The sequence below is a fragment of the Typha latifolia genome, chromosome 10, assembly GCF_019914945.1.
Source record: "Typha latifolia isolate L0001 chromosome 10, TyphaL0001v2, whole genome shotgun sequence".
In the NCBI taxonomy this organism is placed as follows: Eukaryota; Viridiplantae; Streptophyta; class Magnoliopsida; order Poales; family Typhaceae; genus Typha; species Typha latifolia.
In genome coordinates, this window is record NC_133095.1 from 10,771,985 (window position 1) to 10,912,471 (window position 140,487).

General features: G+C 36.6%; 10 protein-coding genes and 1 pseudogene across 19 annotated transcripts; 8 read left to right on the forward strand and 3 right to left on the reverse strand.

Moving 5' to 3' along the window:
* Positions 1-23,280: 23,280 nt before the first annotated feature.
* Positions 23,281-27,406, forward strand: LOC140795874 (uncharacterized). The gene is made up of 3 exons (XM_073148643.1): positions 23,281-24,303; positions 25,004-25,467; positions 26,590-27,406. Exons 1-3 carry the CDS (start codon positions 23,442-23,444, stop codon positions 27,229-27,231), a joined length of 1,968 nt encoding a protein of 655 aa, XP_073004744.1. The 5' UTR covers positions 23,281-23,441; the 3' UTR covers positions 27,232-27,406.
* Positions 27,407-28,377: 971 nt separating this feature from the next.
* On the forward strand, positions 28,378-37,281 carry LOC140796226 (pre-rRNA-processing protein esf1). The gene is made up of 7 exons (XM_073149153.1): positions 28,378-29,190; positions 29,993-30,109; positions 31,597-31,817; positions 32,264-32,426; positions 33,785-33,913; positions 35,912-36,669; positions 36,808-37,281. Exons 1-7 carry the CDS (start codon positions 28,495-28,497, stop codon positions 36,911-36,913), a joined length of 2,190 nt encoding a protein of 729 aa, XP_073005254.1. The 5' UTR covers positions 28,378-28,494; the 3' UTR covers positions 36,914-37,281.
* Positions 37,282-37,540: 259 nt separating this feature from the next.
* Positions 37,541-59,576, reverse strand: LOC140796227 (membrane-bound O-acyltransferase gup1). 8 transcript variants are annotated; one of them, XM_073149161.1, is made up of 21 exons: positions 59,453-59,576; positions 59,074-59,192; positions 58,922-58,977; positions 53,082-53,263; positions 52,950-52,998; positions 50,300-50,403; positions 50,141-50,205; positions 49,543-49,613; positions 48,326-48,385; positions 46,373-46,480; positions 44,615-44,739; positions 44,470-44,521; positions 43,814-43,876; positions 41,342-41,451; positions 41,171-41,263; positions 40,972-41,053; positions 39,779-39,856; positions 38,665-38,740; positions 38,533-38,582; positions 38,395-38,457; positions 37,541-37,738 (listed from the first exon to the last, which is right to left on the reverse strand). In XM_073149161.1, exons 2-20 carry the CDS (start codon positions 59,174-59,176, stop codon positions 38,416-38,418), a joined length of 1,569 nt encoding a protein of 522 aa, XP_073005262.1. In that variant the 5' UTR covers positions 59,177-59,192; positions 59,453-59,576; the 3' UTR covers positions 37,541-37,738; positions 38,395-38,415. The 8 variants fall into 8 exon arrangements, with proteins under 8 accessions (XP_073005262.1, XP_073005259.1, XP_073005261.1 ...); XM_073149160.1 differs by lacking the exon at positions 37,541-37,738 and adding an exon at positions 37,894-38,171; XM_073149158.1 differs by having other exon boundaries at positions 38,395-38,582.
* Positions 59,577-67,273: 7,697 nt separating this feature from the next.
* On the reverse strand, positions 67,274-72,532 carry LOC140796996 (probable sulfate transporter 3.3). The gene is made up of 14 exons (XM_073150234.1): positions 72,292-72,532; positions 71,644-71,921; positions 71,490-71,538; positions 70,943-71,150; positions 69,963-70,134; positions 69,807-69,872; positions 69,435-69,548; positions 69,214-69,330; positions 68,781-68,907; positions 68,390-68,676; positions 68,109-68,299; positions 67,917-67,996; positions 67,619-67,695; positions 67,274-67,525 (listed from the first exon to the last, which is right to left on the reverse strand). The coding sequence occupies exons 2-14, from the start codon at positions 71,896-71,898 to the stop codon at positions 67,379-67,381; spliced, it is 1,890 nt and encodes a 629-aa protein (XP_073006335.1). The 5' UTR covers positions 71,899-71,921; positions 72,292-72,532; the 3' UTR covers positions 67,274-67,378.
* A 2,248-nt stretch (positions 72,533-74,780) lies between these two features.
* Positions 74,781-76,657, reverse strand: LOC140797021 (protein CHLORORESPIRATORY REDUCTION 41, chloroplastic). Of its 2 annotated transcripts, XM_073150288.1 has the most exons (3): positions 75,876-76,657; positions 75,267-75,390; positions 74,781-75,140 (listed from the first exon to the last, which is right to left on the reverse strand). In XM_073150288.1, the coding sequence occupies exon 1, from the start codon at positions 76,593-76,595 to the stop codon at positions 75,975-75,977; it is 621 nt and encodes a 206-aa protein (XP_073006389.1). In that variant the 5' UTR covers positions 76,596-76,657; the 3' UTR covers positions 74,781-75,140; positions 75,267-75,390; positions 75,876-75,974. The 2 variants fall into 2 exon arrangements, with proteins under 2 accessions (XP_073006389.1, XP_073006388.1); XM_073150287.1 differs by having other exon boundaries at positions 74,781-75,390.
* Positions 76,658-77,975: 1,318 nt separating this feature from the next.
* LOC140797020 (G-type lectin S-receptor-like serine/threonine-protein kinase At1g11330) lies at positions 77,976-80,574 on the forward strand. Of its 2 annotated transcripts, XM_073150285.1 has the most exons (7): positions 77,976-78,507; positions 78,591-78,701; positions 78,795-78,988; positions 79,210-79,420; positions 79,504-79,741; positions 79,835-79,985; positions 80,112-80,574. In XM_073150285.1, the coding sequence occupies exons 1-7, from the start codon at positions 78,069-78,071 to the stop codon at positions 80,418-80,420; spliced, it is 1,653 nt and encodes a 550-aa protein (XP_073006386.1). In that variant the 5' UTR covers positions 77,976-78,068; the 3' UTR covers positions 80,421-80,574. The 2 variants fall into 2 exon arrangements, with proteins under 2 accessions (XP_073006386.1, XP_073006387.1); XM_073150286.1 differs by lacking the exons at positions 77,976-78,507; positions 78,591-78,701; positions 78,795-78,988; positions 79,210-79,420 and having other exon boundaries at positions 79,607-79,741; positions 79,824-79,985.
* A 9,882-nt stretch (positions 80,575-90,456) lies between these two features.
* Positions 90,457-93,929, forward strand: LOC140796007 (cysteine-rich receptor-like protein kinase 25; annotated as a pseudogene).
* A 1,870-nt stretch (positions 93,930-95,799) lies between these two features.
* Positions 95,800-99,197, forward strand: LOC140796583 (cysteine-rich receptor-like protein kinase 25). The gene is made up of 7 exons (XM_073149643.1): positions 95,800-96,642; positions 97,260-97,370; positions 97,472-97,641; positions 97,851-98,061; positions 98,145-98,382; positions 98,476-98,626; positions 98,753-99,197. Exons 1-7 carry the CDS (start codon positions 95,925-95,927, stop codon positions 99,059-99,061), a joined length of 1,908 nt encoding a protein of 635 aa, XP_073005744.1. The 5' UTR covers positions 95,800-95,924; the 3' UTR covers positions 99,062-99,197.
* A 12,989-nt stretch (positions 99,198-112,186) lies between these two features.
* On the forward strand, positions 112,187-114,591 carry LOC140796008 (G-type lectin S-receptor-like serine/threonine-protein kinase RKS1). The gene is made up of 6 exons (XM_073148845.1): positions 112,187-112,580; positions 112,907-113,100; positions 113,364-113,574; positions 113,657-113,894; positions 113,990-114,140; positions 114,283-114,591. The coding sequence occupies exons 1-6, from the start codon at positions 112,187-112,189 to the stop codon at positions 114,589-114,591; spliced, it is 1,497 nt and encodes a 498-aa protein (XP_073004946.1).
* Positions 114,592-118,177: 3,586 nt separating this feature from the next.
* LOC140796009 (cysteine-rich receptor-like protein kinase 6) lies at positions 118,178-121,042 on the forward strand. Its single transcript, XM_073148846.1, has 7 exons — positions 118,178-118,551; positions 118,678-119,162; positions 119,477-119,697; positions 119,815-120,025; positions 120,222-120,459; positions 120,536-120,686; positions 120,764-121,042. The coding sequence occupies exons 1-7, from the start codon at positions 118,178-118,180 to the stop codon at positions 121,040-121,042; spliced, it is 1,959 nt and encodes a 652-aa protein (XP_073004947.1).
* Positions 121,043-127,045: 6,003 nt separating this feature from the next.
* On the forward strand, positions 127,046-131,502 carry LOC140796010 (cysteine-rich receptor-like protein kinase 25). Its single transcript, XM_073148847.1, has 6 exons — positions 127,046-128,036; positions 128,407-128,540; positions 128,637-128,847; positions 129,177-129,414; positions 129,599-129,749; positions 131,194-131,502. Exons 1-6 carry the CDS (start codon positions 127,046-127,048, stop codon positions 131,500-131,502), a joined length of 2,034 nt encoding a protein of 677 aa, XP_073004948.1.
* The last annotated feature ends 8,985 nt before the right edge of the window (positions 131,503-140,487 follow it).

Genomic DNA, 140,487 nt, shown 5'->3' on the forward strand with positions numbered 1-140,487 from the left:
ATTTTGATTATTATTTATTATTTAAGGTGGTGATTTTTAGTATGTGAGCTAGAGATTTGAGATTTCGGTTGTCTTACCTAGACTCAGGTGAGTGGGTTCACTCACATGTTTATTTTATTGTATTTTGTATCTTAGTCAGACCATGTAAATTTTCTGTGTGCAATTTATTTATTTCGCCCTTACGTGTAAAAATTAAATTATTACAATTTTTGTGTGCAAATCTATTTATTTCATCCGTACATGTGAAAATTTAATTGTTTTATTTTCTGTGTGCATTTAATTATTATATTCAATGCATCACCATTTTTCGTGCAAATATTGAAATTTGTGTAAAAAAAATGAGACTAGTATTGGTACGACTTAGAGAACAGTCCCGGTATAAATCGTTTGCAATTTTTCGTGTGTGACTCAAGTCTATCTAGAAGTCCAAGGGAAAATTCTAAATTAGATAACTGCGGTGACTTTCTTAAGTGACTCTGGCGGGGTTAGGGAACAGTCCTGGGATGAATGAGAAAATTTCCTAGGTGATTCTAACTTTTCTCAATGGTTAGAGGAAAAGACAGAGTGTGTTGATTACAAGGTGATACCCTCTGATGATCCTAACCGGATTAGCTATGAAGAAAAGTCCCGAGCGTCATCTCGAGGTGACTTCTAGTTGATGTGGATCCACAAGGTTTAGACCCATTGAGACACATGACAGTATAAATATCAAAAGATGTTAATATGTTGAAAACGTGCAAGGTTACAAGTTGTGACATCTCTCTATTGTTATTATTGTTATTATTTAGAGAGCATGACTATTGCATATTGTTATGAATATTGTTGCTTTTAGTTTAATTTATTCAGTATTAATATGAATTAATTTCACTCACTGAGCTATAATTGTTGCCTCATGGGTTCTATTATTTTTGTATTTATTTATCTATTTCAAGTAATACTCAGCGGGGTGACTGAGCGAGATGTACCCGGACTCCACTTCCACTTAAGATTCACCTATTTACTTTTCCGCTCTTTTAGATTTTATGCTTTAGATTAGAAGTTTTATTCATTTAGTTTAGAGACTCAAAAATTTTAACATTGTTTTATCTTTATTGCAATTAGTTATAAAATTTAATAAGGCACACTCTCATTTTGTTTATTTATTTTGCCATCGTACACGTAGAGAGTATTAATAAGGCTTCGTGCATCTCAAGCATATTGAGATGCATGGCTGGTCATGATTCCTATTTTGGGTCGTGACACTTTTTGATAGTGTTTTGTTTGACTCTCCCTCAATGCACCACTTTTCATACTTGGTACCCAACCGTGGTGACCCTTAAGATTGTAAGCTTACTTTCATAACCTTTGAGACAATGTTTAATGGAATCTTTAATGTAGTGGAACTCTAACAAAATGAAACATTAATTTCCCCAACTCCTCCTTTGAATTTTGAATGATCTCCAAATAGATTTTTGGCCTCTAGGAGTGGTGCCTTTTCTTTTAAGACTTTCTCTTTTATAGTTTCTAAGAAGGTAGGCTTCTCAAACTCTAATTTGGACTGAAAATGAGAACTTTCCTGGTATGTTCGAACATGTTCAAATAAGTCACTTTAAGCTGTTTTGAATGACTTCTAAAGCTCACAAGCAAATCTTGTTTGAAGTATGTTGAAACAACTTTGAACAATCAAAATTTGTTTGAACAAACTACTCAGTTTTATTTTCTAGAGCTCTCGGGCAAGTCTTATTTGAATGACTAGGATAAACTTCGAACAATTAAAGTTTATTCGAATAACTTTGAGCAAACTACTCAGCTTCTTCTCTTGAAAACCTTTTGGAGCTCTCATGTAAGTTTAGCTCGAAATTGTTTGAACAAACTTCAAACGAACTTCAAGCAAGTTTCGAGCAACCTTCAAACGAATTTCAATATTTGCTGCACTAGCTCCATTTATTTTCAAAACTCTATAGGATATTATGCCATAGTTCATACAGTAAAAACTAGAGAAAGTACATTATAACTAACTTTATTTAGTCACCAATTTACCAATTACAAAACCTAACAACATCATGCAATCTCAGTCCAACAATTAATTAATCCTCCATATCTAATACTTAGCGGCATACTATTTATTAATTTGTCAAGCTGGTGGGGGGCAAGCAAAACCTTTCTTAATCTATGAAATTGATTTCATCCTTAGAATTCAATGGTGGCAATGTTTGACATTAAATTAACACAAATCCAAATGCTTTAGATATGTTTGAATTTAATATAATCAAATTTTGATCATAAATAGGTTTACCCTCTATGGGTTATGTTTATATTAGTTTAAATATAACTCGACTCGATATGAACTTCATATGACACCCGGAAAAAAAGAAGAAAAATTAAAAGTGAAAATGAACTATAGTTGAGGGGTTGTAACTAATTGATTGTCTCTCAAATGCCTTGTGGTATGCTATATGTTGTGATCACTGACTGCTCTTAACATGGGAGTTTAGCCCATCCGTTCGAGCATCTTCTTTTATGAAAACCTAGTTTTCTTGGAAAATCTATTTGATCTTAGGAGTGCTTTCTTCCTATGATCTATTGATGTGTGTCTCCTATGTTATTCGTTGAGTGATGAACCAAGTTCTTCTATCTCACGGATTCATCTAGAGTGGTGATTGTTAGTTTTTATGATTGAAAATTCATGAGCAAATACTTAGTAATGCACTTTGTTTAAATTCTTAGTAGCAATTTCTAAAATGCCATTAATAAATAGTATTATGTCATGATACTAGCACTTTTACTTTAGTGCTGATAGAGTTGATGTTTTAATAATATTTTGATCTTTAATACTGCTATAGCTAGATTTAGCAGCACTTTTATCCCTAGTGAAACAATAAAGATAACTCCAACCAAAACGGGACTACAGACAGCAATGATAGTTTGATAGTTAAGCTACAAGCTGTAGCTAACTCAAACAAAACAACAAAAAATATCATAGAAGATTTACTGATTATTTTGTTCTCACCAAAATTCACATAAATATCCAAATGAGTAATATTATACTTTATCAAGTAATCAATATAGACTAAAAACTCACATGTGCTTGCTCTAAATCATTGATATTATATATGACCAATATAATTCATATTTCCAAAATAAAAATTATATAATCTAAAAGATTTCCACACTTTATAAATTTACCTTTAAGGATATCGAGTTATGCTATTATTTAACACATCTATTCATGTCATCAAGTCTATATGAAAATTGACAATATCATATAAATCAAAAGGTTAAATATAATCACTTCCCTTTGCACAATCACATTACTAAATTTTTTCAAATCAATTCTCAATCTTAAAATCATGAAACAATCTTAATATCAGGAATTTCATCTATATAATATTCTCATTCAAATATCATTCTTCCTAATTTGTATCATTTTCTTATTCTATAATCCTAATGTATCAATCATTATTAAATCATATAAAAATACAAAATATAATAATTCAAACCTAAGTTAAAGTATCTCCAAATACTCATAGTCAAATATCATTTTTTATATATCCAAGATATAAGATTCAAATCCTCAAATATAATTCAATTAGATGAATTTATGAAGTAATAATCCAAAAATAATTTCAATTATCTTCAAACATCAAAAATTAAATCTCGATCACTTTCTAGAAATGAATAAATCTTCAATGGAATACTATACCACCAAATCCAAATATAGTCATCTGGTTTTTATTTATCTCGATAATAAATTTAAATTCAAACTACTAAATTATAATAGATCAATGTATCCATATCATCATCATAATAAAGCAAATAAGTTATCTTCTCACAAACATCAAAAATAAATATATATTCCACGCTTCACTAGCTACTTTGATAATCACATACTATATTGATCTAATTATCTAACTTAATTAATTTTATAAGAAAATATTTGTCATGAAAATCTTGACTAATTAATCTAAAGGACTCTGAGTACTAATTCTCCGCAATAAGTCTACTAGGTAGATTAAAATCTAGGCTTTGATCATTCTATTACGCTCTAAATCTAGAAACATGATGACCGCAAATCTCTAGGATAAAATATGAAGAAAACACGATAGACCAAATAATAATCAGATTTAGATTGACATAACGAAAATGGTACACAGCCTTCAGAGTCCTTACTAATCAGCTTCTTAAATTTTTTGCAAATCTTCATAAGCTAAATGCCTAGCAAGTAATACATTCTACTAAGAATATGTCTAATGATAAATATCAACATATGATATATACAATAGCAGAAAATGGATCATAATGATACATATAAGTTGTCTTGAAAAACAAATAATTTTCTTGTCTCTTGTACTAAATTTCAAAATCCAATATATACTAAATTGAATCACAAATTATTTTAGCTCATATTGAATAAATGGATAGAACAATATTTGATCTCTATAAAAGTGTACTATCATAAAAATTAAATTATAATCAGTCATCGATCTCTACGTACTATAATAAAAACTTGCCAAAACTAATAAAATGCCATATTATCTCTTTAATTATTTTTCTGACTTATGGCCAAATCGCACTACTAGTCACTATCAGGTTGGCACATGAAACTTTTCTAGATAGCCAATATGTCTAGAGTCACAGTTTTAGGTACTCCATAGTGCCCTACCAACTTTTTATCTAGCCGTTGAGTAAGATTAGAGTCACTTGCATAGCAACGTTATATTCCAAGAATCTTTTCTCTAGACTTATCTTCTTGAAAATAAATTGGGTTTCAGATCTCATTTTATTAGTATTCAATTATACTAATTCATTTTGAATCTCATATATCATATTTCTCTATTATCAAAATTCTCAATTCTTAATACAATTTATGCATGAATAATCCATAACTCCAAATATTATTATTTTCTAATATATATATATATATAGATATATGTGTGTATTAATCATTCTTAATAAGTCAAGAAAACATGAATAAATAATAATTTACTATTTGATCTTATAAAATTTCACACCACAAAAATAATATTTTATTTATAATCAACATTTCAAAATCTTTCTTTGTATAAAGATAGAAAATAAAATATGTTAGCATAAAGATTTCCTCTATTACTTTCTGAAAATAAAATATAATATTAAATATTTTAAGAAATCCTAAATTCCTCTAAATTGAAATATTTCCAATTTATATCTTATTTTCCGAAAATAAAATAAATATTAATTATTTTCAAAATTCAAAACTATAAATAACAAAATCTTTTTTTATTCCAAAAATAATAAATCTAAAGTTTCTATGAAATACAAATAATCTTAACATTTCTAATTCTTTAATAAAATCCTTAAAACAATGAATTTCTTAATTTTTCTATACATGTTGCATAATTGACATGATCATATCATAATTTTTATCTCATAAAATTAAACAGAATAAGAATAAAATAAAAGAGATATTTTTAATTCGTCAATTCTAGTTTAGAATAATAAAAGTTTAAAAAAATATGAGTCGTAATTTGTCTTGATTGTTTAAGTGGAAAATAATCTGATTTTCGTATCCTAATCGTAATCTGCACGGATTCTAATGTGCTCCATAATTGCCTTCTCTTTTATTTTCTTCTTTTTGATATGGTAAGCTCTTTTTTCATCTATTATTTATTCTCTTCCCTCTTTCTCTATACACGTATTTATCTCCTTTTCTTTTCTTTTTCTTTTTCTTTTTCTTTTTCTTTTTCTTTTTTCTCATTAATCTCTCTTAAGAATAATCTCCTTTTTTTCCTCCTAATCTTGGTCCTGTAGCATGGTACAGTGCCGCTCCTACCTTCTCTCTTAAAATCTCATCTAGGGTGTTTTTTTCTTAGCCCCTCTTTTTATAATTAAAAAATATATAATAAGAGTCTTATTAGAATAGGGATTCTAATACCTTAAAAGATATACCTAAAAGTTTAACATACTTTAATCTGAATCCTAAAATATAACACTATGCCAAAATACATTTTTCCCAATGTTTATTTATAGGCGTATATAATAAATGTCAGTATAAATTATTATTTATCGGTGCTTAGAATTACACGCCAATAAAAATGTTCAACTTACGATACCCATCACTTTTCCTAGCATATATGGTGAAACTTAAATAAATGTTAGTAAAATTCAGAGACATTATATTCAAGAATATAGCGGTATTTATACAAAATGCTGGGATTATGGTGACATTTATTTCTAATGCCAAGAGAAATTATAGAATATAGCGACATTTATGTGAAATGCCAGGATAAAATATATAATATAGTGACATTATATTCAAACTCCAGGATAAATTATATAATACAATGATGTGTGCGTAGAAACGCCAGCATAAAAGATTAACTATACCATTGTTTATTAGAAACGCTGGGAGACATTTAAATAAATGAGCTCTAACAACATATTTGTCGTAGGATTGAAGGATCCACGATTTCCAAATATAATTTGGAATCAATCTCACCCGTTAATTATTTTAGAATCAATTGATCCAAATCAATTAGAGAACGCGTAGCAACCCAACCCATACTGTTAGGAATCAGATATGAAGCAATTCGTCCGTAGGATGATTATGAGATTTTAAGGGGTAATGATCTACTCCTAAAAAGGTTAAAGGCTTATGCTTCTATGGCTATGATCTACTTTTAAAAAGATAAATACAATCTAACGACTAAGGTAAAAGATAAAGATAATAAGAAATATTTGACTAAACTCAAATTCATTCCATGATTTTATCAAAAACATGTCCACTCCTATTTGTAGGAGTAAAAATCCCTAGCGGATCGGATCCACATGCAGATTATTCGATTTATTTAAAATATAAAATAAAAAAATAAAGCTAAGTAAATAACTTGACTCAACTCAATTTGACTCGACTTAACCCATGTGATTGGATCGTAACAATCCACCACGCTACACCTTATCCTCAAGGTGACTAGTTTTTCACGTTCTTGTACTCATACAACTTGTTGTGCCAATCAGTGGATTTAAGTTTGTTTTCCTTGAGTCCGCCTAGGAACATGACGTGGGCTGGTTGGCGCTTTTATTTATGATTGAGGATAAATCGGTCACAACAGTAAAAACATAAGCCTTTTCTTCGATGCTCTTCCAAGTCGTCGGGTACAAAGCGGGGCGAGATCATTTGTCAGTTAGGCTGAGCCGTCGGTGCAGGTTGAGTCGAGGCAGATGCCGTCTCTACTGAGTCGTGGGCTTGGGCCATCTTTCTTCTCTTCTCCTTGTGGATCTGGTTCAACTAATCTAACTTGGAATCTATTAGAATAGCTAAGGAAAATGCCTCAACAGAAATAGTGGGCCTCAAAGTCTTGACCTCAGCCTGAATGTCAGGCCTAAGCCCACTAGTAAAGGTACTCTTTAGGGCCGAGTTATACCAGTTAGTGACTCGGTTGCATATCCGCTCGAACTCCTCCTAATAAGCTCAAACTGTTGTTGACTGAGTCAGCTTAGTCAACATGGCCTTAAAGTCCTCATATTGGGTCAGACCGAACGGAGCACAAATCGCATCTGTAAAATCCTGCCAAGACTCAAATGGTTGAGTTTGCTCAGCTGACTGGTATCACCTAATTGCTATGCCTTCTAAGCAGAATGAGGTTAGCTGGACCTTCTGGTGGTCGGGCGTGCCATGATACGTGAAAACTACTATGCTAGATAGGTTCATTCTGACGGGTCTCCTCTAGAGAATTTTGGAAAATCAAGTTTGACGGTCCGAGCTTAGATACCAAAATATGGTCTATCATCACAAGCGAAGTGACCTCGTGGTCGAGGCTGGTCAAGTGGGTCATAGGCCCACGGTTTTGGCTCATGAAGCACCAAGGTTGCACACGTGTTTGGCTCAATATGATGACGCAAGCCCACGAGTCATTTCACCATTCATCTTCGAGCTCGTACTCGTACTCGGGGTTATGTTCATGGGTTCCAAACTGGTTTGCACAAGGTGGTCGAACCTGGTTCGCGAAAATTTAGCCTACCTTAGAAATCGTGCACTTCATCACCTTCATTCAAATAACCTAACCCTAACCCTATGGCTGAATTTGGAATTTGGCCTAGGGGCACCGCCACAAGTTTCATGAGGGGCAGCGATGACTAGGTTCGGTCGTGGGTCGCCATTAGTCAACCATTTGTTGGCCTTCGTGACGGCGAAACGACAGCAAGCGACTGTGGAAACCAATTACCAAGCTCTGACTCGAGTGGCTGCAACGGCGACTATGGCACATCGCCGACCCCCAACGGCTGCGGAAGGAGCCGTGGCCCCATTGCATAAGAGTAGTGGCGGCAGGAAGTTGAGGCGGGGCCGACCCGACGTAAGGATAGTTTCCTATGGTTGTGGATGTCGAGTTCGGCTATCCGATGGTCATCGACGGCTGCGACGACTACCACTAGCCGGTAGTCGGCCCAAGGAAGCCAACCGTGGCCGTCGGTGATCATGGTTTGCTGCAGTGATAACCATTATCATCAGCGGTCTTCCGGCAGTTGTTGGCGTGAACGGAGGTCACATCCGGGTGCAAGTTTGAGTGGACATGGCGGTAGGGGCTGATGGGGGCTAGATCTCTACCGGTGGGACTCTAGTGCTTTCGGCCCTAGCTTCCACCGCATGAGAGGAATGTGACCGTGGCCTTTGCGCTGGCGGCATGTCTAGCATGACAGCAGCGGCAGTGGGTGCCTGTGATGGTGGAGAGGCCTCCACCATGGTCGGAGGAGTCGTGGTTGCCGCAGTTTGAGGCTCCCTTCCACCTCCCTCATAGGTAGAGTTTTCTAGCCGCGGTTGGCCAGATTCCATCATGGTTGGCCAGATTCCATCATGGTTGGCGTTGCTGGCAGCACAAGTTGGTGGAGGGCGATTAGTAAGGCCTCTGTCAAGGCCTGGATCGAGTCCTTGAAGGCAGTTTAGATCTCCTTTGCGTTCTCCTTCGACTCGACCAAAAATTCTTTAAAAAATACTTTTGCCCATGTTGACGGCTCATCGTCGACAATTGCTCGTGGTGGAGGTGACGCCAGAGATACTCCCATAGGAACAGAGATGAGTTCTTGACCCTTCATGGTTGCTCCTTCCATGTTCGCCTTGGATCATGTGTTAACCATCGTCTGAGGATCGTCGGCTCTAATATCAATGTTACGAATTAATCTAGATCAATCTGTTCGTAGATGATCCTAAGATTTTGAGGGATAGTAATCTTGGAAGTTTCGAATTTAATGGCTTTAGAATGAAAGTCAATTAGGGATTCGGATGAAAAGTTATGATTAAAATAGTGGAGCAAGGTCAAAGTAGGGCAAAATAGTAATTAATCGACGTTCTGACAGTCGTCGGAGGGTGATTGACGGGCAAGGGTGGTAGTTGACGGCCGTAAGATAGGGTGGCTGCTGGTGGAGGATGGGGGCTAGGGTTTGAAAGATTGGGATGCTTCTATGGCTATGATCTACTCCTAAAAAGATAAAGACAATTTAACGACTAAGGTAAAAAATAAAGACGATAAAAATATTTGGCTAAACTTAGATTCATTGTATGATCTTATCAAACACATGTCCACTCCTATTTATAGAAGTAAAAATCTCTAGTGGATTGGATTTACATACGGATTATCTAATTTATTTAAAATTTAAAATAATAAGATAAAGTTAAGTAACTAACTTGACTCGACTTAACTCATGTGGTCGGATCATAACACATATATCCCAACTCTTGGAATATATCTTCAATTCCCAATTACTTATCATTTTCCTCAACAATTCTTCAACCTAGCCACCGTGGTAGCCTTAGCTGGTCCCATCCCTAGCCAATTATACCCCTCAATGGTCGTACCCCTCGCCGTCGTAGCCTTCCGTTCTATCGCAACCCTCGCCGATCATAGCCATCGCGGTCCGAGCCCAAGCCAGTCGCAATATTCACCAGTCCCTTGCATCTCTGTCTGAGTGTCGTGCTAAAGGTAAAGTGATGGGAAAAAAAGCTTCTTTCCTTTCCTTGGTTTTTAGGTCCATGACATAAATATTCTATGCTTGGGGTTAAGTCTTATAATCGAAGTTACTTCTCTTCAACTTCCTATTTGGTTGTCTGTAGCTAATCACATGTTTGAAGTATTATCTTATGTTTCTTATTTTATGCATCTTGGACTCAGCTGCAATGCAACTGGTAGTCCTCGTGTGTGTTTGTGTGTATCTCTCTCTCTCTCTCTCTCTCTCTCTCTCTCTCTCTCTCTCTCTCTCTCTCTCTCTCTCTCTCTCTCTCTCTAGTTCAAGCAAAATTTAATCTTGCATATAAAGCTTGCTCGGGACCAACCTAGATACCTTTTTGATATGTCTAGAAAAACTAACGATGATGATGTGGGGGTATATCTTCCTAAAGGTTTTGACAACAATTAATATACAACTAGTATCGAATTAAATGATCTTGACAATATAAGTTGGGCAAGAACAGATATACATAGTCTAATAATTAATGCACTTTTAGAAATGACAAATGCAAGAGGAGATGATCAAAATAATGATTCGCAAGTAATATACCTCCAAATGACGAGCAATCACTTCATGATTCGCAATGTACTTTATTTACCTTTCCTCTTATGAAACTATTATTATTTCAACTTTAAAAAATAGTTAATTAATTTAATATATTTATTACTTTCTAGAGAACGATGTCACTAAGAATATCAAACGTGGTAGAGGTCCAACCAGAATCCTAGAAATCTGGTCTTTGAGAGAAGGGCGAGATCAATTGATAAAAGTGCAATTTAATGAAATAAGTGGTTCGAAGTTTACTCGCTTTCTTGGTAGAATTGTTAGAAATGGTTATGGTGCTCCATTAACATTTAAAAAATAGAGGTTTAATGCCATTGGATAAAAAAGAGAGAATGTGGGACATAGTTAAGTAACCAGTTATATATAATCTCTTTTAAGTAACCTATTAATCATTGTTAAGCCTTGTCAATTATTGGAATAGTGAAAAAGGAAAGGTGATACTCTTTTAATTTATTTGCAATCTTATTTAGCTAGTTTTAAATATTGTATTAAACTTGTTTTTAACAAATATAGGCATGTTATGAGAAGAACAAAATGATTGGAGTAAAACAAACTACTACCACACTACTGGCTCGAAAAGCTTTGCTTGTATCTGTGAAAAGGTGAATTATTGTTTTATTCATTTATATTTAATATATTGCTTAAGTATTTTTCTTATGAATTATATTGCTAATATTAAAAACAGCAAAAGAAAAAGGGTGAAGATATAACGAGAATTATGATTTATATGATTACGGATGTTCATAAAGATGGTACACATTTAAGTATAGATTGTACTGAAAAATTGTGAGTCAATAATTTTCCTTTCTACTTAGATATTAATGTTGACCTTTCTCATATGCTATTCATTTTCTTCATTTCTTTATTTAAACATTAATTACTAAATAATATTAATATATATTCTTAGCCGAGATGGAAAAAATAACTGCTAACCAACTAGAGGGTGTGGAAAAAGAGAAAGATCATAATGATACTTATTCTCAAGTATTTGGTGTAGAAGAGGCGGTCGTATTTGTGGACTAGGTTTGGGGCGCAACTTTAAAAATGTAACACGAGATATACCTTCTCCTTCGTATATTTCAAAAAAAGTTATAAAGGAAAATCATGCATGACGAGAAAGAGTTAGATTTTCTTGAAAGAGTCAGTTGTTCATAGAACTTCTTCTATCAATTAATAGGTTTTTCACAACTCTATTATAGTACATTGAGCCTTGGCGCTCAATACTGATCCAGTGTAGGGTTGTGAAAATAATCTCTAGCTCATCTTAATAAGAATTTAAAATGAGTAAAGCTTGATTAATTATGTCAGACTCAAAACTAATTCAAGTTCCTGAGCATAGGGCGGCTCCGTTTATATTTATTTTATAAAATGTAAACCATCTGAGATTTAATTCAAGCTTGATTCGAGCTTGTTCAAGGAATCTAATTATCAAACGGCTTGAGCTCAAGTTCAAAATATACTCGAGATGAATCTAATCAATTCAAGATTGATATTCAAAATGGACCGAAAGCCTACTTCATGCATTGCTCTCCCAATTCTATCGTCTTTCATCAGGCTGAGAACAGAATGCATGCACAGCATGCTATTAGGATATTTCTAGACATGAGGCTCATCAAACTATGAGAAAATAAAGAGACAGAGTTATAGGTATTGATTGGAATCCTTGTGTGATTATCAGCTAATTTGCGTAATGCTGACAGTTCCTCTTCCATCTCTTAATTTCTTTCTTGCATCTCAATGTCATTTGAATCTGATTTAATTTTCTGAAACTTCAAGATTTTAAATTTACATCATTTTTTTCCATTCCTTTTCCTTTTAATTTTTTCTTTCATTCTTGTGCAAAAACTACTGTTGTATAGTTCCAAGTTTGTAGAGTTTTGAGTCATTAACATGTGTGATAGTGAGATCAACATGTTGTATAGTTCCAAGTTGATAAGCTCTTTCACTTGGTGTTAGTATAGTTATAATATAAATGCACTCGTCTGGTAAAGTGGTAACATACTGCTTGATTTGTTGTACTTGTTGAATCTCAGAATGATTCTTTACATTATTAAAATTAGTTTGACATTAAATAGGCATACAATTCCTAATTTTTAGCCTAAACAACAGCACATGATATGTGCATTTGAATTAAAAGAAACAGTTGCTAAACTACTTCCTGGAGATCAGGGATTTATTTGAACAAACTGATATGCATAACTAAGTAAACAACAGACTTAGTAAATCCCCTAGAATTAAGGACCCAGCTCCTTCAATCCCTCCCTTAAACTAATCTGTGTATCACTGATTAGTTTACTTGATGCTGAACAGACTCCAAGTTGTGTGCGAAGCTTCTGGAATGTGACAAGTTTCAATGGCTTCGCAAAAATGTCAGCTATTTGATCTTGTGTTCCACAATGCCCCAACTTGATCACGCCATTATTAACTAAATCTCGCAAGAAATGGAACCGCACATCAATGTGCTTACATCTACTATGAAACACTGGATTCTTAGACAACTTTATTGCTGAGGTGTTGTCACACAGGATAGTGGTGCTTTCTTCCAATGCATAACCTAGTTCCTTCAGAACTCTTCTCATCCAAATAGCTTGACAAGCACAAGCCACAGCTGCAATGTATTCAGCTTCTGTTGTGGAAAGTGTAACAATGGCTTGCTTCTTTGAGGACCAGGCTACTGCCCCGTCACTTAACAAGAATGCATAGCCTGAGGTGCTCTTCCTCCTATCAATATCTCTTGCATAGTCACTATCTGTGAACACTTTCAGATCTTTTGTACCTCCACGCTTATACCATATCCCATAATCTAGAGTTCCTTTTAAGTATCTTAACACCCTCTTGGCTGCCTGATGGTGTGCCTTGGTTGGTCTGGACATGAAACGACTAATAAGACTCACAACAAATTGCAGATCTGGCCGAGTGGAAGTGATATACATTAAGCTTCCAATCATTTGTTTGTAGAGTGTTTCATCAACCTTTTTTTCTTCTTCATCACAACTCAATTTGCAACCTGGAACAATGGGATTACATACAGGATTGCAGTCTTCCATTCCAAAACGTTTCAAAATGTCAACAGCATACTTATGTTGGCAAATGTGAATGCCATCAAGTGCCTGCATTACTTCTATTCCAAGAAAAAATCTCATCTTCCCAAGATCGGACATGTCAAACTCCCTTTGTATTGAAGTTTTAAATTTTTTCATCAACAAAATATCATTACCAGTATAAATAAGGTCATCAACATAAATACTGACAATGAGAAATCTACCTTCACTATTTCCTTTAAAGAATAATGTATGCTCATTTTGACTCCTCCGAAAGCCTTCTTTGATGAAATAAGTTTCAATATGACTGAACCTAGCCCTAGGTGCTTGTTTTAGTCTGTATAGAGCCTTGTGAAGTTTATAAACCTTATGTTCACTGCCCTTGATCACATACCCTTTTGGTTGTTCAATGCTTCAAACTGTGGCAAACCTCGCACCATTTTCTTGTCTTGCAATATCTTTAGACCTATATAACTTAGGTGCCCGTATCTTTCATGCCAAAGTTGAGGTAGATCCATGGAGCTTGTGTGCAAACAGTTTACAAATTGTGCTTTTGGAGATGAAGGAGCTTGAGCTACCAGTATAAACATCCTGTTTGAACTCATTTTGCTTTGAACAATTAACCCTCTTACTGGGTGAAAGATTTGACATATTCCTCCTTGAATTAGGATTGTTAATTCTTTCTCCTAGAGTTGTCCTATACTCAAGAGGTTGCTCTTGAGCTCGGGAACAAAATACACATCACTAATCACATGGGCAGCATTATTGAATACCAATTTGACATTCCCTTTTCCGGCCACTTTCATTCTAGTGTTATTTCCAAGCTTAACTGAATGTTTGAAATTTTCATTTAAGCTTAAAAACATAGCTTTGTCTCCACACATGTGATTAGAGCAGCCAAAATCCAAGAACCAGACATCATTCCTCTTTGCTTTCTGTTCCTCCACTAATGCCATTAAAAGAAGCTCTTCATCTTCATCAAACTCGGCGAAGTTGACCTCTTTGTTCCACACTGGGCATTCATATTGAAAATGTCCAAAGTTGTGACATTTATAACATTCTATAGTTGCCTTATTGAAGAAGCTTCTACCTCGACCTCGTCCTCGTCCTCTTCCTCTCATAGTTGTCCTTCCACGACCTCTAGAATTTTCCATATGGCTTACTTTTAGAGCTTGATCTTCTCCTCGATCAGTTCTCTGAAATTTTTGCTCATGAACTACAAGGGAGCTTTGCAGTTCATCAATTGAGATTGTCTCAATGTCTTTGGATTCTTCTATAGATATCACAACATAAGTGAACCTTTCTGTGAGGGTTCTTAAAATCTTTTCAACCACCTTTGAATCCGGCATTTCCTCTCCATTGCTTCTCATCTGATTAGTTATTGACATGACTTTGACAAAGTACTCAAAGACATTTTCATTCTCCTTCATTTTCAGTACTTCAAAATCTCTCCTTAGTTTTTGAAAGAGTGACCTTTTAACATGATCATTTCCTCCAAATTTCTTTTTCATGGAATCCCACACAATCTTTGTCGTGCGCCTATCAAGGATTTGCTCAAATGTTACCCTATCAATTGCTTGATAAAGATAATGTTTTACTTTGTGATCTTTCATCCTTGCATCTTCAAGCTGTGCTCTCTGTGTATCAGTGAGCATCGTACTAGCTGTTGGTTCTGCAAAACCATTCTCCACCAGGCTCCATAGTCCTTTTTCTCTGAAAAGGTTTTCCATCAGTTCACTCCAGTGGTCATAATGACCATCAAAGTGAGGAAGCTTCATCTTCTCTTCACTCATCTCTTTATGTATCACTCAAGAAAGTTGCGGCTTTCCTTTTTGCTGGCTCTGATACCAAATGTTGAATCTCAGAATGATTCTTTACATTATTAAAATTAGTTTGGCATTAAATAGCCATACAATTCCTAATTTTTAGCCTAAACAACAGCACACGATATGTGCATTTGAATTAAAAGAAACAGTTGCTAAACTACTTCCTGGAGATCAGGGATTTATTTGAACAAACTAAGATGCATGACTAAGTAAACAACAGACTTAGTAAATCCCCTAGAATTAAGGACCCAGCTCCTTCAGTACTAGTTTTTGCTATATGCTTGTTATCTTGTTCTTTGTTTTTATTCTTAATAGTCGTATATAGGATATTTGCTGTCAAGATTGTCGTTGATCTTTAATTGGTTGAAGTTAACAAGAATAGTAATTACTTGTAGTAAATCTTTCAGTTTTCTGTATGAGGCTCTCTTTCCCCCCACATTAGTGCATGCATTTGCTGGTCTTTCCCCCACATTCTCTATTATGAGCAAGAAACAATTGAAACAGAAAAAGTCGTTGATTTGCTTAAAGCCATTAATTGTAAGAATTACCCCTACATTTTATTTTGATTTGGATTTGGATTGTGACGCCGGAGGTGGTGAAGCGAATAAGGACTAGGGAGAGCTCTCTTCTGTACCCAATACTTATGTAGCCAATATATCTGGTGGATACGGCTGAGACAAGGAAAAATATATATAAAATGAAGAACTAGAATCTAGATTACAATATGAAGGGAGATTAATTACCTTCCAGTAATAGCTGAAAATCTTTTTAAAGAATGCTGATTCTATCTGTTCCTTGCTTCAGGATAGTCAAAAGCAATTCGTTTCCATCCTCTACGACTAGATGTAGAGGTGTGTTCCCTTCAAAATTAGCAGCATTCATGTTTGAATGAAAAATTACCAACCAGCTTCTATTTTCGGCGGCAACATGAAAGAAATTTCTTACTTGAGCATCAAGTAACACATATGAATCAAGTAACTCATTTGGTGATTTGTTTGGTTTGTTTCGTTGGGTTGGCCAATCTTTGTGTCTGTTGGGTCTGAGTCCAAGTCTCTTACAATTATTCAGAGCTGTCTCTGTAGGCTAAGAGGGAGGCTTATTCTAGGGCCGATGCTCTTGTTAACTGTTAGAAAATAGTGATTTTTATATTTTATATTCTAACGCTCTTTTTTTTACTTATAAGCCTAAGAAATGGATTTGATTAAATAGGTGTCTAAAGTTGAAACATTTAGATGGCCCAAAAAATGGATTTGATTAAATGGGTAGAGGTTTATATTTTTTAGCAAAGATGAGCATAACAGGATTTGAACATAAGACCTCTGGCTACCATGTTAACTCACCAACTATCCTAAAAGCTAGAATAGCCCTATCCCTATTTACTTGCATGAGTGCTTGTAACAAGTTTTCAGTCAAAAGAGGAGTTTGTTATAAATTTTTTATCATTTCTCCCATTCTTTATTTCTATATCATGTTGTAATCATTTTTTGAGGCTTAATAAATTATCATTTTGCAAAATTTTGTTAAAAAAAATAAAAAAAACTCATATAAATCAGGGCATTCTGATATCAGCACATCAATTATCTTAATTCTCTTTTTTCCCTATTTTGGTTGATTCCAAAATTCTTAATGTGGAACTGTCTATATATATATATAGACTGTCCATACCGGTTGGCACAATATGATGAAAGATTTCAATGATATCTAAAACGTATAGTAATTAACAAGAAGCTTACAGATCACTCGTTGATTCCTATCGCTATAGGTTCTTAATTCTTAGTGACCCTCGAGGTTAATCCTTCTGTCTCAGTGACTCTTGAGACGTAGTTCTTCTAGATCGGATGTAGATGCGTAGAATTATGAACAACTCAGCATATTTCGTCTAATATAGAGAAGTGATTTCTAATGGCCTCCAAAAGATGATCTCAAGATGATAGGTAGCTTCTCTATGGTTAGATTAAACCTCTTTATATACCTTTTAGAGATAAATGATAAATATTTTTTAGAGATAAGATAAGTACCTCTCAATGATCGACCCTAAAAGGCATCCCAACTCTTATATATCTTATAAAGATAATGTCAAATCTAAGTCAAATTAGTTCTCACCTAACCCCAAAATTTGCGTGGGCATTCGAATGCAGACTGAGCGTGTTCGAGCGCGGTGACTTATAGTATTAACATGCTATGAACGACCAAATATGCACGTCTGTATGTGTGAACGCCTATTAGGGTGTGTTCAAACACAATGACTTAAATGCTTCAAATCTTAAAAAATTTCAAATCAAATATTATCAAAACTTGTAGATATGCTCATATGCATATATGTTACGAACCGGCCTAATCCGATCCGCAATGGCTTTAAAACTTAGATCCTAGCTTGATAACCCTCCAATGGCTAGGTGGATGCTAGGATTAGTTCTTGGTGTGAAGGAAGAGAAATTGTTATGGATGAGAGAGGATAGAGGTTGGAAGAAGCCGACTAAAGACTTGGGCGGTGGAAGAAGGGAGGTGAGAGAGGGCGCCAATGGCTAGAGACAAAGAGAAGGAGATAAAGCTAAAGCCAATTCCAATAATAAGATCATCATCCTCATACAACTCTATGATACGATTCGGACTTCACCGATGTTGTCTCGAGCATGGATACACTTTAGGAGCATGGATACTCTATGATACAACCGACATTCGAACGCGATTGTGAACGCGGTTGTGAACGTGATTGTGAGAGTGTGCATTGTACGTTTGAACGTCGCGTTCGAATGTACTGTGAACGCCTGCATCGCGTTCGCAAATCCAAAGAAATGGGAAATAGGCGCATTCGATCGCGTGTTCGTAAATCCAGAGAAAAGTGAACTCGGTGCGTTCGAACATAATCGGGCGCGTTCGAACGCGGTCAACGAAAATGTATTATTTAAGGTTAATTTTGAATTATTTGGTTAGCCTCTAAAGAATGTGGATGGCAACCAGAGAGTCATTATTGAAGAATTGAGTTTTGCCTTGCCTCCTTCGTCTTCTTCGCTCTCGTTCTCTCAATCCCCAGCAACGTCGCTTCTAACCTCCCTCGATCGGCCAATCACCCTAGTCCCTTAGGGGTGGCCCTCTCCTCCCCCTTTTTTTAATCTATCCAATACTTGCCATAACCCTTCCATCAACCATAACCCTTCCACCACCACTTTTCACCGGTGCCACCCCATTAACGCTGGTCCTCCACCAACCACCACCATCTAGGATCTCGTGCCTCCATCCACGGATCCTGATCAAACCCCCTGATGTTTGTCTACTAATGGGACGATATCTCGAGATCCCCATATCCGATTTGTTTGAAACTTAATTTGTTGGAAAATTTCTCGAGCTACAACATATCCAAATTTCACGTCGATCTGACTGTGGCATCTTTTGGGATCTTACTACAAAGTTTCGTGCCAGATCTAGTCCAGATCAGAGAATTGGAAGAGATCAAACGTTAGCCTAAGAGGAGATCATATCAAGCTGGTATCACACCATTCCTCGGACACGCGCTTCCTATGATGACAACCAGAGTCGTAGCTGCACGGTGAGATGAGGAAGAAGAGATTCTCCAATAGAGGAGGGGAAAACGGTTGCGGGGACTTCTACCCGCAGAACCGCCCTATCTAATCGGAATACAGAAGAACCTAGTGTCCAAGCCGTGTTGAGGTCTCTTTCTGAACAAATGGTCATCAACAACCAGATGATGATGGAGATGATGCGGGAATTATGGGCGACAAGGGAAGCCATGGTGAACGAGAACGCACCATCGACTCCACGATGTGAGTCCACTTCTATGAACCCACCACCGCCGGTTCAAAATTTGCAACCACAAGAGCTAATGCTGGCACCACCCTATGGGCAGAGGCAAGCAATGATGGTTACACCAGGCCCAGTTGCAGGTGAACCTATCCGAGGAGCGAACCACTATGAAGACCACCTTGGAGATCAAAATCCATGGGCGGGGCAATACGACATGAACCACGGCGAGTTAATCAAAATCGAAGGAGGGATCATCAACCATTCATAGTGCATCCTCCTCCGGCATCCGTGGACAAATCTGGAATGAGACAACGGCATCCGTGGACAAATCGTGCGTCTTGAATTCCCCAAGTTCAAAGGTGGTGATCCGATCGATTGGTTTTATAGGGCCGAGCAATTTTTCACATACCAAGGTACGGCGGAAGAATACAATGTGACGCTTACGAGCTTCCACCTTGAAGATGCGACGCTTAATTAGATTCGAGCAGCCAATGCCATTGAGGCTATCCAAACTTGGGCTGACTTTTGCGTCGATATCACACGACGATTTGGAGTGTCGGGGTATGACTTCTCATCACAATGAAAGCATAGGCTTTTGGCCCTTCGTTCCTCCACTTGAGCAGGTGTGAGTGCTCGTCCCGGACCTCTAGATGCGTACTTTACATCTTGGGATGGCTTCAAGGGTGCTCGAGAAGGTACCACTGCAACAGCAATTCTTGGTACTCCAGTGATATTTCCCGCTACAATGGTTGGTTGAGCTTGATTGCGGCTTCCTTGGCCCGTCCAATTCTGTTTCAGGTGTAACTTCATGGCCCTATATTTGTCTTCCATAAGCACCGCATCTTCGAAGGCCTCCTTTAAGGTTCTAGGCCTTAAAGCTCTCACATTGGCTTGTATGTCTCCCCGCAACCCGGAGATGAAGGTGCTGCGAAGTTGCTGATCCGTCCATGGTGGATGACATCGGCTACTTATCCTCTCAAATTTTTATTGGTATGCCCCAACTGTGGTCTTTTGCACAGTCTCATTTGTGCCCGGGCATTGCTGCGCTAAACCGATGAGATCGGTGATGCTAATCGACAGATTGGAGGATGTGGTGGATGAGTTTGCAACTAAAAATGAAGGTGTGGCTGGAAATCAAGGAGAAGAAGCTGAAGAGCAACCCGTGGAGGACATGATAGCCGAAATCTCCCTCCACGCCTATTCGGAGACAGCTGCGCTAAAGACTTTGCGGGTAAATGGTGTAGTCAAGAAAACCACAATGAAAATCTTGATTAACACGGGGTCCACCCAAACTTTATTGACAAGAGGCTCCTTAGGAAGATTGGGCTCGAGTCGGAACCCACGGAAGGGTTCAATATAATGATTGGAGATGGCACCATCTTACGAGCGAATTTTATTTGTGGAGGTCTGGAATTGAAGGTGCAAGGCCAAACTTTCACATTGGATCTTTATCCAGTGGCCTTGCAAGGTGCCAATATTGTTTTGGGGATCCAATGGCTTCGAAGCTTGGGGCCCGTGACATTTGACTTTATAAATCTCTCCATGACATTTTAGAGGAATGACGAGAGAGTGCTGCTGGATGGAAATCAATAGCTGATTGAACTTCCAAGCGTAGGGGACACAAGTGAGCTCGTCTCTTTCTCAGCACCCACTTTTCCTTTTTTCTCAGATCTGCGGAGAGCCATCAAGCACCCACTTCCAAGCGTAGGGTACGCAAGTGAACTGGTCCGACTCATGGAGGAGCTGAGAGAGAACCCATCAAGCCACTACGAGCACGAGGAGCGCGGCGGGTTGGTACTCGAGCGTGGCCGGATCAAGGTACCCGCAGACGAGGAGCTATGGAGATTATTGATGGCCCACTTCTATGATACCCCTATGGCAGGCCATGAAGGGGTCTTACGTACCTACAAGCAGCTAGCCCAAAATTGTACATGGATAACGATGAAGTCGGACGTGAAGAAATATGTGCATGAATGCCAAACCTGCCAACGAGCCAAATCGGAGATACTCAAACCCAGCGGGCTGTTGCAACCACTGCCTATACTGGAGCATATTTGGAAGGACATCTCCATGGACTTCATCAAAGGGCTGTCGGAGGTCCGAGGACAATCGGTGGTGTTTGTTGTGGTGGATAGGCTAAGCAAATATGCTCATTTCATAGCAATGTCTCACCCTTTTTCAGCGAAAAAGGTTGCTGAAAATTTTGTTCGGGAAGTGGCACGCTTGCATGGGATGCCTAGGACGATCGTGTCAGATCGGGATCGCATCTTTATCAGCGAGTTTTGGTCCGAGTTCTTCAGATTGCAAGGGACTTGAATCAACCTTAGTTAACTTATCACCCCGAGACGGATAGACAAACTGAGGTAGTGAATCGCGGACTAGAACAATACTTACAATGCTTTGTGGCGGACCGACCAAAAGATTGGGTCAAATTCCTTCCATGGGCCGAGTGGTCATACAATACTGCTCATCACTCTAGCATCGGAATGACCCCCTTTGAGGCGGTTTATGGGCGCACTCCCCCGGTCTTGCGTACCTATGATAGTCTCGCGGCGGGAGATAGAATCGAGCTTGACTTGAAACTTGCCGATCGAGATAAAACATTGAGACGGCTCAAGATTCACCTAACAACAGCCCAAAACTGCATGAAGCAGACTCATGACAAAGGCTGGCGTGAGCGAGAGTTTGAGGTGAATCAATGGGTGTTCGTTTGAGCTCAACCGTACCGGCAGTCCACATTGAGGCCAATTTTGAACCAGAAGTTAGGTTACAAGTACTATGGTCCGTACTGAGTGCTACAACGAATCGGTCCAGTAGCTTACCTATTGGATCTACCTAAGGGAACCAGGATATATCCAGTCTTCCATGTATCGGCATTGAAGGCCCAGATCGAGCCTAACCAATAAAACCAGTTTTCTTTATCTTCTCAAATTAACCCTTCGTTTCATTGCAGATAGATTCAGAATCTGGAGAAGTCATGAATATCAAAATTGTAGATCTCAGATTGACGACCTTATCCAACTAGTTTGATATTATTTAGATATGTGTAGAATATTCTATGAATATTTTTCTGAAACTGCGCAGAGCTGAATTTAACTAATTAAATAAAATCTTAACTTACTAAGACTCTATCTAAATCAAATAACCAAATAAGATAATTAGACTCAATCCATTAAGTCTAATCTCCCATTGATGTGATTTGATCTAACCCGGTTCGCATCAATATATAAAAAGATTTAGAATATTTTATACATATTTATCAACTAAAATCCTAACAGGCTCGAAAATAATTTCAAGCCAATTTTAATCATGAGCCGGCTCAATCAAATAGGGTTAATAAGGCTTGAAATAATTATAATATATATAATAATTATAATATTTTTTATACTATATAATACTATAGTTATGTTATATTCTAAAATTTACTTAAGTGGATTGTTATATACTTTGATCTTATAGAGTTTAGTTCTAAATTTTGATCATATCATATCTTTTCTAAATACATAAATATTTCTATTAGTTTATATTTTTGAATTCTTTATTCTAAGCTTGATTTAAGCCTAAGTTAAGCTTAATCTAATTCAAGCTTGATTAGGCTCGAAATTTAGCTTGAATTTATTAAGATTTGAAATTGCTTATTGATCAACTCATTTAGACTCGAGCTCAAAATTAACTCGAAATTGATTCAAATTGAAATAATTTCAATTCAAGCTTGATCATAAATTTAGACTCAAAATTAATTTTAATTCAAGCTTGACTAGAGCTCGGCTCGATTACACCCGTGCGTAACACAGATCTATATCTAGATCTTGTTCGTGATCTCTCAAAGGTTTCTTATCGCGTCATGCTCTATCCACCGTTAAATATTCTTTCATTCTCTTCTACTCTCGGTTGACTTGAGTCATCACTGGGTCTTTCAATATAAGGTTTCTTATCGCGTCATGCTCTATCCACCGTTAAATATTCTTTCATTGCATTTTTTTCTTCTTCTTCTACTCTCGATTGACTTGAGTCATCACTGGGTCTTTCAATACATATATTTTTTCTTCTACTCTCGTCACATTGTTGACTTGAGTCATCACTGGGTCTTTCAATATATATATATATATAGGCAAATACTTCAATGCATTGAGTTATCCCAGGGTCTTTCTTTACTCCATCCATTTTCTATATATTGTTCCTCAAATGGCCTATATTATATGTAAATTAAAATGTGCTAGCTGATCCCGCAGTCACTGCCAAATACGTGACCGCTGGATACTATTGTCCAAATATTCGATAATAGCTAGCGATGGTTGCTGCAGCAGCAGGTGCAAAGGAACTCGGAAGTAACAAAATCCAAGTAGATTTCGGGCCTGAGAATATCCTCATGAACCATGATTTCTTGAAAGCAGTAAGAAGTGGGAACACGAGGCTTGCGAGTGCGCTTCTTGAATCTGAAGAAAGAACTTCTAGAGGAGAAACTCAGAGTATTGCAATTGATGTTCCTATTAATGTTGCTCCTGATCACGAGATGGGGGACGACGACATGACACGAGAGCACAGAACCAGTTGCCTTCGAGGTGTTACCATAGGGGGGAACACATCCCTCCATATAGTTGCGAGCAATGGAGACCTGGAGCTCGTTCAGTTGATATGCAGTAGAAAGAGTTCCCTCTTGGTGGCATGCAACCAGATGCTGGAGACGCCGCTGCACTGTGCTGCGAGGGCCGGGCATGACCAGATCGTCCGCCACATGATCTCTTCCGCTGGTGGGGTGGGCGGAGTTGGAGTGGAGACGATGCTAAGAGCAAGGAAAAAAGGTGGAAGGACCGCCTTACACGAAGCAGTGCAAAATAGGCATTTGAATGTGGCGCGTGAGTTATTGTCGCATGATCGCGGATTGGCTTATATGCTGGACGACGACGATGTTTCTCCTCTTTACATGGCTGTCCTTTCAGGGTCTCTTGCATTAGTTCAAGAGTTCAAACAACACCACCTTCCTCCCGTCGGAGATTCACCGTTCTACGCCGGACCGAACGGGCAAACTGCTTTGCATGCTGCGGTACTTTATAGCCCATCTTATCTCTCAAAGGCATTAGCAAGACCCAAACAAATACCCACACATCTGACGAACTTCAAAAGGCTCAACTCTGAGTGCTTCTCGGATTATGGTACATTTCTATTATATTTTTCTTTTGCGTGATGGATCTTTCAACCTTTCTCTAAGTATCTCACTTCCGAGTTTTTGACCGAACTAGCGTTTCCAAACTTTTTTTTTTTCAAGGTTTAGGATGATTTAAAATTTAAATACTAGATTATGTAAGTTAGAAATTCGCTAACTAAGTAGGACTTATATCCATATGAAGAAAATTGCTAAGTATGGAGAAAACTTTTATCTATATGAATTTTTTTCTCACATGCTTACTAATTATTTTAGCAAATTTTAAATTTTCACATAAAAGATGGTTGTTTGATGACTTATATTTACAAATCGTTGTTCCAATCAACGATTTTTTTAACTCATCTAGTCATAGTCAATGACTTATATAGAAATTGATATCTCAATCAGTAATTTTTTAACCCGCCTAATCCTATATTTAAATTTTGACGTGAATTAAACATGTGATAAAAAAAATTTGAGAGACTTAAAATAGGTAAAGAAAAAAGAAAACTCTCCCACTTACTGACTGGATGATAGAGTAAACCACCTAGAGTTATATCACCTTTCCTCAACCCTTGAGGCGGACCCCAGAAGGGATCTCTTTAACTTGGGTTTAATGGGTATTTCAACCAAAGTAGTGGAAAGTAGATAGATGAAGATTACTATATATTATTCGTGTAAACTTTTAATGGCATAAATCTGTTTGACAGAAATCGCACAAGAACTCTTACAATGGGGTCGAAAGCTTGCAAGAAAAACCGATAACTCAGGGGCCACACCTCTCCACTATGCAGCATCTGATGGAAATCAAGAAATTGCAGAACTATTAGTGGAATATGATCCTTCTCTGGCGTACATCCCAGATTCTAGTGGCTTTTATCCTATCCATGTTGCTGCTAGCATGGGGAAAACTGAGATAATTGATAAGCTGATATTAGAATGCCCTGATTCAGATGAGTTACTTGATGATCGTGGAAGAAACTTTCTTCATGTTGCTGTCGAAGGGAGAAAGTGGTCGACAGTCTCTTATTTCAGCAAAAGGCTGGAGCTTTCGAGATTAATGAATGCTGCTGATTTTGAAGGGAATACACCTCTACATCTACTTGTAGAGAATGAAAAAGAATATTTTGTGTATTCTTCGGAGCAGGGATTCAAGGAGCCTAATTTCTTGAAGGTAATTAATCCCCCTTAATATTATAATTTAGATCTCATGCATGTTTCCCATCCTGCATGAAAGCTAATTAATGTGTGTGTAGCTTCAAAATAATTCTTAATTTTCCTTTTCCTTGTCCTTTTTGGACATCTCCAAGCAGAAAAAGAATAAAGCAGGTGAAATAAGCATCAACTACACGATTTTTTTTGACCAAATCTTCCAAACTTTATTTATAGAAATAGATCACACCCTAAATTTAATACTTTCTATTTTACTATTACCGTAAGTAAAACACTAATAAGTTTAACATTTTATTTTTAAATAAATTCAACATTTTATCTTCTAAGTAAAAACATTGATTTATCTGTGTTTTTATTAAAAAAAAAGGCTATAAAAAATTAACATATTGCCAGAGAAAGTAGATTCTATCTTTTTCACATAAAACACTAGTCATTTAAGCGTCTTATTAAGATGCATGGCTACTTAGTTTCAAAAGTCATAACTTTCTAATAATAGTCTATTTTGGATATATAATATATTATTATTAAGATGAAAGAGGAATTAATATAATGATTTTGATCGAATATTAATCTGACCTCAAATGAGAAATACATTAGTAAAAAATTTTAAAAAAAAGTTGGGAGTATCGTAACATTTTGCTCGGCTATCCATTTTAGTTATAAAACATGTCATTGTGAAGATATGAAAAAGATATATATATTAGAATGGTGTGGCCCCGCTAATTGTGCTCAAAATAGTGAAAAAGGGACGATAGCTCCTCCACATTTTAATCTTAAATTTTGTCTAATTTTTTATTAATAAAATATTGAACTATTTAACATTTTCTAAAAAGTAAGACATTGAACAATTCAACATTATTTTATAAAGAACTTTTTAATATTTCTATCTAAAAGTAAAACACCGATAAATTCAGCATTTTACTGATAAAGCACACTAATTTTAATATTAAGTTTGGGGTGTAAGTTATCTTGATAAATAAAATTTGGGAAAGGACTAGTTTGGTAAAAACAAAACTCTCAACAACACATAAAAGGACATGCCATCTAACCATGTAATAGTTTCACATAAAACTTACGCTAATTTCGTCGTCTTACTTTTTATTCTCTGCTCTTATTGTTCCAGTATGTACGAGATTGGCTACACAAGTATCTACTAGATTGGCCACACAAGTATCCACCAACTTGGCTACATAAGTATTGGATACAGAAGGGTGGTCTCTCAAGTTCTTATTCACTTCACTGCCTCCGACATGACAATCAAATTGAAAATGAAACAGAGGCAACAAAAGGAGGAAACTTAAAGTCGCCAGCTAAAAGCCTAATGGTTTGCTCTATATTGATTGCCACAGTAACATTTGCTGCAGCTTTCACCGTGCCTGGGGGTTACAAAGCTGATGGCACACCAATTCTAGCAATGCGATTTGGTTTCAAGGCATTCATTATCACAAATGCCTTAGCATTTCTTCTCTCTGTAATAGCCACATTTTGGCTTGCCTTTGCTAATATAGCAGTGGCTAGGAACGAGCAGCAGCCACACAACAATACGTCGACGTCTAGAGAATTCTTACTTTGGACACCTCATAACCTCATCGCGATGTCTACACGTAGCATGATTTTGGCAGCTATATTGATGCTCGTGGCATTTGCTGCAGCCATATATGCTGTCCTGTCTCCAATTCATACTTCTATCGTTTTTGTCTGTATTCCCGTTTTGATTGCAGTTATCTATATCATTCCACTCGGGGTTGAAGAAGCTTTTAATTAACAAATTTGATGTGAACCGGATCAGGTCAGATCGCATCATGAGGACATTGGGTTCGATGGATCAAGTTTATTTATCTTTTAATTAATTAATGATGTAAACTCTTAAAGTTAGTCTAGTTAAGTCATGTAAGTCAATAAGACAAGTTTAATTAAGTAATATAAGTTTTTAAGATAAATCCTAATTCGAGTTATGTAAGCCTTTAGGGCTAGTCCTAGTATAACTCATTTTACCTAACCTCTATATATAATCGGATTGGACTCCTTTCTTTAATCATTCAAGCAGTGAGAAATTATTGAGATAACCAATTTATTATTATCACATTTACTGTTTTATCATAGTCGTAAGATCATCTTTATTTTCATATGAACAGATCTTAACCGTAAAATTATTTCAAGCTTCCAAACTCTAGCCACCATCTTCCTCCGCAAGCCATAAAAATATTATAATTTTTATGTCCAAATTGATCCGGATCTGTTCGAAACAAAATTATGTTCTGAACAAAATTTTTATTTATATAATATTTCTATATTTTATGTGTGAGTCTTAAGCGAGATGTTTGCTAAAAAAAGATTAAATTACATGGACACCCCTGAATAATAGCTTAATAATACATTGAACCTTGGATTAAAAAAATTTGACATTAACACCCCCAAAACTATTAAAAATAAAAAAAAATTATATATAACACCCTGTCTTTTAATGAAATTATAACTTACACTTTATATTTATTATTTATAAATCAAGCTCTATAATTTAGTAATTATGTACAGAAAACACTCTGTTAGATAATTTTAAGCTTATTTTTAAGATTAAGTTCTGCTCAACTCATTTTCGAACGGAGCTCAAGCCGAATAGATTATTTTAAAAGCCTTGAGTGCAGTGGAAGCAGACGACGTTTCATGAGATTTTAGTAAAATTATTCCTTTTAATTATTTATATACATTTCTTAATTTTAACCGTCATCAGCTAGAAATATTCTATAGATATTATTTATTTTTTCAAAAGTTGACTTTTAAGTCAAATTCCTAGAGAGAAAGAATTTTAGTTAGAATTATGATATCTTAAGAAATGCGATAATAGTTATAATATTTTAAAAGTTTATAGTGGCAATTACGTAAAAAAACTGAAGATAGGTTCATTTATATTGGTTAGGGCCGGCCTTGAAATTTTCCCTGGAGGGTCACCCGCGCAGCCTGAGTACTACAAGATTGGAAAATAATTTCGCCGTCATCCACCGTCTGTTTAGATTCATCCGCCTCCTCCATGGCGACGGGGGATTCCGATGAGAAGAGGAAGAAGAAGGAGAAGAAGAATAGAAACAAGAATAATCTCCAAGAACTGCCCGACAAAGAAGACCATATCGAGTCCAAGAAGAATAAGAAGCGGAAGCTTCGATCGCCGCACGATGCAGCGCCGGAGATGAAGGGGGAGGACGAGAATACGGATGCAAAGAAGAACAAGAAGAAGGGTAAGAAGGATAAGACCAAGAGTAAGAATAAGGAGAAGAATAGAGATGGAGAAGGCAGCGGCGGCGGCGGCGGCGAGGAGGAGGAGGAGGAGGAGGAGGGGGTGTGGAAGAAGAATAAGAAGAGCAGGGCGATCACGGACGAGCGATTCTCGTCGGCGCAGTTCGATCCGCGGTTCCGGAGAATGCCGAGGAAGGAGTCGAAGGTTACGATCGATTCGCGCTTCGCCAGGATCTTCTCGGATAAGAATTTCGCGCCGTCGGCGGCGCCTGTAGATAAGAGGGGGAAGCCGAGGAAGGGGGATGAGGTGAATCCGTTGCTTCACTACTATCTTCACCAGGAAGATAAGGAGGAAGAGGAGAGAGTAAAGGATGGAAGGGAGTTGGAGGTTTCTGATGAAGAGGAGGATAGCCAAATGGAATTGAATGCGTCGGAGAGTGATGGAAGTACTTCTACTGAAGATGAGGAAGATGATGATGATGATGATGATCAGGTGATCCTCTTCTTCTTTCTTATCTCCCTTAACTGGATATTATTTTTTAACTGCATTTATCTTAGTAATTTTGTTGCTCCTTTTTTGAAAAATCCTGTTTTTATTAGAAATATATATTTTTTTTGTTTCAAAATTTAAGTTTTTATTTTGCGCTTTTATTTGATTTAGAATGCTTCTGTTGCTCCTAAGGTCCAAACATTTGATTATCTTTTGCTTGTGGTTGATACTTCTCTCGATTATTTTCATGTGTCGTCTATCTTCAGCTTATATGAAACTTCCAGATTTTCTTTTACCACATAATGCTAACATGGGCAAGTTGCCTAGTCCTCTACGTTAAGCAAGCTTGGAATGTAGATGACTAGTGCTAAAACAAGAGGACATCAATTTTCTGTATCGATCTTTGATTTTGGTTTTTATTATCAGTTATTTGACAATCAGAAAATTCATTTCTTGCATCAACAATGATCTTTATCATTTTATGACACGGTAAAATGGATTTTGCAGGTCTTCAAGAGGTCTGTACCTTCTCTCTTCTTGATTTTCTTGTGTCTCCTTTTGTTAGTTAGTAATATTACATTCTTATCTGAAGTACTTTGTGTCTAGCATAGACCATAAGTGCGCCTGCATACAAACTCTCAGCAAATAGGTGTATGCTGTAACTTGGCTAGCCACTGCCTGTCTGCCTTTTAGAACATTGATTCTTATCAATGCTAATATTACCATTGATTAGGTGTTTATGGTTACTTGTTAAAAAGCTTATGGAATTTAAATGGACAAATGATTTATACTTTGTTCCTTGCAGTACTCTGTCAATAGTGATATTGTTCACTATTTGATGGCTAACCACGAAGATACACCATTAACTGAGAATGAAACACATAGACTTGCAGCTGTTAACATGGACTGGGATCATATCAAGGTATGTTAATATATAATAACAATTATCTCTCTAATGTGGCCTATTCTTTCTAGTTCAATTGGTATACTGTGTATCTTGACACTTTTTTCTCATATCATATGATATATCTTATCTGCAATCCTCTATGTTTTGATAGGTTTGTTTCATGAAATCTGTTTCCCCTATTTTCCTAAGACATTCTTTGTATTTGGCATGTCTTATATAGTAAGCCAGCAACTGTGTTTACAAATGGAATTGATGAAATGTTTTAACATCTTTAAGCGTGCATGTCAAAGTATAATTACTGAATTCTCTTCTTTAATAAGCGAAATCACCAGATTCCGTGATTCTATATAAGCTTCAACCTAAAGGATATTTCGACATGTGTTTACCACTCAAAATTTATCGAGTTAGGTCATTCATTAGTTGGAACTATTATCCCTCTAATGTAATTATAAAGATTACTTTAATCTAATAACTATATTTCTTCATCTAGTAGAGTAGTAGGTAGATTAGCACCACTCTAAATTATAGAAATGTCAGAAGCAAGTATATAAGATTATTTTGTTATCTTCATTTCCTTGTTTATTTGGTCTTTTGAGTTTTTAGAGAACTTCCTCAAGTTTTTCCATCAAAATTCTCTTAGTTTGCATAGATATTGAAAAAAGAGAGGAGGAAAGCTCGATTTGAATTTCTAATGTTAAGCTGGCAAAGGCTCATAAACTATATAGAGACACTTAAGTTGCACAGGACAACATACGTGATGCGGTAGTAACATTTGTATTTGCAATATCAGTTTCAGAAGCGTTTACTATATAGCATGCACATGAAGGCTAGCCTAAGACAGGATGGCATTGTGATTACAATGATGGGTTTTTGGTATTATTTTTAGGTACTTCGCAACCTGGGAGCATACCGAAGGAATGAACAACATACAAACAGTTAATGTAATATGGTCATAGATCTTAGGTTGTAACTTGATCATGAGCGAATTTGTTGATGTAGATTTAGTTGTAATTTCATGACATTCTTCACTGATATCAATGTTGAGAGTTGAGACCGTTGTTAAATACTCCTGCAATATATCAGTAGAAGTGTCACTCCCTTCTTAGAGGATCTAACATGATAACCTTAGTTCATTCAGCTTCATCCTGGAACTTTTGACTCTTTTTTCTTTTAATAGGTGGATCCTCGGTAGTCAAGGTCTAAATTTCGATATAATAACTGCAGGCTTAAAAGTTGTAGGATTTATCTCATAACTACAACGCATCATATCTTGTCAAATTTGTTCCTTTAGTCTTTTGGAACTGATCATTTCAATAGCTTAGGATATTATTATTGCTACTCTGAGCAAGATTTTGAAGTGTTTCTTTGTTAGTTTTATGTAAATTATCAGCATCTATTGATTCATGTTGAATTTCAGGCTAACACATGATATATGTTAGTTTTGGATGATCTTTTCTTTGTTCATTCTTTGTTTTGCTTTAGCTCATTCTTTGTTCTCATAGGCTGTTGATCTTTATGTGGTGATGACTTCATGTCTCCCAAAAGGAGGGCAAATTTCTTCTGTGGCTGTCTATCCGTCTGAATTTGGCATCAAGTGCATGGAAATCGAAGCAGTTCATGGTCCATCTGGTCTCTTTGATGTAGATAATGGTGACGATGACAGTGAAAATGACTCTGACATTGACAATAACAAGTTGCGAAATTATGAGCTGAACAAGCTGAGGTGATAAATTCGGAGAAAGTTTCTTTTCATATTAGTTTCCAAATATGTGTGATGGAATTATGCTGTTGATCTCCATCATCTTTTTTCTACTTGCTTCTTTATATGTTCCTGCAATTTGTTTCTTTTCAAATATTTCCACATATACAAAAGATGGATGCCTATGCAATTAAGTATCTTATTTCTGTATCCTTGGAGTTCTGAATTCTTGTTCTTTTATGTATGTAAAAATGAAATATACCTGGTTGTTTACTTTGCATCTATGGCTTGGACTCTATTTGAATAAGTACTCTTGGGGCAGATCTTATTGCAAAAAACCTATAGCCCTTCTTTTATGGGGACTGTTTTAATAGACCGTCATTTGTCATTATCATACTTTTACAAGATTTCCTTTTAAAGTTTCCAAGGAGAACATGCTTAATGTTCTCTTTCCTTGTGGCATCATGCAGGTATTATTATGCTGTTGTGGAGTGCGATTCAAGTGCCACTTCAAGTCACTTGTATAAGACTCTTGATGGTACTGAGCTTTTGAAAACTTCTAATGTCTTTGATTTGCGGTTTATTCCTGATTCTATGGAGTTCAAAAACCCACCTCGTGACGTTGCAACAGAGGTACTTGTTTCTTGCTAGTAGATGCTGTATGGCCACCTCCTTATGTGACAGTAGTAAACTAATATCAAGAAAATAGGAAGGAAAACCAGAGAACTATTTAGAATAGAGGGAAGCTCTTCCTTTCAGCTTTTCACAATGAGCTATTTCTTTGTTCCTCTTTATGTAGCAACATCTGCCTATGCAATGGATATTCTTCCTCTACATGTAATTAAGTTCAATAATTCTCAAGCTGCACTCCCAAAGCTGTGGATTGAAATTTCGGCCAACTCTGATCTGGATCAGCCAATTCAGCCAATCTAAGTTGTCCGAAATGGGTGGCTGATATGTATCATTTTTTGCGATGGCTGATCCTGAAACTGATACTTAGAACTTTGCCCAAACCACCACTACCTCCTTTTTCTGGTTTTATCAGTATTTCCGAAAGTCCTAGAAAAATAGTGAAAATCATGATATTAGAATATAATTTCATGTCTTACACTAATATCTAGTCCTGAATGATTATAATTTAGGCACCAGAACTGATTCTAAGGTTCTAAAATGGTTTAAAAATTGTTTTTTGGGCATGTCAAGTTATCCAGTGTGCCAATGACATACCTTCTCAGCACGATATGTGCCAGTGATACATATCCTGCCGAGTTAAGGTTAGCTCACCCTGTGCCTCTGGCATGACAATCCTTAACTAGATAGTCCTTATTTTCTACTTATGGTAAACAATATGGACAAAAAAATTGGATTAGAAGTAAAAAAGAAAATGGGCCATGAATTTGGAGGTGATTGATATAGGGCTGAGAAGATGCTAGAGAACCCTAAATGATATGAAACGTAATTACTTTAAGTTTGCAAGAGGGCATCCTGTGTTTTAGCTTATTTAATTATGTGCTGAACACTATTGAATAATGGTTTACTTTGTCGTTATGTGATTGTTTTGTTTCTAGTTAAAGATTCATCGCCTACAGAAGTACAAAAGTATAGTTTCATTTTCTCTACATTCAATTGCATACGCAATTATCCAGCTCTCAACATTCACATGTACTCGAGTGTGCAACACATATATATTCCTATGCTCACTTGAAAATTAGATCGAGCTATTTTATCTGCTTAGTGGAGCATAGAACAACTAGGAAATCTAGATGCCACTTGTTGATGTTCTCTTAATTTTCTTTGACAGGCTAAGGTTGCAGCTTTCTTTTGTTATATGTTCCATAATTTGAGACTGAATAAAGAAACTTACCATTACATATGTACATTGTTTGGTCATGTAAACTACTCAATCAAGAACTAGGCATTGTTAATTATATTTCATGCTTCATATATTGTGACACATTATCCACTAAATCATTGTCTCTCTTTCCAATCAGGCACCCGTTGGTTACAAGGAGCCGGATTTTCAAACTCGTGCCTTGCAGCACAGTAGAGTTAAGCTAACTTGGGAAGATGATGAACCAGAACGGAAGAAAATTTTGAGACGGCAGTTCAAGCCAAATCAGGTTGATATCTATGACCATATCTTAGTTACCATCCTCATAGACGACTTCTCACTATAAATATGTTGTCTCTCATACTATGATACCTAATTAGGTTACTTAGGACTCAGTTTCAACTTCTGTGTACATATACAAGCATGTACAATTCCAACGACTGATTCTTTTGCATTTCTGTGAAATAAGACATGGTAGTTTTGCTTTATAGTTTATAGTAAATAGTCTAATACAAGTTGTAATTGACTATTTTTATCTGCATGCACAATTACATGTGTGTGTTTCACATAGTGATAGGACTATAAAGCTCTAATACAGAATTGATGTAGGATAGACATAGGGAAGTAAGGGGTTCAAGGAAAACAAATTAACTAAGAAAAGATATAGATTTCAATAGTAAAATGTGTCAAATAGAGCAGAAACGGGAAAAGATCAGAAAGAAAAAGGTTTTAGATCTGAAATCTTATTTAGAAATGTCAGAAATTGGATTGGAAATGGATATAATACAGCAAATGAGAGGTCTACAATCCCAATTTCTACACTTAATTAAATTCATAGTCCAGTAGTGCCCCCATAAAAATATTTCTTGACTGCAATCCCAATTTCTCCTAGATTTTCTGCAGTGAAAGGAAAACAGAAACAACAATAGGGAAGAAATTGAGGAAAAAAAAGGAAATTTCTTTCTTGTCTGATTGGAAGTCCCCGTACCCATAGGGTTTACGCCCTAGTTTTGGTTTCACAACAATCAAGGTTTCATACAAAGGGGGAAAGAGAGATTTGTATTTCTTGAACACAGTAATGACCAACATTACAAAGACATTCAAAAGAGACCTTATCCATCTAGGTATCAGTAAAACCTAATCAAATATTAATTTACTGATCTAAATGAACTTAAGTTGAGCCTTAAACATACTTAAATACAGAAGTTATGACAATACATGTAAATATGTCAAATAAATCATGAAGGTAAAAAATAATCTGAACTAATCCTAACTAAACTAACTCAATCAAGACAGCAAGACCAACTTATTAACTCTCTAATCTGGAATATGTCATTGGCCTTTATGTGCCTGCAACATATAGTTTTCTTTTCCTCAGGAAATCTTTATCCCTGATTGTATTGTATTCTCTCTTATGGTCATTTGGAATTTATGATCCCCTTTTTGGAAAAATTGGTTGACTTCAGGAGTGGATCATTTAGATCATGGATTTAAATACACAACCAGCATGGTAAAGAAGGCCTAACACAGACGAGCATTGTATGGACATGCTAGACTTTGCAGAATTCCATATGTTGGCACTGTATAATGTAGCCAGAACATGTCGTGCAGGCAGGCCACCTTTACATGCCATGCCATTTCAGTAAAACCATGGAGAAGATTAATTGTAATTAGTCAGTGAAAAATATAAGATCAGTGGATGTGAGAATCAAGACATGAAAGAATTGAAATTTTGTCCTAAAGCATTATCTTAGTTCTAGTCAGGCTCTTGAGAGTTGAGACAAGCCATCTTCCTGTGTTCTCTTGGTAGTTCACTTGGAGTTGGAGTTCTTTTGTGTATTTGTGGGCAACGGTGGGTGATGTCAGGCCCTACTATCGAAAGCATTGCCCTCTTGCTGTGATAGTAAATTCTGAAAGATTCATCTGTCAACAGTTTAGGTCTTATTATACCTCCACTCTTAAGATGGCTTCATTTATTATCATCTCAGATTAGCTCTATTCCTGTCTAGCATTTTCCAACTTTTGCTAGCTGGAATTGGCTTTACCAACCCAGAAATATAAAATATATAGCTTTGCTCCTTGAAAAGAAGATATACTTTATCTATTGAAATTAGTTTAATTAATGTCTTAATGCGATCTTATTTTCTTTCCTTGTAGGTCACACTTGATTAAGGCTGATGCTGGTTATTAATAATATATATTGTCTTCAATTTATCATCCTATTAGTTTTTTATGTTCATCTGATTGGTTTTCAATACTAATCTGAGCCATTTCTTTTTTTCTAAAGCTAGATGAATTAAATGATTATTTAGCTTCCACCGACGAGAGTGATGATGATGACGATGATGATGATAATGATAAAGTAAATGATGTCAGCAGCAACAATAAAGCTGATTCTCTGCCAATTGGCGAAGCCAAAAAGCGCTTAGGAAGAGAGAAGTTCTTAGCTCTTTTGCAATCTGGAGATGATTCTGATGCAGATAAAAGTGATAAGGATATGGAAATCACATTCAACACAGAGCTTGAGGATCTAAGCAAGCGCATCATTGAGAAAAAGGACAGAAAGTCAGAGACTGTCTGGGAGGCAGTTCTTAGGAAAAGAAGTGAGAAAAAGAAAGCTAGGAAAAGGAGGTCTGGATATTCTGATGATGACAGCAGTGATAATGATGGTCAAGGAGCATCCGATGAACCTGATGATTTCTTTGTTGAAGAACCTTCGGATACTGAAATCAAGCCTAGGAAGGAAAACAAGGAGCAAAAATCTAGGGGTAAAGGCCGTAGGAAAGGGAAAGATCAATCTCCTGAGAAACAAGACCAAGAAGCAAGTAGAGCCGAGTTAGAATTATTATTTGCTGATGATCAGGATGCAGATCATGGTCCCAAAGGTTATAATTTGAAAGCCAAAAAGGCCAAGGGTAAGAAGGGTAAGGAGAAGTCCACCGAGGACAAGATTCCAGATGTAAAAATTGGTGATGATCCAAGATTCTCTGCGCTCTTTACTTCTCATCATTATGCACTGGACCCGACAGATCCTCAGTACAAAAGGTACCTTAGAAGTTTGCCGTATTTACTTCCTGTAATGATTTCATGTTGCTTATTGTTGTTATTGACTAATGTGATTGCAATCTTTCTCAAGCTTGCATTCTAAAACTGAGGAACTTTCTTTTTTTCTCTTTTAAACAGGAGTGCACCCTATATTCGGCAGCGATCAAGGAAGCAGGAGATGAGTACTGGGGAAGAAGAGGCACCAGAAGATGCTTTGAGCAAACCAGATAAACAAGTTATATGACTTATATCAACATCTAACAATGCGCTTCCAAGCAATGAATAGGTGCGCCATTAGAGAGGACTGAAGATATCCTTCACTATTAGGTCACTTAAAAGAAATCTAAGTGCATTTATGAATGAGAGAAGGTAGGTGATGTTTTTGCAAGTTGTCCACCCCTTGACAGTGGTGGAGATGGTTGAAGTTTTGTATGATATTTATTTATACTAATTATGCTTTTCGAATTGAGGGTTCCATGGGTTAGCAAAATATGTTCATGATTAAGTGTAAGTTGCATAAGAAGCTGACTCATTACTCAGTTGAGTGTTGGAAATTACCTGCTACTTGATAATGAGTGCTGAAATAGGTGGATTATGGCTTTTTTTTTTTAAGTCAGTATGCATTGGCATTGCCAACATTATTTTAGGAGTTCGGTGAGTATCTCTCAAAAATATTATTTAGTTTAATATACTTTACCTCACGTGCTTAGGTTAAAAATCACTTTTATCCTCTCGAGCTTTCTTTTAAAGAACCTACAAACTTTTGACTAAATTGCAATTATGAAGTCTTCCATTAAAAGTTCAGTGCCTTTGGATAAAATTCAATCCACGAAATTATATCCTTGAGAAAAATGTCAAAACCAAAGATCTCTTTACAAGAATATAGCATATCCATTTTACCTGATGTCAAACTATTTTTACAATTTGCAATACAGGAAAAGGAAAATTTACATTCTTGGTTTTAGTCCTATAATGCATTTACAATAAATGAGAGACCACCAGATCCGAAGGCTGAATTTGAATAAGCACGAAATGAAGTAGAAATAGCTGCTTGAATTTTCGAAGTAACCTTTGAAACATAAAATGGAAATTGGAGTTAATCTCTGAACGAGTACAAGTTACAGTTCAACAAAGGATAGACTCAAGAATATCAGCTGATGAATATATGGCTATCCCTCTACAAGTTTATAAGTCAAACTAAAAATACAACAGAAGCACTATGAATCTGGTGATTGAGTAGATCCCATTGCTTAATCATATGACATGAATAACGGGTTTACCTTAGTCAATATCGACAACAGTTCAAAAGTTCTATCATACTGCAATCCAACGAATAAACAACTAAACATATCAGCCAACAATGAATGATAAAACAATCACATAGTCAACGCAATGTTATTCGAATTTAACCGAGTTAGTTAATGGGGTGGTGTATGAGCTGCTAATTCCCAGCCATTATATCACCATGAATTTTGCTTGAAATCCCTAATGTGAAACATAAGCTGCAAAATAACAAAGTAGTAGTAAAAAGACTTCTGACAGAAATTTAAAAAAAAATCAACACCACAAGCTACACAAAGTACCTTCACCGTCATAGACATATCAGCCAAAAAAGGTGAATAAAATGTTATATATAGAACCAATGAATGATAAAACAATCACATTAATTAGTCAATGCAATGTTATTCAAATTTAACCAAGTTAGTCAATGGGCCGGTGTCTTACCACTAATTCCCAGCCATTATATCACCATGAATTTTGCTTGAAATCCCTAATGTGAAACATAAGCTGCAAAATAACAAAGTAGTAATAAAAAGACTTCTGAAAGAAATTAAAACAAACAACACAAGCGACACAAAGTACCTTCACCGCCACATAGAATGATGTAAAAATTACACCTAGAGCAGGAAGTGCTGTACAAAAAGTAAGGATGGTGCCAGTCTGTTATTTGTAACCCATGAGCAAATGATGAAACTACATACGGTCTTAACATACCATCTTTCTGAAGCATCTGGGTAATTAACAGTTGTATGCCTGACGATCCTACTACATACCCAGCAAGGTTTGCTACCTGTGAAACCACAAAGTTATTACTATCAAATGAACAGCACAAAAAGGTCTGAAAAATGATTTCATTCCATCTAAGATCAAAATCAAAAGGTCTTTATTTAATTATGCAAATCAAATAAAAATTAAACAATATCATGGCAGTGGCAAGAGGGCTGGTTAGCCAAAGACATGATATGCTGAACTGCATGGTTGGCACAGAGGCATGTCCCCACACCAAATTGCATGTCAGTTTGGCTCATCAGTTGCATAGGGTTGGCACAGGGTTAGGATGGGTTGGCATAGCAGGCACATGGGGACAGGGAGTGTACCAAGATACTAACCTCTATTGGTGCCCATATTCACTAGGACAATGGATATTGACTTATGTCGACCTTGCTGATCAGCACAAAAATACATGTTAACAGTGGGAAGACACTTGGGACATGATCTTGATGGCGAAACAATATGTAGTTGAGTCTAATTTGACCTAAATTTCTAGAGGAACTTGTAAGAGATGGTGGATTATATGGTAACTACACATCATCTCTTCAATGATCACCAAATGCACTTATTTAAGTCTAATTACTATCAGACTTTAATTTTCAAGGTAAGTAAAATCCTTCTTCTCTATCACTTATTGAATAAAATTCTTTCCCAAATCTCCCCAACAGGCCTTCCACACCTTGAACTTGGTTCTATTTGATAAGTTTGACCTCAAGAAGTGATTCCAAGTTCATAAGTTCCTATGAGTTAAATTAAATATAATAAGGCACATCAAATATAAATTTAAATTAATATTCGTCAACAATGAGGAACATCTTCTACCAAACGGATGTTCAGGCTACTATGCAAAAGGTATTGTCTAACAACATAGTTGCATGAGACCTATTACCACAGTTTCTGGCAACATATCATATCTTGTTTATGGTCTCCAGGAGTTGAAATGTTGAATAACACTAAAACTATTAAGATAAAACAAAAAGATATATCTATGAAATGATGCATCCATTTGAAACATCATTTGTTAGGATTGTTCAACTATTGAGAAAAGTATGCATACCATAAGGCAGCTAATCGTAATAGCGCCAGCAATAGCACGCAGTTCACGATTTATGAAAACCCCAAGAGCAGTCCTTGCCTGAAATTACCAATATCTTTGAATGCATAAATCATGGATTTCAAGATCTTACTGAACTTTTCAAAAATCAGGTTTGTCATTTATACAATAAAGTACATAGATAAGACAACATTTCCCAAAATTATGTCTTGCATGTAACAGCAGCAGCAGCAGCAACAACAAGAAAAAAAGCCACTTTGCATGTACCAACATCAAGAACCCAAATGCAAGACACAGTATGTTAAAGATGTGACCTGCCTTAGAAGTTTTGCTATATAACATTCCTGAAGTTAGTATTGCAGTACTTATTTATCAAACCATGTTAGAGTTTCATGATTTCAACCAATATCTAATCATATAAATTGGCAACCATTATGTGTTTACAAGTATATGATCGTGCAAATTGGCTGCTGCTTCAGGATCAGACATATGAATACAGAACACATTCAACAAGACACTGCATTTTGTAAAGACTCTATTTGATTGAGCTAAGAATTTTATTTAAAGCTTTCATATTTTTCTGCTCCCAAAGTTGCTTATTAATACCAGAAAATATCAACATCCTAACATGGCCTGATTTTCTGAGTAACTCATATCAACGGTACGAGATTCAGGCAGATAAGCTAATCACAAGTTAAGACATTTACATTTGATCAGTCAGATGAACACATCAGAAATGTAGATCGAGTTTATTTATTACACTAAAACAAATTCAGTATATATATATATATATATATATAGAAAAACCTCATTATACGATTTCAGATGTTATAATCATACCTTAAGAATTTCTTTTCCTCTTACCTCTTCTATTGTTCACAAGCTCTATTTTTACTGTAATTGCATAGTTTTCCATCCATTAAAAAATTTTATGAGACAGTCAGATTTGATTCATCATGAAATGATAGCAATAACCTGACATCAAGACCATCATGATTTATTTAAATAGCATATATTTGTACGTAAGTGTAAATCTGTTCTAGTTAGCTACTTCTACCTTTCAACTTTCCATGTCATTCAGAATTTCAGATACCATCATACATCCTATCAATCATTCTTAAAAAGTAGTAAAAGCTCATAATTGTGTTGGAATCTAAAAAATTAAACTAACATAAGTTAATAATACTTTGCATTACCTGAAAGATGTTTGATGCTGATTTGATTAATATTTCAGGAACTAAAAATATACATGTTAACCATGCCCATGAAAGAAGTTTCCTGCTTAAGAAAAAAAGTATATCAAATTAACCTTGTCTATTAAAATCATAACTTGCTATTCAAGAACTTCCCCAGAACACTAACTTAATAATAGAAGAAAGTTATGCAAGAACATACCATTCCAAATCATGCCAAATTGCTACAAATGTGAAAATGACCCACACATTAAGTAGCTTTCGCTGAGAACCACCAAGTGGAATATACATGTATCTATAATGATGCAATATCAATAATATCGATGGTAGGTTCCATAAAAACGAACTGAATAGGAGTGCATTGAAAGCCTACCTGACAAGCCATTTGTTAAAAGATGCATGCCAACTTTTCCAGAAATTCTCCAAGTCATGGCAGTTATTGATACACCTAGGCATATTTTCAGGAGACTCAATTCCTCCTATCTGCAATTGGAAATTTTCTCCGCAATAAGCCTAAGAAAGACAGCTCAAAATACAAAGCACTGGAAGCTCCTTCATTGCTGCTGATATTGGTGGTAATTTTGGTAAGATAACCAGAAATATATTTATAGCACTGGAAGCTCCTTTATACTTGACAGCTACAACCATCATCCATAAGGCTGGTTATATGGATATTTCCTCTATTCTATTCTTTAGAGATTCAACTTTACTACCTTTGTACCATAAAGTTGAGATAACCAGAAATCTATGGCAACATAAACACAATGATTTGTCCGTGCCTAGAATTCTAAGAGTGAATAACCTCTTGATAATAGCTATAATGCACAGGTACAGGTACAGGTACATAATTGAAGAGATCTAGCTTACTGCTTTAATCAAAACATAAAGAATTAAAAATCTTATTTATTATACAATTTTTTTCTTGAATAACTCCTAATTGACAAGGTTGCATAACAAATCAAACTTAGATAATTCCAACTCATTTAATATGTTGTCAAGTTGTTTTTGTACTAGAAAGAATGACCAAAAAATGAGTGCAGAATAGATGACAAAGTAGATGAAACAGGAAACAACTAAATTTGGAGCTAGTTGTGCAGTGCAAGATGAGGATGGGATAGAACAAAATGGTTTAAGATGGTCAATGAAACATGGATATTCTTCTCGAGTAGCTCAAAATATATTTATGTATTAGGATACTAATTGAATGATATGGACAACTTAAAAGGCAGTTATCTCGATTTTCCAATTTCTAGAATAAAATAAAAGATGAATCAACAAAAGCAACTCTTGGATACTAAGCTTAGAGGGAATCAGGATGTCCACTAACACTGAAAACTCAAAAGAATGTCAAATTAAAAGAGAATTGCATAAGGTACTTATTTATGCCATCACCTTCTTATAGTATTTAGCTAATGAAATCATTTCACGGTTTGAAGAGGTTCCAGCCAAAGATCATCTTCAGCCAAAGCATATTAGTTTCGGAAAAATAAAAAGGATCACCTTGGGCAGAAAGAGAGATTGATTTTGGTCGATATATCAATTTTGCCAAAACCAATCCAAAATACTCCTAGTTTTAGAGGGTTCAGACTACTGGGAATTTCTGTCAAAAAGTGTGAGCATTTGACCAAAGATGACTTTCCAAGAAGACTCACTAGGGAGGTAGCAACTATTTTCCTTCAGCCAGAAATATATTTCTGGATAGTTGATGATTCTTTCTAGGTTTACCTTATTGAGCACTTGTCTTTCTGAACATATGTTCTTGAAAGAAAACAAAAAAGGAATGCCCGAAAGAACATCTCACCTCTCTCAACCAACCCCTTCTCTCTCCTAGCTCTTTTCCCCACACCAAACCAAATTTTCCTCCCACCTCCCTTTGCAAAGTCTGAAATTGATCTATGCACCAAGTCTATTACTAACTGTCCTTCCATTTCTGCTTCTGTTTTATTATTGAACTTATCAGTACTGTCAAAAAGAATAATAAACCACAATACCTGTACTATTATCTAGAACTAACAAAATATTTCTGGTCCCTTATTGATTCCCTGAACAATTGAGTCCATGTCAAGATGGACATAGATCCAGCCTGCAAAGGCAGATACAAGTCACTGTTACTTAAGTTGACTGATATGTTCATCTCCTTTCCTGTAGGACTTCAGAAGTAAAATAAATTGCAAAATGTTGACAGCCAAATTTATAGCAATGAAAGCAGGAAACCTGAATGTGACAGTATTACTGTGTAGAAAACTAAGACACGATACAAGTATCTAAAACCATAATTCAATTCTTAGTATTAATTACAGGAATCAATAGCCTTTTGTCAAACAAAGAAAACAAGAAAAAAAAAAAGAACAACAGGAGTCAATATTATTTCGTGGCAAGTTGGAGTGGCATCAGCTTAAGACAATTGCAGGGCAGAAGTTCAAATTGGTAGAAAACATGTTCAATGAAAGTCCATGTAGAGGTAAGAATGATAAATTCAAATGGAAAGTGACATTCAGATGAACATGGGTCCTTAGAAACAGCAAGAGGTGAGCCTTTTATTTAGACACCGACAAAATAAGTGAAGAAAAAGGACTCAAGGACTCGAGCTATAATGTTTTTATTTTGTCAAAAGAAAAGCCCTTAATCTAACTTTTATCCACATGAATTTCTTTCTTAACCCAGAAAACATTAACCTTCATATTGTAAATCACTAAATTATATAGTACTATCTAGGCATCCTAACCGAGAAACCAATCATAATATAGCATCTCCCTGGAAGAAAATGTGTGCTATAGCACATTAAAACAAGCTTAAGAATATGATAAGAGAATGACAATGAAAAAAAGGTCTTCCATTCCATTACCAGTGACAAAAACCGAAAGTAGCGCCAAATCAGGAAGAACTTCAACCACATAAAATTTAGAACCTGTCGCAAGACATGTACAAAAGTTAATATTTCTTATAAAAATATAAAATTTAAAGAAACCACAAACAAGCTAATCCAGTCTAAACAATTGAATGATTCATACAGAATGACAACATCCACTTGCAATAATTGAAGATGAATAACTCACGAACAAGAAAGATGATATAGAAAAAGCACAAAACCTGTCCATATTTGAGGTGATAGTAAAGAAGAAAAAAAGAAGAAATCCTTTATCTAATAGCATAAAATACAATAGAACATGGTTAACATCCTATTGTTGTATGTAAAAGATGAACAACTTTAACAAAGAAGCATTCTGATAATTACATGTAGACAGCAAGACAGGTATCTTTATTCTAACTACTACATTAAACCAATTACTGAATGAAAGAAAGAAAAAACAAATTATAGAATGCAACTTTTGCATTAATCTATATAAGTTCTTTATGCACAGTGGCTTCATCTCCAATATAGATATAGTAACTTTGACTTTTACACTGAAAAAGAAGATAAGTCTTCAATGTTATCAACAGTAGGCTAGTTCATATATACATACATTTGAAAACCTAAAAATCATCATATATTTATCTTACCCCGTAAACAATAATGAATATCTCAAACGGTGCCATATGCCGCCACAATCCACTGCATAATACCAAAAAGAAAAAAAGAGTAGTGTATTCATGATCAACATGTAAAGCTCATATCATTAACTTGCTCAACCTAAAAGCAGCTCACCTGATTGCAAAGGCATTGTAGTAGAAAAAGTGAGTCATGGCTTCCATGAGGAAGAAACTTAGAACCCATCTAAGCCCATATGATAGTATTTGTCCAGCAGAATAATTCTTTTGGGGTGCATCTAGCTGCAATATTGCTATAGTGAGGTTGTTGTGAATTGAACTTAAAAAATATGTTGGCTATACATTAACTAGCACAGATAGGGGTGAAAATGGATGTTACAATCATAAAATCATATCCATTTCCACTTTTCTCCTCCAGATATGGATAGTAAAAGGATAGAAAAACAGTGAACATATTCACATAATATGGAGAGGAATAAGATTGGATATTGAATATATCCGTAGTTGATTTGGAAAGACATAAAATTGCCTGAATCTATAAATATAAGCAAAAAAGTCAAAAGAGTTTTTAGAAGTTCACATAAAAATACAAAAAAAAATCTTTGCTATTCATTTTTTTTTTTTGGCTCTTTTAACAATATTTTGAATGATTAAACTCAACTTTAGTCCTAATGATGGATGGCCACGCCATGGCACGGCCGGCAAGTGCCGTGAGCTGCAAGAGAGGGAGAGAAAAAGATGAGGGAGACTACTCATCTTCACCTTTCGCCACTCGCCGTTGACGCTCATCATCGATCTCGTCGTCGCCGATCTCACCGTCGTTCAAGTTGGAGGTGTCGCTCGCGTCAAAGCCCTAGCTCAAGGAGGAAGAAGGGCAGATGGGTTGATCGGTTTGTCGGGTTTGGTTAAAAACTTAAGTTGCAAATAGGTGCCATGCGGCACCCCTTGTGCCACGTGCTGATACACCACCGGCATGAGGTATGCCGGTCAACACGGCCATCATTCTCGTAATATTGATGGAACATGGCCAATTACCATTTTGACCTCATTACAAGGGTTGGCTAGGAGACCTTTAGAAGAGATTATTAACCTCATAAGCTAATGGATTTCTTCTCACCAAAGACAAAAATCATCATTGGAGCCTTACCTTCTTTTTTGTCCAATCCTTAGTTAACCCTTCTTCCGTCCTGATTTATGTCTCTTTGTGTGATAACTTCTCATATTTCCTTCCAAAAGAGGGAAAGCGTACTTATTCGACGAATTGGAATACCGATTTCATCTCTCCTTCCCTCGTTCACTCTCTCCCTCTACCCCCTCGCACACCCCTCCTTAGCCTTTCTCCACCTGAAGCAGCTTTGTCTACCTCTCCTTGTTTGTCAATATGGCAGCTGTGCCTTTCCACATGTTGTACAGCCGGGCAAGTCCTATGCCCATCTATCTCCACAGAATGTGCCAGCAATACTAAAATCCTTTGATGAAAACATCACATGAAAACTTTTTAAACAATGGATTCACACAATAGTGAGCTCCAGGCAATTTTCTAAGAATGGTTCGTGGACAAAAGACAAAGGTAATGAGAATCTGTACAAATTTGATTAGAACTATGTCGGTAGTGGCATTGAAAGACAAGTTAAAGAGCACCATAATGCACAAGGCTCCCATTTTTGCTGTCTGAGGAGGCCAATATGTACATAGCCTTACACTCCTTAATGGAATTATAAGTTCATTGACAAAAGTATATATGTTTAAAATAACAACTGCCACCACCAAGGCCTATATTGCATGAAGATTATAAAGTCATGTGGTTGGCCGATAGAAAAAATAATCAAGATATGCACTAATCAAGAAATGCTGCTTTAATTTCTAATTAAAATGAAAAATTGCACTGTCCAGGAAATAAGAAAATGTGTCTGACCTGTTTAGCAAATGCATTGAAGCTTATAATTGGCCCAGCAATATAAAGTGGCGCATATATCAAATAGCATAAATACATATTAAACGAGTAGTTGTCGACGTGACTTTCCTGCCAAATGTAAAAAAAATAATGATACTAATGCTACAAAATTATACAAGACAAAGAAGGTAAGCAAAAAATGCAAGATGTGAAAAGGCCAACCTTTTTTATAACAGGCAGATGCAATATTTGAAGATTCTGAAGTTCTACCACAATGTAACAAGTGATAAATAATAGGCAAGGATTGTAGTGCCGACACAATATCAAGTTATCAACACACCCCAGTGCACTACTAGCGCGCATCTAAATAGGTTTTTTTAGGATATTTATACATATTTTAAATTTTAATATATATGTATTAAAATCAACATTAGAATATTTTATCCCTAGTTAATATTGCAAAAAACTAATATATTAGAATAGTCAAGTAGAAATATGATTCAACAAGTAATGTCAAATAGCATCAAATAAGAAAAGCATTTATTTTGATGGGATTTGGAATTCTCAACCTTGGATCAACCTCCTCTCCTATATCACTCTTTCTCCTCCTTTTCTTCCTTCTGGTTTGGGAAATAAGCCTACCAAAAAAGAGACCTCAAATAGGGGTCTCTTTCAGTAAGTTAAATAGGTATCAGACGATAAAAAAGGCATTTTGCTCGATACCCTACCCGTACCGAGTGATACAGGCAATGGCACACGTCAGCATGTGAGAGTGCCATCGGCACGCCCATTGCTAGGTGCCGGCATGGCAATCCTTGTCAATAGGTATTGCAGAAGTGTCATCTTTTATAAATTTTAAAGAGCAACATGAGGCTTTAAAAGACAATCAAGTTACAGGTTCAATAATGCAATTATAAGTTGCAAAACAAAGATGCATGGAAATAAAGGTCAAGGTGAAGTACATTCTTGTCATGGAATGCAAGGTAAGCTAAGTTACAAGTGAAAATGAACAAATATAGAACAAAGAACGATTAACTTTCTAAAAAGCTCATTGAATACAATATTCCAAAGAGATAACAGAAGCTAAATTGTTATTACAAATAAAAAAAGAGCCTTGTGTTGCTTATCTTTGGGTCACTACATGTGGTATGGACATTTCCATAGTCACCTTATCTAATGTAATCCTCTATAAGTACAAGGTCTGTCAAAGTAGGGTAGTCTCTGTTGTAACTGGGCATCAGTTAAGCCCATTTAGCCAAATAGGACTGTTGCTAGCAGCATATGTCCATGTTAGTTGACTGTCCACAAGTTGAGGGCGTTATGAACAATTCTTGACAAGTGGCCAGGAAAATGTTGTATATGTAGATGACAGGGAAATCCTAGCAGAACCCTAGTCGGGTTGGCATACTATCTTTTTCCTGATGTTAGTCACTTGATTCCTCTCTTATTCATCTCTGAATTTTCTTTTCTGACACTCTTCCACTTCACCTCTGCAAAACTTTACATCAACTGATTCTCAAATCTTCCACATGGTATAGAAGCAGGTCTGAAAAGATAAAGTTTCTCTTACGTAAACTTCGACTCCTACAATTTCTTCGCGGAGGAAAGGGTTGATTAAATTACAAACATAATCAGTCTAATAGTCTCCAATTTTGCAAAGACTGATAATCTGAGAATCTTCTGATTCCTATTATTGTCTAGATTTCAGAGATGGGAAAAAAAAATGCAACAAGCTGCCAGAAATAAGGGGACTAAATTAGTTAAATGAACCAGTGGATATTTCTTTTGGACCAAGTTCAGTACTTACTGTATGGAAGTGGATATTTGCGTAAAGATGAAATTATATGATCTACTTTTTTCCTTCACTCCTTTACATTTAATTATGAGAATTTATTAGCTTAGGCAACTCAAAAGTACCATGATGCACAATGAATAAACTGTAGAAGGGCTATTCAATTGATACAATAAAAATACCTGTAAAGAAAGGTAACAGGTCTGGCCAGAAGAACAAATATGACAACGCTGCATATGTTTCTGCATCCATAAAGTACAGCTACTTAGTGCACGTCAGGCATTTGTGAACAAACATGAAATAGGGGTAATGAGACATGTATTCAGAAATTATCTACAAAAATAGTGATATATGAAATTAGTAATATCATTGCACAGGAGAAATTAGATAATAATTCATCTTGATGGTTTCCATATGAAAATAGGTTCCAGCATTACAATCAAATCACAGACAGCACCAGCGTGTCCCAATAACTAGGGCTCAAGTTAACTAAAAGTAAAGAATGCTCCCAGGAAGAAAATAGATAGATTTCACAACCTGCTGCCTAACCAAGACTTGAAGCTTCTAGTATATAGGCAAAGTAAAACATAGGAAGATGACAGGATTGTGATGAAACTCAGAATAGACTTGTCCACCTTACTTCTACAGCCAGAGCAAAGATGTAGAAGAAGAACTTAGACATGTACAGGAAAATAGTGTATCAGAGCAAATTTTCTTTCATTGAAAAGAAACAAAAGAAATATGCACAAGTAATGCGAAGGATAACTTCAAAGATTTTGTATAATATCTAGTGAAAAAATTCCAAGTTCCTAACAATGATTTATGCTGAAAACAGAATACTTCAGCATGTCTAACAATCCCGTCCTCAGTCTTCATCCACAGTAGAGATATCCAAGGTCACACAGAATTGCAGATACCCCAAGGCAAAGAAATGTGCATGACTAAATATGAGGATTACCTTCAAAGATTTTGGATATTATCTAATGTATTCAAATTCCATTTAAAGGAAAAAAAATCCAAGTTCCTAACTATAATTTGCACTGGGAACTGATATTAGTATATTACAGTATCTCTGACTATTTCATCTTCAATCTTCAGCCATATTAATGTTTTTCATGGTCATGCGGTTACAAATGCAAAAGGAATTTAACGTAGAAAGAATTTAGAGTTCATGAGTGAGAAATAAACAAAAAAATGAGGTGAAAACAAGTGAATACTTGTATGTGAAGACTTGTATTTCTGTGTAAGAACATATGTGGAAAACAAGAAAGATACATCAATATATAAACTCATAAGTAACCCAATGCATGTCAGTCTAATAACCCTTTCTTCAAATTGACTACTTTATTTTGTTATTGTTATCAAAGTTCAATTTAGCAAAGAATGATAAGCATCATACCTCCTTATCAAAGTGACGAACTTCAAATGACCAATGATAATCACATCCAAAGCTGATCATACGTAAAACAACTGTCAGAGAATGAAACACACAATAAGGGAGAAATTACTTAACTTCCAGGAAAAAAAAAAAGAGGAAGCAACAAAAAAAAGAAAAAAAAGGAACAAGTTATTGCGATTGCTACCTAATTATTTACTGAGAAATATCCAAAAACAAATGGAAGTCTAGAAGAATCTCCTATAAAAAAAGGGCTTTCCAGTAACTAGACACAACAATTCTTAACCTGTTCCAAGGGAAAATCCCTTGGTACAGAGAAAATGTTTTCCCTAATTACAGTAACTAGACCAAATAATCCTATCGGAAATCAAGTTCTGCGACTAGTTCCCAAACACCCTTTACGTTCTCTCCTTTTTTCTCTCTTTCTAAGTGTCTCCTGTTTCTAAGTCCCTTCCCTCCACTCCCCAACACCATTTTTATGCATTTACTGCAGTGGATGTGATTGTCAGCCTCCTTTTAGAAATTATTTTCTTTAAGTGTGCTAGAAGAATGAGCATGAAAGCATCATTGAAATTTGAGGTGCAAGCAAACAATTACATACCTAGGTTGAAGCATATATGCCATCTAAAAGTACCCCTGTGATTGTCCAAAAAAGCGAAGTGTTTCCTGTTTTCCACTACCAAATATTCAGTGTTACAAGAATTAAAAATGCACTGAGAAAAGTATTACGTGGCATGGACAAGATTATCATATAACTAACCCAAATGAAGAAAAAGAATAGCCTTCATATACACGATTCACTATGAGAGTAGCTAGATTGAAAATCCAAAGAATGGCAATGCAGTACTTGGATCGTGCAAAAATCTGCAAAAGAGAAGATTATTTACTTGAAAGAAACATTACAGACACCAATAAAAGCAAACTGTATAGATAGAAATTTTGGACTGGAAAAGCTAAAAACTAGAATAGAGAGAATAAGAATGAGAGATGCATGAACTTATTTTTCACATAATCTGATTGGACAGGCTTGGTAGGACTAGGTTAGCCTTGACCTAGGTGGTATTCTTAAGATATAAAGTGATAAACCAAATTTAGGATAATGAAATGCTTCAAAAAGTCAGGTGTAGGCCAATATCAAGCAACTGAAGATAGCTCCATCTTAAATCAACCTCGGTTCACTAATCTATTAACCAAAATATGCTGCACCGATTCATTGTACAAAGAAACTTTCGTATGTTGATCAAATATAGTTAACGCTTTCAAGAGAAACAATATGTCGCGTCAGAATAAGATCAGCAAAGGAACCAGCAGAAGTAAGAATGAATGGGGAATTTCTAGATAATCCCCTATACCATTGTTGATAAGGCATCGGAAGGGGATGGTGCTAATACCGATCAATATGCCCACATGGTTAATTCATATTCCAACCAACGATTGCCGTGCCACAAGTACGGATCATGCCGACCACCGGCTGGCACGGTATGGCACGGCACGTATAGCGGCACTTGCTGACCATACCGTAAGAGAATGAGAGAAAAAAATAAAGGATACTCACCTTAGCCTTTGTCATTACCATTGATGTCACCAATCGCCGCTCGCCTTCGCCGTCGCCCGAGCTCGCGTCGAGTGCCCTAGCTCTAGGGAGGAGGAAGAGATGATTCATATCCAGATCCGCAACTTAAGTTTTTAACTGATAACCTTATCTCTCTCTCTCTTCCTCCTCCCTCCAACTAGGGCACTCGACGCGAGCTCGGATGACGGCGATAGCGACAGCAATCGGCAATGGGTAGCTCGACGACAAGATCGATGGCGAGAAGCAAAACTATTAGGAGGGGTGTCATGCGGCACCCCTCATGCCACGTGCTGGTACGCCGCCGGCACGGCCATCCATGGTTCCAACTTTCAACCATATCTTCTTTTTTTGTCTACATCTAGCATTATCACCTAGATTTTCACATATTGTTATGTTCACTATCCTATCTCTCAACGATGGTCGTGCCATGCTAATATCGGCACGAGGCATGCTGATCAGCACATCCCCACGTGCCACTGCCACGCATTTAACATATTTTTAATTAAAATTTTAGAATATTTAGAGATATTTTTTAATTTTCAACATGCCAATCTTAAATTTTTGATTTAAATATATGTACTAAAACCTACATTATAGTGTTTTATCTTTAGATTATCTTTGTAAATAATTTATTTTATTAAAGATAAAGTAATAGTCAAATACAAATATTATTGAACACATAATATGATTGAATACATTAATTAAAACTAATATCAATGATTAAACACTCTATAATATAATTGAACACATAATAATATTCAACACATAATATTAAAGTTGATTGATGATAATTGATAAAAATAAAAAAATGTTTAAAAAAATGGGCTTCACATATCATATTATGTTTGTTAAGAAAATGATTAAAGTTGATTTGATAATAATTCACAAAAATAGAAAAAAATTTAAAACAAAAGATTGCTCCACATTGGTATGACTCGACATAAAAGTGTACCACTGGCATACCCCATCCTAAGTGTTGTGCCACAACAGCACAGCCATCCTTGCTATCTCTTACAACCATCCTTAGGGCACTCTGACAATAATATCTTCTTCCTATGAGGTCATGCATTACAAAATTGAACATGTTAATCTCATTCCTTCTTTTCCTATCACAAGGCATCGTACTTTTGAATTTGTTTAATGGCTTTAGATGATGACATGTTGTTACCATAATCCTCATGGGTAGGCCACTTCCAGATTAGATAGGACTTCTGTATCAACTTTTACACTTGTGTATCTTTCTGTCTATAAACATTTAGCTCCATCTCAAGCCATCCTACTTTGACACTATCTAATAGTAGCATCTCCTTTTGGGGAAGTTCAGTAAATCAGGGAACCAGCAAGCCATAACCTTTTCCAAGAGCTTACTTTTTGTTTCTAGTGAACCTGTTAAAAATTTGCTTAGATGCAACTGATATTGTTGCCCCAAATTTAGCTTTCCTCACCACTTTATGCTTAGACTGCTATACTAGATAGGAAGAAACTGCATAATATTGTCTCATCATGGTTTCCAGAGTTTCGTAGTTATAAAAAAGTTCAATAATAAAATTACTCAACCTTAAGTCCTTATTCCCACATTATCCAACCTTAAGCCTTATTCCCCTATTTGAAGGGTAACTAGATAAGACCTTAATATCTCAAACAGCAAAGCAAATCAATACACTGGTAAACACCATTGCTCTGAATTCTTGCAACAATAAGAAGCATATAAAAGCATCATTAATAATGTTCTTTCACATTAAGTAAAAAGCAACCCTTACGCGTTGATAATGACTAACAATTAAAGATTCTGATTGAAAGGAAATAAATATTAACGTAGTGTTAATAAAGCACAAACCTTCACTATAGAAAAATTCATTACAGCAATCATAAGAATAAATCCAATACTGCAATAGCAATCAATTAGTTAGATAAGAATCCACAATTTTAACAAATATAATAAAAGATATGATTATGATCAACTGCATACCAAGCTCCATGTAGATATGATAAATAAATCAAAGATATCAAACCCCATAAGACTGACATCCCTTTTCCTTTCAGGCCATAACAGTAGCGAATGACATTTGCTATGATTATAAAGGCCCCCATAACAGCAGTAAGAACAGGCAGGTTTCCTCGAAAGTTTCTCCATTGTGAGTCAGAGAGGTCCTGCACAATATATGAAGATTTAAAATAAATAATTTTAAACTTTTAACTGAAAATGAGAAGCATGTTTCTTTAGACATCAATAGAAAATTTTCTTAAATATTACAATAAAGGACAAAAAAATGTTTCACACTACTGTGTAACAAACATAAGATGACAAAAAAAAAAAAAAATGCATAACATGAAAAACAGAGGCCAACTAGATAGTTTTTCGGACACACCTCAGTAATAACCAGAATGATGAAATTGCCTAAAGTTCATTGGTCTATTCATGAAGAAGCAAGTATCTTTTCTTCTTCAAAAAAGCTCCTTGAACTAAAGATCTAACTCATTATGTAGAACACAAAGAAGCTAACTCTGAACTCCATGCAACATTTATAGAAGGATTTGATGAATCTTGGCCTTTAATACTAAGTTTTGGGAAACCAGCCGATGAAATTCCTCCAGAGCCACCTGAAATTCCTTTGCCATAGGCTTTTATGATAGCTTGTCAGCCTGAAGTTAACCCTCCCACCTACTAGCGTTGTTCTGCAGCAGTCTAGAGGCTATTTGGAGGCCGCGGAGTGATGTAGAAAGCTTTTAAGGAGGCCGATGGGTGGAGTTGGTGATATTGTCGGTGGTGGCAATAAGATTTGAACTGGTAAAGGGTTTGAGGAGTTTGGTCCATGGAAGAAGATGATCCACTAAATGGATGAAGTTTTCTTCCTTATGTTTGATCCACATATAGTGGATCTTTCTTTTAAATTAGATCCAATAAGAGGATTTAACTTATGTGGATCTTTCATTTTAGATCCAATAAGAGGATCCAACTTAAATCCCAAGATAAAGAGGAGGCTTTTCTCTTCCAATGGGAGAAAGAAAAGATGTATCTAACTCCCTCTCCCTCTCTCTCCCCGTCCCTCTATATCTCTTTCTGCACTCTTTCATTTTTTTCCCTTTTTTTTTTGAGTCGACATGGTGCATTGGCATGACAAGTACCACAATATGCACTGTGCCAACGACAAGGAAATCCTTAACTCTTTTCATCCAAATTGAATTAAACATGTATGCAATTTATAGCTTCAAGATACTTTTGTACCTTCATGCCAACTTATACTCCTAGTTATACACAAAAAGCACTTGTTATACCAATATTTATGGATAAATGACTTCAACTTAGCAATTGGAAACTATTTTTGGGGCATCCCCATTTGCCACGGCACACTAAGGCATGCACTTCGCATGGCATGTGCCCAACCGAGCCAATGCTGACATGCCTCATGCAACTGGCAAGACAATCTTTGTCTATTATATAAACTCTAAAAAAGCCATCATAGTGCAATAAGAAGATTTTATTTATTAGTTAATTATTTCAGATCAACTAAACACATCTTAGAATGATAGAGATTAGCATAATTCTAATATGATTAACTCTTATGCTAACAAGATAACCTCAATTCCTAGACTTTCTATGTTATACATACATGCACAAAAGAAAAGGAAGAGAATTTGAAGAAAATCTGTAGTTAAAATATCTAGGTTTATCATTGGTATAATAGATAGCAGTGTCGATCCTCGGTTGGCATAGCATGCCCACTTGTTTAAGAGATAGGCGAGTTCTAGTCTAAGTGAAATAGGATTTGGTACAAACTTTAGAACACAACTCAATTCATGTGAGATTGGAGAGTTTTAGACTAAATGAAACAAAGTTTGATACAAACCTTAGAACCCAACCCAACCTAAAAGCTTACGCTATTAGGTGAAAGCTCAAGTATCCATATAACCCTTTCACTTTAACCTGTGGAACTAAGTTCTCACATATAATACTCAACAATCTCCCCCTTCATATGTGAGCGCAATATCAATTCGACACAATCCAAGTCTAATCGGATCGAATCATGAGGATATTAGGCTCACTGAATCGAGTCAATTTATCTTTTATTTGATTTATATTTATCTCTTATGTAAGCCCTTAAAGCAAGTCCAATTAAGTCATGTAAGCCACTAGGGCAAATTCAATTAAATCATATAAGCCTCTAAAACAAGTTTTAGACTTTTAGTTAGAGTCATATAAGCCTTTAGGGCTGAATTCGAGTAGGACTCATTATACCCAACCTCTATATATAGAGGGGCTAGACTTCTTAATTTAGGAATCCAAGCATCTAAGCATTGAGAATTAATTGAGTTTAGTTATTTTCTTACCGTTTTATCATAATCGTTAGATCATCTTTACCTTTGTAGAAGTAGATCATAACCGTAGAACCTCTAAAACTTTCAAACCTTGGCCACTACCTTCCTTCAGCAATCACCCTACTATAAGGCTGTTCACCACAACCCTTGGCCATCCACCACCCTCTGATGACCGCTGTAATATCGAATATTAACCGTTCTGACATTGCTCCACTATTTTAATTATATATTTTCATCCAAACATACGATTGACGTGAAAGCAGAGCCATTAGAATCTTAATCTCATAAAGCTACACCAACTAAATTTTCATAATATTCTTACGTCTGAATCGATCCAGATCTGATCCGTAACACAATTGTTCTGCCTCGAATCCAATCTACTATTCTTATGCCAACCTTTTGCCCAGTTTCTTTTCCGATCATCCACCGATGTCAAGAGTCTAGCTCTTCAATACCATCAACTATTATTCATGAGTCACTGCTAATCTACTCATTCAAGCTCATGCATTAATTTCACACAACCTTGTCATAAATCGGGACCCTTACTCCATCGAGTGTAACCGAGCTTGCACATCAATTTCATGTGCCCAAGCCCAATCCAGCTCTTAAACTCCACCAGTAGCACCATGTCGCGACTACCGCGTTACCATGACTCATTCAGAAGAGCTTGTATGTCCATTAAAACCATCAAATTAGTCGCACCAAATCGCTTCAGAGAGCAATCCAAAATTGTCGAACAATCAGCTCTGATATCACTTGTGATCAAGCCTGCTAGAAGCATGAAGCTACATGCAAGATTGCATAAGCAGTTTTTGACGGATGTAATGAACATTGTTGTGTACCTGAACCTGACCGATAGAGGACCTTCAGTACCATTAGATGGAGCACTATTAGGGGAGGTACGGACTAGCAAGGGGATACAACTATCACACCTTAGAATTTTCGGCTACATATCGTGTGTTAATATTAATTCTAATAATATGAACAAGTTGGATGCCAAGTCTATGAAGTGCATTTTCGTTAGGAATGGACAAAATGATTTTGGATATTGCTTTTAGGATAGAAGAAAATAGAGAAGTCATTGGAAACAAAGATGTGATATTCAATGGAAATGTGATGTATAAAGACAGATCTGAATAGGATATCAAAGAATATGTAGAGTTTGAGAAGATAAATCAAGAGAATAGGCAAAACCAGAACTTGAAACCTCTATTGCTCTTAAGAGATCCACCTGAACTATCAACCTCCTAGTCACTATTTTCCTTCTCTATATTATTTATTGCTAACAGATAGTGGTGACTAGAATGTTTTAAATAAGCTTTGTAAGTTGATAGTAGCATTTATTGGCAGAGAGCTATAAATAAAAAGATGGACTCATTGATATTGAATCAAACATGGGATTTGGTACGTCTACCTACAGGAAAGAAAGCTCTTCACAGAGTTTACAAGCTAAAAGAAGAACATAATGGCACCAAGAGGTATTAATTGTTAAATTAACCATAATTCAATCTATTTTGAGTTTGGTGGCTTCAAAGATTTTACATCTTAAGCAACTAGATATAAAAATAGCATTCCTTCACGGTGACATAGAGGAGAATATCTCCATGCATCAACCAAGGGTTTTATAGCTGAAGATAAATAAAATCTAGTGCGTAGGCTTAAAAATAGTCTGTACGATCTAAAGCAAGCTCTTAGGCAATAATATCTCAAGTTTGATAGCTTTATGTCACGCATGGCTACAACAAATGCACCGCAAACCATTGCTGCTATATAAAAAGGTTTAACTTTTACATTATATTACTCTTATATGTCGATGATATTTTGATTACAAGATCAAATACAGAGGAGATACAAAACCTTAAAAAAAAGTTGTCAAAATTTGCATGAAAGACTTGGGTCCAACTAAACAAATCCTTGGCATGAGAATCTGCAAAGACAGAGCTAAGTGAGAGTTGAAGCCATCATAAATATCATATATTGAAAAAATCCTAGAGAGGTTCAACATGAAAAAGTCAAAGCCTGTTAGCACCCCTTGAGCAGGACATTTCAAGCTTAGTAAGAACCAGTGTGCAAAAACTCTAGACGATAGGGTTGACATGGAGAAAGTGTCGTGCGTATCAGTGGTAGGTAGTCCATGTATGCCATGGTGTGCATGTGGCAAGATATTGCGCATGCAATGGATTTTGTCAACACATAGGAAGTAGTCAAGTGGATTTTCAGACAACGATGATCGTGCCGACCGGCACGCCCTATGTCGGCAGCGTATCATCACATGAGACGAGGAGTGCCACACGGCACCTCTCCTGCCGTCGATCTCGTCGTCACCGCTCTTCGCCGTCACCATACTTCGCTGATCTCGCCGTCGTCCAAGTTGGAGGTGTCACTCGCGTCAAAGCCCTAGCTTGAGGAGAAAGAAGGGCAGATGGGTCGAGTCGTCGGGTTTGGTTAAAAACTTAAGTTGCGGATCCGGATTGCAAACTTCACATCCTGATAGCTGCATGTCATATTGCATTCCTACATTCGAACTAACCCACGGCTATTCAGATGGAAGTGCAATGTTTGCAAGCGTTCAACCTACATTATGCATCTCGAAAACAGTGCTTGAAGTACATTTGAAAGGCGTTCAAGCGGGGTCATCTCCTGGACCAGCATGCAAAGGCGTTTGAGCATGCCTTAGAGCCATTCAAATGCATATCCAACTTCTTATATCCTAAGTCAAAAGTATAAATAGTCAATCTTGGGTTTAGAGTTATTAACCTAAGAGGGTCTGAGAGAAAGCATGCACTGTAGTTGCATCATCTCACTAGTCGTATTGAAGATTTGCATTGCCTATGGATAACATCACCGAACCACATAAATCTCAACTCCCACTCTCTCTCTTTTCTCTGTGGTTTATTTTGTTTGGTGTTCTTGTTTCTTTTGATTGATACATTAGCTATTTCTCTACTCTGCCACACCTTGCCTGTGAATTTTCCCAATTTGGTACTGTTATTATCTGTTTGATATCCCATTGGACTTGTTGGGATCACTTCCATCTTGTTCCAACACAATTGACTCAACATACTAACATGGCAATCATATTATCGTGTTGACCAGACACGGATACACCCCACACCAGTAAAACAACAATGAAGCTCAGGACAATAGAAGAAGAAACAAAGTTAAAAACATTCTAAAACATACTAGAGGATGATAGGCTTGATATTAAATTGAAGTGCCTCAATCATCCAGGAAAACCAAGAATCCTCGAGTCATTTAACAGATCTCCAAAATGCAGTCTTATCAAAGTGATTCTTGAAGGATAGCATAGATAATCCTCTCTAAGGAAAGATCTTCTTTTTTCTAATTTAACAAAGAGTAAGGGCATGGCATTGTCTCAGAAAATTAAACATGTAAATTAACCCATCAATTAATGTCAGACAAATAGTCACCACCAAAATAGTCTTAAAAAATAAAGGAAAATTAGAACAATCAAAACCATAAAGAACATACATTTAATTGATTCGCTAACCAGCCAGTGCGTAGCCCACGAAGCCTCTCAACATAACCTGCAGTACAATGAAGCAGTAAACAAATTAAAGCTAAACATGAATAAAATCCCAAACAAATAAGGCAACAAATTAAAAGGCAAGTACATCAATTACCATGAGAAAGACGAAGAGAACGTTGGATGAAGATGAGATAGAAAACAAAGGCGTACGAGGTAAGGAATATGAGCTCCGATTGCTTCCACAACTTGCTATTCATCTCTCTGTAATATCGACTTGCAAACAGAAAAGGCAAAGAAAAGGTTAAAATTCGGATCTTGCAGCCAACCACCAGCCAGATTCTGTCGGGGAAACAAAAGGCCCCATAATTCTCCTGCCTTAAATTTCACATTACAAACTTCCATTTCAAATTAAGCTGGAAAAGCGCCCGTCCCATCTAAGAACTGAAAACCCTGTTGATCTTATATTCTCAAGATCAAAGGCATGTCAAAAATCAACCCAACAACAAAGATGAGAGGAGGAATAGAGAAATTACATCGCGATATCTTCTCTGCTTCCAAGCTTAAGAGGTGGTGGTGACGGTCGGGGAGAGGACGACCGGACGACGGAGTGGAAGGCAGGGAGTGGGGAAGACGACGGGATTGTACCTAAAGTAGGGTACTAGATGGGATAGGAAAAGTTACATTGCAAACCCCAAATTTTACGAATTCACATTCACATCCTTTTTTTTCAATATTTACATTTCAAGACCCATATTTTATACTTTGTATATAAAATACCCTTGAAATCTGGATAGATTGGAGTAGATAAGAAAGAGTATTTTATATGTCTTTCTAACAATAAATTCCATATGTATGGAATTAAAAATATAAAAAAATGAAAAGTAGAGTGTCCATCGTAAGTTTGCGAAAATGCAGGGGGCCTAAATATAATTTTATTTAAAAAGTAGGCACTTTTCCTTAATTGTTATTATATCATATTCTTCACTGGATTCTTCAAACTATCATAATTATCATTCCCTCGATTAAATTTAACTAATAATTTTTAAAATTGAATTTAGATTCATAAAAAAATTTGTTGACATTTTATATATTATTTAAAATGATTCTAAAGTTAAACTGCTATGAACCGGCTTGATATGATACAAAACAGTTCTGGACTAGAATGAGAACGTGACTTTTGAAGGAAACTGCGGTTAATTTAGCCATTGAATTTTTTTGAATTTTAGATATGTTGTCGCGTTTGAAAAGAGCTTTCTAACTAATTCAAGATCGTAAGATTTGGATGGCTAGATCTTGAGATATCGGTCAAACAGTGGCTGAAGATCAGATAAACCCTAGTTTAATAGCCCTTCAATGGCTAGATAGATGCTAAATTAATTTCTTAGTGTGAAGGGGGAGAAGTTGTTGTATAAGAGGGGGATTAGAAATTAGAGGAAGCCGACCAAAGACTTAGGCAGTAAAAGGAAGGAGGTGAGAGAGGGCGTCAATGGCTAGAGTAAAAAAGAATGAGATAAATGCACAATGTCGTCTCAATTATCAGATAAACTCCAATTAGATTTTCCTCCACATATTTATAGAGGCTCACCTTAGGGACCCATCAACTAAGTTAAAAAAATTCTAATAAACCAACAATTTTTGTCGCGGTACATTCGAACGCGTCCGATTGTGTTCAAACGCATAATTACAGTTTTCCGTTGTTGTAAACATGTACAGCCGTTCAAACGGCCCGAGTCCGTTCAAATGCACAATTTGTGTTCATTTTTTATGAACATGTGCAAGCGTTCACATGGCCCGTTCGAACATGGTCCCTGCGTTCGAACGTGCCCCGACAAAAATCATTTTATATCTTCAAATAAAAATCAACTAGATAAATAGGCTCATCTCAATGAATCCAATATTGCGAGTGGAGCCAATATGAACCGAGTTGTATTATAACTAGTATTATTTGATATCATAGTACAAGAAAGGAATAGTTTTTTTTTTCAAGAGAAAATTAGTCATAAGTATTTTATACTCTAAACTTCGTAAAGAAAAATGTATAGTAACAAGTTCACAACATAACTATTAACAGTAATTTAATTAGCAAATCAGGCCAGTGGAAGAAATCTACATTTCAAAGTTCAAGACAGTGAAAGAAAACAAAATTGGGGTCATTGGATAATTTACAAACTAATTAGCAAGTAATGAACAAACTACATTTCACAAACTAATTAGTAATTAATTAATTAATTCCTCTAGCATACTGCATAACAGAGGGTTATCATCGCAAATCTAGAGAATGCATGAGAGAGGAGAACAATGAATTTTTTAAATGATTAGTTTCTCTCACTTATTAGTAGATATGACCATTAAGACTCTAACCCGCTCCAACATTAAGGTAGGTTGATCCGCCTCAATGCTATAGCGGGTTGCCCGACCCATCACGCGATTTGGTGGCCTACCAAGACCGCCCTAGCAACCCGCACACCGAGAGGTGGCTCCATTTTTTTTTTATTATGGCAATTAGTGACCCACTTGCTAAGGCAACTACTAATGACACTTTTTAAAACACTAATAAGAAAAGTACTTTTAGTCATTCATATATATTTGCTAATTTTAACAAATATATTTTAGGAATTTTCTATGAGTATTCTCTTAAAAATTAACTAGCCTAGCAATTCTAAAAAGAGTCAAAAGATTTTAGTTGCAATTAAGATATTTAAAAAACTCATTGGTAATATGTAAAACAAAACTCTAAGAAAAACTTGATGAACATTTTAACCTTGTCTTTTTAAATTCTTATGAGATAGAAAAAAATAATACTCTTTTCTTTATAGATCATGGGTTCGTAGGTTAATCATAAATCAGACAAAAATACTAGCCCTTCCTACTATGTGCATATAGTGCTCCAATAAAAAAATTTAGGAATAATTCTTTTTTCACCACCTGAACTATCACATCTTTTCACATTATAACCTCCTGAACTTTTTTTGACATATAATAACCCCCTAAACTATAAGAAATACCTCACCACCCTGATGTCATTGATGAAATTGGTGAATTGACCAAATTGTTCCTTCACTTATAATGACAAGATAGTTAAGTGGCTTAGTTAATATTAAATATATTTCTTTAAATTCTTATATTGCCCTTGTGTCTCTCCATTTCTCTTCCTTTCCTCTCTGTTTGCCCACTCATCGTGCTAGTCATTGCCGCCACCAGCCCACCTAAAACAGCCTCATCTCCTCTCTTAATGGTTTCGAGATGCCTCCTCCCTTTCGTCACCCAAACCCACCAGACTCAACACATTCAACTTCCTATCGCCACTACCAACAACAACTTGCGACTCCTTCCACCTTTATGTCCACCGACGATAACACCTCCCCAACTCCATCCACTCGTCGTGCTGATCGCCATCACCACCGGCCCACATCGATCAACCCCATTGTTGCATTTGAAGTCGCTCCCCAAGGCAATCTACAAGATCTTGTGGCCTCTCCGGATGCGGCCCTTAGCCTCAATGTAGGCAAGCTTGTATTAGATGGAGCTCGAGGAGGTGTTCCTAAATCAGTGGAGGGTCATCTTGAGGGTTCAATATGGACGGGGAGGAGATACATGTTCTTTTCTAGCTCGTCGATGACGATGCGACTGCCGTAGTGGATACAAAAGTGGCTAAGGAGCTACTCATTGAGGAGGATGAGGGGCCCAGGGTGGTGATGTTGGCCTTCACGGCCTCACCAACAATGGCTATCAGGTCTTAGAGCAATGGGCAGATCAGTCTCGCCTTTACTGACCGTAGTGGTCGAAGGCGGCGACGTAACTGTCGATGCTGCGCTAATCCAAGATCCAACTCCAGTGGGTTTCTCAACAAAGTTGAAGTCGAAGAGGATGCAGATCTTGCTCATGATCTTGAGGCTATCGGAGCACGGTGGATCTGAGCTCAAGCATGTTGCTCCCAACTAACGGTGGGCTGCGGAGAAGGCGACGGTGGTCAACTCCGTGGAGGTTGCAGCTATGGTGGTGGGCTAGGTAAGAATAGGTGATTGTAGCTATTGAAGGAGAGGATGAGAAGGGGTATTTTCATCCACCTAAAATTTTCTCATGACTTGCATGTGACTTGCACATGTATAAGGAGTAAAATTGTCATATATTTGTCACGTGATTACCACATGACATTTTTTTGACAAAAATGAGTAACAAAATTTTAATTGAAGGAATTAAGTGAGATATTTCTAATATTTATAGGCTCATTGTGTACCCAAAAAAAAGTTTAGAGAGTCATTATAGAAATAAGTGATAGTTCAGAAGGTGGAAAAGGAATTATCCCATATTTTTAATTAAATATCAACTCAAACATATCTATAAAGGAAATCGAATCCAACTTCTATCACAAGCTATTAGGACTTGACAACCTTAGGTGGATATGAGGTTAGATTTAGTGTTATTAAATCTGTCTTATATGACCATATGAACAGTTTAGCAATTAAGTGGCTATTACGCAGAATGTTTCCATTTGACAAACTAATAGCAGTGTTTTATTTCATTATATGACTATTCTCAAGAAAGTAGGAAGTTCAATTTATAAATTCTGATTGCTTGATTGGTGTTGTGGAAATTAATGAAAGGTATTATATGTAATTTTCGGCATTCTCTATTCTTCTTGGCCAGAAAATTTAGAAAGGACCAGGCAAAAACAATTAGAAAAGGCAAGAAGATTTCAAAGGAATTATTTTTATATAAAGAATGAGTTTCTTTTTTCACACAAAGAATGATGCAGTAGATATTTGATTCTCTTATTATTATTATTATCCATCTTTCCATAGGATAAGATGGTTTGATAACTTAGCATAGAAAATTGGAGCTTTCCCATATTATTGCACTGTCTAGTTAAAATTATATTTTGTTTTGAGTACTCCCTTGTCTACAAGATTTTAAAAAACAGAAAATACAATTTAAACTCCATTGTTGCCCTAAAATTCACTCTCTCTAAACTTACATTTATGCCACTTAACTTTTTTATAATTAAAATTAAATATATTTTACCACGTTATACTTATAACTAAAATTATTTTATCCTTTCCGTATTTCAAAACATCTTTATATACTTATGATTAAAGTGTTATTATTAGTTTTTCTATTAAACTTAACTGAACAGCACCACAATAACCAAAACATCCCATCGTGTTTGTTAGACAAAACATGCATGTGATGCGGACATCACTGATAAGACCCGATGGCGTGTGTACCAGCGTAGGAGGCGCCGACAGTTGATGATCTCTCCTATAGGGATTTGATTCTGATTTTAATTTATTTAGGGTGTCTTTTGTTTATTTCATATGTAGGGTGTTTTTTGCTTAATTCCATTATAAGTCTATATATAAACCCGTTATATTTTTTTTGAAGGTTAATGAAAGTTTATGTGATTTTATTCTCTGGAGAATTTTGGTGTGAAACAAGTGTGAAACCCCGTTCCTTCCCTTCTTATTTTCTTCTTTCATTTTTCTCTATCATGTTTTGCATTATTTTGGAATCAGAGCAATGGTTTTTTACGTTCAAATTTTCTCCAAACCATATTTTCTGTCTCCATCGCCCATTAATTTTTTCGTGCTACTCATCTTTCTCAACTTTTATCACCAATTCCACTATATATAGATGGCCCGCCTTCCAAGTTCTATGTCGCTCTACATTTGTCCTTCATTTGACACTTGCATCACAAATGTCAAATCATTATCGCATGAGAAGATCGCCGTTGTAGAGGAACGAGAAGAATCAATCATCATTCCAGAATTGTGAAGCAAAATCCAACCAAACGTGGAGTGTTCGTGCATCATCCAATAGTCCATTATCACCTAAATTAGGTAATCAATCTTTTTCCTTATCATAGGTGAGCAAAAAAAAACATCAAATTTTCAATATTTTGAAATTTTCAAAATTTCCATTTTTGGCTCTTAGGTTAGAATCCCAACAAATTCCTTTTTTCCCTAAACTTCCTACCAAATTTCTTTTTTCTTTTCAACATCCCAACAAATCCCACATTTCCTAAACCTCTACCAAACTACCTTTTTTCTTTTCTTTTCTTCTCCCTCCAATATTCCCAATTCGCGAAATTTTCATTTTTGGCTTTTAATTTTTGTTAGAATTCCAATAAATTCTTTCTTTCCCTAAACTTCCTACCAAATTTCCTTTTTCTTCTCAACATTCCAACAAATCCCACCTTTCCTAAACCTCTACCAAACTATCCTTTTTATTTTTCTTTTCTTCTCCCTCCAATATTCCCAATTTTTGAAATTTTCCCTCCCTAAATAAAAACCAACCTATTGAAATCAGCTCCAAGCCCAAGCCCATTAGCCACCCAACCCAAACTCACTCACACCTATTAACCCAAATACTTCCAACCCAACCTCATTAAACCTAAAACCCATTAATCCAAAAGCCAAAAACCTATTAATCTAACCCCTCAACCCGTTAGTCATCATCATCTCAACCCGTTAGCCATCTTCATCCCCAACCTCCTCTCACCTCACACTGAGCCCTAGCCCAATTCCCAAATTCCTTCCTTCACTAGACTCCTCATAGCCAGCAACTTCTCCATCGGCGTTGTCACCGCCAGTAGTGCTCTCCACTGATGCCATCATCGCCAGTGTCGCTCTCCACTAACGCCAACATCGCCAACCCCACTCTCCACCATTGCCAACGCCATCTTCTTTGAGCTCCGCCGCCTACCGTCGCTTGCTTGTAGCCGCCAACCCATATCTTTCACTGTCACGTCCCCATTGACTTCTTCTCTTGTCCCCATGATCGATGTCATTTCTGAAACTGAGGACAAGCCTTGGCATCATGAAGATTTGGGTGTGAAACCCTAACTTGAAGGTGAAGGTGTGAAACCTATCCCTAAGCATGATGATACTTGGTTTGACTGAGAACAGTAAGAGCCCGATCGACTAGAGAAGTATGAGAAAAGTCTCAGTCCACTGCTCGAAGTCACTAAGGATAAGTTATATCATTAGAAAAACTTGGATGTGAAACCCTTGCTTGAGGGTGGAGGTGTGAAACCTATCCCTGAATCTAATGATATTTGGCTTAATCAAAGTAACTTGGGGTGCCAGGAAACTGTGAGACTGGAGCAACCTGAAGGCTATAGGGGATATACTCGATAGAGTCGAGTTCTCTCCCACTCGGAGAGTATGATGCAGACATCACTGATATATTACACAGGCGTATGTATCAGTGCAGTTCCTCTTTTAGAAAATTAGTCTTAAGTCAAGTATTTTTATTATACATTTACTATTTATGGTGTTTAGGATTATATTTGCTTTTTGGCAATTGTTTAGAGTGTTATTTGCTTATTGTCATTTGTAAGGTCTATAAATATGCCAACTGTTTACTCAATCAGGGTTAATGAAGAAATGAAATTTTTTTGAGATCTCCAATGTGACTTTTGGGTGTGAAACCCTAATTGAGAATGGAGGTGTGAAACTCGATTCTTTTTTTCTTTCTTTCACTATCATCGTTCCTAGAATCCTAACGATCTATTTGTTTCACATCAACATGCTTTTGAGATAATATTGCTAAATGATTAAGATAGTCATGATGCTTAATTAAATTTAACGGCCTAATTTTAGTCATAAGTATAAAGACTTATTTGAGACTTTTTAAAGTACGGGTAAAGCGATTTTGAGCATATGTACATAATAGTAAAATATATTTAACCCTTATAATTATATACTTCAATGCAACTATTTACAAATAATAAATTTACTTTGAAATAAAAAAAATCAAATTACACTTTTTATTTTATAACAAATAATTAAACATTATTATTTTTTATCAATTTTTTTTTTTGTTTTTTTGCTAGTTCAGCCACTATCTTTTCTACTTTTACAATTTTAGACGTTACAATATATATATAAAGGGTAAAATAGTCACATACTTGATAATTTAAAGGATATTTATCTTCACTATGAGTTTTGGATTGAAAACTTAATGGTTGCATATAAATTAAACCTAAAAGGGAGTTAAGCGACACATATCAAAATTCATTGTGGCACTTTAAATTTTAAATCTGAGCCCCTAGGAGAATAGGATAAATAGAGCACTTCCAAAATGAAATCTAAAAATAAATAATGTAAATATATTTAATACATTAAGATGACATTTAATACAATTTCTAATTATTGGAATGTAAAATTACTACTCAAAATTTTCCTATCATGATGACTACAATTAGACAGGTCAACTTAAATACAATTTAATTATTTAATAAGAGGATGATCCTATAAACTCAGATAGATCAGAAGGCCCAAATGGACTCTCCAGAGGAGCCTATTGATGTGCATAATGGATGTTCTCAAAAATCAAACAAAAATATGTACAACTTGCACTTGAAGCATAATTTCTAGTTATTGGGTAGGAAAGTAGTATTAGCATTCACTAATACATGAACAAATTGATATAAAGATGAGCTTTTGGGATGACCCAGTTTATGGAGACAACTTAACTAAAGAAGAAAGTGAAATTACAGCCTCTCCAACAGTTAGGTAAAGGGAATCCATCCCAAAGAAATTATGAATCTCATTAGCTCTTTGTAACTTCTCCATCACTTCTCCAACAGGATTAACAAATATAAGCTGCAAAAGAAAAAGAAAAAAAAGGAACAAAGTCACAGATAGCAAATTTAAGCCTTTTGATTAATGAGTCAAAAAATATTTTGATCATAATACCTCGAGACCGCGTTTCTCCATTGATTTTCTTAGGTCAATCAGAAAAGCAACTCCACTTGTATCAACAGAAGCTACACCTGAAATTTTATTTCCCAATCATAAGATTAAGCCATTAGTTTCTAATGTGATGATCTTTTACAATTACTTTTCTATGCATTTAGTGCAGTATCTTTGTGAAATGACTAATTTGTTAAGCATTGTTTGCTCTTCCTTTTTAAACAGGACTAATATGTAATCAAGGTATATGTATATGTAACATCAAAGGAATGATAAATGAAACTCAAAAGAAACAACCTACCAGATAAGTCCAAGATTACATATTGGAGGGCTGTTTGCTTATGCTCTGCAACCTTTTCTTCTTCTATCCATCGCCTAATCCTACAACAATATCACTGTCAATAATTTTTTTTACGAATTTATATACTAACTTGAAGAGAAATTCTACTTGTGCTCTTCTATATAGATTACCAAGAGTATATTTGAAGAATACCTTTCATTGAGGTAGGTAGTATTTGCAAAGTTAATAGGAGCTTCCATTGCTAAGATGAGGAACCCTGGAATCCTTTGAGCCTCCTTGTACTGATAAACGTTCCGGTAGATATCGGTACCGTGAATATTCCCTAAGAGTACCATCTTAGGCCTTGTAGTCTGAAGAAGTATCCTGAATATTGATATGCAGACCTACATAACTCAGAGAACTATCAGTCATCACATAGCTAAGAGAGTGAAAGTAAGTAATGTGAAGCAAGTAATCAGATAAAATGCCATTACCGCAATCGCCAGTCCATCTTCGACAGAGATAAAAATGACACCAAGAAATGCACATAAGCAGACAAGGAAATCCATCTTATCCATCTTCCATATGTGGTATGCCGCAGGGATATCGATGAGCCCAGCAACCGCAGCAATTATGATAGCTCCGAGCACAACATTGGGCGTGTAAACAAACAGTGGCATAAGGAGGAGCAACGCTACCATCACTGTCACTGCCATTACTATGTTAGACATTGCAGTCTTGCATCCAGCATTGTGATTAACCGCAGAACGGGAGAAAGCTCCTATGATTTCAAAGAAGTTCTTTGTAAGAGTTTGTTATTATTAATTTAAAGGGCATCCAAGAATTGTCCTTTACAACTATAGGATGAAGAATTGTCTTAGATACCTGTGGTTATATAACATGAAGTGCAGGAACCCACAATGTTCATCAAACCTATGGCCATCATTTCCTTATTCCCATCCACTTGGTAGTCCTTGAGTGAAGCAAAAGTTCTCCCAACTGCCACTCCTTCCTATAGAAAGAAATATAAGATAGCTAAAGCTCTGCTAATTCTAATCAATCTATAAGATTAAAATAGTTACATGGTTCCATAACTAGACAGTGCAGAGGTCTTTCTATAGTTTCAGATAATTCCTTAGTTAGATGGTTTCATGAATATTGAAAGTTCGAGTATAAGTAGAAAATTTTCTTGGATAAAAGATCAATGTTCAATCAGTCATTTATTCGACAGTTCTAAGAAAAGAGATGAATAAATAAATTTGCGATCATCGGGGTATATATATATATATATGCATGATTAAGATGCTCAGGAACTTACAGTAAGGGAGATAATTCCGGTAACAAGTCCAGTTTTTATAACAACGCGTAAATAGGTAGCATCAAATAGTAACTTGTCCCATGAGGGGCGATTTAATCCGCGTTTCAACTGACCAATCTGCAAAATAAGAAATGAAAATTGCAATAATAAAGATTAATCAGTTCACGCAAAGAAAGAATTGAAGCTTACAAGTAAAAAAATCATTCAAATGAGACACTAACAGTACTGATGCCATGGTTCTCTGCTTTGAAGATGAAAACAATAAGTGTGGAGAGTATAACAGATGCTAATGGTGCTCCAGCTGATACCCAGAAAAGTTTTGGCCTTCTCATTGTCTGCACCAAAACATACATAATAAGTTGCGCAACAACATGAGTATAACAAATACTTATGGTATATATGCTTTCATTTGGTTTAAGAAAATTGCAAGACCCTCTCTCCTATATCGATCTTTCTCTCAATAAGTTTGGGTTTCTAGATATAAGAAACAACACGACCATCATTAGTATGAGCAGCATAATGACCTTCTTTCGAAATTTATGCAAAGAAACTAAGAAAAATTATGGGTAAGAAGGGTAACTAAGAGAGCATACGATGTGTCTCGCCAACAACAAGAACACCAGGAAGCAAATCCCCATCAACACCGTCTGCCATGACCACTGCATGGATTGTTAAACCACAAGCTTATTACAGTGAACCCAACAATAACTTAAATCAAGAATGGGGAATAAGAAGGCTAATTAGTTAACCTCGTCGGTCTTATGGAAAATAGAGCTCATGACAGGGACAAGACCCATCTGGTTGGTGAAATGAACGATCCCGAAGAGGTTCTTGAGCTGCTGGAGAGAGACTATAATGGCAGCTCCGGCCATGAAACCGACGAGGGTTGCTTTGGAAAGGAAATCTATGATGAATCCCAATCTAATTAAGAGATTCAAATCAGTAAGTAGAAATTAATATTGGACAGTTATTACTGTAGGTAAATGTTTAATTAAACACCCTATATATTAGTTATCTGTAATCAGACTCCTTTTTTTTTCTTATAATTTTTATATTAACAACTGCCCTTGATATGAGATTATGATCTATTTAACTCTACTAATAAAGTTAAGACAGTTTCTAACCTATCCTAGAGAAAAATATTCACGAAGAAGTTTGAATTTTACTATGGTACTCTAGGCCACCTAAATAGTATATTAGAAGTTAATAAAAGGGAAAATAGGATAGTGTCCCTACCAAAATATTTATTAGAGATTGGTTAGTTTAATTTAACTTAGGTGTGATATGAAAATAATAGGCAAAAGAGAGAACTGGAAAGTATTAATCATCAAATCATCAAATATAGGGCGTTATTAAAAATTTCCCATCATTGTACTGACCAAACTAGCCCTACCAAATATTTATTTTACTTATCTAATATATTTTAAATTTTAAATACAAAATTTTGTGTTTTGAAGTGTGACTAGTCAGCAACTTTCAAATATAAATAGTGACTGGATCATCACCAACTTATATATAAATTTTAATTACTTTTAAAAAATTATTAAGTTTTAGAAATATTATATAAATCACTTAAATTTAAAATTTTATCTTATATTTACTGACAGTTTTTAAACACACATAATTTAATATTTAAATTTCTAACCGAATGAGAAATATAAACAAAACCAGAGAAAGACTTAAGATATTATAAAAAGAAAGGAAAAGAAAAAGAAAAAGAAAAACTCACCTCAGTATGCCAAGAGAAGCTTGGAAAAGTCCGGCGAAGAAGGTGGCAGTAAACGCCAGCTGCAGGAAGAAGAGGGGCTCTGCGTTCGGATCCGCCACTTGCCGCAGCATCGAACCCATCAAGAGCGAGGCGATGGAGACCGGACCCACCGCGAGATCCCTCGAGCTCCCCAGTACCGAGTACACCAGTGGTGGCACAAAGCTGGAATCTACCATCATTAATTTTGGACATATATCCCCTAATTAGTCTCACATTATTTGACCAAAAGTTTTAAACTTCAATCTGTCATCTAACGCTTACTCACTTCACAAGGACCAATAATTATCAAAAAGACAATATGTGGGCCCTTCTTTTCTTTTTTTGTTTGGTCTGTACTCAAGGAACCATCCGTGAATCAATCATTACTGAGCTTTATTAATACTTAAAACATTGGTCAAACTTACACAGAGTAAGTTACACTGTATATTAATCTTCTATCCTCGTTTTAAGAGTTTATTTTATTACACCAGTCAAAACGTCACATAAATTTATAGATATAGATGCTTACAGAGGCCTATGATGGGAGGGAGATCAGCGAGCTTGGCGTAGCTAATACCCTGCAATGAAACATTCATATCTATAGAAATCACTGCAACTTTTTTTTTTTTTAAATCTCAAATGCTTAATTTAACTAATGAATGGATGAGAAAAGCAGTACGTACCTGAGGGATGGCCAAACTGGCGATGGTGAGTCCGGCGATGAGGTCGGATTTGAAGAGCGAGAGTGAGTAGTTCGGTGCCCATTCTAGGATTGGGAAGAGGTACTTGGCAACTAGAACCCACTTCTTCTTCATAGGCTGGCCTTCCAAGCACCGGAAAGGGTCGTCGGGGAAGAAGGTCTCCTTCAACCTCACCTTCATCTTGCTCACCGTGCTCTGCGGCTCCGCCGCCGACACCTTGTGCACCACCGTCTCCATCGACCCCTTCTCCCCCACTTCGCCTTCCACCATTCCTCACAATGTCAATATATATATATATACGCAAGTCCACAAAAGGAGGACCGCAAGGAAACAAAAAGTGGTCGAGAAGAACAAGAGCAAACGAAAAGAAAAGGAGGAGAAGCAAAGGAGTAGAAAGGTGGTGGGAGGAGAAAGAGATGTGACTAAAAGTAGATGCGAGGGGGGGTGGGAATCAAGCAGGCCCACAAAAGTAAGGGGGGGGGGGGGGGGGTAATGGTTAGATGATCTAGGTAATGAATTAATGATATAGATATAGTCATTTGAACATGTTCTTTTACGTGCGCCTCTAATAGACTAATAATATAATTAGTATAATATAGAAACCCATGCCAAAGAATAAGACAGGCTCACCTAGAGATGTTGTTTTCTTCACCTTATTAGATGCCTTGAGACTTTTTTCCTCTTGAGTGGGGAGAGGAAAGGAGGTGTAGTTGGAGTCATTGAATTGGACTGCATTGTGTGGTGTGCCATGGGAGTTATATCACCATAGATAGATACCAACATAACGCAGTGCGAGTTCGAAGGATAAGAGGAGATCAGGAATGGGGATTCGATCAAACTTGCTTTAGGAAAAGAGGATCCCAGTGGGGACAAGAGGGGGGCAGCAGATGGGTGGTATATTTTGGTGGGGCGGTCGAAACGACTGGAGTAGTCTGGCTCGAGTGTCGCATCTCGGAGGAGAGAGGAGAGAGGAGAGACGAGAGAGGAGAGAGAGAGCAGATAAAGATGAGAAGAGAGAGAGAGAGAGATAATGGAAGAGAGAGAGAGAGAGAGAGAGAGAGAGTCATAGAGAGAGAGTCATAGAGAGAGAGAGAGAGGGAGCAGAGGAGGGGGAAACACTTGTCGTCGTTTGCTCGGAAGCGAACTGGTTCTTGTTGTCCGGAGTGCAGCAGTGACGTGCTAAATACGAGAACCTAGCGATATGTCTTGAACCGTGCTAGAGTTTCTCAGAGTCGGTCAATGGGTGGTAGGGGAGGGGGGGGGGGGATTAATTTTTATAATCTTTTCCTTAATAATGTTAGAATGTGCGCAGAATAAATTCAACTCAAAATTTAAATATAAATTATTTAAAATTGAAAATTTAAGTTTAAACATGAGAAAGCAAAGATAGTATAGTTTTATTTTTAATTTCTTTTTTCATTTTTATAAATTGAATTCTATTTTAATCACATATTTGAAAGCAAAAACTACCTTATACGATTTTCCAAACAAAAAGTGATGGTGTTTAAATAAAAATATAGCTAATTTACTCATACAAATTAGCTAATATGACCAATAATTTTAATTAATTCTATATAGTATTATTTAATCTTAAAATATAGAATTCTGATAGAGAAATTAATGATTCCTATTGAATCATTTGCCGAACCATTTGAGGTTTGGTATTTTCTGATGATTGGTAGGCTCTGGATTTGGAGATGGGGCCAGCCCTCACTACTGAGTTAGAACTCAGACAACATATATTCTTCAAGCACATCATCTCAGAGGCTAAAAATCTTTACAGTAAAGGAGGAGTAAAACCTGGGATTCACACAATGGTGTTTAGAAGAAAGTTAATAAATTTTGCATCTTTAATATATTGTCCATACTCAGCCAAGCTGGACCTCATGTTTTCTTACAATTTTTGCCTTTCATATAAGCATAAAATCAACCAACTGAACCATAAAACATCATACAAATATTTATATTCTCCTAAAGATCACTATCAAACTCCAGGAAGGAAGGTAGAGTGGCCTCAGATTGGTTTGAAATTGCAAAATTGAATGTGTCTCTCTCCTTTTTTATTATAAGTTGACAATCACTATAATTGAAACAACTAATTGAAGAATTTAGAGATATGGTGGTTGGTGGATATTATCATAGAAGACAATCTCAAGTTGATCTCTTCTTTTGAAGTCTCCTGTATCCAAAGAGTTGCATTTTGGATCATTTTACTATGTGGATGTATGCTTAAGAGTTCTTTGCTATCTCTTTCATCAGAAAAATAAAAACAATACAAGAAGACTAAGGAGGAGTAAACGAGTAATATGAAAATGAAATGCTATATCTTGGGGGAACGGAAACGGTTTTATGCTTCTCAAGTGAACAGTATATATGAATGAAAGGTGCATGTTGACGTTTGGTGTAGTTCAGGAGGAGGTCAAGTAGTAATGGACTTCTTCTCTTTTCTCTTCCACAAGAGTTGCATATAGTGATATTTTGTAATATTATATGTAGGATTAATTCTTCCAACGCTTTGGTTTTTTAGGAGTATAATTACTTATTAAATTTTGAGTTAAATATGTTTTACTTATATGTACTTTGAATCGAGATTACTTTACCCTCGTGAATTTTGTTTTGTATTACTATGTCTTTTATGCATTTTAAATTAAATTAAAATAACAGTGATTTGATTTCCAAAATAGTAGTAGTTTTTAGATTAAAAGGCATGGGCAATGTTGAGCTTAGATGAGAAATTGTTCAATAGTTCAACTTAATTAAAAATATAGAAAGACATAGTAATACAGAAAACAAAGTTTATGAGTTAAATTATAGGAGGTAAAATATATTTAATCGTTAGATTTTTCTATCTCCTTTCATGGATAATACCACGAATCCATTAAAAAGGTACTATTTGTGAGCCCTCTTCATCTGAAGGAGTGCTCGATGAGCCCAAGGCTGCCTGCACATTGGCCGAACTCAAGCTACAGCCTAAACTCAAATTTCACTTATCCTTAACCATGCTATAAATATATATTGATGATTTTTAAAGAGTCCAAGTAAATACTAAACAGAGGGTTTAGCCCTTTGATAATTAGGTTTAGACAATTAGGCTCTCAAAGAAATATGTCATAATGCCATATATAAACTAGGATTTATTATTATTATTATTTTTTTCACTTTTTGAAAGAGGGTCCATAGACCATTGCCATATATAAACTAAGATGGGTTACAAATAGAGACCAACTGCTCCCCCACCAATAGGCCAGAATGCCCATTGCGCAGGCATAGTGATTGTTACATCTACTAGTAAAACCTAGCTTAATCTATGGTTACTTTGAAAGAACAAGTTTGCAATCTAGAACCACTTGATGAATAGCTCAGTGGGGATTAAGTTGATCCAATTGACAATAGCTTGACAATCGCTAAAAAGCAGGGCCTTACCCTTGGAAGATAGATTGTCGATCTCCCTTAACCAGTTAGGATGGCCTGCACTTCACCTGGCAATATGGTAAGGCAACAGTCAAGGAAAATAGTTCTTGCCTGGGTGGGAGTAACTTGGTCAACCTGAATGAAAAATGCCAATGCCTTTGCACAGTGAGCTACACCATGCCGCGTCGACCCACCTTGGAAATAACTGGAGAGGAGCTTGGTTGGTCTTGAAGACAACTTCTCTTGGTGAGACTTCTCGATTGTTAAAGATCTGTTCACATCTTGCTATCCAGATGCACCACAAATAGGTTAAGGCACCTGATGGAGAAAAAGGCAACTAAGAAGGATGTGGTCAATTGTCTCGTTGGACAAGGAGCACATTGGGCAAGTTTCATCAATGTCTTGGATATAGCTATGCAAAATAGTCTTTACCGGAATAACGAGGACTAAACACCTCCATAAAAAGGTCTTAACCCTACGAAGTAAGAGCGTAGTGACTTGAGTTTAATTTAATCAGCTTCGGATCGTAAATAAATTAACCCTCTAACTCGGTAATTAAACGAATCATATTTGTTTTTATTATCTTAACTTGTTTAACCTAAGCTCTGTAATATAATCTGAACAGAATAATTCATTTATCTATTTTGAACAAATCAATTAATAATCTTAATAAATGTTTTTATAATCTAAATAACTTGTGTTATTGAATAGCCAGTGTAACCTATTTAGATTATTTTTATATTTCCAAAAAAGAAGAAGAAAAGATTGTTTTTTGTATTTAGAAATCGATCCAGTTGTCCGACCTGTATCAAAGCCAGCTCCAGCAGAATTACAGCAGCCATGAACAATTTTATCCTTCAAACACCTTGTGTGCATAACCAATAGTGCAACACAATGGCGTTTCAGAAGGATAAAGCCACGAGAATTGCTTGGCGGCATCTCGCCCTAGCTGTCTCGATCCTCTCCTTGAGCGTCTCCTCCTTCACGGCCGCCTTCACCATCTCCACATCCATCTCCATCAGCTTGAGCACCCGGAAGAGCTCCGTCACCACCCGGTCCTCCACCTCCCCGGCGGCGCGGAGCACCTCCGCCTCCTCCCTCGCCCTCTCCGCCACGATCTCCGCCGTCTTCGCCAGCAGCGCCGCCGACCCCCACCTCCCCCGCGTCATCAGCCCCTCGAGCTTCTCCAGGAAGTCGGCGATCGCCCACCCCTTGGGCTTCTCCGTCTTGATCTCCTTCGTCCGCTTCCACCCGATCTCGAAGTTCGGCGGCTCCGATCGCTCGATCGCCGTCGACGGCGACCGACGGCGGAGGATCACTGACGGGATACGCTTCTCGATGGCGAAGGAAGTGCTGGTTGTCGCCGCGAGGGTTTCGTCGAATTCCTCATCGTCGTTAGATGGGTTCGGCCTCGCGGTAGAGGAGCAGAGGGGGATGGTGGAGGCGGGAAAGTTTTGACGGGAAGGGAGTCGGAGAGGGCGGGAGTTGGGCGGCGGCGGAAAGAGATGGAAAGCGGAAGCCATTACGAAAACTTGGAGTTAGAGAGTGAAGATAAGGTGAGGTGAGGTACTGAGGTGGAGGGTACGTGTTGACTTGCAGTAACCGTTGGTGAAGATAAGGTCTCTTTGTTTCTTTTCTGAGGGTAATTTCGCCATTTTAGTAATATCCAAGTGAGCTCAGAGTATTTATTTATTTATTTTTTCAAAATTACTATCTAAAAAAATATTATAAAAAATAACATCGGTTTTGAGATATTTAGAAAAGGGTTAACTATTTTTAGACCTTGAATTATATCAATGAACTTTTATATTTGCTCTATATGGTTCTCAGAAATAATTAAAAATATTTTGGATTTTTTGGTAAAATGAAACGATAGAATGATTGAGGCTGCAACATTAAGAAGTTTGTTTGGTATTTTATGTGAAAAATATCATTGGACTAGGGGTGTAAACAAGCTTGAGTGAGACAGGCGAATCTCAAGTCGGCTCGGGAGCTAGATTTTTCTAGTTAGAGATCAGCTTGTTTCAAGCTCGATAAGACTTGAGCTCAGCTTGACAACTCATGGAGCTTGATCCCTAGCTAAAGTGAACTCCTTCCAACTACCAATGGCGCGGAATTCTCTTAGAAAGCTTCTCGCCCTATTAGCTTCTGATTATACATTGATGGTGATAAATCCACCCCAACTTTGCACCCATGGCCACCTTCTTGGAATCGGCTGGAGTGACTTAACTACACTGTTGGCAAAGCTCAAAGATGCACTAGATGCCGGTGTCTAGGACCTTGATGATGATGTTGCATGATGTGGAATTGACGGCTTGGATTGGGTTTGAGGTAAGACCGATAGGAGCTTGGAGATGCCTCGTTAAAGAAGGCACGGAAGAGGAGATATTGCCTACAAAGCAATTGTCAGGGGTGAGGATAGCGACAAACGTCTTGTTGGGTGATGGATCGACGGAGGAGTGAGAGGGTAGAGAGAGCGGGGTTGTGGAAGTGGAGAGAGAGGATGGAGGTGTGGATGAGGCCAAGAGAAGAGATGATGAGAGTTTGGAGAGGAGACGGTATTAAAGAAGATTGTGGTTAGAGTTTTTATTATCATACTATTTGTTGGATCTTAAATCTAATAGTTCTAAATATATTATATATATAAAAAATATAAGTCTAATTAAGTCGAGTTTAAGCGAGCGAATGCTTACTCGACTTATTCAAAGCTTGAGCTGAATTTGAGCCAAGCCCACTAGACTCATGAGCCCACCGATTTTGGCAGCCCTAAGTTGCACCTAGTAAATGTATAAAGTGAGAACTTTGCGAAAATTTTTGATAAAGATATTCTTTCGCTCTGCTAGTGGCGATTCTCCGACATCAATTATCGTGTGCACGTTATAGAACAATACTTGAAACTTTCCCCCATTGACCGACTTGTCCCGACCTCCACCGTCCTCGTGCCCTCCGTTGCTATATCTTCTCATCGAATTAACAAGATAGCTTGCTGGGAAACAATGGCGTTCCCTCTCTTTTCCAGTTTATACCGGAAACAATGGCTATTCCTCCTGCTATTCTTGCTCATCATACTCCATACTCCCACAACCAAATCACAAACAACAGGCGCCCCTGCCCTCCAGTACTGTTCACTGAATGAAAACTACACACCTAACAGCAGTTTCAAAGCCAACCTCGACTCACTCTTCAGCTCCCTCGCCTCGGACTCCGGCTACCCTGCCAAGGCAGCAGTTGGCCGACATCCTGACAAAGTGTACGGCTTAGCCTTGTGCCGAGATGGCTTGTCCCTCTCCCAGTGCCGGACGTGCCTCCATAGTACGGTGCTTGAGATCCTCCGATGGTGCCCGCGTGGCAAGTCCTCCAATATAGAGCACGATAACTGCTATCTCCGCTACTCCAACAAGGACTTCTTCGGCTACTCAAATTCTTTGATTTATGGTCGGAGTAATTCTGGTTCGCAATCAAAATGCCTCAACACTGCTAAATGAAAGATTCATAAATCCGGCTTAATTTTCTTTCAGGTACAGGAGGCAAGAGTAAGCTCTGGATTATCATTACAACTACATCTCTTGCATCACTTTTTTCTTTCTCCTTCCTGTGTTTCCTATGGATTAGAAGAAAAAGACGGGCAAGTAAGTTCAAGGGATCGGCATCCTTGATATTAATCTTTGTGTAGTTGCATTTCTGACATGAAAATTAAGAGACTGCATGAATGATTAATTCAGGACAAAAGAAAGAAAAACTACAGGCTGGGCAGCAAATTCTTCGCATCAAAGCTGATGAACCAAGTAGGCTCTGGAGCAGTGAAAAGAACAGTTCAGAGTTTTCTTTGTACGATTTTTCTCACATTGCAAATGCCACAAACCATTTTTCCTCTGAAAACAAACTTGGAGAAGGCGGGTTTGGACCTGTTTACAAGGTAGTATATGTAGCCTTCCTTACTCGTTTCACATGAGTTTTCTAATAAGAATCAATAGATAGAGAGTCATATGATAGACTTGTTATTATCCAATTCCGCATTAGAAGTAGATATATGAGTGTGTATATATTTAATTTCTTATGGATATGAACAGAGAGTACTTGAACAGATTTCGCCAACTAATTGACCATATTTGAGGGATTTCTTGTAATACATTACAGGGCCAATTGCCTGACGGTCTTGAGATTGCAGCTAAAAGACTTGGTGCTCGTTCCGGCCAAGGTCTTGTGGAGTTTAAGAACGAGATCCAAGTAATAGCCAAGCTTCAACATAGAAATCTAGTTGCTTTACTAGGTTATTGCATTCAAGAAGAAGAGAAGATATTAATCTACGAATACATGGCAAACAAAAGTTTGGACTTCTTTCTATTCGGTTTGTTCTTTTTAGACACTTCAATTATTTTCTACTGATATTTTAATTGGACTCGGCCCTCAGCTACGTATAATTTTTCTCAGACAAATCAAGAGGAGCAAAGTTAGACTGGGGTAAACGCTTTCGTATTATTGAAGGAATAGCTCAAGGAGTTCTTTATCTTCACGAGCACTCAAGGCTTCGTATCATCCATAGGGATCTAAAAGCAAGCAATATTCTCTTGGACCGTGATATGAACCCTAAGATATCAGATTTTGGCATGGCTAGAATTTTTGGTTCAAATGAGACCCAAGCAAACACGAATAGGGTTGTCGGCACATAGTAAGTATATATAGCTCCACATGCTAGTGAGTGCATCAACTTTTTAAACCTCCATATTTCTGTTAACACTTAATAGAATTAGCTATCTTTCAGTGGTTATATGTCTCCTGAATATGCTTTCGGGGGTCTTTTCTCGATCAAATCCGATGTCTTCAGCTTTGGCGTATTGCTTCTTGAGATTGTTAGCGGAAAGAGGAATGCAGGTTCTCATCAATATGACAACTCCCTTAACTTACTTGGCTATGTGAGTAGCCTTAAAATCCTCTTATTTACAGTATCGATCATTTGATTTATTCCATACCGAAATAATTATTTGCTTTAGAAAAAGAAAACAAAGAAGTGTTTCTAATAAGTGATAAACTTATCTCAGACATGGGAGCTGTGGGAAGAAGGCAAATGGTTTGAGCTTATAGATGCATCACTAGGTGATGAGTATGATAAAGATGAGATACTGAAATGCATTAATGTAGCGTTAATGTGTGTACAAGAGAATGCTATGGATCGACCCACCATGTCCAATGCCATCGCTATGCTAAGTGGTGAGAGTATAAGTCTGCCTGACCCTAAACAGCCGGCTTTCTTCAATCTGACGATCACTACTGAAGTAGAGGAGTCATTAGGCCTAGCAGGGACTTTTAGTGTAAACAACGTTACAATCACAGCTCCATATGGTCGATGATATTAATTTATGTAAAGAGTAGTATTGACCAAATTTGAAAGGCAAAGGAGAAAAAAAAGAGTATTATTCATGTAAAATTGTAGGGTGATGGGTTTTCATGGTTTGTTAATGCCACACATAAAGGACTAGAAAAAAAAGAAAAGGAGAGTTTATGGCAATGGTTACATATGTATCTCTGATGTATGTACTATCTTCGCATAGACATTTAAATTAAAAGAATAATTTAAATATTCCGATGGCTGATTGTGGTAGTAGGCTATAATTGAGAAATTGTAGAAATTGAGAAGATAAAAATCATAAGGGAAAAAAAGAGATTGTAATTTACCTACGTTATAAGTGGATACAAATATTTATACGATTATAAAGAAGATGCAAGACCAAAAAGTTTTATCAAATCAAAATTTTCTCAGTGCACCATTATTTGAACCAAGTGTCCTACTCCTATTTAAATCTCCACCTTTGCCAAAAGTCCAATATCCTCAATAATCTAGGAGTCACTGAAAAACGTTGGAGTTCTATTAGTCACTAACAAAGGATTTAATATCTAATAATTTAGGTCTTGAGTATGAAACCTCCAAAGTTTATTTTATTGTTTAAAATATAAGATTTTCTTTACATAATTGAGAAAATATAATCTTAAGAAAAAAAAATAGAGAGATCGGCACTCAAACAAAGAAGAAAAAAATAATCCATCGAAAATGTAGAAGCTTTGAATATATATTTTTTTTGATTGATAATGAGCTGAACTTCAGCTAATGTTTACATCCTAGGCCCATTCGGTACCCATCTTATTTGATATAATAATAGACTCTAAATCCGGAGGTATACTATCTGAGCTACCCTAAATAGATCCAATAGTAGATTTCCTTCTTAACTTAGCTAGCCAATCTGCTGCCCTATTCCCTTCTCTATAAGTATGCAAAAATTTGATTTTCCTAAAGGACATCAACATCGAGCAATACTCTTGTATTATCTCTCTTAGCCGCCAAGGGCCACTATCTTCACCTTGGAATATTTTGATCAGAGTAGAAGCATCAGATTCCACTATCACTTGGTCCCATTTGTCGTAAGCCTCTTTCAGGCCAGTTCGCATGGCGCACACCTCACAATAACTGGCCGAGTCCCCAGTCGTCGGTTCTGCCAAAGCGTGAAGTAGGTGAACCTTATCATCTCTGGCGATAAAACCGGCACCTCACTGGCATTCTCTCTCTTTGAAGGACCCGTCAACATTAATTTTCACTCAGTCCACAGGGGGAGGAGTCCATCGTACCGTAACGGTGATGCTCTTTTTTCGGCCCTCTGCGACCTGCCTCTTCATATAGTCCTGGGACAATACAAAAGCCCTCCTTGCCACCATGCTTGCGATTGACCTCTTGTCCTAAAAAATCCTACCATTTCTTTCCTTCCAGATTCCTCATAACGTGGCCGTAATGGTAGATTTAACCATTCCATCAATTTTGTGGTCCTTGTCTCATCTATGTGTGATCAAGTCCGGCCCAACTGCCAGCTCTTGCTCGCCACCATTGTTGATCAAAGTTGCTGCACTATCCCATACCTCCAACGCAAACTAGCATGTGTAGAAAAGATGAGATCTCATAGAGATAATCACGAGTTGGAACCTGATGCCAAAAGAGTTTCCACAAGAAGGCTCTTTTGCGAGGCACGGTCGCCAATTACCAGAGTTTGGTCCATCCAGCCCAGGGTTGGACCTTCTCCTCCTTGAGGTAAGTATAGATTGACTTTGCCTTCGCTTCCCCATTTGTCGCCGAGGCCCAAACCCACTGATCATCAACCTCCCCGCCTCCGGTCTCAATTGTGGTGATGCCAAAGACAATGCCTTTGTTGAACCCGCTCAGGAGTTTATGAACATCCCACATTCCATTTAGCAAAAAATCCGAGACATGTGAAAATGCCATGCAACTTCCCACGTTTAGCATGCAAGGTTAGCGGCAGAATGGGATCTTTGTTGCCCAAGCGTCCTGTAGCACCGGTGTAACCCATCCATTATCGATGCTTTTGTGGAAACCCATCCTCAGCTTGGATGCCGTTTGGCATATTGCTCGCCAAACCCAAGAGGATTTATGAGCAAGCTTGGCGTTCCAAGGGTCGAGCGAGCCATACTTGCTTTTCATGATTTGTACCTATGGTGTCTCGCGGTCATAGAGAATGCTTAGAATGTGCTTGGCGGTACGTGCACGCTTAGCGGTTCTAAGGCAACGGAGTCCCATGGCCTGGCAAGCGTCTCCTAGCTGATTAGATGTAAGCCTTGTCTTCTATTGCCTTTCTCCCATATAACTCGCGCTATCCACATCACGTTTTCAAGGATCGAGTCAGGGATCCATGTTGAACCCATCCAATAGTAGGGTATGGCAGTTAAAGTCTATTACACCAAGGTGATTTTTTCAGCTAATGAGAGGGAATTACACTTCCAGCCTGCCAACTTTTGTCTCACATTGTCTACCCCGAGATCTTAACACCGAGATATATAAATGGCATCCTTGATTGTTTAAGTTTCATGTGAGCACTAAGTTCTTAGCAAGCATCTTCTTGCATCCATGGCAGGAGGAAGAGTTCAGATTTTTTGGTGTTCACCTTCTAATTAGTTAACTTGGAGCAGTGATTTAAGGCTTCTACAAGAGCAGTGGCATTGTCCTTTGTTTTTGTTGCCACTAGTAGCAAGTCGTCAGCGTAGAGAAGATGAGCCACACATCCCCCCGCAGTGCAATATCCCTCCAACAAGCTAGCCTCAACCTTGGAGTTTAGGAAGGACATTAAGACTTGCGAGCAAATAATAAATAGATACAAAGATAGTGGATCCCCTTGCCGGAGTCCTCGATGTGGAGTGATCCATCCTACCGTGGAGCCGTTAATAATGATCTTGAACCTAGGAGATGTGATGCAGGCTTTGATCCATCTAACCCATTTGGTAGGGAAGTTCAAGCTTTATGCGCCTGCCCTCGGTTGGCTAGCCCAAGTTCACTACGGTTAGTAGGTGGGTGCTTGGGTTGACCGTTGGGATGGGGGGCCCCAGTGTAACCTGCGTTGACTTCATCCTTGGCTCGACTCGTTGACTCAGTAATCCCCTTCGCTTATTTTGCTCTTCCCTGGCGTGTTCTAGAAGGTTGAGTGGCAACTCCTAGTAGACCTTCGTGGCCGGCAGTTCACCGTCTGCTGGTGTTAGCCTTAAATTTTCTAGTCACCTTCATCCATGGACCAAAGGTTGATTGGACCGTGTCCTATTCTTCACCACCCGTCTCCTTCTCAACAGAAGGTTGTCCAGCAGCCATTTTAGGCTTCATCTCAGGCTTGCTCGTTGGGCATCCATCACTGTCATGTCCGAGCCGACCACAGTTAAAGCAAAGTTTTGGCACTCCTTCATAGATGACTCTTTGCTCCAAGTTGTTGTCTTTTGGACCTAGCCAAACGATTTGCTTCAAAGGTTGACCCAAGTCCACTACTATGCAGACTCGAGCAAACCTGCTTCGAGAATGATCAACCGTTATTTCATCAACTCGTAAGGGTTTGTCGAAATACGTCGCAACTCGTAAGGGTTTGTCGAACGTTAGCAGTGGCTGTTCAACCATCAAAACCTGAGAATACTTATTCTTCAACGGGGTTGTGGCTCGAGAGCCTTATTCTTCGACGGAGTTTTGGCGTTTGAACGTCATCTAGTGTCGTTCAAACACTATAGCCCGAGATTGCTACTGCTGGCAAAAATCCCGATGATAACTTGCTTTACTTCAGCAAACCCAATATCCCCTATGGGTGACCCAATCATGCCCGAATTACATCATGTTGCATAACAAGCTCAAGCAGAATTACTAGGTTTGATGACAAGCTAAAGAGATGGTCTTATTGTCACAGAATTTTAGTTAGTAAATGTTAGAAAAGAAACCTTTTTAATTTGTGGTATAGTGTAATATCAGATAAGTGGGCTGTTGAAATAATCAAGCCGGCAATTATGGTAGTATTGTATTTAGAGGGTGAAAATAAGTCAACTTAACTCTGACTCAATCGGCATCCAATCTAGATTGGTCTGGATACGGATAACATTTTTCAAAAAAAATTTAGATCTAGATACGAAATTTATGTTAGTAAATAATTGATAGTAACCCAAACATATCTACCCGACCCCTTAAAATTTTAATTTTCCTAACCCTACCCGTAATCCATAACCCATAAGCCATCTCCATCTCTCTCCCTCCCTCCCTCTTCAACAGCCACCTCGATCACTATTTGACCTTCCTTGCCTCTTTGTGTGTTTGTTTGCTTTCTAGCTTGTTGGTGGTTTTAGATTGTGCGAAATGACAAGCTTTTTCTAAATCTAATGTGCAGAATTTTGAAGTGAAATGGAGCTCAAACTAATCTAAATCTTTGAGTGTTTTTGTTGTATTCAGAAAACTGTCCCAAGTTTATTTATAAAATTTTTGTTACATCTGATGCTTTATCTGTTGTTTATTGACATCCCTCAACTTTTCTGTTTTGATCCATTGAGATCACAATATTGATCTTTGTGTATCCATGTAGCTTTTTGGGTAAAATTTTGTACTCCTACTTTTATGTCTAAAATTACTTTAGAATACTTTAAAAAATCTTAAACCATTCTTTATACTTATGATTAAAATGAGATGGTTAATTTTCTATTAAATTTAACTAAGTACTATAGCTATTTTGGTTATTTAGTTGTATTATCTCAAAACCTACATATCTTCTCTAACAAACACAATATGAGCATTTTGATTATTTTGATATCATTCAGTTAAATTTAACAGAAAAATTAATAGTTTTATTTTTAGTCATAAATATAAGGACTAGTTTCAGATTTTTCGAAGTAAAAGAAAATAAAATAATTTTAGACATAAGTATAAAGGGATAAAATATAATTAACTTTAGACTTTTATATTTGGTATCATACCAAAAGGACGACATTTATTTAATTGCTCATGCATTTTTCTTCTAGTGAGAATATCCGGGATCACCGAGAGCAAATATTAGAAGTTAATTATAATATTAAAATATTTATATTTATTTAGTTAGGATATTATTTTAAATTTTGCTATTAAAAAATATGGTATCGGGGTTAAGTACTATCTAATCCATATTGAAACTAATTTCACCATTAATTATAATCCCAAGCCTCGTGATTGTGGAGGTTGGGAAATATATCCTTCCGAGTTTATGTGATCGTGGAAATAATTTTATACATCATAACCACGTTAAATCTTATCTATCTTATTTGTTAATTTGTATATTCTTTCATCCTCTAAATCCATTTAACTATAATTAATCTTATTTTAGCATTATATATTTAGTGTATGGAGTTACAAAATGAACTTAGACACGATGCAGTATCTATCTAGATAAGAGGCTCTGTTAGGATTTTAGTGTTAACAAATGTGTATATATTCACACATACAAATGTGACGTTTATACATACAAAGATTTATATTTGGCTGTTTGAACTCATTTCAAAAAATTGGTCATTGCGTTCTAATACACTCGGGCGGCATTCACCCCCATTTTAAGAAAATATATTAACTTTATCTTGAAGAGATATTTACCTTGTTCCTAAAACATATTTTATCTTATTTTCAAATTACGTAAACCGTGGTTGTTTATCTAGTTTAGAGTTTTTTCATGTAAAAGATTTTGTGTTTGCGATTATTATTTTCACACTTTATTTTTCATATATCATTAGTGATGGATTCTATCTTCTACAGACATTTATTACGTTTTTTAATTAGTATATTCGCTCTTAAGTTTATCTTTTCCAGGCTCATTGAATGTTCATCCTCTTGGCCTATGAGATTTAATGAGAACGCTACTGTAATTATTAATCTGTTCATCTAATAGAGTTTAAGTCCTTAAATAACCTAATTAGCTAATATAGTATGAGTTCTGTTCTTTTGTATATTAAATGCTGCTAATATTTTCTATGTTGAGAATATTCTCTACAAAGGATCAGAAGGTTTTTTTAATTGTTTGGCAAATATAGTTAATGGGAAGGATTCAATTATTAGCAAATATAATCCTTTGACTAGTTTGACTATCGATCCCCGGACATGCTTTACTCGTGTTCTTATTATGGCCGCCAACTTTTCTTTTATATTCTGATATTTCGGACCAGCTTTGCAATTTTTAATATATTTTTCTTGTACGGTATCGAATCGAATAGTAATAATTTAAACTTGCAGTGGAAAGTAAGTAAAACTCCTAAAATACTTGAGAGAAATTTATATACTAATACATTGTCTTTTAAGAAAATTACGATTTACATCCTATATTTTTACTAAATCGAGTCATATAATTTAACGAATATGTGTAAAACATATTTTGCCGTTAGATCTATTAGTTAAACTTAGCTTAAGTTTACTATACTAAGAAAATTATAAAATACCATCAACTAAGTCATACTAATACTAAGGGTGTTTTGTCATTTTAAAAATAAAAACATTTTAGTTATATTAAAAATAAAAAATATATATTTAATATAAGATATTTTATATATATATTTTGTTAAATTATAAAATTCAATTTATAAATAGTAATAATGTAGAATATAAATTTTAATTTAATTAAAATATAGAGTGTTATATGCACATTTTTCAACTGCGATGTGCGTATATTCATACTCGGGAGGTAATAAATTACAACTTATTAATCCAAACTTTACTATAAAAATTAAAATTTCGTTTAGTATTTTACGTAAAAAAGATATGTCTAAGTGCATCTTCCGGGATATTTTTATAATTATTCCATTTGACGCACTAACAAACTTTTAGATTAAAGAAATAATAAATACTTGATGGAATTCTATTCTCTTGCTGCTCTTTCGGTCTGCCATTGGTGAATCTCCAACATCAATTATAGCGTACACGTTGTAGAAGAAGACTTCGAAACTTCCCAAGAATTAATTATCATTACCTGAGTCCACGACTAAGAATTGCAATAGTATTCTGGAAGTATTTCATAATTATACTAATTAGGGAATTAATAAAACTAAATATGCTTTCTATTTGCCTTCGTCGATTAATCCTTTTGTTATTCGGGACACTAAAAATGGTCTGCAAATCTCCTAAGCGATAAGAGCTAATGCTTTCAAATATATCAGTGATTGTATTCAAGCTAAGCTCAATAGTTGGAGAAGAGCTATTTAATTCAAGCTGGCATTTTATGCTTAATTCTACTATTTACAAACTGAGTAATTATATTGTTCCTTTATCTGTTGTTGACTCTGTGACCAAGTGCACTGGGAATTTTTTCTGGGAACATAATAAGACAAAGGTTGTCATTTGGTCAATTGGGATATTGTTAAATTATCAAAGAATGCGGTGGCTTAAACATTAAAAGTATGAGACTTCCTATGAAGTCTTTCGAAGCCTCTAAGATATATAATATTCTGAACGACGAAGACCAGCTTTCGATTAAACTGATACAAATTCTATGTATAAAATTATGCAACAAGGCAGGTTGAACCAACCTGAATCAGATCAGATATGAATTCTTATTAGGCAAAAAATTAAAATTGGACTTGACTCGCGCGTGCGAGCCGAGCTAGGTTGCGTGTGTGTGAGTAAAGTTGCATAGAACTACTTACCTACAAAATATGTACTCTTTTTAGGACTCAAAGTCCATAAGAAATTTGTTACTTATATACCATACTAATATTTCTCAAATATCTGGTATTAAACTCTTTTTTTTTTATTTTTCATTGCCATTGCCATGATATTCATTTTAGAGCCAATTTTTATTCACTTATATTTATAAATTTGACTAAGTAAATATATGACAATAAAGTACTCTTTGAGCTAAATTAATTTCACCATTAAACTATCATTAATAATATGTAGATTCTATTTAAAACTTAGCTCAAAATTAATAAAAAATTTATATCAAATATATGAAATTACTAACAATAAGCCGTCTCAAGAGGGCGATGATTAAACCAAATGGAAATTGCCATTGCTCCTCTTATAAGCACCGTTTTATGGAAGATGATTTGAGGGAGGATGCCAATCGGAGATAAACTATGGAAATTTAATAAGACTCTACTTGCACAATTTGTAAATATGATATTGTAAATATTGTAAATATGACAAGGATCAAAAGATATTTTTATTATCTATTATTGCTAATTCTTTTTGAAAAAATTGAAATAATAAAAGTTTCACTGTATTAATTCCCTTGTGTTAGATAGTGGTAGCCTCGTGAGATAGAATTTCAATGGTTTTTGTTTCAAGTCAATCGGATATTTGGATGAAAAGATATAATTAAAATAGTAGAGCAAGGTTAGAATGGGGGCAAAATTGTAAATATCTGACGTTGCGACGGTCATCGGAGGGTGGCGGACGGCCAAGAGTAGTGGTGGAGGATTCGTAGGATAGGATGGCTATTAGAGGTGAGGTGGCTATAAATTGAAGGTAGAATTTTGTATTCTAATTTAAATCTATTCCTAGAAAAATAAAGACGATTTAACGGCTACGATAAATACGAGAATAAGAAAATAACTAAATTCAACTCAATGCTTGGATGCTTGCATAAATAAAGCTTAGCCCATTTATATATAGAGATTGGGTACAATGAGTCCTACTCGAACTTAACTTTAAAGACTTATACGACTTGAACTAAGACTTGCCTTGAAGCTTACATGACTTAATTAAATTTGTCTTAGTGACTTATATGACTTAACTGAGCTTGCCTTAAGAGTTTATATTAAAAATAAACATGACTTAGAGATAAACATGACTTAGCTAAATCAGTTTTTCTTATTCTTCTCGAAATATTTCTTCATTTAGAGAAATCTTGAATACAAAAGTTGTAGATCATGACGTCTTTGATATTCTCTAAGTAGTCTCATAATATTCAGTCAACAAATGAATAGCTGTAGAATATTTTTTTTAAATTACATACAAGTTAATAAATTTAGCTAATTAAATAAACTCTAACCTACTTAGACTCTAACTAAAATAAAATAACTAGACTCAATCTATCCAGCCAAGTGTCTCTATGATGAGATCCGATGCATAGTACTGTGCATGATCATTATAAATGATCAATCTACTCAAAAGACTTCAAAGAGCTAATTTTGCTCAGACTAAATAGTCTTAGTTTTTGTGGTCAGCATGACTGTGCCTGAGCATAAGACTATTTTTATATAATAATGGATTAGGGATTCGGCGAAACGGCCGCGTGTAATTTATTCTTTGGACTGTTGCACTGCCTTCGTAATGAAGTTTTTTTTTAAAAACAAAAGGCCTCCCAGTTGACCGGCTTGTCCCAACCTCCATAGTAGTCCTCGTCGTTACTTCTACCTTCTCATCAAACTAATTAGATAGATTGCTGCTGGGAAACGTACAATGGTGTTGGGTTTATTTAGCCAAGTTGGTTTGGGCTAGGCCCATGAGGTGACTTACTTGGCCAATAATTAGTTGAGTGAGATTTTGTTAAGGGGTACTTTTTGCTCATGCCATTTTAGTGAAAAAGAAGACAAGAGAAAATGAGGTTTTTCTCTACATACAACAAGGGTTTGCAATTAGAAGATTTCTTGGTTCGGATCAAAGGCACAAGGATTTTCTTCTTCACATCTACAAGGGTTTTCTTACTTCAAGAAGGTTTGGGTTTCTCTATTGGAGGTGTTATCTAAACTTATTAACTTAAAGCTAGGGTTATTGGTTTCTTGTGGATGGCATTATTGTGACTTTAAGAGACTTGTTGTGGTGATATTTTTTGTACCAATTCTCTTGATAGTGGATTCAAATTCATGCCCCGTGAGTTTTCCCTTTGAGAAGGGTTTTACATATAAACATGGTGTTTTAGTTTTCTTTGGTGCTTGTTGTTAATTACATATGTTTCTTAATTGGCATCAATTTTAGCTTTCATTGCCATAAATCTCTTGGGTGGAAAGAGAGCTCCTTTCCAACAAATGGCGTAGTTCCTTCTGTTTCCAAGTTTGTACCAGAAGCTTCTGCTCCTGCTATTCTTGCTAATCATACTCCATAATCACACAACCAAATCACAAACACCAGATTTCCCAGACATGACCTCCTGTGGGATGGATCCATTCTACACAGCTAACAGCGCTTTCAGAGCCAACCTTAAGTCACTCTTCCGCACCCTCCTCGCTTCAGACGTCCGCTTCTCTCATGTCGAGGTAGCTGGCCAAGATGATGACAAAGTGTACGGGCTTAACCTTTTGCAGAGGTGACTTGTCCGACGACCAGTGCCGGACATGTCTCAGGACTTGGACGCAAGATATCCTCCAGCAGTGCTCAGGTGACACGACGATCGCCGATCGATACCGCAATTACTGCTTCCTCCACCACTCCTACAGAGATTTCTACGGCTACCCGGAATCAGGTGATTCTTTTAGAGCCTGTTCGGTTGAAAACGCTGCGGAACAGCTACTGTTTAATGGCGTAATAGGCAAACTGATGGATTCTCTTATCAAGAAGGCTGTCAATGGCTCGCCTACGATGGTTGCAACGGAATCGGTGAATTATAGCACCTCCAATAAGATCTACGGGCTGATGCGTTGCGCGGAGGGCCTAGCCATGGACGATTGCCACCGGTGCCTTGATCATCACCTCTCGGAGATCTCCAAGTATTGCAACGGGAGTATTGGAGGGATGCTGTTTTCATGGCTATGTTTTGTTCGATATGAGCCGTATCCTTTCTACAATACTACGGCCTCCTCTGTTTCTCTACGGCCAACAGCTCCGGCTGCCCCTGTTTCTCCGCCGCCGGGAGATGCGGAGAGTAGAAGTAAGCGAAGATTGCGTTCCTAATATTACCACTCCTGAATTGGCATAAACCTCTCGCATCTACATGTACGTACGTGGTATAAATCTACACACGTACATGCATGTATATGTACGATTCATTTATTTGGCAATTTGATGCAGGAAAATAATTGCCATTTATCCGTGGTTGCTTTTGAACGGGGAAATTAACTAGTGAGAAACAACATTTCTTAGTAAGCTCACGCAGAATTACTAGGTCTGATGCCAAGTTATAGAGATGGTCTCATAGTCACAGAAAATTATCTTTAATTTCTCTTCTATTGCTTGTCAAGGATTCTATATTTCCTAAAAGTTAGGAAGGAAACCACCATAATTGGTGGTATAGTGTAGTATCCAAACCAGATATTGATTATTTGGAGGTTGAATATAATTTCAAGCTGACATTGAGCAAAAGTCAACTTAATTTGGTTATATATTTGATATGATTATAAAAAAGGTAGGCCACCCAAAATATGATTCGAGCTTTGTTGGGGTTTGAATTAAAACTTAAACAAATATTTTGAAATATGCACTTGATCCTTTAGGCCTCAGTTTGAAATTAATTTTAAGTTAATCTTAATAGAGCTTGGTTCAATCAAACTCTGGTTCGACTACACCCTACCGATAAGTGGATGAATATTTATCACCGATGAAAATTCTTTGCCCAAAGCGTGCAGAAACATTGATCAATATTTCATATTCTTTTTGAGGATAGGATACATAAATCATGTACTCCTAAATTTTCTAAGAGAATTATTTTAATAAGTACCAGTATGTAATAGATATATAGTAAGGGCAAGGGCATTAACTACCCAAGTAATTTGGTTCGCAATCAAAATGCCTAAACGCTGCTTAAACAACGATTCATAATTACGGCATTTCTTTCAGGTACAGGAGTCAAGATTAAGCTCTGGATTATCATGACAACGACATCTCTTGCATCACTCTTTTCTTTCTCCCTTCTCTGCTTTCTATGGATTAAAAGACAAAGACGGGCAAGTAAGTTTGGGGGATATCGGCAATATTAATCTTCTTTGGTTTTACAATTGTAGTTGCATTTCTCACAGGAAAATTAAGGGACTACATAAATGATTAATTCAGGAGAACAGAGAGAAAAACAACAGGCTGAGCAGCAAATTCTTCGCATCAAAGTTGATGAACCAAGTAGGCTCTGGAGCAGTGAAGAGAGCAGTTCAGAGTTTTCTTTGTACAATTTTTCTCAGATTGCAAATGCCACAAACCATTTCTCCTCTGAAAACAAACTTGGAGAAGGAGGATTTGGTCCTGTTTACAAGGTAGTACATGTAGCCTTTCTTTACTCGTTTCATATGAGTGTTCTAATTAGAATCAATAGATAGAGAGTCAGAACATAATAGACTTGTAATTATCCATTTCCCCTTTAGAAGTGGATATATGTGTGCTTGTATATCTAATTTCTTATCCACATGAACAGAGTGTACTTGAACTGACTTCGCCAATAATTAACCATATTTGAGAGATTTCTTGTAATACATCACAGGGTCAATTGCCTCATGGTCTTGAGATTGCAGCTAAAAGACTTAGTGCTCGTTCCGGCCAAGGTCTTGTGGAGTTTAAGAACGAGATCCAAGTAATAACCAAGCTTCAACATAGAAAGTTAGTTGCTTTACTTGGTTATTGCATTCAAGGAGAAGAGAAGATATTAATCTACGAATACATGCCAAACAAAAGTTTGGACTACTTTCTATTTGGTTTGTTCTCTTTAGACACTTCAATTATTTTCTAGTGATATTTTAATTGGACTCGGCCCTCAGCTATGTAAAAATTTTCTCAGACAAAACAAGAGGAGCAATGTTAGACTGGGGTAAGCGCTTTCGTATTATTGAAGGAATAGCTCAAGGAATTCTTTATCTTCACAAGCACTCAAGACTTCGTATCATCCATAGAGATATAAAAGCAAGCAATATTCTCTTGGACAGTGACATGAACCCTAAGATATCAGATTTTGGCATGGCTAGAATTTTTGGTTCAAATGAGACCCAAGCGAACGCGAATAGGATTGTCGGCACATAGTAAGTATATATAGCTCAACATGCTAGTGAGTGCAAACACTTTTTTAACCTTAATATTTTTGATAACACTTAATAGAATTAACTATCTTTCAGTGGTTATATGTCTCCTGAATATGCTTTCGGTGGTCTTTTCTCGATCAAATCCGATGTCTTTAGCTTTGGCGCATTGCTTCTTGAGATTGTTAGCGGAAAGAGGAATGCAGGTTCTCATCAATATGGCAACTATCTTAACTTACTTGGCTATGTGAGTAGCGTTAACATCTTCTTATTTACAGTATCGATCATTTGATTTCTTTCATACTGAAACAGTTAGTTGCTTTAGAAAAAGAAAACAAAGAAGTATTTCTAATAAGTGAATAAACTTATCTCAGACATGGGAGCTATGGGAAGAAGGCAAATGGTTTGAGCTTATAGATGCATCACTAGGTGATGAGTATGATAAAGATGAGATACTGAAATGCATTAATGTAGCGTTAATGTGTGTACAAGAGAATGCCATGGATCGACCCACCATGTCTGATATCATCACTATGCTAAGTGGCCAGAGTACGAGTCTTCCTGATCCTAAATAGCCAGCTTTCTTCAATCTGAGGATCACTACTAAAGTAGAAAAGCCATCAGACCTAATAGAGACTTGTAGTGTAAACAACGTAACAATCACAGCTCCATATGGTCGATGATATTAGTTTATGTAAAGAGTAGTATTGAACAAATTTAAATGCAGGCAAAGGAAGATGAGTATTAATCCTTGTATAAAATAGTATTATGATAGGTTTTCATGGTCCGTGAATGCCAAGTATGTAGGAGGACTAGAAAAAAAGAGAGTTCATGGCAACGGTTAATATGTATCGTCTTCACATATTCATTTAAAATAAAAAATATTTTAAATATATCTGTGGCTGAATGTGGTAGTAGGCTATAATTGATTAAATTATAGGAATTGAGAAGATCAAAATCACAAGGGAAACAAAAGAGATTGATATTCAAAAGAAGAAAAAAACAATCGCCAAATACAAATTGTAAATATATATATATTAATATGTTTACTTATATGCATATTTACGTTCCATTTATTTGGTTATTTGATGTAGGAAAATAATTGCCATCATTCCCGTTGTTACCTTTGAACAAGGAAATTAGTGATAATAAACAACCACTCATAATAAACTACTAGGTCTGATGACAAGCTAAAGTGATGGTCTCATTGTCACATAAAGATGTCATTAATTTCTCTTTTATATATATATATTTTCAGGGATTCTATTTAGTATATGTTAGGAAAGAAACCTTTTTAATTTGTTCTATTTAGTATATGTTAGGAAAGACTGCTATTATGTTAGTATTATAAGAGGATGAAAACAGGTGGACTTAACTCCGACTCAAATTGCATCCATATCTGGATGGGTTCAGATACAAGTGCAAAATTGCTACCCGTTCATAATACGGATCTGAATATGAATAGCACTTTTCTATAAAAAATTTGGATCTAAATAGAGAATATCTATTTATCCACATACTATGAATAACTAATTAGTAAATAATTAGTAGTAACCCAAAAACATCTACCCAACCCATTAAAAATTTAAGTTTCCTAACCCTACATCTCCCTCTCTCTCTCCCTCCCTCTTCATCAGCCACTTCCATCATTGTTTGACCTGCTTTGCCTCTTGGTGTGTCTGTTTGCTTTCTATCTTTTCGGTGGATTTTAGATCGTGGAAAATGACAATACTTTCCTAAATCTAGTGCATGAGTTTTGAAGTGAACTCAGCTCAAACTAATGGATTCTTTTTGGGCAGAAAGAGGGAAGCAGTAGTGAGGGTTGAGAGAAAAGGATACTGAAGCTAGAAAAAAAAACATCACTACACCAAAATAATCTTTTATCAACGGTTATTTACTGACTATCTATTTATATGTTAGTATAAATAATTTAATTACAATGCTCATTATTTTTCCTGGCGTATAAGGTGATAGATATTTGGTGAAACATCAGTGAAAATCGAATATACGACTCAGTTTCATAATATTTTCATATAAAATTAATTACATTGCCTAACATTTTCTCTTCAGTACTGTTTCCATATAAAATTAATCAATCTAATAGAGGACTCATAGACGTCTCACAGAGTGATGCGGAGCAAATTCTCATATGAATCATGAGGTTATAAAAGAATATTTGTTAATCCAAACTTGGCTATAAAAATTAAAATTTTGTTTAGTATTTTACGTAAAAAGATCATGTGGAAGCCCACCTAAATGGACAAATGTCTTAGTGGATCTTCCAGGATATTTCTGTAATATTCCTTTTGACGCACTAACGATAAATTTTAGATAAAAAAATTAAAAAGTACTTGATTGAATTCCCTCATTAGCTGCTCTTTTGCCTGCTAGTGGCGACTCTCGATCGAACAGCAATTATAGCGTACACGTTGTAAAAGAAGAAGTGTTGAAACTTCCCCATTGACTGACTTGTGCTAACCTCCACCACCGTCCTCGATCGTTGTTATATCTTCTCATCAAATTAACAAGATGGCTGCTACTGGGAAACAATGGCGTTGTTCCCTCTCCTTTGCAGTTCGTACCAGAAGTTACTCCTCCTGCTATTCTTGCTCATCATACTCCATAATCACACAACCAAATCACAAACACCAGATTTCCCAGACGGGACCTGCTGTGGGATGGATGCATTCTACACAGCTAACAACGCTTTCAGAGCCAACCTCAAGTCACTCTTCCGCACCCTCCTCGCCTCAGACGTCCGCTTCTCTCAGGTCAAGGTAGCCGGCCGAGATGATGACAAAGTGTACGGCTTAACCTTTTGCCGAGGTGACTTGTCCGACGACCAGTGCCGGACATGTCTCAAGACTTCGATGCAAGAGATCCTCCAGCAGTGCTCACGGGACACGACGATCGCCGATCTATACCGCAATTACTGCTTCCTCCGCTACTCCTACAAAGATTTCTACGGCTACTCGGAATCAGGTGATTCCTCTGGAGCCTATTCAGTTGAAAACGCTACGGAACCGCAACTGTTCAGTGACGCCTTAGGCAGATTGATGGGTTCTCTTATTAAGACGGCAGTCAATGGCTCAACTACGATGTTTGCAGCAGAATCGGTGAATTATACTAGCTCCAATAAGATCTACGGGCTGATGCAGTGCACGGGGGACATAACCAAGGACGATTGCCAACGGTGCCTTGATAATAGCAGCTCGGAGATTTCCACGAGGTACAGCGGGAGTGTTGGAGTGACGCAGTATGCAACGTCATGTGTTATTCGGTATGAGTTGTTTCCTTTCTACAATACTACGGCAGTCAGAAAGTTGTCGTCGCCTTCACTGCCAACAACTCCGGCTGCTCCTGTTACTCCGCCGCCGGCAGAAGCGGCTAGTGGAAGTAAGCCAACATTGCGTTCCTAATATTGGTAGTCCTAAATTGATTCCTTTTGTAGTCTGGACTTATAAACTGCATAAACTTCATAATATATATATATATAGACACACGTATATTTATCTACGTATATGCATGCATATGTATATGTATGATTCATTTATTTGGCTATTTGATGTCGGATAATAATTGTTTTTGAATAAGGAAATTAACTAGTGAGAAACAACATTTCTTAGTAAGCTCAGGCAGAATTACTAGGTCTGATGCCAAGTAACAAAATGGGCTCATCGTCAGAAAAACGTCATTAATATCTCTTCTACTGTTTTCTAAGGATTCTATTTCGTAAAGGTTAGGGAAGAAATCTCGTCTCAATTTATATATAAATATAAACATAAATAATATATAAATATTATATATGGCAAATATGATATAATTTGGTTAGATATTTGATATGGTTTTAGAAATTATAGGCCACCTAAAATTTTCTAAGATATCATTTTAATAAGTACCAGTATGTAATAGATATAAAGTAAGGGCATAAACTACCAAAGTAATATGGTTCGCAATCAAAATGCCTCAACAATGCTTAATGAACGATTTATAAATACGGCTGCTTCTTTCAGGTACAGGAGGCAAGATTAAGCTCTGGATTATCATCACAATTACATCTCTTGCATCACTCTTTTCTTTCTCCTTTCTGTATTTTCTATGGATTAAAAGACAAAGACTGGCAAGTAAGTTTGGGGGATATCGGCAATATTAATCTTCTTTTGTTCTATAAGTGGTGTAGTTGCATTTCTAACATGAAAATTAAGGAGCTGCATGAATGATTCAGGACAAAAGAAAGAAAAACTACACGTTGGGCAGCAAATTCTTGGCATCAAAACAGATGAAGAGAACAGTTTAGAGTTTTCTTTGTACGATTTTTCTCACATTGCAAATGCCACAAACCATTTTTCCTCTGAAAACAAACTTGGAGAAGGCGGATTTGGACCTGTTTACAAGGTACTTTCCTTACTCGTTTCACATAAGTTTTCTTATAAGAATCAATAGATAGAGTCATATGATAGACTTATTATTATCCAATTCCGCATTAGAAGTAGATATATGAGTGGGTATATATTTAATTTCTTATGGATATGAACAGAGAGTACTTGAACTGATTTCGCCAACAAATTGACCATATTTGAGGGATTTCTTGTAATACATTACAGGGGCAATTGCCTGACGGTCTTGAGATTGCAGCTAAACGACTTGGTGCTCGTTCCGGCCAAGGTCTTGTGGAGTTTAAGAACGAGATCCAAGTTATAGCCAAGCTTCAACATAGAAATCTAGTTGCTTTACTAGGTTATTGCATTCAAGGAGAAGAGAAGATATTAATCTACGAATACATGCCAAACAAAAGTTTGGACTTCTTTCTATTTGGTTTGTTCTCTTTAGACACTCCACTTATTTTGTAGTGATCTTTTAATTAGACTCGGCCCTTAGCTACATTTAATTTTTCTCAGACAAATCAAGAGGAGCAATGTTAGACTGGGGTAAACGCTTTCGTATTATTGAAGGAATAGCTCAAGGAGTTCTTTATCTTCACGAGCACTCAAGGCTTCGTATCATCCATAGGGATCTAAAAGCAAGCAATATTCTCTTGGACCGTGATATGAACCCTAAGATATCAGATTTTGGCATGGCTAGAATTTTTGGTTCAAATGAGACCCAAGCAAACACGAATAGGGTTGTCGGCACATAGTAAGTATATATAGCTCAACATGCTAGTGAGTGCATCAACTTTTTTAACCTCAATATTTTTTATAACACTTAATAGAATTAACGATCTTTCAGTGGTTATATGTCTCCTGAATATGCTTTCGGGGGTCTTTTCTCGATCAAATCCGATGTCTTTAGCTTTGGCGTATTGCTTCTTGAGATAGTTAGCGGAAAGAGGAATGCAGGTTCTCATCAATATGGCAACTCTCTTAACTTACTTGGCTATGTGAGTAGCCTTAAAATCCTCTTATTTACAGCATCGATCATTTAATTTATGTCATACTGAAATAGTTATTTGCTTTAGAAAAAGAAAACAAAGAAGTATTTCTAATAAGTGATAAACTTATCTCAGACATGGGAGCTGTGGGAAGAAGGCAAATGGTTTGAGCTTATAGATGCATCACTAGGTGATGAGTATGATAAAGATGAGATACTGAAATGCATTAATGTAGCGTTAATGTGTGTACAAGAGAATGCCATGGATCGACCCACCATGTCTGATATCATCACTATGCTAAGTGGCGAGAGTACGAGTCTTCCTGATCCTAAACAGCCAGCTTTCTTCAATCTGAGGATCACTACTGAAGTAGAAAAGCCATCAGACCTAATAGAGACTTGTAGTGTAAACAACGTAACAATCACAGCTCCATATGGTCGATGATTTTAATTTATGTAAAGAGTAGTATTGACCAAATTTGAAAGGCAAAGGAGAAAAAAATGAGTATTATTCATGTAAAATTGTAGTGTGATGGGTTTTCATGGTTTGTGAATGCCACACATAAAGGACTAGAAAAAAAGAGGAGAGTTTATGGCAATGGTTACATATGTATCCCCGATGTATGTACTGTCTTCGCATAGACATTTAAATTAAAAGAATAATTTAAATATTCCTATGGCTGATTGTTGTAGTAGGCTATAATTGAGAAATTATAGAAATTGAGAAGATAAAATTCATAAGGGAAAAAAAGAGATTGTAATTTACCTACGTTATAAGTGGATACAAATATTTATACGATTATAAAGAAGATGCAAGACCAAAAAGTTTTATCAAATCAAAATTTTCTCAGTGCACCATTATTTGAAACAAGTGTCCTACTCCTATTTAAATCTCCACGTTTGCCAAAAGTCTAATATCCTCAATAATCTAGGAGTCACTGAAAAACGTTGGAGTTCTAGTTAGTCACTAACAAAGGATTTAATATCTAATAATTTAGGTCTTGAGTATGAAACCTCCAAAGTTCATTTTATTGTTTAAAATATAAGATTTTCTTTACATAATTGAGAAAATATAATCTTAAGAAAAAGAAACAGAGAGATTGGCACTCAAACAATGAAGAAAAAAGCAATCCATAAAAAATGTAGAAGCTTTGAATTTTTATTTTTTTTGATTGATATGAGCTGAACTTCGGGTAATGTTTACATCCTGGGCCCATTTGGTGCCCATCCTATCTGATATAATAACAAACTCTAGATCCGGAGGTATACTATCTGAGCTACCCTAAACAGATCAGTAGAATATTTCCTTCCTAACTTAGCCAGCCAATCTGCTACCCTATTCCCTTCTCTATAAGTATGCAAAAATTTGATTTTCCTAAAGTACATCAACATCGAGCAACACTCTTGTATTATCTCTCTTAGGCGCTAAGGGCCGATGTCTTTCCCTTGGAATATTCTGATCAGAGCGGAAGCATCGGACTCCACTATCACTTGGTCCCATTGGTCGTAAGCCTCTTTCAAGCCATCCCACATAGTCCACACCTCACAATAACTGGCTAAGTCCCTAATTGTCGGTTTTGCCAAAGCGTGAAGTAGGTGGACCTTATCATCTCTGGCGACGAAACCGGCACCTCACTAGCATTCTCCCTCTTTGAAGGACCTGTTAACTTTAATTTTCACCTAGTCCACGGGGGGGAGGACTCCATCGTACCGTAATGGTGATGCTCTTTTTTCGATCCTGTGCGACCTGCCTCTTCATATAGTCTTGGGACAATACAAAAGCCCTCCTTGCCACCATGCTTGCCTCTTGCCCTAAAAAATCCTGCCATTTCTTTCCTTCCAGATTCCCCATAACGTGACCGTAATGGTAGATTTAACCATTCCATCAATTTTGTGGTCCTTGTCTCATCTATGTGTGATCCAATCCGACCCGACTGCTAACCCTTGCTCGCCACCATTGTTGATCAAAGTTGCTGCACTATCCCATACCTCCAATGCAAACTGGCATGTGTAGAAAAGATGAAATCCCGTTTTGAGGAACAGGCTACACATCTCATAATTTTCGTTAGGCCCAGCTCTCAGTCCATAGAGATAATCACGAGTTGGAACCCGATGCCAAAAGAGTTTCCACAGGAAGGCTCTCATGCGAGGCGCGGTCGCTAGTTACCAAAGTTTGGTCCATCCAGCCTAGGGTTGGGCCTTCTCCTCCTTGAGGTAAGTATAGACTGACTTTGCCTTCGCTTCCCCATTTGCTGCCGGAGCCCAAACCCACGGATCATCAACCTCCCCGCCTCCGGTCTCAAATTGTGGTGATGTCAAAGACGATGCCTTTGTTGAACCCACTTAGGAGTTTATGAACATCCCATATGCCATTTAGCAAAAAATCCGAGACGTGTGAAAATGCCATGCAGCTTCCCACGTTTATCATGCAAGGTTAGCGGCAGAATGGGATCTCCATTGCCCAAGCCTCCTCTAGCACCGGTGTAACCCGTCCATTACCGATGCTTTTGTGAAACCCATCCTCAGCTCGGCTGCCGTTTGGCATATTGCTCGCCAGACCCAAGAGGATTTAGGAGCAAGCTTGGCGTTCCAAGGGTCGAGCGAGCCATACTTGCTTTTCATGATTTGCACCCATGGTGTCTCACGGTCGTAGAGAACACTTAGAATGTGCTTAGTGGTAAGTGCACGCTTAGTGGTTCTAAGGCAGCGAGTCCCATGCCACCTTCCTTCTTTGGCCTAACAAGCGTCTCCTACCTGATTAGATGTAAGCCTCATCTTCTATCGCCTTTCTCCCGTATAACTCGCGCTATTCACATCATGTTTTCAAGGATCGAGTTAGGGATCCATGTTGAACCCATCCAATAGTAGGGTGGCAGTTAAAGTTGATTGCACCAAGGTGATTCTTTCAGCTAATGAGAGGGAATTACGCTTCTAGCCTGCCAACTTTTGTCTCACCTTGTCTACTAGATCCTGATGTCTCGTCACCATAATGTGGTACCCCGAGATCTTAACACCGAGATACATGAATGGCATCCTTGATTGTTTAAGTTTCATGTGAGCACTAAGTTCTTAGCAAGCATCTTCTGGTAGGAGGAAGAGTTTAGATTTTTCGATGTTCACCTTCTAATTAGTTAACTTGGAGTAGTGATTCTCTTGCAGTGCAATTTCCCTCCAACAAGCTGCCTCAACCTTGGAGTTTAGGATAGACGTTAAGACTTGCGAGCAAATAATAAATAGATACAAAGATAATGGACCTTCCCGGAGTCCCCGATGCAGAGTGATCCATCCTACTGTGGAGCCATTAATAATGATCCCAAACCTAGGAGATGTGATGCAAGCTTTGATCCTAACCCATTTGGTAGGGAAGTTCAAGCTTTATGCGCCTGCCCTCGGTCGGCTAGCCCTGGTTCACTACGGTTAGTAGATTGGTGCTTGGGTTGACCGCTGGGATGGGGGGCCCGAGTGTAACCCGCGTTGACTTGTTCGTCCTTGGCTCGACCCGTTGACTTAGTAATCCCCTTCGCCTGTTCCGCTCTTCCCTGGCATGTTCTAGAAGCTTGAGTGGCACCTCCTAGTAGACCTCCCTGACCAGCAGTTCGCCATCTACCGGTGTCAGCCTTAAATTTTCTAGTCACCTTCATCCATGGTCCAAAGGTTGATTGGACCGTGTCCTATTCTTCACCACCCGTTTCATTCTCAATAGAATGTTGTCCAGCAGCCATTTTAGGCTTCATCTCAGGCTTGCTTGTTGGGCATCCATCACTGTCATGTTCGAGCCGACCACAGCTAAAGCAAAATTTTGGCACTCCTTCATAGATGACTCTTTGCATCAAGTTGTTGTCTTTTGTACCTAGCCAAATAACTTGCTTCAAAGGTTGACCCATGTCCACCACTGTGCAGACCCGAGCAAACCTGCTTCGAGAATGATCAAGAGTTATTTCATCAACTCGTAAGGGTTTGCCAAAATACGGCACAACTGGAATTAGAAATTCTAACTCCTAGTATTCTTGCGAAAGATCTAGGAGTTGAATCAATACCGAGGCAATAGTGAAGGCTTCTAGGGACAGCTGAAAATTGTCATTTCACTGTATAAGATTAAGGACCTTTCCCTCTAGCGTCCATGGTCCATTTGTTAAGAGGTACGTCATATCTTCTTCCTTATTGAAACAGAAGATATAGAATCCCTCAGCCATATCCAAGACAACAAAGCCATCTATACCATTCCATAACTTAGCTAGCATACTCTTCAACTGAGGTAACGGGGTGTAAGATCCCATAAACCTTCCAAATAATGACAACGTCCACCTCGCCTTGCACCTAGCAAGCATAGTTAGATCAATTATCACGCAGTCCTCCGTCTGCTATTTTAGTTTGGCCAGTATTTCTTTCGGAATCCTCCCAAATTGGCTTTGCTTGTTGTCTTTTCCAGAGACCACCGAGGTCCAAGACTTCCTTACATTATTGCTTGTTTGTGGCTTGCCGGGGTAGGTGGAGTTTGGCATGCTCGTCCTAGTTGTAGAGCTTGGTTGTTCCGGCTCTGAGGCTTTGGACAAGAACGCACGGCGAAGCTCGACGTCTTCACCTCCCGCAGGGTCCTGTGGAGCTTTACCGTCGTTCATATCCTCTCAGTATTTTATCTCTTGTGGATTTCAGAAATGGTCGAAGCTCTGAAGATTTGAAATGACCCCTTTATCTTCTAAGGGATTCACATATCTTCATTATATAGTGTTTGTGTACAACCAAAGAGAAGGTGGTATGACAATGCAAAGCATGGATCTCAAGGATGAGTACTGGTTTTGTGATAATCCTTTGGTTAACAAATCTACAATTTGGTGAAGTGATTACTTTTGCTATTTTTTCGCTAACAAAATGAACATCTATTTCAGTGTGTTTCCATTTGTTGTGCATAATCGCGTTAGATGCTATAATTACTAGAATTAGATGAACTACCCTCATCGATAATTACTGCTCTATATCCTTTCTACTACATTACGGCAATCAACAAGTTGTCATCATCTCCACCGGCAATGACTTTGGTTGCCCCTATTTCTCCTTTGTAGAAGAAATTAATATGAATCAGATATGGATCGATCTGAACGTAAAAATATTATAGTATTTTTATAGATGTTAGCAGCACGAGTTAATGTTCTAATGACTTTATTTTTATGTGAATTTAAAGTCGCAGTCAAAAACTAAAAATAAAACAGTAGAGCAAGGTCAGAACTGGATAGATTTGTAAATATTCAACATTATAATGGTTGTCTGAGTGTGGCGAATGATCGTAAAGTATGGTGGCTTGTGGAGAAAGATGGTGGCTAAGGTTTAGGTGCTTTGAAGGGATCTAAGGTTACGATCTATTCCTATGAAAGTAAGAACAATCTAATGGCTATAAGAAAAGATAAAAGTAATAATAATAATAATAAATTAGCTAAACTCAAGATTTATTTAATGATAATAATTATCTCATGATTATTTCTATTAATAGAATTAAAATCATAGCGGATTGGGTCTAATTTGCCCTATTGGGCCTGCATCTACTTTAATTGAAATTTAAAGCAATAAGCAAATCCAACTAACTAATTCAATTTAACTCGACTTGACTCACACTCACCTGACTCGATTGACTTAACCCATATGGTCGGATCGTATCAGAAGCGATGAGTGGAAGTAAGCCAAGATTGCACTCCTAATATTAGTGGCCCTAAATTGACTCCTAATATATCTTTACACGTATAATTTATCTATGTATATTTACTATATATGCATGTGTATATGTATGTCTATGCTTACGTTTACATATATGTATATTTACGATCCAATTATTTGGCCATTTGATGCAGGAAAATAATTGCCATCATTCCTTTGGTTACTTTTGAATAAGGAAACTTGTGATCATAAACGACACTGTCTTATGAGCAGGGCTAAGGTGATTTTATTTATAGAGATAGTGGTAGTGATTTGGTAGTAGAATTAATGGAGATGATGAGATCATAGGATGAGAGCAGAAGGGATAATAGAGATGATGGCGTGTGGCACATCTGTAATTTAGAAAGAAAGAAAAAGGAGAAGATAGCCAGTCATAAAGAAAAAGGTGGATTGACGAATGAGGAGGAAAGAGCTAACCGATGTCTAAGGTTTGAGGAAGGAGGGAGAAGATGGCCGACCTTACTCGACTAGGGGGGTCGACAGTCAAGATGGAAAAATGGTGTTGACTTGATAGCGTCGGTCTTAGATCGAAGGAGAAGGTTGAGAGAGATAAGACAGGAGATGATAGAAATGTCAATATTCTTCCATAATCCCAAAATGACTGCCTTCCACTTATTTAGAAGCTAACCAAAATTTAAAATAATTTAAATTAACTCTAACATAATGATTTTAGCGCTAGACGTTCGAACATCATTGGATTGGCGTTCGAATGTTGTTGGCCAGGCTGTAGTCTCTATTTCGTGTGTTCGAATGCAAGGCTTTGTGGCCATTTGAACGCCAAAACCTAAGAGCACTTATTATCCTACGGGATTGTGGCGGTCAAACGTTAGCGGTGGCTGTTCGACTATCAAAACCCAAGAACACTTATTCTTCAATGGAATTGTGGCTCGAGAGCCTTATTCTTCGACGGGGTTTTGAGATTTGAACGTCATCTAGTGCCATTCAAACACTATAGCCCGAGATTGCTATTGCTGGCATAAAAATCCCGATGATAACTTGCTTTACTCAACGAACCCAATGTCCCCTATGAGGTGACCCAATCGGGCCCGAATTACATCATGTTGCATAATAAGCTCAAGCAGAATTACTAGGTTTGATGACAAGCTAAAGAGATGGTCTTATTGTCACATAATTTTATTTAGTAAATGTTAGAAAAGAAACCTTTTTAATTTGTGGTATAGTGTAAGATCAGATAAGTAGGCTATTGAAATAATCAAGCCGACAACTATGGTAGTATTGTGTTTAGAGGGTGAAAACAAGTCAGCTTAACTCCGACTCAACCCGCATCCACATCTAGAATGGTCTGGACACGGATAGCATTTTTCAAAAACAATTTAGATCTAGATACGAAATTTATATTGGATACGGGTACAGATAGTGAATATCCATTTACCTGCTTACTATAAATAACTAGTTAATAAATAATTAATAGTAACCCAAACACATCTACCCGACCCATTAAAATTTTAATTTTCCTAACCCTACCCGTAATCCATAACCCATAAGCCATCTCCATCTCTCTCCCTCCCTCCCTCTTCAACAGCCACCTCCATCGCTATTTGACCTTCCTTGCCTCTTTGTGTGTTTGTTTGCTTTCTAGCTTGTTGGTGGTTTTAGATTGTGCGAAATGACAAGCTTTTTCTAAATCTAATGTGCAGAATTTTGAAGTGAAATCGAGCTCAAACTAATCGAAATCTTTGGGTGTTTTTGTTCTATTCAGAAAACTGTCCCAAGTTTATTTATAAAATTTATGTTATATCTGATGCTTTATCTGTTGTTTATTGACATCACTGAACTTTTCTTTTTTGACCCATTGAGATCACAATATTGATCTTTGTGTATCCATGTAAGCTACAAAGAAGCTAAAATTTTGGGTTAAATTTTTTTATGCCTAAAATCACTTTAAGATATTTAAAAAAGTCTCAAATCAGTCTTTATACTTATAATTAAAATGAGATTGTTAGTTCTCTATTAAATTTAACCTAGTACTACGACTATTTCGATCATTTAGCTGTATTATTTCAAAACCTACATGTCTTCTCTAACAAACACAATAGGGGTATTTTAGTTATTTTAATATCATTCAGTTAAATTTAACAGAAAAAATAATAATTTTATTTTTAGTCATAAGTATAAGGACTAGTTTCAGACTTTTTAAAATATAAAAAAATAAAGTAATTTTAAACATAAGTACATAAGAGTAAAATATAATTAACTCTAGAATTTTATATTTGGTATCATACCACAAGGATCGACATTTATTTAATTGCTCGTGCATTTTTCTTCTAGTGAGAGTATTTGGGATCACCGAGGGCAAATATTAGAAGTTAATTATAATATTTAAATATCTATATTTATTTAGTTAGAATATTATTTTAAATTTTGCTATTAAAAAATATGATATCCGGGTTTAGTACTATCTAATCCATATGGAAACTAATTTTACCATTAATTATAATCCCAAGCCACGTTATTGTGGAGGTTGGGAAATATATCCTTTCAAGTTTATGTGATCATGGAAATGATTTTATACATCATAACCACCTTAAATCTTATCTATCTTATTTGTTAATTTATACATTCCTTCATCCTCTAAATCCATTTAACTATAATTAATCTTAGTTTAGCATTATATATTTAGTGTATGGAGTTACAAAATGAACTTAGACTAGATGTATCTATCTAGATAAGAGGCTATGTTAGGATTTTAGTGTTACCAAATGTGTATACATTTACGCATGCAGATGTGACGTTTACGCATACAAAGATTTATATTTGGCAGTTTGAACGCGTTTCAAAAAATTAGTCATCATATTCGAATGCACTCAGGCGGCATTAGAATGTTCCCATGTAACTTGCAAAATTTAAGAAAAAATATTGACCTTATTTTGAAGAAATATTTGTCTTATTTCTAAGATGTATTTATCTTATTTTCAAGCTAGGTAAACCGTGGTTGTTTACCTAATTTGGAGTTTTTTCAGGTAATTTTTTTTGTGTTTGTGATTATTTTTTTGACGCTTTATTTTTTGATTCATTCTTAGAACATTTATTACGTTTTTTTAATTAGTATCATAACATATCTAAGAATTCGCATAAGTTTATATTATTCAAGCTCATTGAATGTTCATCCTCTTGGCCTATGAGATTTAATCAAAACGCTGTAACTATTAGTCTGTTCATCTAATAGAGTTTAAGTCCTCAAATAACCTAGTTAGCTAATATAGTATGAGTTCTGTTCTTTTGTATATTAAATGCTGCTAATATTTTCTATGTTGAGAATATTCTCTACAAAGGATTAGAAGGTTTTTTTTTTTGTTTGGCAAATACCGTGAATAGGAAGGATTCAATTAGCAAATATAATCCTTTGACTAGTTGACTATCAATCCCCGTTCATGCTTTACTCGCGTTCTTATTATGGCCGCCAACTTTTCTTTTATATTCTGATATTTCGTACCAGCTTTGCAAGTTTTAATATATTTTTCTTGCACGGTATGGAATCGAATAGTAATAATTTAAACTTTTAGTGGCAAGCAAGTAAAAGCTCCAAAAAATACTTGAGAGAAATTTATATATAATACATTGTCTTTTAACGAAACTATGATTTGCACCGTATATTTTCGCTGTTTATAAATTGAGTCATTTAATTTAGCAAATACGTATAAAAAATTATTTTGCGGTTAGATTTATTAGTTAAACTTAATTTAAGTTAACTATACTAAGAAAATTATAAAATACAATCAACTAAGTCATACTAAGGGTGTTTTGTCATTATAAAAATAAGAGCATTTTAGTTATATTAAAAATAAAATATATATATTTAACATAGAGTATTTTATGTACGTATTCGTTAAATTATAAGGCTCGAAATATAAATAATAAAAATGTAAAGTATAAATTATAATTTAATTAAAATATAAAGTGTTATATGCAAATTTCTCAATAGCGACGTGTCGTATAAATATATAATTTTGTTAGTATCATACGTCTATTCATACTCAGGTAATAAATTACAACTTATTAATCCAAACTTTACTACTATAAAAATTAAAATTTCGTTTAGTATTTTACGTAAAAAGATATATCTAGGTGGATCTTCTGGGATATTTTTATAAGTATTCCATTTGACACACTAACAAACTTTTAGATTAAAGAAATAATAAATACTTGATGGAATTCTATTCTCTTGCTGCTCTTTCGGTCTGCCATTGGTGAATCTCCAACATCAATTATAGCGTACACGTTGTAGAAGAAGACTTCGAAACGTCCCAAGAATTAATTATCATTACCTGAGGCCACGACTAAGAATTGCAATAGTATTCTGGAAGTATTTCATTAAAGATATGAGACTTTCTAGGAAGTCTTTCGAAGTCCCTAAGATATATAATATACTGAATGACGAAGACTACCTTTCGATTAAATATCTATCTTCTCATCAAATAACAAGATAGCTTGCTACTGGGAAACAATGGCGTCGTTCCTTCTCTTTCCTAGTTTGTACCCCAAGCTACTACTCCTGCTCGTTATACACCAGAGTCCCACAACCAAGACACAAAACACCAGACTTCCTGGAGTTGAAATTATGTGAGATGGATGGGGACTACAGAACTAACAATGCTTTCAAAGCCAACCTCAAGTCACTCTTGTTAAAAATATCGTGTATTTGATATGCATATTTTATTAATTTTAAACTCAGATTTAAGTGGGAGCCACATATTATTAATGATGGATTAATATAGAATTAAAAAATCTCAAATAATACTTTAATATTATATATTTATTTACTCAAATCTATGAAGAGAAGTGAATAAAAATTGACTTTAAAATTAGTATCATAACAATAGAAAATAAAAAAAATGAGTTTAACACTACATTATATATTTAAGAAATGTTAATATAATATACAAGTGTTAAACTTTTCATGAGCTTAAAAAGAAGGAAAAGGGAGGTCACATGTAGATGTTAATATGATATATAAGTGTAACATTTTTATGGGCTTAAAAAGAAGAAAAAGGGCACGGCATGTGCTTTGCATGTGCCCTACCTCACCTTTCTTTCCCCAACTTGCTTGACTAAAGGGGTTCTCATTGTGAGACAGAGGACGAGAGAGGGGTAGGCCTAAGGGCCCCTAGCACACGTCACCGACGATGTGCAAGGTGGCCGACCCCTCGGGGAGAGGGTTGCCGCCCCTTCTCTCTTTATTTCTTCCTCTTTTGGCTCACTCCTCTCCTTCTACCTTTCACTGAGCCCCCCTCACCATCCGACCATCGACTAGATCGCTGCCATGGCTAGAGTCGGTGAATCGTTTTTAAGCCCTCCTTCCTCGCTCCATCGTCTTTACTTTCGTATTTAGTGTAGTGTCGTGGTGCTTTGCATGCTTGTGGCCACCGACCTTGGGTGTGACTGATTGGGCCGACAGCAGCGGTTGGTTGACCAATTTCGGCCACCAGTGAGCTAGGCAGAGGGAGGGATCCCTTTTGAGCTCCTTCTCTTGATTTGAGAAGGCTTAGTAGGGCCTCGAGAAAGGTGCCCAATTCGGCACCGGTGAGGCCCTCCCTCCTCCTTCCCCGTCCTTCACCATGTCTGCTTGGTGCCTCGCCGTGCCCTTCCTCGAGCCATCAGGCATTGGCTAGTGGCTATGGGGAGTTGTCGAGATTGAGGGGCCCTTTGTGGCATCTCCCTTGACATGAACCCCTTCGTTTGTAGATGTTAGGCATCGGCTAATCGCCTGCAAGAGGTCCCCCTCATAGGAACGGTTTCGAGGTGGGAGGGGAAAGAGCCCCCTCTCAAACTCGGTCTGAGCCCCAGCCTCATCTGGCTTGGGATTGCCTTCGGTTGAGCTACATTTGGCCCAGCCTAAGTGCTCAGGATCGAGATCGGGCTAGGCTTGGCCTATCTTGAGAGTTCTGAATTAGGTTGGGCTTTCCCTAGCTCGAGCCTGATCCCCTTCAGGCAAGGCTCTACCCTAAGCCCATTTGAACTGTAGGCTAGCCCGATCCGTCCCCTGGGCTAGCGTAACTAGGCCCAACCCAACCCAAATGGCTGGGCCAGCTAGTTAGGGCAAGCTCGAGCCTTTTATGGGCATTTTTCTTTCCTTATTTCTTCTTTTCTTTATTTTCTCTCTTTCATTACACCTTTAATATCGAAATATAGGTGTTGACCTAGTATTTTGTCATAGAGCTCCCTAAGACTAGTACCCACCTCAGAATAGGCTGGGATTAGTGTGATATAGCTTATCGCTAGAGAATTTTAGTGAATTTAGACAAGTGGTTTATCAACCCTTATTGTTATTACTTGATATGATATGTTATAGTTTAAATAATTATTTATAACATGATAGTGTGATTAATTACCATTCTGACACCTATTTATTTAACATGCTGCTTGACATAACTACTATTATTTTGATTGTTATGTATACTCATTAGTATGTTAGATATGATAACCTCCACTATTCTATTTTGCTAGTCGTGTTTTATCTTATCATGCCACTAGCATGCGAACACAACCATAAATAAAATGATCTCTATGTCTTGATAATACCCGACGCCTCCCCAATGATAGTACCCGACGCCTCCCCAGTAATAGTACTCGACACCTCCCTAGTAAAGGGGTTTTAGAGAGTGGGTGAAGGGTTTGTGAGAGCGATAGCTGATGTTTGGAGACAGTGTGAGTAGTTAGGTTATGCTAGGTTAAATATTTAATATATATATATCGGCGGGTTGATTCGACCCGACCTGACCCATCTACTTCAACAAGTCAAACGGGTAAGTATTCTAAACTTAAACACGTCTCAATTATTAAACTAGTTGGGTAGATTGATTCGTTGATGACCTAAATTCAATTAGAATAATCCCAAATTCGATTAACAGCCATGTGTAAGCGTATTGGGTTACCTGGTTGGGTCAATTTTTGCTACCCCTAATACCTATCCGCCTAATGGTGCATACCAAGCTAAATATATTGCACACATTAATATAGCATTGCATGCATTACATACATAGAATATTTTATTTTATCTACGATCTATTCTTTTATTATATTTTAGATCAAATCTAAGAGTATTTTAATAAATTATTCTTCTTTCTTTCACTTTATATTGCATCAAACATAATTATTACATCATTATCTCAAAATACAGCTAAACATAAAATAGTTATTCCTAAAATAAATTTTTTTATTTTAGTAGTAATATTTTTTATTTGTTCTACTTCTTTTCACCTTTATTCCTAATGTGAACAATACGTCAGAGCATTCATTTGATAATCCTTTAGTTGACTGCCAATCCTTTACAAAAAAAGTCTCCCTTCATGTTTTGCTCGTGTTCTTATTAACACCACCTTTTCTTTTATATTCTGATCGTTTCTTTCCAGCGTTGTATTTTTGTATTTTTTTTCCCTTGCGGGTATCTTATTATCCGTTTTTGGTTAATGTAAGCTTTTCTTTTCAGAAAAAAAAAAGAAAAGAGAAAAGAGAGCAATGTGGCAATGAGAGGGGAGTTTTTTTCAGAATAATTGCAAGATGCAGCTTTGTAATGTGCAAAATGTATATGACATTGTGTAGGGATAACTTTGACACATATTATCTTTATAATGGCATCTTTATTTTACTAAGGATAAGTATGGCACTTCCAAGAATATATAGAGAGAATAGTGATAATATAAACTTTCAGTGGGAGGTATGCATATAGGCATCTCATTTGTAGAGTTATTTCTTATTTAGACGACTGCTTGTGTGCTCTCCAACATAAACTATAACTGCTGTTGTACATTCTTATCAAATTAACAAGATAGTTGCTTGTCATGCCCAACTAAAATTATGGTTGCTGTGCGGCTAACAAATTGATCAAAAATATTAAGTCTATAACATGCTACGAAACAATGGCGTCGTTCCTCTCATGTCTGATTTGTACCCGAAGCTACTCCTCGTACAATTCCTGCTCGTCGTAATCCATAGTCCCACAACCAAATCACTAACACCGTTGAACTCCTGTGGGACAGAAGACACAGCAAATTTCAAAGCCAACCTCAGGTCACTCTTCCGCACCCTCCTCGCCTCAGATGTCTCCTTCTGTCATGTCAAGATAGCAGCTGGCCAAAATGCTGACAAAGTGTACCGCTTAACCTTTTGCCGAGGTAACTTGTCTGTCGACCAGTGCCGGACATGTCTCAAGGCGGACATGCAAGAGATGCAAGAGATCGTCAAGCAGGACTGCTTCCTCCGCTGCTCCGACAAGGATTTCTTCGGCTACTCGGAATCAGGTGATTCTTTTACAGCCTGTTTGGCTGAAAACGCTACGGAACCGCAACTGTTCAATGACGCGTTAGGCAAAATGCTTGAACAATGCTTAGTCAACAATTCATAATTCCGGCTTTTGTTTCAGGTAGAGGAGGCAATAATAAGCTCTGGATTATCTTTACAATTGCATCATCTCTTATATCATTCTTTTCTTTCTCCTTCCTGTGTTTTCTATGGATTGAAAGAAAAGGACGGGCAAGTAAGTTTAAGGGATCGACATCCTTGATATTTTATCTTGGTGTAGTTGCATTTGTGACATGAAAATGAAGGGACTGTACGAATGATTCAGGACAAAAGAAAGAAAAACTACATGATGAACAACAAATTCTTGGCATCAAAACCGATGAACCAAGTAGGTTCTGGAGCAGTGAAGAGAACAGTTCAGAGTTTACTTTTTACGATTTTTCTCAGATAGCAAATGCCACAAATCAATTTTCCTCCGAAAACTTACTTGGAGAAGGCGGATTTGGACCTGTATACAAGGTAGTGTATGTAACCTTTTCTTACTCGTTTCACATCCACTAAAAGATGCATTTCCTCAAGCATTTTCTTGAAGTTTAATTTTCATCATGCTCAAGTTTTCCATTAAGAAAATATGTAGTAGATATATTATTGTCTAATTCCACATTAGAAGTAGATATATGTGTGCAAATATATCTAATTTCTTACGGACATGAACAAAGGGTACTTGAACTGATTTTCCCAACTAATTGACAATATTGAGGGCTTTCCGTGATACATTATAGGGCCAATTGGCTGAGGGTCTTGAGATTGCAGCTAAAAGACTTGGTGCTCGTTCCCGCCAGGGTCTTGTGGAGTTTAAGAACGAGATCCAAGTAATTACCAAGCTTCAACATATAAATTTAGTTGCTTTACTTGGTTATTGCATTCAAGGAGAAGAGAAGATATTGATCTACGAATACATGTCAAACAAAAGCTTGGACTTCTTTCTATTTGGTTTGTTCTCATTAGACACTTCAATTATTTTATACTTATCTTTTAATTAGACTGGTCCTCAACAGCTTCTAACTTTTCTCAGACCAAACAAGAGGAGCATTGTTAGACTGGTGTAAGCGCTTTCGTATTATTGAAGGAATAGCTCAAGGGATTCTTTATCTTCACAAGTACTCAAGACTTCGTATCGTCCATAGAGATATAAAAGCAAGCAACATTCTCTTGGACCATGATATGAATCCTAAGATATCAGATTTTGGCGTGGCTAAAATTTTTGGCTCAAATGAGACCCAAGCAAACACAAACAGAATTGTTGGTACTTAGTAAGTATATATATATAGCTCAACATGCTAATGCGTTTAACTTTTTTAACCACAATATTTTTGATAACATCTATAGAATTAACTATGTGTTTTAGTGGTTATATGTCTCCTGAATATGCTTTCAAGGGTCTGTTCTCGATCAAATCTGATATCTTTAGCTTTGGAGTATTGCTTCTTGAGATAGTGAGCGGAAAGAGGAATGCAGGTTTCCACCAATATGGCAACTCTATTAACCTACTTGGCTATGTGAGTGGTCTTACAATCTTCTTATTTATAGCATCATTTGATTTATTTCATAACGAAATGGTTGATAATTATCTTCCCTGGTTTGCTTTAGAAAACGGAAATAGAGGAGTATTTCTAATTAGTGTAATGAAACTTATCTCAGACATGGGAGCTATGGAATGAAGGCAAATGGCTTGAGCTTATAGATGCATCACTCGGTGATGAGTACGACAAAGATGAGATACTAAAATGCATTAATATAGCATTAATGTGCGTGCAAGAGAATGCCATGGATCGACCCACCATGTCCAGTGTCATTGCTATGCTAAGTGGCGAGAGTACAAATCTGCCTAATCCTAAGCAGCCAGCTTTCCTCAATCTGATGACCACTAATGAAGAAGAGGAGCCACTAGACCTAAGAAGAATTTATAGTGTAAACAACGTGACAATCACAACGCCATATGGTCGATGATATTAGTTTATGAAAAGAGTAATATTGAGCAAATTTGATTGCAGGCAATGGAGTGTGAAGTCACACATATAGGAGGAGTAGGAAAAAAAGAAGAGAGTTTATGGCAATGGTGATAGGGCTCAGCTTAGACTGAACCCAAGGTGGAGGCCGGTCGGCTTGGGCTTCCTTCAGGCATGGGTGCAACCCAATTATTTTAATAAGCCTATATTTTATTTTAAACCCTGTTGTTATGTTATCTAATTTCTAGTCCTAGTTGTTTTAATTTGATTAGCTTGCTGCTCTTGAGTCGAATAATATTGGACTAGCCAAGCCAATTAGGAGTGGCCATTGCGCACTCTTTTGGACTATTTCAGAATATTTTCTAATTTTGAATTCCTTCTCATCTCTCCCTCTCCTCTCTCTAAGCCGAGAACCCCACGATCAATGGTCGTGGCCACCACCACCATTGGACTACCCTTTCATCCGACCGACCCCGCTCATCCCAGAGAAATGGTCACCTTCTTCCCCGTCTAAATCTCTCCCCCACGCTCTTCATCACTATTTTCCCATCAGCCCCATCCATTATGTTTTTGGTTACTATTTTAATTATATCTTTCGATCTAACCAGCCAAACATCGTGATCTTAGATCTATTGGATTCCTCTCTTCTAGAGGAACAAGATATCAAAATGTTATGAGGTTCTAATGGTTAGATCTCCTTAAATCTCACTCGAAAAATTCACCCTAGAATCCTCCCAAACACCATTACAGATTGTATCAAGCAAATTCCTAACAACTTTGGTATCAGAGCATCATCAGTCTTCGGCGTGCTTTCCCTACATGGCAACGACCAGATATGTGGCTCGGAGAAGAAAAGAAGGTCTCATGGAAGAGAGACCCAACTATGGCCGATCGACCACCCATCCACCCGCGGATGAACCCCACCGTGGGGAGATGACAACAACGACTCCTTCTAAAGTTCCAACCATCAGCGATGCTGACATAGCCCTCCTCATGCAGGCTCTTATCACCAGCACCACAGAGAACACTACTGGGTTGAGGAGGATGAGTGAGAAGTAAGATCGGATGATCGAGAGCATGAATCTATTGATGCCGGAGAGCTCCAACCATAGAGCGACACCAAAACCACCACGAGCTCAAGCGGAGGCACCTCCATGGCGTGAAGCCTTGCTGCCCATACATGTGGAACTCAGGCTTGAGCACATGACAACCCTTGGACCAGCCATGGTGGAGCCAATTCATCATCCCGCATCAAACGGGTGCTAACCGATGACGGCTATCCTCCCGTCAAGATTGTTTGTTCATGAGGTCGATATCACAAGGAATTATGTGATTAGTTGCTCCGGAGTGTCAGGACACCAAGTGGGATCAATGGGATCAACAAACTATATAGCAGCAAAGGCTTTGTGTAGTCTGGGAGGTATCATCCTCCAAAGCAAAATAATGATTAGCCTTGTGATTAGGAAGGCCACATATGTAGCAAATCACTTGTGAAGATACAGAACGACCACGAGACCTCCTCGAGTCCCACGATAAGGTGGACCACAACCATGAGATGGGGCAAAGTAACCCCGATCACCTCGATGTTGAGGCTTGCGACCTCTCCCTCGAGTATAATGAATATAGAACCAAGTGCAGTAGCAGTTTGATGGGCGACTTGATGCTGAGGCACAGTTCATGATCAAGGAGGCCATAAGACTCATCAAGAGTAGAATTGTCACTACAAGGATTGATGGTAGAGGCTACGGGATCATACTCAGGACCAAGTCCACGAGTAATACGTAGAACCAAATCATCAATCACTCCTGACTGGCCGGTTTGCTAGAGCCAGAGCCAACATGTTGCCATGTTGGAAAAAAAAAAAACTCAACAACTGATTTTGACCCTTTTGGACGAAAAAACTGCAGCTTGGTTTTCATGTTTTGAACACGAGCACAGGTATAGGACCCATATACCTTTTCTAGGGTGATCCATACATCCCTACTAGTTTCTTGGTTAATGATTTGAGAGAGAACAACATTAAACCAACCTAAGACCAATTGGACAGTTCCTGCGACAAACCCAAGAACACCATGACTTCGAAGAACGGGAGTGACCTGAGTTTCTCACAGGAGGTAGTTATTGGCCGAGAGCTTGGTGGAGACTTCTTGTTTGATGGACTTGATAATGGGCAGGGAAGCTTCAGTTGAAGGTAGAATATTGGTGGTGCTGGAAGAAGAAGCTGCACTAACCATAGAGAAAGGGGAAAAAAGCTACCTGATTAGAGGAGGGATAAGACTAAAAATACCATCCATGTAGAAGCTCTCAGGATTTGAAATGATCCCCTTATCTTTCATGGGACTCACGTATCTTTATTATCTAGTATTTGTTAGTACAACCAAAGAGATAAAATGTTACAATAGAAGGTTAAGAGAGAGCTGATAACAGATGGTTACAGTTGACGATGAGTAATTCTATATAATATTCCAGTAGATATAAGGGGGCAAAAGTTACATTTTTTATACAATTTACCTACGTTCAAAAGCAGATAAAAATATTAATCGACTATAAAAGATAAAAGAATGCATTCTTGCTCATCATACTTCTTACTCCTCTTGTCCTATTATGTGTATTCCCGCTGTTCGACGAATGCAGACTACATAAATAATAGTACTTTCAAAGCCAACCTCGATCCTCTTCTCCTCCCTCAAAGCAACGGATGCATAGAGTAGCATCTAACTTTTTTTTACTTCCTAAGAGTTGCTTATTGTTTTATCATCATGTTTTAGTAAAGAATATCGGATGTTGTGACTAATTAGGTCTCTATACACGATTTGTACACGATTTGTACACGATTTCTAAAGTCGGAGAATGGTCTCGGAATCATAAAATAAAGAAGAAAAAAGAGAGCTCCTGCGAATCTTCAACAAGGAAATCTAGAATTAATGAAACCTTTGGTAGTCGCCATCCACTAGTTAATGTGGTCCCAATCTAGTATCGTGTGAAAGAGGGTGATGAATGATAGAATAATCACTTCCGGTATTGGAAAACTGGAAAATCTTATCCTAGAAAAACTCGTTCACGTGAATCTTACAGCCGAAATACAGACGTTCATAGCATTATATATTCTAATTAAAACAGCTGTTTACTGGCTCTGAGCTTGCTTTGGAGATCCATGTATTAAGTCAAGTGGTATGATCTTATACTGTGAACCAACATATATGTTGTAATATTGACGTCTAAAATGAAACAGACGGCGTGTGCTAAACCAGGCATGCCTATTGCCTGGCAATAGATTTCCTACTCATAAAAGAAGGGGAACTTACATTTCGGACCTTATCCCATGTTTTGGATTTTATTCTCAAGATTATCCTGCGTTGACAAATTTGATGGAGCTCATCGTATCAAAACCAAGATCCCTATCATCAAGCTTAATATTAAAGAAATATTCTCTTATTGATAAGAGTGGGTGTGAATCACAAATTGGAAAAAAGGCCTGAAATATATATTTTGTAAAATATATTTTAAAAACTAAGAACCCATTTCGTTGCCTATTGACGCTTGTAATTTTCCCATTATCCCACCACCCAGTTCTTTGACATCAAACAATGGCGTTCCCTCTCCTTTCCAAACCACTAGACCTCCTCTTCCTCCTCCTCCAATACTTGTTCTTTCTCATAATACTTCATAATCCCATAACCAAATCACAAAACCTTCTATTTTACACCGATTGCCCAACGGATGCAAACTACACAAGAAATAGTACTTTCAAAGCCAACCTCGACGTCCTCTTCTCCTCTCTCTACTCCGCCGCCTCGGTCTCCGGCTTCTCCGACGACACCGTCGGCCAGCTTCCCGACAAAGTTTACGGCTTAGCCATATGCCGTGGAGACTTGTCATTGGAGGAGTGCCGGAAATGTCTCAACACCTCCATGCAAGAGATCGTTGCACGTTGCCCGCATGGCATGAGCTCCGGCATATGGTATTTTCGTTCGCATTTTGAATTCAATGGATAGATGAATATTTTTGATAGAATCATATTCAAAACCTTCTGTTCTATTAGCTAAAGATCATAACTCTTCTACTGTTTGATATTATATTCTACTAGGTACGATTACTGCTTTCTCCGCTACTCCAACCAAAGCTTTTTAGGTTTCATGGACACGGATTTATACAATTACGATTGGACTGGATCAAAAGTTACGCAACCAAAACTGTTCAACGAATCGCTTGCTAAATTGATGAATTCGCTTACCACTAGAGCAGCATATGGCTCGCCATTAATGTACGCAGCTGGATCAGTGAACTATACTGACTTTAGTAAGATTTATGGGCTGCTAATGTGCACGAGGGATATTTCAAAGGATGACTGTTTCCGATGTCTGAAGTTCTTCATTGGGGAGATTCCGGTATGTTGCAATGCGAGGGGAGGAGTAAGGGTGTATGCATGGAATTGTAACATACGCTATGAGTTATATCCTTTCTATAATATTACAGCCGTAGATAATACTTCATCCCCACCGCCGCCACCGCTTCCATTGCCACCGCCGGCGGCGCCGCTCTCTCCTCCGCCCACTAAGGACGATGGTGGGGGTAAGTCTCAGTTTTCTTGATAAATGATAGCGGCTGATCCAGTATATCTGATGAAATAATAGAAAGGATAGGTCTCAACTCTTCTCTATTTATTTTTGGAAGGTTGTTTAGCTTACTTATGTTAATTACTTGTGCCAAAGAGAACTATTTCTACAGCTATCATTTGCAACTTTCTTTGCAGCTTCTTGCAATGCGTTTGAAGATATAAATTGCATAAACTGCCTTCATAGACATAAAACACACAGATATATACATCAGACTGTTGTGCTATTTGTCATGAAGAATGCTCAGACATACTATTTCATTTTGTTTAGGAAAAGGTGGAGCTACCAACACAATTGTTATTATTGTCATAGTTGTGGTTGGTGCATTGTGTCTTGCCCTTTTTCTCTTTATCTACTTGTGGAGAAGAAAACGAGAGAAAATTTTATACTCAGAACCTCACTTATTTGATTTGGACACTCTCAAAGCTGCCACTAATAACTTCTCTGTAAAAAATAAACTTGGAGAAGGTGGATTTGGACCCGTCTATAAGGTGAATCTCCAACTCAAAGCGCCCAAAATTAATTGTTTCTGAAATCTAGAGCAATATACACAACTTGATTATATGCATATACATATATGATCCCTCCTTATTTGTTAATTGATACAGGGGACTCTGCAAGATAATAAGGAAATAGCTGTGAAGAGGCTTTCGAGAACCTCACGCCAAGGACTAGCAGAGCTAAAGAATGAGGTAGTCCTGGTTACCAAGCTTCAGCATAGAAACCTTGCCCGGCTTCTGGGATTTTGCTTAGAAGAGGAGGAGAAGCTTCTTGTCTATGAATACCTCCAACATAAAAGTCTAGACAAAATTCTATTTGGTAGCTTCATTAATCCGATGGTTCTCTTCCTAAGCATATATAGTAGCAGTTCCATTTTGAAACTTCTGGTTTAGCTGTTCAGTATCTTTTGCAGTATCACAATTAACTTATAATTCAGACAGTACTGTGTGCTCCTGGGGATCATCTACTCTTTGGTATTTGCTATTATTAATTACATTTCATTATTATGAAGCAGATTCTACTAGACGAAGACAACTGGATTGGAGAACGCGATACAAGATCATCGAGGGGATTGGACGAGGAATTCTTTACCTTCACGAAGATTCACAATTGAAGATTGTTCATCGTGATCTTAAAACAAGCAACATATTGTTGGATAAAGATATGAATCCTAAAATCTCAGACTTTGGTCTTGCGAGACTTTTCGATATAGACGAGACCCATCGAAACACTAGTAATTTAGCTGGCACCCTGTAAGTGATAAGAAATTTAATGAACTAATTCTCGTAGAAGAAGAGATTTAATATTTTGTCAATCCTTCACCTGCAGGGGTTATATGGCACCAGAGTTTGTTATGTCTGGCCACTTTTCACCTAAATCAGATGTTTATAGCTTTGGTGTAATTGTTCTTGAGATTTTGACTGGCAGACAGAATAGTATCCCTCAAGAATCTGGGCAACTGGAAGGCCTCCTGAGCTATGTAAGCATTAAAATTTCATTCCTTAAAATAACTAAGTCACTCCAATTCTAACCTTTTTAAGTCTGCTCATCACACAGGTGTGGAAGCAATGGGCTCAAGGAATGGCATTTGAGGTGACAGACAAATATATCATTGAGGAAAGCCCATCGCAGGATGTGCTGAGATGCATACAGATTGGGCTACTCTGTGTCCAGGAGGTACCATCAGAGAGGCCTAATATGAAATCAATCGTCTTGATGCTAAGCAGTCATGACTCTACCACTACTCTTCCAGCTCCAAAGCAGCCTGCTTTCCTTATTCAAAGTGGCATGCCAAATGTTGTTCAGTGTAGCTCTATAACAGTTTACAAGTGGTAGTGTACTCAAGAAATGATAATGCACTACATAATTATTGTTTTCAAATATCACGTGAGATTGGATAAATGATTCTTTTTAATTTATTTATGTATGTATGTCTGAACATAAGTTTGCTGTGTTAATGTTTTGTTATATTTCATAATTAAAATTTTTGTTATCTTTTCCTTTTTATCTTCTGTATGTTTTTATTCTTTAGGAAAATGTCAAAAGTTCGTCAGCATTATGGACTTCTTATAATGGGAAATTTGCACCCAAAACACAATAAGTTTTTGATTTTGTCATTCAGACACATTTTTTATTTTCTTTGCAGATGAAATATTTTCTATTTTATTCTTCTAAATTTGTCGTGTTATTTAGTGTCTTATTAAATGCTGATGGGACATCGTTAAGTGGTCATGTACACTTTTTTTTTCTTCTTCTTCTATTGTTGTTGCTACTTCTTCTCTTTCTATCTCTTAATTATTATTTTTATTAATTAGACTATTTATCTATTTTCTTTTTTTTTGTTTTGAAAAGACAAGTTGTATACACCTAAGGTGTACCCTTTCCGCTTGGCGACTCTTAAATTGGTTGCCAACAAGGAACTAGCTCATTCGCATGTACAGGGGTGCTAGAGGATACCTGCATTTTTTGCATTTTGCATGGTGAAATAGTTCTCCATATATTTTTTACATGTAGGAAGTGTTGATGGTGTGGCACCAATTTACCTCATTTTTTAGGGTTGCAAGGCCCATGATTGATCTAGAGTGGCTCATCAAGTTGTGGAGTCTTAAACAATGTCAAAATAATTGAATCAAGACCATTTTTTTTTCCCATGTTATGGCTCATCTTGAAGCAATGAAACATCATTGCATTTGGAGAAGCGGATGGGAAAGTTGCTCGCATGGCAGCCTAGTTGACCTAGGACTATGCAAAGGAGGCTAAGAAGCCACTACAACAAATGACAAGATGAGCGTGAAATGGATTGTACCAGAAGCAAGATAGATGAAGTTGAACTCTGATAGAGCCTACATTGTTGAGGTGTACTAAGGATATGTATGGGCGATGATGAAAAAGAAGGGGATACTTGTGTAGGCTGCATGGGAGTCTTGCCACAATATCTCTGCTTTCTTTGCAAAAATCTAGGCGATCTGCTTGGGCTTAAGCCTGGTTGAGAAGGGCCGCAAGCTAATTTTGGAGATCGATTCCAAGAAAGCTATTAGAGTTTTACATTGTGAGACTTGTGCCTGTAGAAATGTAGGAACATAGTGGCTAAGTATCTGAAGCTGAAGCTGAAGCTGTTGAGAGGCTGTATTAGTGTCCATATTTACATGTGTATAGTGAGGGAAACTGAGTGGCTGATTGGGGGCAGCTAGCTAGGGCAGAGAAACCTCTTATAGGACTACCATTAGGCTTCATGACCTAGTACCCTCAATAAGAGACTAATTATTCTTCAATTAATAAAGTAACAGACTAATTGAAAAAATTACAAAATTCATAGATTAACTGTGAAAATCATAAATTAACTATAAAATTCGTAAATTAACAGTAAAGTAAATGTTTGTCAATTTCTTTTATATACTCATAATACTAATGTTCTTTCTTTTTTAAAGTTGACTGTAACATTTGATTCTTTTAGGGTTCTTAATTGGAAAAAAAAATCTCATGTACTAGTGGGATTGTGTTAGATTAAAAATAATACTTATAAATCATAATCATTAGAAAAGTATTAGTAATTATAAAATATTTTCAAAAGTTTGAATAGGGTATTAAATATCATACTTATCCTCGTCCTCCTTTTCTTTATCACCGTAATTTATAATTCATTTACAAAGTTAGTAGTTAATTTATAAAAAAATTACTCTACTCTTTTTTTATTTATTCATTCATATTTTACTCATTCACCACCTTATTTCTCTTCCGTGAGAGGTTATATAACTATTTCCAAGGAAAAAAAAAAAGGTTAGTAAATATAAATTCATAGATTAACTTTAAATTTCATAAATTAACAGCGAAATTTATAGATTAGCTATGAAATTTATAAACTAACTACGAAATTTATAAATTAACTATGTACCTAATACAAAATTACACGGTAAAATAAATGTTTCTCCTTTTATTTGAGGTACTCATAGCACCAATATTCTTTATTTTTGAAAGATTGATCATAACATTTGATTCTTTTAGTTTTTTTAATTGGAAAAAAAAATCCATGTATACTTAAGAATTCGTGTTAGAATAAAAATAATACTCTAAACTATTAAAAAGATATTAGTGATTATGAGATGTCTCCAAAAAATTAAAAAGGGTACCGTATCCTTTTTCTTTTTACAAATGTAATTCGTAGTTTATTTTAAAAAATTGTAGTTAATTTAGAAAAAAAAAAACTCTTTTCTTCTTCTTATTTTTCTGTATTTTACTCATTCACCATGTTATTTTCCTTGTATGAGATGCTTGTAGAATTATTTCCAATGAAAAAAAAGAAGACAAAAGGTTATTAAATATAATTGTGAAATTTGTAGATTAATTGTGAAATTTATAAATTAATATGAAATTCACAAGTTAACTATGTACCCAATATGAAATCATAAAGTAAAAAAAATATTTCTCTCTTTTAGGTACTCATAGTACTAATATTTCTCTTTTTTGAAAGATTGATTATAGTATTTAATTCTTTTAGCTTTTTCAGTTGGAAAAAAAATTTATGTGCACTTAAGAAATTATGTTACATTGAAAGTAGTACTCAAAACTATTAGAAATTTGAGTCTATTATAGAGAGAAGGCTAGAAACTGGAAAGATATAAAGAGATGTAAGATATTACATATCTATACTCCAATTTAGTGTTTTCACATCTAAAACTCGTGATGGAGGAAAATAATTTTAAAATTCTTTATTCTTTGATTGACCCTAAATAAGTAAAAATTTAGTCTATGTAGATAGATTTTACAATGACAATAAGTAAAAGCAAAATGACCTTTTTCCTTAAAATATAGAGAAATTTGTTACCCTATCTTTTAATAAAATTATGGTTTACACTTTATATTTTTATTATTTACAAATCGAGATCTATGATTTAGAGAATACGTGCAAAAAAATATCGTACCGTTAGATCAGTTAGTTAAATTTAACTAAATATCTGAGTTAAGTTAACTATACTAAAAAAATTATGAAAATACCCTCAACTAAGTCATACTAAGGGCATTTTAGTCATTTTAAAAATAAAGACATTTTAGTTATTTTAAAAATAAAATATCTCTACTTAATGAATATTCTTACGATGTTAGTTCAAATCTAATCCAGGATATTTTTACACATATTCACTAAATCAGAGGGCTCGATTTATAAATAGTAAAAATATAGGTATAAACCACAGTTACATTATAAAAGTGAGTGTTATATACAAATTTCTCTAAAATGTACCATACCTTTGAAATGATCCCATGCTTCCAAACCAAAAACAACTTATTTCTTTACTCAAATAATTCTCTCATGTCAATTTTGGATCACAAGACCTGTTTAAATCTTTATTCAAGTGGCTATAGTTTTTTTTTTCTAATTCTTTCTTTGAAACCTCAAAAGCCATCTAATATTCTAAATCTATTTTACTAAATCAACTAGGATTATCTTACTTTAGGAATCTCTGTATTATCAACTTTCAAATAGCTAAATGAGATATGATCTTAATAGATCATTTCGAAATATTAAATGAATCATATAGCTTGTGCTGACTGAATAGAGGTGCCTTATAACAATATTATAGTGTATTGATATCCACATAATTGTATATGATCACCAGTGAAAATTTAATACTAACCTTAATCTAGGAGAAACTGATGCATCAGCGAAATTTTAAAGATAAGCAAATAATAGAAATAATGAAGCAAAACAAACAAGACCAATCTTTGCACGGAAAAAACTCAAATTAGGGTAAAAACTATAAATCCTTTACATTATGATCAAATTAACCACTAAAATATTATAATAATTATAAGAACCATATATTGACTATTCACTGAATCCCACAACTATATTTGAAGATCTCTTATTCGTTAGAACCCACGATTAATTGATTTTCATGATTAATCAATTCAATATAAATGATCCTGTCCTCCTCTAGACAACAACATTCTACAATTAAAGAACAACAACCACAATTAATGATCTTCGATGAAATAAAATTCTTTTGTTTTCTTTTTTATATTTTTTATTAGTTTTTGTGGTTAGTAAATTTGTGAGAAATCAAAGCCTTTATAATTTCTTTATATTTAATTGTAAAAATTAATAGCATAACCTCTTTCACATTGGGCAACTAAAATTGGAACAATTTTAGTTTAAAGAATAGTATTATAGGATTTCCGTTCGAAATTCATTTAAATAGGATTTTTGTTCAAGCAAATTTTTTTATGAGAGTTTTTTCTATATAAAAATTAGTGTGCTTGCTTGTGCCATTACATATCATATTTTAGTTGTTGTTTGTCATTCTAATTATAATACATCTTCTAAATGGTAGTTAAATATTTTTCATTCTCAATTTTGATTCTTTATTTTATAGGACAATTTTAAATTCCTAACTTTTTAAGGTTCGATATTTCCTTAAAAAAGACTCAACTTTTATAAAATCAAAATTAATGCCCTATCGTTACCATCATATTAATTAGTAAATGATACTTCTTAAATTACTAAAGTACTTTTACTGACTGTGAGAGTAAAAATCATTCCATATGAGCCGACTGTGAGCATTGATGAGAATAACTTAGGAATTTAAAATTATTAACTAGATTAAAAAAATAAAATTTTCCATGTTTTATTTTATTATAATGTGGTGAGCTAAAATTAGTAGAAGCAGGATTTTTTTTAAAAGAAATGATTAAAAAAAGGATTGGAACCCCGAATTCATGAATAGGGGTTTTCTTTTGATATAAATTTCTATAGTTTCTTTGGGAAAAGAAAAATAAGAATTGATCTATGTTCCCAAACCAAAAGTAAAATCTTTCATTAATTAAGTCAACTAATTTTGTTACGACTATGCCAATTTTGGATTTCAAAAATCTTGTTAAATTTCGAAGACTGATCAAAGTCAATTATCCTGAGTAAAGGCAACTACATCCTATAATATATCATACCTTTGAAATGATCCCATGTTTCCCAACCAAAAACAACTTATTTTTATATTCAAAGAATTCTCTCATGTTAATTTTGGATTTCTTGTTCTTTCTTTTGAACCTCATAAACCATCTATATTCTAAATCTATTTTACTAAATCAACTAGAATTATCTTATCCTAGTAATATCTATGTGCTATCGACTGTCAAATAGCTAAATGAGATACGATCATAATAGATCATTTTGAAATATAAAATGAGTCTGACTACTTGTGCTGATTAATTTACGGTACTATCATGTATTGACATCCACGATGATCACCAACTGGTTTAGCTTGTTGTTTTATTATTTATTTTGAATATCATCTTATTGGCATACTTGCAATCTAACACCTCTTTTTTTCAAGTAATTAAAAGCAATACCATTATAATATTACCACAACGGTAATATTATAATTGCCAATAAAGCTTTTTGACTCTTTTAGAATTATCATCATGGTTAATTTCTAACAAAATATTCCTGATAAATTATTGTTAAAGTTGACAATCGTTTCTTTCTAGAAATTTAGAGCATAAAATAATTATCAAATATTTTTATCTTGTATAAAAGAAGATATTTTTCTTTGGACTATGATATTGAATACCTTTCAAATCACTTTAAATAACTTATACAAGGATAAGATACATATATCTTTAATCTAAGTTTAGTATTAATTGTGATTACTTAAATTTAACTAAGCTTTAGATGGCAATAATGATATCTTAAAAAATATAGTAGATATTACTTAAAAATCTCATAAATTTAATAGGATGGATCAAAACGTGGACGCACACTATGGCCTCCAAATGATATATATATATCCCATCCTCACACCCTCTCTTTTCCCATCTGTTTTCCAATCAAATTAACAAAGAGAATTAATGGCGTTACCTCTCTTTTCCAATTTGCAGAAGCAACTCCTCCTAGTACTTCCATTCATCATACTTCTTCATGCTCCCACAATCAAATCACAAGCACCAGACTCCCATTACTATACCACCTGTGAGACGGCTGAAAACTACACAGCTAGTAGCATCTTCAAAACCAACCTCGACCTCCTCTTATCCTCCCTCTACTCCGCCGCCTCCGTTTCGGGCTTCTCCAACGATACTATTGGCGAAATTCCCGACCAAGTCTACGGTCTTTCCCTATGCCGTGGCGATCTGTCCCTCTACGAGTGCCAAAAATGCCTCAAAACTGCGATGCAAGATGTTGTCGTAGATTGCCCGCATGGCAAGAACGCCCAGATATGGCGCCATTACTGCTCACTCCGCTACGCTAACGAGAGCTTCCTTGGCTTGGATGAAGGCTATTACGTCTATCAAGGTAGCGGCTCCAATGCTACGGATCCAGAACTGTTCAATGACCGTTTAGGCAATTTGATCGGCTCGCTTACTACCAAGGCTGCTTATTCATCGTTGCTAATGTTTGCGGCCGGGTCGGCGAACTATACTAGCTTTGATCGGATCTATGGGCTAGTGCAGTGCACGAGGGATTTATCCCACGGCGGCTGCAACCGGTGCCTCAGTTCGCTTCGCAGTGAGATACCTAAATGCTGCGGTGGATATGATGGAGCAAAGTTGTATGGAAGGCATTGTATAGTTCGGTATGAGTTGCGTCCTTTCTACAACGATACGGCAGTCAACGAGTTGTCATCGCCTCCACCGCCGCCAACTCCATCTCCACACGCGGCAACTCCACCGCCGCCAACTCCATCTCCACACGCGGCAACTCCACCGCCGCCAACTCCACCGCCGCCAACTCCACCGCCATCTAAGAACGGTAGCAGCGTTAACCCAGCAAGTCAAGCTGCCGCTCCTAATATCGATAATTACCAGTCTGAAACTGGAAATAATTCCTTTGACCATTCAAGTTATTGTAGTCTACTCTAGTTTGTCAACGTAAAGGCTAAGTGATAGTACTAATTCTGGTGTAGGAACAAATGGAACTACAAAAACGATTCTTATCATTGTCATAGCTGTGGTTGCTGGGTTCTCTCTCATCCTCGCCACATTATTATTTATCTGCTTCCGAAGAAGGAAAGCAGTGAGAACCATCGCACGTAGTAAGTTTCTGGCAGAATTAGCTTCTCTGATCACAAGCTAATATAGATGGTCTCATGTTATATATATCTACTAACAGTTTACTTAACAATCTCTCTAAAAGTTTAAGCTAGTAGAGAGCGGTAATTTCGATTTTTCATATTCTAATAGTAATCAATAAAGCTTATCTCTATGAGCAGATGGTCGAGATAATCAGCAAGACATTGTGACTTCAGAAGCTCAGTTATTTGATTTGGATACCCTTAAAGCTGCCACCAATGGATTTTCAGATGCAAATAAACTTGGAGAAGGTGGATTTGGACCAGTCTATAAGGTAAACCTGCAATGCATGTTAAATGCTCTAGTTTGCATTTAGACTTTTATATGCAATGGTACTACCTCTCTTGCAATATTACTACCACACATGCAGGGCATGCTGCTAGGTGGGCAGGAAATAGCTGTGAAGAGGCTTTCATGGACTTCACGTCAGGGACTAGTAGAGCTAAGGAATGAGGTTGTCCTGGTAGCTAAACTTCAGCACAGGAACCTCGTACGGCTTCTTGGTTTCTGCTTAGAAGAGAAAGAGAAGCTTCTTGTCTATGAGTACCTCCCTCATAAAAGTCTTGACACAATTCTCTTTGGTATGCTTTATCTTCCAAATGGTTCTCTGTCTATAAGCACAACGTCATCGTTATTTATCGATGGTTCGTATGGATAACCTAGGACGTCTGAACTCAAAACCTTTTTTTTTCTGCTTTCTCTCAAGATTAACAGTGTTTAGTCTACTTAGATATGGCTTTAGAAATTAAAAAAAAAATTTGAATAGAAATCGTCATCTTTCTCTCTCGTCTAGCCTATCTCCATGACAAGAGTAACATCCTTAAGTGGAACCAAGATGGTAGATTAATCTTTTTACCACCTTCAACATAGCTTATATAGTAATCTAAGTTCTACTTTATGATGCATGCAGATTCCTCTAGACGAGGAAAACTAGACTGGGGAAGCCGATACAAGATCATTGAAGGGATTGGTCGAGGGCTTCTTTATCTTCATAAAGATTCATGTCTAAAGATTGTTCATCGTGATCTTAAAGCAAGTAACATATTGTTGGATGGAGATATGAATCCTAAAATTTCAGACTTTGGTCTTGCAAAACTTGTCAACGTAGATGAGACCCAATGGAACACTAGTCGAATTGCTGGAACATAGTAAGTACAGATTTTGCATATTTTCTAGCAAACCTCCACACAGATTTAACCGCACTTACCCTCACACTGTCACACTTGTAAGCATTGTTAAAGCTAATTGTTTCATGAGCTCTTTTTTTTTCCTTTTTCTTTTTCTTTTTCTCTTTAAAGGAGACTAATATTTTTCTCAATGTCTTAAATTCAGTGGGTATATGGCACCAGAGTATGCTCTGCATGGAATCTTTTCAACGAAATCAGATGTGTTTAGCTACGGTGTAATAGTTCTAGAGATTTTGACTGGTCAAAGGAACAACTCTTACCAAGAATCCGGTCAACTGGTAGACCTTCTAAGATATGTAAGTAACTATCTACCCAGCTAAAGAGTTGATTAAAAGGAAAGTATCATGCATATTCTTCGTATTGAGCTATACTCTTTGGCAGCCTTGTACATGAAAATTTTAATTACTCGCTAGAAGATGATTACTCAATTAGAATGCTAAACAATAGCTAAATAGGAAATGCAAGAACACACATAAACATAGTATTTTTAACATGAAAAATTCCTTATTAAACAAGGGTAAAAAACTGCGAATCTCTTCTCCGTGATCAAACTAAGCACTATAATAATCAGCGGTTATAAAACACTTACAGACCGTCCGTTGTTACCCACAATCATCTTTGAAGTGATTTGCTTAACTCTCCCTCAATACACCACTTCCCGTGCTTAGTGTCTAACCTTGGTGACCCTTAAGGTTGAAGACCTATCTTTGTGACTCTTGAAGCAATAGCAAATTCAATCTTGAATCTTGTAGAGCTCCATTAAAATATGATACAAAAGTTTCACCATTCAACTCTTTCAACTCTTCTCTGTTTGCTTTACTAAAATATTTTCAATGGCCTCCCAAAAGCCCTGGTATTTTCCTCAAGACTTCCTTTTATAGTCCCAAAAGATAGGCTCTCCAAAAACCCTAATTTGATGACAACTCGGACTGAAAATGTGATTTATCTGTGCTCCGTTCGAACGAGTTGAATTTCGTTCAAACGCCTTTTCCATGTTGGACAGTGAGCTCTCTGGAAAACCTCGTTCAAAGAACACCTTTCTCACGTTGGATACAATGAGCTCTCAGAAAATCTCGTTCGAACAGATTTCAATCTCATTCGAACGGATTTCAAACAGAATTCTAGCAACACTATTCTTCAAACAAAAATAGCTTCAATTTTGATTTCTAAATGGAAAGAGGTTGTGCTATTGATCTTTACAACAAATCTAAAGAATTTACATCATAAAAGACTTTCTTTCTCACAATTTTGCTAGTCACACAAAAACTAACAGTATGGTGTCCAAGTTCATGGTAGGTGCCTTTCCTAAGCGAAGGCATTTACGCTCAAGTGTTTTTATATTAATATGGTAGTAGTTTGTCACTTAGAACTCATGGTCTTTGACAGATTAATTTTGTTTTGTTTTCCTTTAAAGATATTATTTCCTAAATTTGAAGTTCATATGGTGCTTGTTGTCCACTTAGCCAATGGATCGTGTATACTTGCTGCCATGCATATCTTACTTCAATGCAAAACAAGGTTCGGTACAAAGCCAAATCCGAAGAAATTCTCTTTTAGGTTTGTTTCCATGTCAAGCTTTTGCTAGGAAGTGAATGATGAGTGTTTTTTGGGTGCTTGGCTTTCCATAGAAGAAGAGTTGCTTTGCTTTTTTATGGGTCTTGCAAAGAGTATTTGACATATTCACAAACGCTTTATGTAACACTGCCCAATTGTACTCGTCTAAGCTGGTTCATCAAATAGGTGTGGCAACATTGGATTGAAGGGAAGGCAATTGAAATAATAGACAAATCTCTAGATACGCATTGCCAATCAGAAGGCGTGTTAAGATGTATACATATTGCGCTACTCTGCGTCCAGGAGGAATCTTCAGAGAGACCTAGCATGTCATCCGTCATTCTCATGCTAAGCAGTTCATCTATCAGTCTTCCAACTCCTAAGCTACCCTCTTCCCTTCTTCGAGGAGGCATCATCAGCGAGTCAAACATTCTTGAGACGGAAACATCTATTGATTTCCCCAGAAGTGAGCGTTCTATTGGAGGTGCACGCTAGTGTAGTCAAGAGAAGTTTACAGAAATGATTGTGTTATATTTGTGCTAAGATTGCAATGTTTCCATGCCATGTTGGATCATTACTTTCTCTATTTTTGAGTTATATGTATCTGTGCTTACATATATATATATATCTGTGCATATGCGTACACGTACATTTGAATATGAACATGAGTGTTGATTTTTCCTAGTGCTGCATATGAGAAATGATCAGGAGATAAGATAGAGAAGGCATGAGATGGATGCACATTGCATATATACAAGTGTACTGTAAGAAGAACAGAGAAAGAGACCACCCTCGGTAAATATAATCATTTACTAGGATTGTTGGTAATAACCCAATCAAGTAGAAGTATCAACATAGCAACTATTAATTACATGATAGAATTACTAGTGATGTTTGGGGAGATAGGCCAGTATAATCTACAGTGAAAGAGAACTCAGAAACATTTATTGAAATCATGTCAGCTTCATTGCGAGGTTAAACTGTAAATAACATAGTGCCATTTGTAAATTGTGTAATATATATAGTAAGTTTCTGGCAGAATTAGCAGCTCTTATTACAAGCTAGTAGAGATGGTCTCATGTTATCCATATAGATACAGCTAATTATATAACTTGCCAATTTATCCAAAATTCAAGCTGGTAGAGAATAGCAATTTAGATCTTTTATATTCTAGTAGTAACTGACAACTTATCCTTTATATTCATTATTTTCTCTCTTCTAGTGGAATCATTGCACTTCTAACATGAAAATATATTGAAGCCCGGTTTGCTTAGACTACTTTGATCACGAAACTCTCCCAAAGAGAAAATAAGACGAATAAACACTGCATGGGAGAGCAACATGGGAGACTTATTTTTCTATTCTCACGTAATGATAACATCATCTGCTATTTTTTTTGTTCCTATAGTTTTTTCTCGTAAAAACAAGTTATTTTAACGAACCTAACGTTTTGTTAGTCAACAGAGAATTTTCCTCGGGGGCAAGAATACCAAGTCACTTAACATAAAATATTCTCTATTAAAGTATTGTGTCAGGTTTGTCTTTTTCTAACAAATATGATAAGAGGTTTACTTTTACTAATACCGTATATTTTGATTATAGTAAGATATTCTTATTCTAATCAATATCGAAGAATATTGATAGTTTTCTACTTATATCTCCATCTCATCTCCTAGTCTCCTACCCTCTCATTTTCTCAAGCTAATATCGGTGCCCCTGCTCCCTCCTTTGACTATCGCACCCCCACCCACATGCATAGGGCCGATCTCCTTCCTCATTTTTCATTCTAAATCATAGATTTACCAACTCCATTATCATCATTAATCCCTTCGTCTCTACTTTATAGATTTTATCATCGCTGCTACTACTATCCACCATGTACATCACTACCTCACTATAAATACACCCTTAAGACCGGTTCACATCACAGGCTTAGAAGCATGTAAATCTATAATCATTTTATAAGTTATTATAGATTTAGTAAATTTTAAACTTTTTTTAGAAAAATATATTATTAAAAAGAACTTGAAATAGATGTCATTATTATTTCGATGTGATATAAAAAAAATTTAAAACAAATTTAGTATACCATAATGTAAATAATATCAAAATATTATCATTAAATTTATGCAATATAAATATACGCTATTTCAAGAGTAAAATTATAATTTTTTATATCCTATCAAGTTTCATTTAATTCTCGGTCAGTCCCACTATACGCGTCTTTTACTTTACGTTGAATTCTCAATCAGTATCTCCACCGTCCTAATAAAATGTGTCACGTCACATATCAAAGGAACCATAGAACAAGTAACATGAAAGTATGAGGAAAGAACCCAAATTAAAATATAATTTTTCTTTATTTGTGCAAATAGAAGGTTAACAATCAGAATAAAAGATAAACAATTTATGTTGAAAACCCTCCGAAACTAAGAAAAACTATGGTACTCAAGTCCACTTCATGGGGTGGACCCAATATTGGTGGAGTTGGAATAGCCCTAGCTGTGCACCCTTCTCCTATCTGCCTGGGGAAAAGCTACCTTTATTGAGAACTGTCCGAATGCTCTTCATGGTGAAACAATTGCTCTGGTTGGTCGACAGTAAGAGGATATGGATCTTTCGTGTTTGCCAATCTCTAGTCTCAGCTATCAACAACCCTTCTCTAGTTAAAGATGACACACAATTGCTCCTCTAATTTCTAAATGCCTCCTATGGATATCTAAAGCTTCGTTCTCAAAGGATATGTTACACCAGTAGAGTGTTACAACAAGTCAACAACTTTTGTTGACTATTTTTAACAACTTCCACTAAAAATATTATACAAACTCCACCCAAACAAGTGTGGTGGTTTATCAAATTTTTCTCATGGCATCAGATTGCCTTTAGGAGGATTCATCTCCAACGATCCATGGCATCTGAGACAAACTTCTCTTTCTCTTCATCTTCTTCCTCTCTCACCTTCAAAGACCATGGTTAACATGATTACAGTCAATCTATCTTCCTCCAACTTCTTGCTATGGAGGAGCCAACTTCTACCTCTGCTATAATGTCAAGGCCTTCTCGGCTTTGTAGATGGCACAACCACCATGCCAGACGCCACCATCGGTGCCGGTGTCGATGTTGCTTTAACTTGTGCTTAGCCTCCTCCTTTCCTCGCCAAAGCTATTGGATTATCCACTAAAGGCGTGTGGACCCTCTTGAGAATTCCTTCAACCGCAAATCAAAGACAAGGGAAATTTGTATCAAAGATGAACTCCAACTAATAAAATGAGGTACACTATTTTTTGAATATCCCCGTTCTTTTAAGAGTCTTTGTGACCAACCTGCTGTTAAAAATTGGCTCAAATTCAATTTCAGCAAAAAATTCAGCATGTATTAGTATTTCTGTGCCGCGCGTTCAAACGGGTCCTGGAAGCGTTCGAACGCGGGCTCCGGACAGAGAGCAGTCTGTGATGCAGGCGTTCGAACGGCCTTAGCAGCGTTTGAACCCGAGCCAATCTGAGAGCAGACTTTCTGCAGGCGTTCGAACGGCTCTAGCAGCATTCGGACGTGGACCAACCCGAGAGCAGCTGTTTCTGCAGGTGTTCGAACGGACCCCCTCCTGCGTTCGAACACCCCTTTAGTTTTGTTGTATTGACATTGGGCGCGTTCAAACGCGCCCCCGAAGGCGTTCGAACGCGACACAGAAAATCCCCAAATCTGAATCTGACTATAAATACTAAAGGGGTTTTTTTTAGGATTAGTAGTTAGAAGAACATTTATGAATGTTAAGTCACCATTGTATTGAGAGTGATTAGAGTTGTTTAACTCTTTGTAAGTGAGGGATTTGCATAGTAAAGAAGATTGCTCTGCCCGTGAACGTAGGCACATCGCCGAACCACGTAAATCTTCTCTCTCTCTCTCTCTATTGTCTCCATTGTTTTCATTGTTGGTGGTTGCTTATATTAGGGTGTTAATCCGTAATTAGAACTTGCTTAGATCTTTTCTATCACCATTAACATTTCTTTGGAGTGTTTCTAGCATTGTATTGTTTTTCCTTCCACTATTTCCATTTAAGGTATTTGGAGGTGAAGGTCTTGCTTCTGTTTCCTTCACCCATTTGGTACTTTTGTACAACACATGGGACGCTCTGTCTACGACACTGACAAAGTGCATTGTGCATTGGTATCTTCGCTGTCTGGGGCTGAGTTCTCCACCTTCTCTCTCACTCAGCTTTCTTTGACCCCTCTACCAAGCTTTAAGGACCTAGTTCCTAAAGTTGAAAGCTTCGAGATTTTTGTGAAATCTCTAGAGACTTCACCAAGTCCAATAGCTGCCTTTACTACAACAAATTCCTTGCGTGCTGGCCAATCTCGAGGTGGAAACTAGAGGAGCGGCGGACGGTGGGCGAGGTAGAGGTGGACGATCTATTCGTCGCTAGATTTGTGGAAATGAGGGACATTATTGTTATGCAAATACTCAAATGGGTGAGGGAAGCGGAATCAAAAACCTTCACCCTCAAACAAATCCAAATGGAATAACAATAATTTGGGGCAAATCAAATATTAGCAAAGCTAACATCAATATCAATGTGAGAACTTTAAATGCAAGATGCTAGTTGTAGAGAACTTCAAATACCCAAGGTAATCACAAATATGAACACCAAATCAATTGAAACCATAAAGAGAAAAGAGGGAGAGACATGATTTACGTGGTTCGGCAATGTGCCTACATCCACGGGTGAAGCAATCTTCAATCCACTATGCAAATCTTCAAATACAAAGAGATTACAACTCTAATCTCTCTCTAAATAATGGTGGCTCTCCCATACAAGCTTTTCTCTCTTGCAAAATTGTCCACGCCAAAACCTAAAACTCAACATTTCTATTTATAGGGCCAGTTCAGATTGAGTTTTTCCGCGTCGCGTTCGAATGCCCTCGGGGGTGCGTTTGAACGCTTGCATCACAGACTGCTCTCTATTTGGAGCCCGCGTTCGAACGTCCCCAGGGCCCGTTCGAATGCGTGGCATAGAAAAGCTGATACATGTTGAATTTTTTGTTGAAACTGAATTTGAGCCAATTTTTAACAATTCTCCATTTTGGCGACAAATTCATAACTTCACCAAATCACTCTCCACCATTGCAAAGTGACTGCAAATTCCAAAATTATACCGCCTGCAAATTTGCGTTAAAAGACGCCAAATTCAAACAATTTTCGCAAACAATTCTAAAATAAACTCCAAATGGTCTTCACCATTGCAAAGTGAGTGCACCACTCCAATACCCAAATGCAAACAAATATGATGAGACTTCAAAGATGCCAATCAACTGTCTCCTCCAATGCAAAGTGAGTGAGTGCACCATGCCAATGTCAAGTAGTCAAACATGCAAATAATTGGTCAAGTCCAAGCAATGTTGGACCTTGACCCCAGTCACAACTGCACTGTCGTCATGAACAACCAAAAGTGCATATATCATTCTGTTAGTACACCGTGCAAACTTCTGGGTCTTTCTTCTCGGTCTACTAATTGCAATTAATTTTCCTTTCTGCAAAATTTCCTGAGCTGAGGTCTCCACCTTATGCAAACTTGAGTCTTCTACATCCAAATTGGTAGACTTTGGCGGAGTACTAAGGATTCCATTCTCCACCTGCTGCGAAAAGTCTTTGCTTATGCCATTATGCAAATGCTTCTAATTCAAAATAGAAGACTCTCCAAAAGTTACAATTCTCTTAGAGATCTCATTCTTCAAATTTGGGCTTTGTGATTTATGACCATGTCTGCCTATCACAGTCTTGCCCTGCAAAAAATACAAATTCATTTTTCGAAGGCCTTTTATCACAACTAGAATTCCTAATGTAATTTTTAAAATTCCATCTTTCATTGTGATTGAGAAGCTTTTGGATTCCAACGCACTCAATAAGATGAGATTCTTCTTCAAATGCGGGACATATCGTACCCCCGTCAACTCTCTCACTGATCCATCATGCAATTGCAAACGAACTGTGCCAATTCCTTCAATTTTACAGACATTATCATTACTCATAAAAACCATGCTAATGCTCAATTCTTCAAAAGTGCAAAACCAATGTTGATGAGGACACATATGATAAGTGCATCCCGAATCCAAAATCCACTCATCTATATGATATGGCACAGATGAACTGCTAAGTACAATATCTAGATCCAAATCATCAAACTCATCTTCAAGCGGCCACATTTGCCTTTCCCTTCTACTGATCCTTGCCATTCAAAACTAGACAATCCTTTTTCCGATGCCCTTTGTTACGACAATATGAACATTCATCTCTAGCAGGAATGTCTCTACTGGACGATCCACCCCCGTTGCTAAACTTTCCAGTTTTCAATCTACCACCCACTGTCAATGCTTTAGACGGAGAGTCCGTATGAACCTGCTTATCCATCTTGCGATATTCATTATTGATCAATGCATTTGCAATATCCTCATAACGAATAGTTTCTTTTCCAGATAGTAAGGTAGTAGTCAAATGATCATATACATCGGGCAACGAATTCAATAATACCAAGGCTTTGTCTTCATCCAAAATTTCCACATCCAAATTTTGCAAATCCGCAAGTAACTTGTTGAAGGCATTCAAATGCTCGGCCATAGGAGTTCCAACCTTGTATTGAAATAGGAAAAACTTCTTCAAATAGAGCTTATTCTCAATGCTCTTAGTCATAAATTTGTCCTCCAATTTCTTCCACAAGTTCTTCACCGAAGTCTCCTTCATCACAAAGTACTTTTGATCCTTTGCTAGACAAAGTCAAATGGAGCTGCAAGCTTGCCGGTTCATTTTCTCCCAATCCCTCTCGGATATATCTTCAGGCTTCTCCTCTAAGGTGATGTCCAACTCTTGTTGGAACAAGACGTCCATCACTTCACATTGCCACATTCCAAAATTATTGGTGCTATCAAATTTCTTTACGTCAAATTTTGCATTTGAAATAAGTTTTCCCAATTTGGATGATCTCGACATATTTGCAAATTAATGCTATCCCCAAATTCAAAGCCCTAGGTTTGTGACCTTGAAGCTCTGATACCAATTTGTTGTGCCAATACTCAAATGGGTGAGGGAAGCGGAATCAAAACCCTTCACCCTCAAACAAATCCAAATGGAATAGCAATAATTTGGGGTAAATCAAATATTAGCAAAGCTAATAACAATATCAATGTGAGAACTTTAAATGCAAGATGCTAGTTGTAGAGAACTTCAAATACCCAAGGTAATCACAAATATGAACACCAAATTAATGCAAACCATAAAAAGAAAAGAAGCAGAGACACGATTTACGTGGTTCGGCGATGTGCCTATGTCCACGGGCGGAGCAATCTTCAATCCACTATGCAAATCTTTAAATACAAAGATATTACAACTCTAATATCTCCCTAAACAATGGTGGCTCTCCCCTACAAGCTTTACTCTCTTTCAAAATGCCCACGCCAAAATATAAAACCCAACATTTCTATTTATAGGGCCAGTTCAGATTGAGTTTTTCCACGTCGCGTTCGAACGCCTTCGAGGGCGCGTTCAAACGCGCCCAATATCAGAGCAACAGAACCAAAGGGGTGTTCGAACGCCCGCTGGGCGCGCTCGAACGCGCTAAGTGCAAATGCAGACTGGCGTTCGAACGCCAAAGCCCCGTTCGAACGCCTGCAAAAACAGCTGCTCTCGGGTTGGCTCACGTTCGAACGCGGCTGGGGCCGTTCGAGCACCTGCATCACAAACTGCTCTCTATTTGGAGCCCGCGTTCGAACGTCTCCAGGGTCCGTTCGAACGCGCAGTACAAAAAAACTGATACATGCTGAATTTTTTGTTGAAACTAAATTTAAGCCAATTTTTAACAATTATGACTCTACTTGTCTTGATTGCTACACTCGTATGGAGTAAGGAAATTCTGCAGCTCATTTAGCAGAAGCTTTCACAAACTGCTCTATCAATGATGAGCTTGATAGCGATTGGTACACCGATACAGGAGCTTCGGCTCATATGACTCTAGACGTGCAGCAGCTGGACAAGGTTGACACTTATAATGGTAAGGACAGTGTTATTGTAGGTAATGGAGCATCACTTCCAATCACTCATACTGGTAGCATTTCTTTGAAATCCAAGCTTCAACTTTTAGATCTCTTAGTTGTGCCTAATCTTACAAAACATTTATTATCTATCAGTAAATTGACATCTGATTTTTCCCTTGTCTATCACATTTACTAATGATTCCTTTATTGCACAGAACTACAACACAGGAATGGTAGTGACAACAGTTTGACGTGAGAACTATCTCTATGTGCTAGAGCGTGGAAACAAAGCTTTTCTCTCGATCCTCCATAATAAATTATTGCGTGCTTCTTATGATACATGGCATGCTCGCTTAGTTCATGTATCACACTCCATTATTTTCTTATTGAATAAGAAAGGTCAATTATCTCTTACATCCTTGCTTCCAAATCTTAGTATGTGTTCTAGTTGTTAAGTTGGAAAGAGTCATCGACTTCCTTTCCACACCAATGAAAAGCATTCCAATCATCTTCTAGGATTGGTTCACTGTGATTTGTGGGTTCTATCTTCCATTACTTCTAATTTTTGTTATAGGTACTATGTCATTTTTGTTAATGATAATTCTTGCTTTACATGGCTATATCATTGAAATTGGAGTTGGACCTTTTTAAAAAATTTCTTCAATTTCAATTTCAATCTTTTATGGAAAATCAATTTGATACAAAAATTAAAATATTCCAAAGTGATGGTGGGGGTGAATTCACTAACCTCCCGTTCAAGTCTCACTTGCAAACTTTCGGTATACATCATCAAATGTTATGTCCTCGTACCCTCTCTCAAAATGGTTACTTAAGAGCGAAAACACAAACATATCACTGAAACTAGTCTTGCCATATTATTTCACTCTCATGTATTCTCTAAGCTTTGGGTAAAAGCATTCGGTACAACGGCCTTCTCCATTAATCGGTTGCCAACCTCTATCCTCAATGGTATATCTCCTTATGAGATTCAGTATGGTAAACCTCCAAACGATGCAAATTTTCATCCATTTATTTGTCTAGTTTATTCACGTTTACGTGCTTATGATTTGCACCTCGTAGCACTTCATGCATTTTTCTTGATTATAACACATCACATAAAAGGATTTCATTGCCTTGATCCTATTACTCATTATGTTTATATAACTAGACATACTAAATTTGATGGATCAAAATTTCCTTTTATTGGGCCTCCTAAGTCAATGACCACCTCTTCTCTCCAATTATCAAGCTGTTTTGAGCCAAGTTCAAAATCTTTGTAGCAATTTGTTATTGATAATCCACCACAAAATCCATCTGCTCCATGATTTTACAGTAACTTCGTCCAATTCAAAACCATGTGTTACTTGTGCTACTAACTACTATATCGACTTGTTACAGGACAAACTACAATTGTAGAATATTCATGAGCCAACTTTCTCAGTATCAGATGCCCCTACCTCTT

Bases quoted from the DNA above. Each gene is read 5' to 3' on its own strand.
- LOC140795874 (XM_073148643.1), top strand. From the start codon at position 23,442: ATGGTTGCTGCAGCAGCAGGTGCAAAGGAACTCGGAAGTAACAAAATC. The intron at 24,304-25,003 runs GTACATTTCTAT...TCTGTTTGACAG, and splicing joins TGAGTGCTTCTCGGATTATG to AAATCGCACAAGAACTCTTA. The intron at 25,468-26,589 runs GTAATTAATCCC...TTATTGTTCCAG, and splicing joins AGGAGCCTAATTTCTTGAAG to TATGTACGAGATTGGCTACA.
- LOC140796226 (XM_073149153.1), top strand. From the start codon at position 28,495: ATGGCGACGGGGGATTCCGATGAGAAGAGGAAGAAGAAGGAGAAGAAG. The intron at 30,110-31,596 runs GTATGTTAATAT...TTGTTCTCATAG, and splicing joins TGGACTGGGATCATATCAAG to GCTGTTGATCTTTATGTGGT. The intron at 36,670-36,807 runs GTACCTTAGAAG...TCTTTTAAACAG, and splicing joins ACAGATCCTCAGTACAAAAG to GAGTGCACCCTATATTCGGC.
- LOC140796227 (XM_073149158.1), bottom strand. From the start codon at position 59,176: ATGAATAGCAAGTTGTGGAAGCAATCGGAGCTCATATTCCTTACCTCG. The intron at 38,741-39,778 runs GTATGCATACTT...GTGGTTTCACAG, and splicing joins TTACGATTAGCTGCCTTATG to GTAGCAAACCTTGCTGGGTA. The intron at 38,583-38,664 runs GTATGTTAAGAC...CTTTTTGTACAG, and splicing joins CCAGATGCTTCAGAAAGATG to CACTTCCTGCTCTAGGTGTA.
- LOC140796996 (XM_073150234.1), bottom strand. From the start codon at position 71,898: ATGGAGACGGTGGTGCACAAGGTGTCGGCGGCGGAGCCGCAGAGCACG. The intron at 67,997-68,108 runs GTATTCTTCAAA...ATATTGTTGTAG, and splicing joins ACTACCTACCTCAATGAAAG to GATTAGGCGATGGATAGAAG. The intron at 67,526-67,618 runs GTATTATGATCA...TTTCTTTTGCAG, and splicing joins TGGAGAAACGCGGTCTCGAG to CTTATATTTGTTAATCCTGT.
- LOC140797021 (XM_073150288.1), bottom strand. From the start codon at position 76,595: ATGGCTTCCGCTTTCCATCTCTTTCCGCCGCCGCCCAACTCCCGCCCT.
- LOC140797020 (XM_073150285.1), top strand. From the start codon at position 78,069: ATGGCGTTCCCTCTCTTTTCCAGTTTATACCGGAAACAATGGCTATTC. The intron at 78,508-78,590 runs GTCGGAGTAATT...ATTTTCTTTCAG, and splicing joins CTCAAATTCTTTGATTTATG to GTACAGGAGGCAAGAGTAAG. The intron at 78,702-78,794 runs GTAAGTTCAAGG...TGATTAATTCAG, and splicing joins TAGAAGAAAAAGACGGGCAA to GACAAAAGAAAGAAAAACTA.
- LOC140796583 (XM_073149643.1), top strand. From the start codon at position 95,925: ATGGATGCATTCTACACAGCTAACAACGCTTTCAGAGCCAACCTCAAG. The intron at 97,642-97,850 runs GTACTTTCCTTA...AATACATTACAG, and splicing joins GATTTGGACCTGTTTACAAG to GGGCAATTGCCTGACGGTCT. The intron at 98,627-98,752 runs GTGAGTAGCCTT...AACTTATCTCAG, and splicing joins CTCTTAACTTACTTGGCTAT to ACATGGGAGCTGTGGGAAGA.
- LOC140796008 (XM_073148845.1), top strand. From the start codon at position 112,187: ATGCTACGAAACAATGGCGTCGTTCCTCTCATGTCTGATTTGTACCCG. The intron at 113,101-113,363 runs GTAGTGTATGTA...GATACATTATAG, and splicing joins GATTTGGACCTGTATACAAG to GGCCAATTGGCTGAGGGTCT. The intron at 113,575-113,656 runs GTTTGTTCTCAT...AACTTTTCTCAG, and splicing joins CTTGGACTTCTTTCTATTTG to ACCAAACAAGAGGAGCATTG.
- LOC140796009 (XM_073148846.1), top strand. From the start codon at position 118,178: ATGGCGTTCCCTCTCCTTTCCAAACCACTAGACCTCCTCTTCCTCCTC. The intron at 118,552-118,677 runs GTATTTTCGTTC...ATATTCTACTAG, and splicing joins GGCATGAGCTCCGGCATATG to GTACGATTACTGCTTTCTCC. The intron at 119,163-119,476 runs GTAAGTCTCAGT...CATTTTGTTTAG, and splicing joins CACTAAGGACGATGGTGGGG to GAAAAGGTGGAGCTACCAAC.
- LOC140796010 (XM_073148847.1), top strand. From the start codon at position 127,046: ATGGCGTTACCTCTCTTTTCCAATTTGCAGAAGCAACTCCTCCTAGTA. The intron at 129,415-129,598 runs GTAAGTACAGAT...TCTTAAATTCAG, and splicing joins AGTCGAATTGCTGGAACATA to TGGGTATATGGCACCAGAGT. The intron at 129,750-131,193 runs GTAAGTAACTAT...TTCATCAAATAG, and splicing joins TGGTAGACCTTCTAAGATAT to GTGTGGCAACATTGGATTGA.